This window comes from Adiantum capillus-veneris, chromosome 2 (genome assembly GCF_014529385.1).
Source record: "Adiantum capillus-veneris isolate H3 chromosome 2, ASM1452938v2, whole genome shotgun sequence".
Taxonomy (NCBI): domain Eukaryota; kingdom Viridiplantae; phylum Streptophyta; class Polypodiopsida; order Polypodiales; family Pteridaceae; genus Adiantum; species Adiantum capillus-veneris.
The window spans coordinates 154,670,840-154,815,018 of NC_140932.1; the positions used below are offsets into that span (position 1 = coordinate 154,670,840).

A 144,179-nucleotide genomic window follows, 5' to 3' on the forward strand; every position below is an offset into this window, starting at 1 on the left:
ATGTCCGTGAAATTACTTTCAAAACGGATGTCCTTCTATGTACCTGAAGGATTTCAAGAAACGACTTCTCAAAAAACCTTGCATTGTCAAAAGGGGACAAAGTCTCGCCCTCTAAATTGCTAGATTTTTATTTATTTTTTTGCAATTGACATTTGTAATCTGCTTTGGCAAGATTCCCCACCAATTTGCCAAAATCTCCCAAATCTCCCAAAAAAAAACCTATATTTGATTGGAATCTCCATTGATTTCGTATGTTCCTCTACTTGAATTTTTTGTTTTGTTCATCTATCCATAGAAGAGTAGTCAAAGGGGTGTCATATTTATTGGATTATCTAGGAGAGCCTGTGTATTCTTTAGAAACAAGCTGGATCCTCCAAAGAAGAGGAACCATCTGAGCTTTGGTAACATTGTTCACGCTTGGAAACTCCTATTGAGAAAATTAATAACAACACATAAACACATTTGTCAAATAGATGAGCTATATATATATATATATATATATATATATATATATATAGAGAGAGAGAGAGAGAGAGAGAGAAGAGGAGATTGGAAATGGCACAATGGAGTTCCAACCTAGGATGCACTAGCCTTAAATATTGGTGCCACATCTTTTCAATGCTCTTTGTCACCTATCCAATGTGATGCATTAGAAGTATCCATTCTTGGTGGTCTTATATATATTCCTTTTCGCAATGCTCCCATCATTGCTTTGAATGGTCCACCTTTTTGTTGCATAAGGAAGCCCCCAAGAAGTATGTAAATATAATAGATTTCTTACTTATCCCTAGTTGTTTGGGGAGTATGAAGGGTATGTCATCATGGCCACTTGAGAATGACAAGAGAAGACACTTTGGTTACATACACTACAAGAGGTACTTCACATTAGCGACACTCGCAGTGCGACGCTCAAAAGTTAAAATCCACGGCGTTGCTATGGGCATAGCTATGAGCGTCGCTATACTCTTTGTTGCATACGACGCCTATAGCGACTCCCATTGCGACGCCGACAGGGGTAAAAAATAAACCAAGAGCGCCAAAAACTCAGATCTCAGATCTGAGTTTCGGCGCTCTAGCAAAATAGGTAAACCCGCACTCTCTCTCTCTCTCTCTCTCTCTCTCTCTCTCTCTCTCTCTCTCTCTCTCTCTCTCTCTCTCTCTCTCCCTCTCTCCCACACACACACACACACGAGGAGAGGAAGGAGAGCCAGGTATGCTCCTTCCCTCTTGTCTCTCTCGTGTTCCCTTCCCCTCTTGACAGAGCGGACTACAAATGTCAACTGCAAGAAAAAATCAATCTAGCAGTTTGAAGAAGGAGACTTTATCCTCTTTCAACAATGAGAGATTTTTTGAGAAGTCAATTGTCAAAATCCTCCAAGGTGCAAAGAGGGACAACTTTTCTAAAAGGAAATTCATGGATATGCTGGTCCACCTTTCTGTTGCACAAGGAAGCGCACCCAAGAAGTGGGTAAAGTTAATAGATTTTTTACGTCTCTCTAGTTGTTTCGAGAGTATGAAGGGTATGTCAGCATGGCATTGCATCACTTGAGAATGACAAGAGAAGAAACTTTGGATATGTATAGCTTGAGGTTTTGGGATATACTTTTGCGATTAGCCGCTTTTCAGAAGAGCCCTTCTAAGAAGGTGGAGCGGATTTGTTGCATTTTACCTAAAGAGATTCATTGGTTTTGCCTATAGCAAAAGCCACATATCTGGGAGCTTATGGGGCATGCTAAGGTAGGATTTTGTATGCAACTCTTTGAACTATCCAATAGACAAGCTAGTAGGGGAAGAGTCTTCAAAAGAAAAAAAGAAGGGCAAGATTGATAAAATTCACAAGGCTTGATTTGACACAAGAGCAGCATAATCAGTACTTCTAAGAAGACAAGTGTTATGGTTGTAGTAATGATGTTAGCACAATGATCATACATAGCCTACATATCTAGCCTATGATCTAATCTGTCATTTTTTGACCAATTTGAACATCTATAGCCTTAAGCCCTTGTAATTCTTTGATTTTTGGTTAATTTGTAAACAATTATGTGATTATGAGCCAAGTAGAGGGGGGCTAAATGCTTCCAAATTGTATCAATGAAATCTTAGACTGAAAAATAATTAGAAAGTTTCTCATTTTTGAACCCAAAACCTTTTGCTAAGGTAAAAAAGCCATTTTTTGTAAAACCTAAGCGAGTCTATTTGGATAATAAGTGGTACAACTGTTTCTCAAAGAATTGTGTACTCTTTTGTGATCTTCTCAAGATCATAACTCCCTTGTGAAGTGTCCGTTTCAAGTGTCATCGGCTTCATTGAGTTGATAGGTGAAAGCTCCTTGAGACATTGTGCTTTTCTTATGTTGCTACTCACCTACTCCTTAATCTGCTCATAGCTTAGGATTTACATAACAAAATTGCATTTTATGCATTGGAGGGATATTGGGGCATAATTGCTAAGCTCTAGGGTGCATTCGCCTTTTGGGGATGAAAATGGCTAGGTCAAATTTGACATGTAGATAATAAGTGCAATTTTGGAAAATGGTGAAAAGGGGGATTTGTAGATGTGGGCATGTGTCTTTAGATGTTGCATATCCATCCCATAAGTTTCATCTCGTCTAGAGTTCATTTGCTTGGTGAACCATTGAGAATTGCATGAGGTGTCATGGTTAGCCATTGCTGTGTAACATGCAACTTAGTATAGCTTTGAGTAAGGTAGGGATTGAGTGTGTTTTCTAAGAGATTGCTTACCTCTCATAGCCTCCATGCCATAGTTGAGTCGACTCCATCCCACGGTATGACATTTATGTTCGTGGTTCTCACTATCATTACAATAAGATAGCAAGGCTTGGAATTCGGGGAGCCCCACATTTTGGTGACATGCTGGGGAAGAGAGGACCTAAACTACGAAAAACATCGGTGCTTAGTAGTTTTGTCCAAAAACTTCTTCTCGACTTTGTTGAAGTACAAAAACCAACTTTAAAAACTGCACAGTTGAGGTGCGTCTACTTTGGATGTGTAGAGTTGTTTGGGGAGTAATAGTACTTTCCAAGAATCAAGTTAGGCTTATACTAGGTTGTTTTGAGTGGTTGATAGCTTAGACTATGTCAGAGTCTAAGGATTGATGCACTTCTCATTTAAAAAAACAAAGAAAAACCAGTGTTAGTGGACACTTTTCACTACCATTAGCTTATGTAATTAGGTGTAGGGTAAACAGGAATTGAGGAAGGTTTGTGATCTATCTCAACCTTTGATTTAACATCATTGAAGCTGCTTGCAAAAAAAATCAAAATTTTCAGGTTTTCAGGTACAAGACTCATAAGGTGAGTTTAAAGCTTCAAAAATAGCATTGGTCACCATTGACCTTTGAAAAGCTATAACAATATGCAAGTGACACAAGCAAGAAAAAACTCTCACTTATAAATCAAGTATTTCATTTAGAATTATATTGCCTTCAAGAAAAGCTAATTTAGCAATGTCAGTTGACTTAGAGTGTTTTTGCATCAAAGACTATATTAGGTAAAGTGAGAAAATCCCAATTTCCAAGCTGGACAACTTTCAACATATCATGTATAAAGTAATGATATTTTTGTCAAAGATGTCAATTTTTTGAAGGTATCATTCCAATTTATGCATGTACATTGCACATTGAGAACAACATTGGACATGAACTTCCATGGTTTCAATCAATTTCACCATTAAGATACTAGTACATTCCATCCATTATCATTGTTTATGTTCTAATGTCCTACCTATGACTTGTCTCAATATGAAGAGCTTGGTTTCAAGGCCCACCACTTATTCAAGCTAAGTTCAAAGTGAGTACCTAAATTTACTCAAGGTGCAACACTTGTCCAAGGCGACGAGACGACGATCAACCAGTGTACTAGCTGTGGTCTGTACAAGAAATCATTGCAATGGTCAAGCTACCTTATGTGCATAGATATCATCTTCTCTGCTTTGTTGCTCCCTGGGACAGATTATAGAGCTTCAGTAGAGGATACCAATTGGATGGTGTTGCAAGCTCACAGGGCAAGGACATCCAATCACACCAATCTCTGGCAAATTTCAAGTACTTGGAAAAAATGCAATTTTCTCCCTCAAGATGCTTTCTTAATAACTTTTTCAAATTATTTCACTTAGGCCATGTTTCTCACCTTATGAACAGCCTACTCACCAATAATGGTCCAATTTGGAGTTTCAAAAGGTCCCCTGAACCCTATTATGGCAGTTTCACAGTCCTTTTTTGACACTATTTTGAGCTTAACCTATGATTTGAGTGTCCAAATTTGATCTCGGAAAGACCAGTGAGTTTCTTACACCAAGGCCTATGAGCACACCAAGGTTGAGCTATTTCTATGGTCAAGGAAAAAATGTGATTTTCTTCCTAAGATCTTTGGTTGATTTCATTAAACCTCCCACTTCGCCACATAAGCCTGAGCGTATTCTTGTCTACCATGATCTATGTATGCATCATCATGTACGTCAATAAGCATTAGTGAAGTGGAAAGACCTGAGGAACATGCCACTTGGGAAAAAATTAGTGTTCTTAAAAAGAAATTTTCAATTTTTGTTTTTGACAATTAAAACGCTTCACCAAGGGGGAGTAATGTCAACCCAAGGACCATAGGCCATGGGTCAGTAGTTTGAACGCAGCTTGATTGTGCCTATGAAGGGCTACAATTGTGTGGAGAGTTAGTATTCAGACTTCTCGTGGTCTCTCATTTAATTTTTTTTAGATGATTTTTTGCTTTTTTTTCATTGCTTGTGTGGGACATTTCTTTGCTTATTGATGTGCATTCCTACAAATAGTTTAAAGATCAAATGTACTTATTTAATTCTTACAACAAATTGATGTGCATTCTAACAAATATTTTAAAGGTCAAATGTACTTAGTTAATGCTTATGACAAATTGCATGAAAAATAAACATTGATGAAAAAGTTGCAAAATAAAATGAAAAGGTTTTCTCTTGTTTGACTTATTTTTCTAAATGATTTTCATTTATGTTTTAAATGTTTCACAGCGTATGCATAGAAAAGGACACACACTTATGGGAGCGATGTCTCCCAACAAGCACTAAGTCAAATCGCCATCTATTGTAGAACGGTGTGCTAGCTACCATGATTAGACATGCTTACGACAACCTTGCCTTCCAAGCACTAATTAGGCTGATTACCTACTACAAAATGGTGTCAATGTGCTAAGCTAAATGCCAACATACCTAGTCTACCTTCTCTTGTATATGTACATAGTCGAGAAAGACTGTGACTTCAAGGGTAAGGTAATGTCACCAAATTTAACTTTGATCTTCTTAAATGATTTTCTTTCTCTATAATTAGACATTCTAAAAACAAAAGGTAAAAGGAGTGGAAGGAACAAGATTAAGAAGATGGCTCTAAGGTTTGTTTCAAGGCCTTAGGGTGCCAAAAGGGTGAAGCAACCTTCAAAAATGTCAATGGAATTAGTTTACCTTTACAAATTATCAAGAGCTATTATGAAGCAAGGAACACGATTCACACCATGCATGTCATGAATTTATTCCCAAAAAGAGCATGTGTTGGAATTAGGGTTGAAGGAAAACACACACAGCTTGGAGAAGACGAAGGAAGCTCAATGCACACAATAGAGAGTGTATTACTTAGTGTGCAATGGAAAGATCGATAGCCCTAGAATGATGGGCGTATATACAATGCATGGGGGAAAAACCTCCTAGAGAGGGAAAAAATGCCCTAGCGGTCGTAAGTGTGTTCACACACATCACTACCACATGTATATGGTGACAAATCCCCCCTGGAGTGATGCGGTGAACAAAAGCTAGCACATAGAGTAAAGGGAAGTGCCGTGCCCTGAGGACATGATCACTCCACAAAGGGGAGTAACCCAAAGATTTGCAAAAAGCTTCAAACTTCTCACGAGACAATGCCTTTGTGAAAAGATCTGCAAGGTTGTCCTGTGTTGGCACATAAGCCAAGCTAATCTCTCCTACTGAGAGTCTCTCCATGACATAGTGGTAATGCACCTCAATATGCTTTGTGCAAGCATGAAAAATTGGGTTCCTTGCAACTGCCAATACGCTCTGACTATCAATGTAGATAGTGTTGACAGTGTCCTATCCAACACCCAAATCAGCCATAAGGCATCTGAGCCATACACACTCAAGCGTAGCTATGAAGATTGCCATGTACTCAGCCTCACAACTACAAGTGGCCACAGTAGGTTACTTCTTGCTCAACCATGATATAGATGAACTGCCAAACATGAAACAAAAATCACTTGTGGACACTCGCATGTCAAAACATCCAGCCCAATTTGAGTCTGAAAAAGCATGTACGTCTGGCGGCAATTATCCCCCCTTGGGATAAAACAAGCCAAGATGTAAATTTCCACTCAAGTATCGGAAATCCTCTTGACAATGTGCCAATGCTTAGACCCTTGGCTATGCATAAATCTGTTGACCTGTGAGATTGCAAACTGAATATGCGGCCTCGTGTTGCATACATAAATTAGGCATCCAACAACAATTTGCTAAAGAGTGACATCTGCAAGATCACCAACATCATAAAGACTCAATTTCAAACCTGTTTCCATGGGAGTGGCAATATGTTTGCAATCCTCAAGTCCAAACTTACATAGCAATGTCTTTATGTAACTTTTCTGACACAAGGCAATACCACCATCACACTACTTAAACTGTATACGCAAGTAATGATGCAACATCCCCAAATCTTTCATCTTGAAAGTAGCATTCAAATCAACCTTAAATTCAGCAATATGTCTCTCATTTGGTCCATGATCAGCAAGTCATCGACATAAAGAACCACAATGAGAAGTATATCACCCTCACGCTTTACATACAATGTGCTTTCTGTTGGATTGTTACGAAAGCCTCGTTTGACCAAATGAGTGTCAACTTTCTCATACCAAGCACGAGGAGATTGCTTCAACCCATACAAAGCTTTGCTACATTTTCACACTTCATCCTCTTGTCCTTTCTTGACAAAACCACGAGGCTATGTTTTATAAACTTCCTCAAATATGTCACCATTCAAGAAAGCAGTAACAATGTTTGATTGATGTACATCCCAACCAAAATGAGCTTCTAATGCACATAGAAAACACACAAAATCGCACCATTCAGCTTGTGTTTCAACTTGTAAACCCACTTTGTACCAATGGCCTTTTTTCCAGGAGGCAAATCGCATAAAGTCCATGTGTCATTTTCTATAAGTGCATCATATTTAGATTGCATGGCAACCATCCAATTTTTTGAATTATGTGCTTCATCAAAAGACAGAGGTTCATCAACATCATGTAAGCTAGACACAGCCAAAGAATAACAATATGATGCATAAGATGCATGGCGAGAGCCTGAACGAGTGCGACTAGACAAAGGTACATCCAATTTACTGTCAAGCAATGTATGCACTAGCCATTTTGGCATACCTCTAGCCTGCTCATTTTCAGCCCTTTCCTCATCAAGTACATCATGTACATTTGCATCAGTAATAAGCTGATATCTAACATTTTCAGAAATCTCTATAGGCTATACATTGGCCTCATTGGAATTTACATTCAAAATTCCATCACTGAAAAGAGGCAACAAAGTGTCACAAATGTCCTGTGAGCTTACATTACTGTCTCTAGTATATGACAGCAAGGGCTGAACAGAATCTTCCACAAACACAACATCCCGTGAAACTAGAATACACTTTGTTTGTGGATGATACAACCTGTAACCTTTGCTTTCAGCACTATAACCAACAAAAATACATTTGACAGCCTTATCGTCCAATTTTTTGCCATGTGTTTGTGGCACCAAAGCATATGTCAAACAGCCAAAAACGCGCATGTGCTCAATAGAAGGCTTTCTATCATGCCATGCTTCATATGGCATCATAAACTGTAAAGCTTTCGTAGGACACCTGTTAAGGACATAAGTGGCACACATGATGGCCTCAAGCCAAAACGAATGCGGCAAAGCTTGACTTTTGACCATACATCATACCATTTTTGTAAGTGACCCGTTTTCCCTCTCAGCAACACCATTTTATTGAGGCGCATAAGGCACTGTAATTTGGTGTTTTATCCCACAAATGGCCAGAAATGCATTAAATTCATGAGACATATACTCCCCCCCTCGATCGGAACGGAGGGTGCCCATAGTACATTTTGAGATCGGAACGGAGGGTGCCCATAGTACATTTTGAGACATTTTTAGCCATAGCCAAAAATTGTTTGAAGCACATAAAAACTTTGGACTTTGCTTTAAGAGAATACACCCATGCATGCCTGGAGTAATCATCAATGAAGGTCACAAAAAAAAGGTAATTGCCCAAGGACGGAGTTTGCATGGGCCCATGCACAAGCTGCAACCTGCATGTGGCCCTAACTGAACCATCCTTTGGAAACTTCGAACGCTGCATCTTACCCAATTACCATATACATGTGGTAGTGATGTGTGTGAACACACTAGGACCGTCGAGGCATTTTTTCCCTCTTTAGGAGGTTTTCTCCCCCGAGCATTGTATATACACCCATCACTCTAGGGCTATCTATCTTTCCATTGCACACTAAGTAACACACCCTCTATTGTCTGCCTTGAGCTTCCTTCGTCTTCTCCAAGCTGTGTGCGTTTCTCTGCAACCCTAATTCCAACAATTGGTATCAGAGCAGGCTACGTCCTCTCGGGCTTATTTGCCAGCTGCTCCAGCACACGCCTGCTCACTTTCTCCTATTACAGTGAGGTTTGGAGAGCGTTCGCAGGTCTGCACAGGCAATTTCGTCGTTTTGTGCAGAATTTCTGTCAGTGCCGATTTCTACATAACAGGTGCCTTGCAGTCTTCTATGGTTTGTGCTATACAACACATGTTGTTCTCGCTCCGTTTCTCCTATTTTTGGGCAGTTTTCACATCAGGTACAGCATTTACCATGGCTAACAACAACACAGATGTCTTCAAGATGTTTGCTGCTGAGGACAGGTTGGATGGGGACAATTACCCTATGTGGGCTTATATGATGCAACACGTTCTTGTATCAAAGGGCATCTGGAATATTGTGCAGGGCATTGATGTACGTCCTGGTTCTGAGGATGCAGGCGATGTTGAGGATGTTGCAGGTCTTGCTGCAAGGATTGCTGCTATTAGAGTTGTTTTGCCTACGACAGAACAAGCTCGTTGGGATGTAAAGGATGTGTAGGCTCATGCATTGATTGCGTTGTCTGTGAAGCACACCATTGTTCCTCACATCCGTTCAGCAAAATCTGCAAACCAGTCTTGGGATATTTTGGCTAGTCTTTATGCAAGTCGCAATGAGCCTAAAATTGCTTTGCTGCGTAAAGAGCTGGAGTCGAAGATTATGCATGAGGAAGATGATATGGACACTTTCCTTGCTAGTGTCAAGGATATCAATGAGCAACTTATTTCTGTAGGTGAAGTCGTTTCAGACAGTTCCCTTGTGCAGACTGTTCTTGATGCCTGACCATATTCTTACCAGACTTTTGCCAGTACTTGCAGACTTATGACCCAAGGAAATCCAGAACTTGTCAAGTTTGATGCATTATGCACATTGCTATTGCAAGAGTCACTTTCAAAAAAAAATAGGACTAGACAGCGTGCAGTTGAACAGGCTTTTATTGCTTCTCAAAGAAAGAGTGGTAACAACAATGCAACCTGATATGCTTGCTTCTTTGTCGCCTCTTGAAGCACCTGTCAAACATGTTTGTGAAGGCTGTATTCTGGGTAAAATGCAGCGTTCTAAGTTTCCAAAGGATGGTTCAGTTAGGGCCACATGCAGGTTGCAGCTTGTGCATAGTGATGTTTGTGGACCCATGCAAACTCCGTCCTTGGGCAATTACCTTTACTTCGTGATTTTCATTGATGATTACTCCAGGCATGCATGGGTATTTCCGCTTAAAGCGAAGCCCGAAGTTTTTATGTGCTCCAAACAATTTCTGGCTATGGCTGAAAATGTCTCAAAATGTACTATGGGCACCCTCCGTTCTAATCGAGGGGGGGAGTATATGTCTCATGAATTCAATGCATTTTTGGCTAGTCGTGGGATAACACCAATGTACAATGCCCTATACACCTCAGCAAAATGGTGTTGTTGAGAGGAAAAACAGGTCACTTACGGAAATGGCACGATGTATGGTCAAAAGTCAAGCTTTGCCTCATTCTTTTTGGCTTGAGGCCATCATGTGTGCCACTTATGTACTTAACACGTGTCCTACGAAAGCTTTGCAGTCTATTACTCCATATGAAGCATGGCATGATAGAAAGCCTTCTTTTGGTTGTTTGGCATATGCTTTGGTGCCACAAACACAGCGCAAAAAATTGGATGATAAGGCTTTCAAATGTATTTTTGTTGGTTATAGTGCTGAAAGCAAAGGTTACAGGTTGTATCATCTACAAACAAAGCGTATTCTGGTTTCACGGGATGTAGTGTTTGTGGAAGATTCTGTTCAGCCCTTGCTGTCATGTACTAGAGACAGTAATGTAAGCTCACATGACATTTATGACACTTTGTTGCCTCTTTTCAGTGGTGGAAATACGAATGTAATTTCCAATGAGGCAAATGTACAGCCTATGTGGGTTTCTGAAAATGTTACAGATCAGCCTATTACTGATGCAGATGTACATGATGTACCTGATGAGGAAAGGGCTGAAAATGAGAAGGCTAGAGGTATGCCAAAATGGCTAATGCACACTTTGGGTGACAATAAATTGGATGAACCTTTGTCTAGTTGAACTGATTCAGGCTCTCGCCATGCATCTTATGCATCAGATTGTTATGCTTTGGCTGTGTCTAGCTTACATGATGTTGAGGAGCCTCTGTCTTTTGATGAAGCACAGAATTCATAAAATTGGATGGTTGCCATGCAATCAGAATATGATGCACTTATAGAAAATGACACGACTTTATGTGATTTGCCTCCTGGCAAAAAGGCCATTGGTACGGAGTGGGTTTACAAGTTGAAATGCAAGCCGAATGGTGAGATCGATTGCCATAAGGCTCGACTTGTTGCAAAGGGTTATGCACAGCAAAAAGGCATAGATTATGAAGAAACTTTTGCTCCCACTTGTTGTATGACTACTGTGCGTTTTCTATGTGCATTGGCAGCTCATTTTGGTTGGGATGTACATCAATCAGACATTGTTACTGCTTCCTTGAATGGTGACATATTTGAGGAAGTTTATGTAACACAGCTCGCGGTTTTGTCATAAAAGGACAAGAGGACAAAGTGTGCAGATGTAAGAAGGCTTTGTATGGGTTGAAGCAATCTCCTCGTGCTTGGTATAAGAAAGTTGACACTCATTTGGTCAAATGAGGCTTTCGTAATAATTGTCCAACCAGAAAGCACATTGTATGTAAAGCGTGAGGGTGATATACTTCTCATTGTGGTTCTTTATGTCGATGATTTGCTTATCACTGGACCAAATGAGAGACATATTGCTAAATTTAAGGCTGATTTAAATGCTACTTTCAAGATGAAAGATTTGGGGTTGTTGCATCACTACTTGGGTATACAATTTAAGCAGTGTGATGGTGGTATTGCCTTGTGTCAGAAAAGTTACATAGAGACATTGCTATGTAAGTTTGGACTTGAGGATTGCAAACCTATTGCCACTCCCATGGAAACAGGTTTGAAGTTGATTCTACATGATGCTGGCGATCCTGCTGATGTCACTCTTTATCAAACTGTTTTTGGCTGCGTCATTTATGTATGCAACACGAGGCTGAATATTCAGTTTGCAGTCTCACGGGTCAGCAGATTTATGCATAGCCCAGGGTCTAAGCATTGGCAAGCTGTCAAGAGGATTTTCCACTACCTTAGTGGCACTTTACATCTTGGCTTGTTTTATCCCAAGGGGGGATCATTGCCGCCAGACTTATATGCTTTTTCGGACTCAGATTGGGCTGGTTGTTTTGACACGTGAGTGTCCACAAGTGGTTTTTGTTTCATGCTTGGCAGTTCATGTATATCATGGTTGAGCAAGAAGTAACCTACTGTGGCCACTTCGAGTTGTGAGGCTGAGTACAAGGTAGTCTTCATAGCTATGGTTGAGTGTGTATGGCTCAGACACCTTATGGCTGATTTGGGTGTTGGACAGGACACTGCCAACACTATATACACTAACAGTCAAAGCGCATTGGTAGTTGCAAGGAACCTAGTTTTTCATGCTCGCACAAAGCACATTGAGGTGCATTACCACTATGTAAGGGAGAGGCTCTCAGCAAGGAGAGATAAGCTTGGCTTATGTGCCAACACAAGACAACCTTGCAGATCTTTTCACAAAGGCATTGTCTTGTGAGAAGCTTGAAGCTTTCCGCAAAGCTTTGGGCTTTCTCCCCTTTGTGGACTGATCATGTCCATAGGGCATGGCACTTCCCTTTACTCATGTGCCAGCTCTCATTCACCGCATCACTCCAGGGGGGATTTGTTACCGTATAGATGTGGTAGTGATGTGTGTGAACACACTAGGGCCGCTGGGGCTTTTTTTCCCTCTTTAGGAGGTTTTCCCCCCGAGCATTATATATACACCCATCACTCTAGGGCTATCGATCTTTCCATTGCACACTAAGTAACACACTCTCTATTGTGTGCCTTGAGCTTCCTTCGTCTTCTCCAAGCTGTGTGTGTTTCTCTACAACCCTAATTCCAACACCCAAAATACAACCTTCACTGCAACTTGTATGTGGCCCTAACTGAACCATCCTTTTGAAACTTTGAACACTGCATCTTACCCAAAATACAACCTTCACAAAAATGTTCGACAGATGCTTCAAGAGGCAGCAAAGAAGCAACCATATCAATTTTTTGCAAACGTAGCAAACTGGCAAAATTTAGATGACCAAAACATGCATGTCAAAGTTTTGCATCTGAAATAGCCTTTGAATGCACAATTTCATTTGTAAAATTATGCCCACACTTGTCATACAAAGTGAGCTTATACAAGCCACGGCATAAAATTTCATCACCAAAACTGAGATCGTGTACTGTACATCTGTCATCCACAAATTTAATTACAAGACCAAGTCTAGCAAGTACAAATATAGACAAAAGATTTTTCTTGACCCCAGGTACATAAAGTGCATCAACAAGTGTGAAAGAACTGCCATTTGCAGCAGTAAGCACAATCTTTCCAACTCTGTGAACCGGATAAGAGGCATTGTTGGCACAAGTAATTGAATTCCCATGTGGGACAAATTCAAGAGAGGTGAAAAAATGATGATGTGAGGTAATGTGATTTGTAGCACCACTGTCAAAACACCACTCATGTTAATCTGCAGCAGCTGACATGCATGCATCATGGACAACAGGATTATAAGTGCACTCTGCACTAAAAGACCATTTTGCATCAACATCAGCATCACAGTCTCCTTTCACAGAAGACTCAACAATAGCTGCATTTGTAGTGGAATCAACCTCTTTCTACTTAGCCTCTTTGGCATTCAACTTAGGACACTTCTTGATCAAGTGATCATTAGCTTTACAATAATGGAAACGCATCTTCTTTTTGCCCTTATCACCAGAATTTCTAAACGAATTGATACCGGCAGAAGCATTAGGAACATGTGATTTTCCACTCGCAGAAGAATCATGAGAAGTGGTTGCATTACTGTTACCACCTTCTCTTTGAGCAGCAATAAAGGCTTGTTCAACTACACGTTGTCTATCTAGTCCTATTTTTTTTGGAAAGCAACTCTTGCAACAGCAATGTGCATAATGCATCAACCACTTCAAGACTTCCTTGGGTCATAAGTCTCCAAGTACTAGCAAAAGTCTGGTAAGAATCTGGCAAGGCATCAAGAACAGTCTGCACAAGGTAATTGTCTGAAATGACTTCTCCTGTAGAAATAAGTTGATCATTGATATCCTTAACACCAGCAAGGAAAGTGTCCATGTCATCTTCCTCATGCATAATCTTCAACTCCAACTCTTTACACAACAATACAACTTTAGCCTCATTGTGCGACTTGCCGCTTTTTTGTGCATTATTGCAGCACTACATGTCGTAAGTGTGAGGATCAAGTGGACTTTTTGAACTTCTTAAACTCGTAAGGGCTTACCTCTACCAAGGTGTATAGATGTAGCCATCATTTTAGACAGCATGGCTACTCACAAAAACCTAAGTTACTGATTTTTAAGGTTTGGAAAAGACCTAGTGGTGAATACGATTCCACCTTCAGTGGATCTCCTATTTCATCTATAGCACTAAGAGTGTCTATATGAGTACATTTTTGGGGTAAGACCCAACTTGTGATTACTAAATCACTAATTAAGGGTTGATGGTCAATTCTTGGAACCTTCACACCTTCACTTTCAAGGCAAGAAGTCCACAAACTACCAAGGGGTAGTGGACAATTTCAACTTCAAAAGTATTGTAATGCCAAGGGAAAACCCAAGGGGGGTCACGGACATAGGCCAAGGGCCGGCTACTAGTTGAGCAGTTTTCTTGCAAAGTTTAACCAAGGGTTTTGATAATGTCGATTTTAACCAAGGGGTTTGGATTGCAAAGGCAACACCCAAGGTTACATGTGCAATACTACTTGCATTCACTAATTTTTAATTAGTGTTCCTAGGCCTTCGCAGGCGGGAAATTTGGGTAGGTGCCTTTCACTACGGATAAGTGAACACAATGTTCAACCTCCAAGTACGCATCTGATTTGGATGCATAAAATTCTATATTTTCATCCATTTTTGCTCTTAAGAGAGATAACAAGGTCATGTAAGAGCCAAGAAATTTAGGTTATAGTATTGAAAATAAGTTTCTGCATTATGCAATTATAGACCCACTTGTAGGGTTTATTTGGCACATGTTGTCACATGGGATACAACATGGTCTAGAAAGCAGTTCGGTTTAGCCAGTGTGGAGCAAGGCTAATGAGGGTCCCTCTCACTCCTGTCATAGAGTGTTTGCAGTTACTTCCACACACAAGTACATCTTGTACTTGAAGGATGTTATTTTTTTAGACACCCTTACATGAGACATATTCCACATGTGGAGAATATGAGTATCTGGGACTAACATTGGCGCCCCACTATTTCAAGTATGTGTCATGACAAAGTCCCAAGGTGCTGGTTGAATCCGTTTTATAGACCATTTTCAGCACGACGTGTCAGGAACAGTCAGAAATTATTGGATACTCAGAATGACTTGTTAAGGTACAAGTGTTGTTAAACAACATTAACGGATGGTTGGTTATGCATATAGTAAGGCTATGAGTTGTTAATGAAAAGGTTTCGTTGTTTGTACCTAGAAGTGATTAATGTTTCACCTTCTATTATGGTTCAAACATTTCAACAAGGCTTGCAAATGATTACAACAGAAAGTATTTTAGTTTCTGTTTAGAACTATTTACGTTCCTCTTTAATGTGTGCTAGGAGCATCACATTCGCCATCGGTATTAGCAAGGATGATCATGGATATACAAGTTCATATCTGTTTTTTGCTAAATGCATGCACACTAGGTGTTATGGGCCCTAGTGTTTAGCAAAGGCTGGTTTAAAGCTACATGCATATTCATCACATTAGTGCTATGAAGCATTTTGCACTCTATGTGTAGTATCTGTATGAGATTCTGTTTGGATCTACCAATCACCAATAGAGGTCATGGCTCGGTTTGGGTGCTTGTGGATTTTTCAAGTTAACCAAAATGGTTATGAATCTCATTGTTGATTCTTTAGCAATATTGTACAACATTGTAATCCTCATTTATCTATCATCTGGGAAGATTGTCTGTAAACTATGGGGAAACACATCTCAATATTGTCAATATCCAAGAGAATAGTCAAATTACAAAGTGTAATCTCGTGCTAAAGGATATATAAAGTGCGTATGTTAGCACCAAGCAATCCAATTAGAAAGCATTTATGGCTCTACTTGGAGTTTGCTTACCATAAGTCAAAGCATTGCGACTAGGTTTAGTCTCTTCATGTTTAAGTCAGGTTCTCAACCTTGAACACTCATTACGGTGGGGTTGTTTACTCATGAAATTTGAGAACAAGTCAAGGACTTAAACTTGGCTGATGAGTTTTGTTAGCAAGTTACTTTCATGGAAAGGAAAAGAGGTCCTCTTTTGGGTACATCTTTGTTGTGATAACTCGTTTAACATTCTCATGTGCGTTCTAAATGGAGTGTACACACTATGATTGGATAGGAACCGATAACGCAAGATGGTTGCAAATGGACACCAATGTGGAAAATCAAAATGTTACTCTTGGTTTCATTGAACCTCCTACTGAACCATGTTCCGGTCAAGCAAACAAATGGATCAATGAAGGATGCCACTGTGGAAAGCATTACCGTATCACCACTCTTGTTTTCGAGGACGAAAATGCTTCTCCAAGGGTGGGGTAATGTCATGCCAAGGGTAGGACCGGGCAGGGCCAAGGGCTAGGATGGACATGTAGTCAAGGGAGTCTCTATGTTTAGCGGGCTAAGGGCCTATATAGAGCATGGCTGGGTGGAGATTAGCAGGCTCCCGTCCCCTCTGCCTTTCACATCGTGTAGACTAATCATTTACTTTGGAAAGGTGTGTAGGGTAAGTGTATGGAGATGTGCTTGCGGCAGTGGATTATGTCCCTCAACACCATATATACTAGCCATCTACTTTAAGATTCCCTATTTTGAAGTCTCTTTTATAACTAAAATAAATGAATTTTTTGCATGGACATGTTTTTATTTCCTTGTCTCAGTCTAAGATGCTTGTTGTGCAATGATGTGATGTTTTAAAGTGGAAAGAGAAGTTATTAGCAAGTTCGTCAGACAGACACTTGGTTTAATTTTTTAAAAAATTGCTTTTTCTTACTTTTTGGTGCTTTTTAAATGAAAAGCAGAGCCGGATCCTTCTTCTACTAGGTCTAGAGAAGCCAAGGTTCCATTTTGTAAAAATCCATGTTTTGGGTGCTTTTTGACGAAAAACATGGTCGTTCCTAATTCAAGTCGAAGCCATGCTTCAATTTTAGAAAAAATACCTTTTTATTGCTTTTTGCCCTTTTTTATGCTTTTTATGTTTTTTGGTGATCTAAAAAGCAACATGCACTTTAATATTGTCTAACCATGAAAACATTATTTTTAGTCCTCGCATTTCCTTTTGTTTAGCAAAGGGGAAAGCTTTTCCACAAAATTAGCCTTGCCTTTAGCTAAAAAATAGAGTGATCAATTTTTGCTTGGAAAACCTATATAAGAAGCAAGAGTGCTAACAATTGGGCATGTATGGACACATATAAATGCAAATGAAACTTTAAGTACTTATTATACGGAGGTGATGCGCCAAGCTCTCCATCACCATCTCAATAATAAGCTCTCTCCTACATGGAAAGAAGAAGAAGAACCATCTCTCTATACTATTTTTTTCTTATGTGAACATGCTCTCCATCAACTTCATGGTGGAAACCTCTATGTAGCTCTCATCACCGCTCTCTTGCGGCAAAGCAAGAAGCTTTTCAACTACCAAGAATCACTCCTAGATCAGAAGCACTAAACTCCATAGCCATCATCTCTTTCTCTCTCCACTTTCATTTTTGTTTCATGTAGGAAAACTACGCTTTTGGTTGGTGTTGTTCAATGTATATAGGCATGTATGGGCTTGTCAGAAGTGTATGATGTTGATTCATGCTTGTCTTGTCATGTTTAGAATGCTATTGTATGCCTACAATGTGTTTATGCTCACATAGATATGTAAAAAGCATACCTTCCTATCATGTCATGCATTCAATAGGGACATTGTTTTAACTATATCTCCCAAAATGTTATGAATCATGTCAAACCCTTAGAACTAGAGATTAACCACATTGTTTAAAACATTTTAAGAGTTTGTCAAAATTCCTCTTGTATAAAGAGATGGTCAAAATATAGCTTGTTGTTTTTTGCACAGCCAAATTTTTGGATCCTAAGCTCCATGGAGAGTTATCGTATGAATTCATTGGAGTTTATAAATGTATTTAAATTGCCGTAATTACATCATGACTGTGAATTATTAATTTCTTTTAGTACGGGATTGTCTATACGTGTAGGGGTACTACCAAAGAGGGATACCATATAGAATTGAGGGCTTAATGTGAAGTTCATATATAATTTATGGTTTGTTTTGGTGAGTTGATTGCTCTTGTTTGATGGCCATAAATTCATGTGTTAATGTACAATTATCCAAACCGAATTGTATGGGTAGTTTTGCAGAAAACAAATTTTCTTTTTGCATTAGTAGAAATGGGTAGATGGCTGGACCAGTTCATCCCACATAGGGTCCGATGCTCTTCTAAGTCATTTTTAGTATTAAGGTTATACTGTACTCATTTTTTTGATAGCATAAATGCATGATTGGAGGCATTCAAATCGTCATGCTTGGAGGCATTGAAAGATTCTCTTTTGTGGTTCTCTTGTGTCATCATGCTCTCTCTCTCTCTCTCTCTCTCTCTCTCTCTCTCTCTCTCTCTCTCTCTCTCTCACACACACACACACACACACACACACACACACACACACAAATGTGGTGTACACATATATTTACCCTTTACTTGGTCATATTCCTTAGTGTGCATTCACTTATACACATTCAGGGGTAGTACTAATTGCGTTAAGTACCTCAAGGTGAAATCAGACTCATGTCCTAAAATCCATACTAGGTCAAGTCTGAGAATTTCCTCTCTTATGCTATTGCTTCTACACTTGGATGTATATTGAAATCGTTATGTTGATGAAAAGTGGGCATTGTATATTTCTTGCATAGGAGAGGATTTCTCATCTACTATAGAAAGATGTGTTGGCTAAACATATGGAAATAGGCTTGCGACATACTGTCTTTCAAGCACTAAGTAGTGTAGCCATCTACTGTAGAATGATGTTGTTGCTAAAATGAGGATCCACAAGTACCACACCCCTGTTTTCCTTGAGACGACTCATAATCAAGGTCTATTATGATGTAAGGGAAGTATAAATGTTACTTGAATTTTATTTTGCTAAGAGCCCAATCAAAATTGAAGTATTAAATTTCTTTTTTTTTTTAACATTCTACAATGTGTTTAAGGAAGTTATAATAAAGTTTGAGGGACAAAATACTCCATAATGCCTAAATCAAAGATGCAAATGCATTTGGGAATGGTCATGCTAGACTCTATATGTTTTGGAACATTCAAAAGTCATTAAGAATATACCTATACGTGATTTAAAAATAATTTGAGTTTATGGATTAAATGTACTTAGTTAATGCTTATAATAATGAATTGCATGAAAAGTAATATCGATGTAAAAGTTGCAAAAGGAAATGAAAGAAAAGGTTTTCTCTTGTTCAACTTGTTTTTTCTAAAAGCTCTTCATTAACATTTTAAATGTTTCAAAGTGTATGCATACAAAAGGACACACACTTATGATAGGTATGTCTCCAAACAAGTATTGAGTAGAATTTCCATCTACTACACAATTGTGTGCTAGCTACAATGATTAGACACGCTTGCGACACCCTTGCCTTCTAAGCATTGAGTAGATTAATTTTCTACTATGGAATGACGTCAATGTGCTAAGCTAAATGCCAACAGAATTGGTTCACCTTCTCTTGTATATGTGCATAATCAAGGATGACAATGATTTTTAAGAAGAGGTAATGTCAACAAATTTGATTTTGGTATACTTAAATGATTTTATCTCTCTTTAATTGGTCATTCTAAAGAGAGACAATCAAAAGAGTGGAAGGGCCAAGATTACGAAGATGACTGTAAGGTGTGTCTCAAGACCTTAAGTTACCAAAAGGGTGAAGCAACCTACAGAACTGCCAATGCAATTAGTCTACAATGCATCTTAGGACCTTAGGGTTCCAAAAGGATGATGAAACCTTTAGAAGTACTAATGGATTTCTTTTTGTATCAAATGTGCTTTTACATAACTAAAATGAATTAAAAATGTGTCCTCAATGTCTTTGAAAGTGTGCCAAAATGCTAAGTAAAAGTGAGATGTGGACTAGCTTGAACATGCCTTGAGGACTCTTAATTATTTATGCACACACACCTCTTTAAGGAAGCGTGGTGGATACTTCTAAAGAGGAAAGTAGTGGGTAAAGAATTGAAGGAAAGGTCTTGAGGTGGATGAAAAGCCAAAAGGAGACCTAGTGAGACTATTTTTGAAATATTTTACGATAGAGAGCCGATATCAAAATGTGACCTTGCAATTTGGACTAGAAATAGTGAGATGTACAGCTTTCGTGTAGAACACTATTCAAATAAAGGAGCAGAAGAGGTACGAATCATTGTTGCACCAGAGGCCAATTGCATCCTGCAAAGCAAGGCTTCCCCCTCTCAAAAGGCTCACTCTTCTCTCTCTCTCTCTCTCTCTCTCTCTCTCTCTCTCTCTCTCTCTCTCTCTCTCTCCCCCTCAAAAGGCTCACTCTTCTCTCTTCCCCCTCTCAAAAGGCTCACTATTTTCTCTCTCTCTCTCTCTCTCTCTCTCTCTCTCTCTCTCTCTCTCTCTCTCCCACTCCCACACACACACACACACACACACACACACACACACCTTCCATAGCTATGATGCTTTGTTATGGCTCTCTTTAATCTCTATTTATCTATGGTATCATTGCCATGTTTTAATATTGTCTACTAGCTTTTATAGTAGCATCTTTACTCGCCAGTTTCAAAGAAGAAAATGGAGAAGTTACTTGTCATGCATGAACCTTGTATGAAACTCTATCAATAAAACTCTTCTAAGAGAAGCATGCACATGTTTTTGAAGATTTTGTGTTTTTATGATGCTTCTACAAAAGGAAGAAGAGATGTCAAAGAAGGAAGAATATGACATTTCTTCAAGAGAGGACTCTATGAGTCTATGTGTCTGATAAGAGAAGGCCAAAATTATCGCCTTCATCACAAAATGATGACGCAGGATCTGTGAAGGAGAAGCTGTGGGCAGGGAGAAAGAGCACACAGACACACGTATGGAAGGGGGTGAGCCAAAGATTAAGGCCCCCAATTATAATGTACACATATATTTTGAAGAGTGGCTCAAGTGTACTATACACTTGGGTTAGTAGCAGTTAGATGGGCGGTCGGACATGGCCAGCATAAACCCAACAATCTCCCACTTGATAGCCAATGTGAGAGGCCAAAAGAGAGAATGAATGAGTAAGTCTCTATCTTACCCAATGCCCATCAACTCACGACAATGTTGAAACTGATGGTTGGAGAGACTCTTGCAAGTGCATCCGCTGTGTTTTCTGACGTAGGAATTTTCACTAAGTCAAGGCTTTTGTTTGCCAGGCATTCACGACTGAAGTGATAACGCACATCAATGTGTTTCGTTCTGGAATGAAACACTGGATTTTTAGCCAAGGCAATAGCACTTTGACTATCACAGTGAAGAACTGGTAAGCACTGCTTCAATCCAAGATCCTACACTAGGTGAGCAAGCCAAATAGCTTCTTTGCATGCTTCACTCAATGCAACATACTCTGCCTCTGTAGTGGAAATGGATGTACAATCTTGAAGAACTGATCTCCAAGAAATGGCAGAACCAACAAATGTGTAAATCCAACCTGAAGTTGATTTACGATTGTCAACACAGCCTACATAATCACTGTCTACATATCCCTTAATGGATAACTCTCCATGACCATAGCATAACTGTCTATCTGCAGTGCCACTCAAGTATCTGAGAATCGACTTGACAGCATCCCAATGCTTTTTACCAGGGTTAATCATAAATCTGCTGACAACTCCCACTGTATGTGCAATGTCAGGTCTTGTAGCCACCATGGCATACATAAGACTACCACAAGCTGAAGCATAAGGAACCTTAGCCATCGCAGCTTTTTCCTCAGCAGATTTGGGACAACGGTCTTTCTTGCTAAGTTTCAAGTATGCAGGCAATGGAGTACTCAAAGCCTTCCCCTTCTGCATGTTGAAACGATCAAGAACCTTGTGCACATACTCTTTTTGAGAAAGGTACAACAACCTCTTCTTACGATCACGAGTAATGCGCATACCCAAAATGTGATTGGCTTCACCCAAATCTTTCATGTCGAATTGACTTTTCAGCTTGGTTTTCAAGTCAGCAATTTCCTTCTTAGAATGACCAGCAATAAGCATGTCATCTACATGAAGGATAAGCATAATAAGCTGTCCATTTGGTTGTCTTTTCACGTAAAGACATGGATCCTCATTACTGCGCTTATAGCCCAGGGAACGCATAAATGCATCAAACTTTTGATACCATTGTCTGGATGATTGCTTCAAGCCATAGAGACTTTTCAAAAGCTTTCAGACCAAATGTTCCTTGCCCTTTAGCACAAACCCTTCAGGTTGCTGCATATAAATCTCTTCCTCGAGATCACCATGTAAGAAAGCTGTAATGACATCCATTTGATCAAGCTCCATATCTTCAGTGGCAACCAAAGCAAGCAACATTCTTAGTGTCATCATCTTGACCACCACTGGAGAAAAGATTTCCTGGAAATCTACACCATATTCTTGCTTGAAACCTTTGGCCACTAAACGAGCTTTGTAATTCTCAACATTGGATGCAATCTTCTTCTTGTAAACCCATTTACAAGGCAAAGCTTTCCTACCTTTTGGCAATGGAACAAGTTCACATGTTTTGTTCTTTGCAATACTGGATCGCTCCCTCTTCATAGCATGTTCCCATTGAACCTTATCATTGGCTAGCATGGCCTCTTTGTAACAAGAAGGCTCACCACTATCTGTCAGCAACACAAAGTCCACGCCTGGAACAAACCGTTCTGGCGGATGTGAGACTCTTTGAGATCTCCTCGACTGATCAGAGCTTGTACTAGCCTGTGTAGTAATTGGCTCTGGAGCTATCTGTACAGGAGGTGATACATCGAAAAACATCACTTTCCGGAATTCAACCTCTTTCGTTGGCTGCCTATGCATCTTGGTCTCATTGAAGACAACATCACTGCTACGGATCACTGATCGACTTTCCGGATCCCATAAACGATAGCCAAATTGACCATCTACACCATAGCCAATAAAAATGCATTTTCTGGACTTAGGGTCAAGCTTAGCACGCAACTCCTTGGGTACATGTGCATAAGCTTCGCAGCCAAATGTACAGAGTTTTTCATAAGACAACTTATGTTCTGACCATAACTCCAAAGGTACACGAAACTGTAATGAAGCATGTGGTGATCTATTGATCAAATACACAACAAAGTATAATGCTTCAGCCCAAAACGCTTGCGGTAAATTAGCCTGTGATAGCATAGACATAATCCTCTCTTGGATGGTCCTATTCATTCATTCGGCAACACCATTTTGTGCAGGGGTATAAGGAGTGCGAACGGGAGAGAGGGAGAGAGAGAGCACGACACAGTATGTAGGGTGGAGCTCCCAAATCTCACAGTGTGAGCACCATGTGTGAATGTGAGTGAGAGCTCCTTATTCTTTGTATGTATAAAGAATAAGGAGATAAATGTGGGCAGTCGGACACTGGCCGACGGACACGGGCAAAGCACGGTGAGGCACACCGCCTTTACCTAACATTCTCCCACTAAAGGCTGTGTGGCGATAAGTGGCGAGAAGACTAGCCTACAACTAGTATATACAAGAGGTGAGAGAAGACGGCTCTCAACCTATGCCTACTAGCTCACTCTGTAACCGCTCTAGTGTAGATGCAACATGCATACCACTACGGCTAGAGCTACAATGACACTCCTGATGCAGGTATCGAGTGACGACCTGCATGGCTCCACAATGCACAATGCCAGTGTCAGTCATCGCACGACTGACAACTCCCAGTGCAAATGCACCAACCGCATAAGCAAGATCAGGTCTCGAGACCAAAAGGTCAGACATGAGAGACACAAAAGCTGATGAAACATGCACTATGTGTGCTAACCTATCCCTGTCAGCAACCTGAGTGCCATATGCATCCTCATCAGGAACCACTTGACTATGCATCACCATGTCAACATCCTTTGGCAAAGGCATATCTGCTGAGAATGGCTGCAAAATCGAAAAATCAGCACCACTGCAATCACACACAGCTGTCTGAAGGACACTGTCGCCCTCAAACGTATCACATGCATCATAGAACAATGCATCGGTCTCTGGCTCAACCGATGTCATCTCAACGGATGACTGACCAAGGTGTGCATCCCCAGAGATACCACTGTCTGCGTGAACGTCACCACAAGACAGATGCACAACCTGCTGTGTCTCACAAGAGCCTACCTGCTCTAATTGCCTAACCTCAGTAGGCACACACACAATTGTCTCACTGCTCTGCTGACACAAAGGCAAGGCAGCATGCAACCCACTAGCAAAGGAAACCCGTCTCTGCTGTCTACATGGCTGCAACAATGTCACAGAGATAGTGCCATCTCTCACGTGACTAACATGCATCGGATATGTGCTATCAACACTAGCACCTCTAGCTAAAACAAGTTGTCCACGATGCAAACTAAAACCGTGCTCATCTAGCACAACATGGCACCCACTGTCTCTCAACTGACTCACGGAGACCAAACTCCGAGTCAAACTCGGCACATGGTGAACATGCCTCAGCACTAGCATTGCTCCACTTGGCAATGACATCCGAACATCTCCTGCACCAACAATGTCATGGACTGAACCATCAGTCAAGCGCACACGTCCAAGCAAACCGCTAGCATACGAGCAAAAGTACTCGCATCTCGGCGAGACGTGAAATGAAGCATCAGTATCTAGCATCCAGCGAAGGTAATGTGCCATCGCATGACATAAGAACCTCAGGAGTAAACATGGGAGCAAGAATGACCTCACCGTCGTGTGTAGCCTCATACACAACATCTGCCTCCGATGTAGTCAAAGCTGAAACATGATGCACATTATGTATGGTACACCTCACCCCATTTTCCATAACCATAGCAATATCACCTATGCCCATAATGTCACAAGAGTAGCTGTCACCTAGCGTAACAATACCAATGGTTTTCTCATATGTAGTAAACCAATGCCTATGAGGTGTGACATGCAACAAAGCGCCCGAATCAAGAATCCATGTATGGGACACTTCACCACTAACAAGTAGCTCTGCTGGCATAGAACTCTGCAAAGATAGAGTTTCTTGTGCATCATAAAATACATCATTATTTTCAGTCAACATATTGATGTCTTGTGCATCACAATCATCTTGCACTATGTTCAGTTCTTCAATCTTAACCGAACTCTTTGGTTTCTCCTCTTTATCATCATTGTCTTTGCCTTTACCTTTACCTTTGTCACGCTTCCAAGCATAACAATCCTTCTTTATGTGACCAAACTTATCACAATAATGGCATTGAACATTGCGACGACTAGGAGACTTTGATCTACCCTTTGAAGCATCTCTATTGCCCTCTTTCTTGGATTCACGATTCCAAGAACGACCTTTACACTGTTTTCCATCCTTTTGCACATAATGAGCTTCGCCATGATGCGAGCTATCCATAGCCTTGCGGCGCATTTCCTCTGACAAAAGAGAACTAGTGACATCAATGTACACTAGCGTACCATTAGGAGCAAAGTTACTAACAGCTGTGCAAAAGAAATCCCATGAGGGTGGCAACGAACAAGTAAGAAGATTGCTTTCATCTCGTCATCAATATTGATCCGTTGTGCACAAATCTGAGCAAATAGAGAATCAAAGTCATTAATATGACTGGCAACACTGGCTGACTCCTTCATGCGAAGGTTAAACAATTTTCGCATCATGAAAACCTTATTACTTGCCGTATCCTTTTCATAAGTGGTGCATAACTTTTTCCATAAAGCATAGGCAGATTCACATTCTAGCACTGAAAATTACACTGACTCAGCGAGGTGCAATCTAATAGTAGATCTGCATAGCTCATCAAGCTCCTCCCACTGAAACTGAGTCAAATTCATCTCTTCAGTCCGTGTCGCATAAATAATAGGCAATTTCTGTTTCTTTTGGACAAGCACATCTTGCATCTGATTCTTCCAAACCTGGAAATTAGTGCCATCAAACTTCTTTATGTCATAAATGTCACGGTCTTTGCTAGTAGACATGGTGACAAAACTACCAAAAGATTTTGGGAAAATTTCGGCAGAGTCTCCTTTGTATTTGGGACTATGTCAACCAAAATACGAGACAAAATGACCAAGTATGTCACTCACAAAGCATAGAAGAGAGCAATGCCTCTCAAAAGCACACTGTATAGAGACCAACTGAGGCGCATAAACAGTCAAACTGACCATAGACCGCCAACTCGGCGTCAAAAGCACCTATACCACTCTATACATATCCTATGGCGAGGCCTTGTAAGGGATGCTCCAGCTACCTGTATCACCGAAGGTATCTCCACATTTGAGAATACCCCAGCTCAATGAAAACCTCACGCTATCGACCCTCAACGACATAGGTTATGCAGCAAAAAACGTATAGCCAAGTCTCAGAAATGGCCGGGACTGCCATACTAGCCAAAAGATGGCTCCACAAAAGACGTACACTGGCAGTATCCACAAAGACGTACAAGGCTGTCACTGCGCACAAACAGATGCCAAAAGCATATGCATGCCAAAAAGTATCCCTGCAGGGAGGCAAATTGCTCTCAAAAGAGCTCAAACACTGTAAAACGTGTCAAAATATGCATGTATGCATATAAACTGCTCCCACTGGAACCAAAACTGACATAAATGCTGCAACCTGTACTCTGTGTGTCGATGCCGTTGTCGAAACGCAATCCGATGCCGGAAACCTGTGTAGAGTAGGGATCTAGGAGCTGAAATGAAAGAGCTATGGAAGCCCTCACACAAGAGGCAAAACACCTGTAGAATGCAGATCTGCAAGAAACATGCTGTTGTCTGCATACAATCTCCTGATCAAACGTATCTTCCAAACGGTGAGGAATTAGCAGATGCGCGTGAGTGGCAAAAGGTTGCAAAATGCTGTTTTCAGTAGCCTTGATGGACAAGATTTCAAAAAACGGCTTCTGTCAAAAATTCTCTTAATGAACACTAAAACGGGCTGAAAATTGCAGCACACACACACTCCAGGACACAACCATCTGCAAGCACATTACTCTCTTGTAATGTCTCAGATCTGATGTGCAGCCCTCTCTCTTCTCCTCCTCTAAGCTTGAGCTTCAACTCCGCTCAAGCTCCGAGCTCAAGCTATGGCTGAACTCTCTGCTCCCACCTGTCGCTCTGATACCAATTGATGAAGCAGGATCTGTGAAGGAGAAGCTGTGGGCAGGGAGAAAGAGCACACAGACACACGTATGGAAGGGGGTGAGCCAGAGATTAAGGCCCCCAATTATAATGTACACATATATTTTGAAGAGTGGCTCAAGTGTACTATACACTTGGGTTAGTAGCAGTTAGATGGGTGGTCGGACATGGCCAACATAAACCCAACACAGAAGGCCATTATGTCGGTGCAATGAAAAGGTCACCTTATGGGCAAGTTGATGTATCATGATTGTATTCTAAAGCTTCATTGAAAGCTTTTGTAATACAAAAAGATATATATGTGGAGGGGGGTTGGACATTTCGACTCGCATTATTGTGCCTCTCTTTCTCTCTCTCTCTCTCTCTCTCTCTCTCTCTCTCTCTCTCTCTTTAAGTTTCTTGACTCAAATTTTGGTACAACATATCTTGACAAACAATCCAATCCATCTCTATCTAACATGAGATTCCAAGACATGTAAGATTGTCGTGTTAAGCGTTAATGTCAAGGTTGTCACATTAAGCCTTAATATACAAGGTTTGATTAGCACTTCAATGCAACCACGGAGATTGATGCCGACTTGCTGACTACTCTTCTTATGGCATACATAGATAAGATTGCCTTGAACCTAGGTGGGGCAGCATCCCATTCAGCACTTCACTTATCGCTCATACTTTAAAGAAATACCGACCTATGATCGAAAAGCCTAGTAGGACTCTCACAACTTTACAAGAAATTGAGATGGTTGCCTTTGATGAAGTATCTTTGATAGGTAACATGTTACTTGGTGTCATTAACACAAGATTGTGAACAATAAAACACAGCAAGATACAACCCTTTGGTAGCCTAGATGTCAGCTTCTGTGGAGACCTTTGCCAAGCAAGTCCTGCTCTTGATCGATTTATAGCCCACCACAAAAATCCATGTGATGAACTCACCTCATCTGTTGGCACTCCCACATAAAGTGCTCTACCATACAATAAACCAAATTAGAATTTATGTAACACACTAAATGAAGATCTTTTCAACATCATCCCAAGTATTATCCAGCAAGAGATTTAATATTTTGGCTTGAGAAATCATCACAATCATTGAGTCTTTCAAAAGGTGGAGGGAGCAACACACATTGTCCAATCTCCACAAAACATGTTTGCAAAATCTCACTGTTCTAGACAATGCTAAAGCGACAAGTGGTCTTACCTCCACTCTAGAACTAAAGCCAAAAATGATTGTTGAAATTTGTACGAGCAACATATATATCTTAAAAGGCTTAGTGAATGGAGCCGATGGTACACTCAAAACTATGAAGTCACAAGGGAATTCTCACATTGCATGGATGTACGTTTTTGACAACACAATTGATGAAGAAAACAGAGTTAGAATTTGCAAATATCTTGAGCCAAACATTTCCTCAAGTTGGATACCAAATCTTCCATACCACAAAAGACTTCCAAGTCAGCAAAAACACCCTAAACATTGCTACTGGGACACAACTCCCAATCCAACTTGCAAATGCAAGCACATTCCATAGATCACAAGGATTGACAATGGCATCAGTCACATTTGACCCAACAATTATGAAGACTCTTGTTCTAATCTACAGAGCTCTATCATGAGTAAAAGATCTTGCAAACCTGTACATCTTGTGAACAATAAATGCTAACCAAATCAAGACCAACACCAATGTGGTCAAAGAATTCAATAGACTTCAAACAACGGCAATTTGGGAATTCTTGTGTGTTTCTCCTCTTGATATTGCACACACTCCCCACATGATGCTTAAAACATCACCCAAGTCCCAATGTTCACCACTTCTCACAAATTGTGCTTCTAAGAAACAAGGCAATATAGAACAACAAATATTCTTGGCCTCCATACCAACCACATCGAGCACTTCAACGGTCATGGCTTATCCATTTACCACAAACCCACCTTCAAATTACTCCATAGCAAAGCAATGACTTCTCTTGGGACTGAGGCAATCCAAGCCTTGTTTGCCACACCACGTGGGATGGACCCACATATCATAAGAATATACAATTGCCAATTGCTCGCATTGCTAATCTCATTTCTTGGATCAAGACATTTGTGGAACAAACTCACAACACCACGTGAAGCATGATTATAGGTGACTTCAATGTAGAACATGCAAGCAATTCCAACCCCCAACACAAGACACTACAATCTTCTCTCCATGCAAAAATCTACAAAAAAAGGTGCAACAAGCAACAACAGTTTATAATCCTACCCTAGACCACATTTTTCTCAAAATTTTCAAGAATTTTTTCGTAACCTTGCATTTGTGGAACACGATTTTGCTCTTGGTTTGATCACTCATCAATTCATGCAATGCTTCCAAGGATGCCCACATAAACAAACAATGCTTTCCTCCCTCTCACGATTATAGAGCTTCCTACCATTCACACACCCACCGCCCTCCTTATGAAAGGGGGAGCAGACCACCAACACCCATTTTGGACAAGCTACAGGAAAAAAAAACCCCAAAACCACCACCACCATGGCAACATGACCACCCCTTTAGTAAATCCACCCACTGGATCTCATTTTTGTAGTGAGTGAAAACACACAAAACAAAACATGTACCCACCAACCCTGGTAAACTTCAAATGCATATGCGTTCGAACATGTAGTTAAGTAAATGTTTTTCAACCTACTATCTTTTACCTCTTCTTTGTGGTGGTTAATCACTTGTTTTCTTATCAAGAGGAAAGGACAACTTCCTAGGTCGGAAGGATTTGCTGGTTCTTCTAACATTAAAATATCTAAGTTTCTTTAGCCCTAGGCCCGGGAAGCCTTTTGGGCAGTTTTTTAACTCTTATCACCCGCAAATGCAGAAGTTCAACTCCTAAGCAAGAATTCCTATTTGATCAAGTTGTCGACGTTTCGCATGTCACGTTGAAGGACGCGTAGCAAGCAGGAGCTATGGCGAGTTCTATCAGATCTTTCTTCAACAAGTTATTCTCCACTTCCAACTCCAGCAGGTACGTCTCTATTTCCCGGCTTCATTCAGAGAAACAGTGAATTCATGTTCCAAAATTAAATGTGCATACACAATCGCTTTCCCTAGTCTTCCTGCATCTTGCTTTTCAATCGAGCCATAGCTTCCATAGAAGCACAGTTGTAAGTTTTCTGCCATGATTTCAGTTTGCTCTCTCGAAAAATTTGTCATCCTCTGATGATCAAAGGCTACCATGCACCCCTGCCAATGCGTGAGATTTAGTAGCTGAGTGCCATATTCGTGATAGCCTTGTATAATCATGCATCTCGTCCAATCTTCCAACAAGAGGAATGGTCTTGTTTTATGCTGTATGTTTGCATTGCTCATGTAACGATTTGGTTAATGTCACTGTATTTTGATTTGTTATATAAGCTATGCTTTCTTGTCTCACTTTTGTATCATTCACCTACTTATATCAGGATATGTAGGTTCTCACTTCTCATCTTGGGTTTCATTGGTCAATTCCTTCTAGCACTTTCTTAAAAGAGAGTCAATGTATAATTAGAGGAATACATTCCAACTATGGTGGATCACGTCTTATCTGTATTTTTAGTCACTCAAAAGCTAACATATTTATTTGATATACACACGCTCGTCGCTATCAATAATTTAAACCACTTCTGGAATTTAAGGATTAATTTAGAGGGTGCTTTAAGGTGTCAAGTAAGAAACGGATCTTTAGACATCCTGCAACGCAAATCAATTGCTTTGTGTTGGAAAACTTGTTTGATGAGTAATCATTCCTTGCGGTTGTCTATATGCAATTGTTGAGTTTGGGTGCTTGGCTATCTTATATTGACAAAAGATCTCTCTCTCATTTAGTTTTGTGAGCTTAAAAAGGCAACTATGAAGCAAACTGTCATCCCATTGTACAGCAGAGTTTTGAACCTTATGTCAATGCCTTTTTTGTGAACAACTGCCGTAAGGTGATGAGATGTATTACCTTTGTATATTGACTCCTCTTCATCCTTGATTCGGTAATAGAAGTTGTGCTGGTGTAGAGCTCTTTGCCCTTGTTTGAGTCTAGGGTTTGGCATTCAAAGCCCTATGTTCTACATATAAATGGGAATTGATTTGCCCATGTTTTCCATTGATTTGCTTGAGTTTTTTTTTTAACTTAGTGTGATTTTGGTTGCTGGATATGGTTTGATTTGAGTTGGTTTTTATTAATTTATTTGTATATTTGACAGCATATAGTGTACTGGGTCTATGGACTCCATCCAATCGTACAAATAACTATTACAACAAAACCACTCAGAGTGGATCTCATAAATTTCCACTTTCCAATAAGCCTAAACAAGTTCATTGAAACCAGTTAAAGTTCAAACAGATTTTACAGATCAAGATGAGTTCAATTAATATCAAACGAGTTTAGATAAAGTTCAAACAATGATTCCAAAAAGGTATTCAATCAAATATCATACAGATACTACTCCTCTTATCCATGGGAGTGGATATGTGTAAGCAAATTGCCCCATAAACCTTTGTGCTTATTTCTTACTTGCAATTGTCTTGTCATTTTTGACATTTGTTATGCTCTTCAAATTTTGCAAGAGGAGCTTACCGCCAAGTGCATTTGCAAGCGGAACTCCGCCGCTTCGTGTCGACTCTCTCTCTCTCTCTCTCTCTCTCTCTCTCTCTCTTTTCAAGTTCAGTTATTGCAGTTTCTCTTATGTGTTGCTATTGATTTCTCGCTTGGGTGTCCAAAACTTGTCACAATGGTATCAGAGCCTAGAAGATTCTTTTTCTACGAAGGATCCAATCCACCTTCTGCAGCACACATGGTTCTAGCAGCCGACTATTCGACTCTGAGAAGCTGAAGAGCACTCGAATTCGAGCGAGGGTGTAACAAGCTTGGACACTCCAAGCGAGAAATACAACATGTCAAAGGTGACAACGGAAGATGCAATGAAGACAAGAACCGGCTCATGATCCGGTGAACACCTTGACTCCGATCTAGAACACATGAACAAGGCACACTTGTGGAGAAGAGAGATCACTGAGGTAGAAAGAGATAGGACATCTGAGAGAGAGAGAGAGAGAGAGAGAGAGAGAGAGAGAGAGAGAGAGAGAGAGAGATTTGGGAAAGGCTCTCCATGTTGATAACAAGGTGCTCATACAAGTGAAAGGGTGGTCCGGCATAGAACTCACATGCCAACTGGATAGACCCGAGGTACACACAACTGTGAGTGCTACTGACATTGTCAACTGCGCTAGCACACGAGAGCACACGAGACCACTGACACGGTCTCCACATGGGTTGGAAACCCAACATAGTCCACCTCGTGGCACCAACCCAGATCTGGAGAGAGAGATTGGCAACCCTCAAGGCTGGTCACTGCACGGTTGCCCTCTAGATGGCTGACTATCTTTGCTCTTCTAGGCTCGCACCGTCATGGAGATGCTGCCCTCTGCATGGGCCAAAAAATGCCAGGGCTGCCAGCCAAAAACGTTAGCATGGCTGGTTGCCGGCTCCCCACAAACGCCGAGGAGAGGGCTGCCCAAAAATGCCGGGCTGCCCCCCTCGTGTCCTCTAGCGAGTCAAAGGAACTACCCCCTAGGGCCCCTTAGGGAGGGCACCGCAGACTGGGGCTGATCTGCATACCTGGAAGTGATCCCCCTCCCTTGCCTATATAGGCAAGAAGCGGCAAGCCAGGATGCACGACCTACCTACTCAGTGTAACAGACTTGGACACTCCAAGTCAGGAATCAATCACGACAACACCAAATAACCACTTCAAAACAATTCACAGATCACAGTAGATTTGCACTGGCCCCGCGGAGTTCTGTGCCTAGAGATATTGGCCCCAAAAACTGGCGCCCCTTTCGGTGTTTCTTTATGTATTAATCAATGTTGAAAGTACAAGAGAGCGGTTAGGGTTTCACTCTCAGATTTTACGTCCAGATGTGTTAGGTGCAGCGGAATGAATGTTGTATTTTCTCAAGATTAGTGATCTTTATTGCTCAAGGTTCCTTTTAGTTCTTAGGGAAAGAGAGAGCTTTCTGTCTGAGGGAGAGTGCTATGATCATGAACAAAGTGAGTGGATTGTGCGTGCAAGTGAATGAGACTTAGAGAAGGAGAGAGAAGAGATACGACACCGAGAGGTTGTAAAACCCTCCTCCGAAGGCCCCACTCTCGTCGGCGAGCGGTCTACTTTGATTGCACAAAGGTGTACAATGCGTATGCAATGGACTGATGCAACTTGGACTATGCCGATGACGACGATGGTGGTGACGACGACGACTCGATGGCTGGAATTTGAAGGCTTCAAATCAATGAATTCGGGGACTGATTCGGTGGCTGAAAATGACTGTTTTGGGCTGTGTTTTTAGGGCTGAAAATGGGGAACGATCTGCAACCTTCTTGGGGGAATTTGCTATTGTGCTAACTGCGGAAAACCGGCGTTTTTATCCCTCCTGATACTGCTGATCAAAAACGCTGGTTGCTGAAAATGAAAACGCTGAGATCTGCTGCAGTTTGCTGGCGTTTTGGATGAAAAATGCTGGCTGAAGGGCTGGCGTTTTTATGGCTGAAAACGCTGGGCTGAGGGGCTGCTTGGGCGATCATGCAAGGGAAGAAACGCTAGGGCAGCCAGAGGGATGGCGATGGCAGATCTTGGAAACGCCAGGGAAGGAGAAGTGGTCTATGATGAAAACGTTGGTCTTGAGGGAGTGGCCTCGCCAAGGGAATGGAGAGGGTTCTGCTGAGAGAGGGTGGGACACCTGTTGCTCGGGGAAGCCTGCTGTGTCTTTGCTCGTCTGCCAATTTGTGCTAACTTGGGTTTGCTTATAAATTAACTTACCCAATTTGCCCTACTGAGTACCCAACAAAAGTCACTTAATAAATAAGCGAAAAATGTCAAAAATAGGGAAAAATGGGATAAAGTCATATGAAAAATCCCCAAACTGACTCTGATGGAATTTGATGGAAATGCTTATGCTTATGCAAGGTGCAACCAGAGGATATGCATCTACACTGAGTGACTGGGCATGCACGGTCTACGAATAGACTCACAAAAGTGCCAGATCACTTCTAATCTAACTTGACTGGACTTGACGGAAACCTTGTTATCGTGTAGCTTGTCCACGGACACATAGGGTTGGGATGTGTCACATGACAAGATGTTCTGCAGAGTGAGCCCAAAACCGCTTATTTATTGTTTACAAGGGATGCCAAAAGCAGAGTCCCAAAAGCTTCAGAAATAAAGCAAACTCTCTTTTTTTCTCTCACAAACTCACTTGAGTTTTTAAAAATAAAGCAAGGGAATTTTTCTCTCTCTCTCTCTCATGCTCAATTACGTCGCCAAAAGCTGAAAATTCAGCGCCGCAATTTTCGGAAATCGTGCCATGTCATCAACACTTTTTTTCAAAATTTTGTTCTTGTTGCTAGGGTTAGGGTTAGGGTTTAGGACAGGTTTTAGGGTTAGGGTTAGGATTCGTAGAATTAGGTTTTCAGCAGCAGTCAGGGCTAGGGTTTCCCGCATGCACTCGAGCAGACACGTCATCACTTTGTGACATACCCCCCTCTTGAAAGCATTGTGATCGCCCTCGATAACGCTTGCAAAACATACAAAAGCCATAAACCGTCTTAGCAGACACTGACTGTTAGTACCTACGTACTAGGAACACACATCTAGCACATGTACCAATCGACAGTCACATCACACAACATCACTAGACATCACAGGACATCACATGACATTCAGTCATTCATTCGGATTTTAGACCATGATTTATCGGCAATGTAGCTAGCATCGCATCTAGATCCAATCGGGACCTCATCGATGTCCAATTGACTAACCCCTATTGCAACCATGTCTATTTGAGATCAATCAGACCAAAATGCTGTAGTCATTTCGTCTATCAATTCCTGCACTTAAAAGAAGTTAAGAACAAATCAGTATCATAATCAGGAATTCCATTTCATAAAGTCATACAGCAGAATACTGTCGCTTTCAGTATCCCTGAAGCTCAAAGAGACATCAATGACTCTAGTATCTAAATCAAGGCATCTGTTGACAAAGGAGTGGAGTGACTCGCCTCTTGTGCATTCCACTGCACCAGATCTCCGGCCAAGCTGAATTCTGGGTTCCATTTGGAGTAGACTATGCTAAACCAAAAGCATCGAGGTAAAGTTTCACAATCTGAGGAGTATCTGCTAGGTCCTCCTCCTCCATCCACTTCGCATCCAATGCAGGATAGTTCTTGAACTTAACCAAGAACCGCCTCGGACTTTACCTTTATTCTTCGTATCCTTATGTGCCAAAATCTGTTCAGGAACAAGGATCTCCTCATTTTCTTCCACTTCGGGTTGCTCATCAGGCTCCCCATCATCAGGCACATCACCTTTAAAAGGTTTCAAGAGGCATTGTGAATCCTCCAAGTATCAGGCAGTTTCAGTCGGAAGGAGACATCATTTATCTTTTCAAGCCATAGTATCGCATACTAAGCTTTGAAAAAAGCCTCTCCTTTCCCTTTTTCTTTCTCAGTCGTGCCTTCTCGAAACGTAAGAGCACCCAATCATCCTCCTTCAATTTCAAGTCGCAACGATGGCGATCCGCTGCCTTTTTCTGTCATTCTTGAGATTTTTGCAAAGTCTCGCGAACCTTGGCAAAAGCCATATCTAAATCTCGCGTATATTCATCTGCTTCAAAAATCTTATCTTTCGTGCTTAGGAAGGGTGGAACCTTCACAACACCTTCAACAATCTCAAATGGCGCCTTCCCCGTCGAAGAGTGTATCGTGTTATTGTAGGCAAATTCCACCAAAGGTAGGTACTTTTCCCATTGAGTCTTCTGATATGAGATATAAGACTTCAACAAATCTAGAACCACTGAATTTGCAATCTCAGATCGCCCATCAGTCTGCGGGTGGAATGATGACGAGAACTGCAACCGCGTGCAAATGTTCTCCCAAATTGCCTTCCAAAACAAACTCGTAAATCTGGGGTCTCTGCCGGAGACAATTGTCTCAGGCATGCCATGTAATCTGAAGATCTGGGCCACAAACAGTCTCACTAAGTGATCCTGCTTGACTGTTTTCTTCCTTGGAATGAAATGAGCCTGTTTGCTAAATCTGTCAATAACAGTCCAGATACCATCGTGACCACTTTGTGTTCTCGGGAGATCAAAAATGAAATCCATTGCAATATTTTCCCAGGGGCGGGTGGGTATGGGTAAAGGCTGTAACAATCCCTGTGCTTTATGCCTGTCAAACTTGACTTTCTAGCATACTAAGCAACTGCGCACAAACTCTTCCACATCCTTTTTGAGTCTCGGCCAAAGAAGTATCTCTCGACCCCTTTCATGGTGGTAGCTATACCACGGTGACCCGTAAAAGGTGGACAGTGGCATTCAGTCATAACCTTTTCCCTCAACGGTTGTGTAATGCACAACATGGTTTTTCTCATCAAGTAGCCATCCTGAATGGAATATCCCGCTACTGTCTCCCCATCCCGTATTCGTGTGAAAACGTCTGCAAAATCTGTGTTTGTGGCATACTGGTCGACCATATCCTCGAAGCTTCTATGATGTATCGCGGAAATAGTCAGAACCAACGGCTTCCGAAACAAAGCATGTGCCACCACATTCTTCTGTCCCTGCACATAGACAATCTGGAAGTGAAACTGTGACAAGATGTTCGCCCACCGCATCTGCTTTTCTGAAAGCTGCTTCTGTGACAAGAAGTAGCGCAAACTCTGATGGTCTGTAAAGACAGTAAAATCCGCTCCGAGTAGGTAATGTGAAACCGGCCTATACTTTCAAAAAGGGCGGTAGACCTTAGACTGAAACCTTATTTGCTTTCACCCATTTAATCTGTCGCCCACTTTACCTGTACTTTCAAGACACAACAAAGGGGAAAGGGATACCAGGCTGCTAGATTGCACCTGTATGAGAAGACCGACACTAGATTGGCCCCTAACTTAGGCGCCCCTTTAGGTATTTCTTTATTGTTTAAAAGAGGGAATAAACGCTGTGGTTCCCTACAAGCTGCCCCGCACAAGCTTGGCTGAATTTCAATTGTTCCGGCCCGATTTCGGCAGCATAACTGTACTAGGACCCTTCACAGTCAGTATTCCCACGCATTGACTGACTCTCCCGACGCATACGGCCACTTTGCAAAACCTGGCGAGAATCTGCAGCACGCTGAATTCTCTGTTTTCAGCCCCGAAAATGCGCCAGATCACCTATGCAACGGTCCCCTCGCGTCCCCGAACCTCCTGGGGGTATTAGGGTCCGTTTAGGGCCAAAACCCTAAACCTGCAAAAATATACAGCAGGCTGTAATTTACTGTTTCGGGCTCCGTTTCGCGTGCCGGTAGCATCCGTAGCAAGTCCTCGAGCTCCCGCACCTGTAGGGCTACTTGCCCTTTGAATCGGACGAGATTTCGGGCGTGAAACCTCTCCGAATCACCTATTCCTGCGGGGGATTAGCCGCTAGCTAATCCAGTACCTGTGCAAGAGGCTCTTGCCTCGGCAATCACGCATGAATTCACACAACTGTACATTGGTCAATTGAAAAGCCCACTAGAGGGGCATAACATACTGCCATAGGGGAGAGAGAGGGCAGTGCGTAGCGTGCAGGGCATCACTCCTGGCACCGCACTGTACATAAGAGGGAAAGGAAGCACTCCATTGAAGCTCTCAACCTGTGACAGCATGAAAATGAGCCTTCTCCTCTCTAAAATCAGCTCCCCCTTCTCTTGCATGAGGAAACTGCACAGAAATGTGCCACTTGGCACATTTACAAGCCATTTCCCGTTTTGGGGTTGCCGCCTAAAATCTCCTGATCGGTTGCCCAATTGACTTCGCGTCAGAGTTGTAAAATGTTCCCCTAGTCATACCGAAGATAATGACGCGAACACATTTTCAGGTTCCAAAATAGCAGTTCCCTAAATTTTAGGAGATGCTGCCATTGTATCTTTCTAGGTCAATTGACCCCCTTTGTACACTGCAGCCACACCCAGAACTGAAATGTAGCCTTTGTAGCAAAGGATTCCACTTTGGCTAGTCAATGACCCCACTTTGGCTAACCATAGTCCTTGTCCAACCTTAGTGCTCTCTTGCCCTCAGGCCTGGACTCCTCTGAACAGTTCCACACTAGCTATGCAATGCAGGGCAGTTAGATTTCCCGAGGGGTGTTTCCAAAAAGTGAAAGTAAATAAATAATAAGAAAGAAATCAACAAAAAGGATAGATAGTAGTCACACGTTGGTGACATAATGCCGCCACTGAGTAAGAGCATGGATAACCGCCAAAAGCTCTTTCTCATAAATCTGTGTTGTCATCTCCGGCCTTGAGAACAATCGGCTCTCGTAAGCAATGACATGGCCTTCTTGCATTAAGACGGAACCCGGACTACGACCACAAGCATCACAATATACTTCAAATGACTTCTGTAAGTCCGACAAAGTCAAAACTGTCCTGTAGTCAATTTCTCTTTCAATGTTTGAAAGGCAGTCACCTCTGTGGATCCCCGCGAGAAAGGGACTCCTTTTTGTGTCAAAATATGCAAAGGGGAAGCAACCTCTGCAAACTTTCGAATGAACCGCCTGTAGTACAAACACAGTCCCAAGAATTCATGGACATTCTTCAAATTGGGCCAATCACGTATAGTCTCTATCTTGGCCGGATCCATTTGCACTTCTGCTGTTGAGACAATGTGTCCCAAAAAGTGTCTGGTAGGAAAAATTCACTTTTCTTTGCATTAATCACTAACTTGTGATCTCGTAATGCCTGAAAGACCTGAAGCAGATGATCTCTGTGTTTTGCCTCATTCTCGGAGAAAACAATGATGTCGTCATAGAAAGTGCCAACAAATAGCTTGCACTCTCGAAAAATCCTGTCCATCATTCGGTTAAATGTCGCAGGAGCATTGGTTAAGCCAAAAGGCATCACCAAAAACTCAAATAACCCAAAAGTCGTCCGAAAGGCCGTCTTGTAGACGTCTCCCGGCGCGATTATGATATGATGATATCCACTCTTCATATCAATCTTGCTAAAGCAGGAGGATCCCTGTAATCTGTCGTGTAATCTGTCGAGTATATCATCGATCCTAGGAATTGGAAATCTGTTTCTGATGGTGATTTTGTTGAGAGCTCTATAATCGATGCACATTCTCCAAGATCCGTCTTTCTTCAAAACTAGCAACATTGGAGAGCAATGCGGTGAAGTATTGGGCTGGACAAGACCCTTTTCCAAGAGGTCTTTCACTTGGTTCATAATCTCTTCATTCTGTGCTCGGCTCACACGGTAAGGTGGCCGGTTCGGTGGTGTGCTTCCAGGTATCAGATCAATGGTACGATATTCAGGATGAGCAGGTGGTAACTTGCCTAGTAGGCCCTCTGAGCAATCGACATGAGAGTGGAGAAAATCTTGGCGGTCTTTATCAAGTTTAGACATATTTGTCCTATCCTTATCGCTCAATCTTTCATAAAGATCGAGTAAACAAAGAGACTGGATTTCATTAATTTAGAAATGCTCGAAGCCGATACAATAGGGACAGACTCGCCCTTCAGTTTAATATCAAGTACAATGGTTATGCCCTTCTCTGTAGTCAATGTCGCTTTCCTCGCACGATAATCGACCATGGCGTTGTTCGTGGTACCAAGGAATCCCTAAGAGAACATCACAACCCTCCAAAGGCATTATGAAAAAGTCCTCATGCCCCAAATACCCCTGACAATGCAACCGAAGTTTGCCAATGAGAGGTGTAATGGCTACGTCCCTGCCGAGTGCCGCTAGAACTGCCTCCGCAAGTGGTCCCATCCGATTGGGAGTGATCTCGAGCCGCGCCGCCAATTACGGTGAAATGAAGTTGACCTTGGCTCGTCCATCAAAGAAGATCAGGGCCTCTTGATCTTTCACTTTGCCCCAAGCTCGACAAAGTTCTGTACTCTCGTCCATGGTGTTGGGATCAGTACCCACACAATCTGGAACCAATCCTGTTTTCATCTTGCCTTTTCTGCCACGTTCCTTAGCTGCTCTCGAACTCTCAGGCCTGTCGTCGTCCTTATCATTCTGTTCTTTCTGTGCCTTTTTAGGGCACTTCGCGAAGATATGTCCATGTTCCCCGCATCCAAAGCACTTTCCCTCCTTGATGAAGCGAGCTCTCTCCTGAGGAGTAAGCTTAGGTCGTGCATCCTTCTTCTCTGGGTTGCTCTTTCTCTTTCTACTTTCATTCCTAGAAGTCTGTTCGGCTCATTGTGTCATGGCCTCATCGGTGGGCTAGGTTAGACTGCCAGAGTGAATGGCAAAGCCCCGCTTTGCATGACTCATTAACTCTTGAATTGAAGCTGACTTCTGTTCTAAGCAGTGATCTCGGATCTCTGTAGGTAGACCCAAGGTGAACCGCTCAATTTGTTCTCTGAACGAGATCTTCTTGAATGAAGAGGCGGGTAGAAAAGAGCTCTAGAATCTCTCACAGTAAGCATTCACAATTTCACTGTATCTCTCTTGGTCATCCAAAGATGGTTCCAAGTAGCTCGTATATTGCGTTCATACTCTTGCGTCAACCAAGAAGAAATAAAAAGCTTCTTAAATTTCAGCCATTTAACTGGCGCAGTCTTGTTTAAAAGAAGCGTGGACCACCAAGTTCGAGCATTCCCCTTAAAGTAAGAGGCAGCTCTCCGAATCGTGGAGTGCTCTGAGTAGCGTCCTCCCGCGAAAGCGATGTCAAACTGTTGTATAAAAGACAAAGCCTTCGAAGCATCTTGGTATCCTGAAAAAGTGTCAAATTTGATCGACTGTCCACCTTCCTTAAACTCTCGGACTTTCTTGCTTTTATCTTCCAAAAAGTCATACTGGTTGGCTTTATAAAAATTCTTCTTGTTCGCATAAAATTTTCCGTCATCGGAGTTTGATCTGTCTGTAGACGAGTCCTCTATAGAACTGTCAGTCACCGGGCGAGTTTTAGACTTCTTTGCCTTTTTCTTACCCTTTCCGAAGCGTTGTTTCTTGCTTCGCTTTTTGTCTTTTCTGTCTTCTTCGCTCGAATCTGAAGAGCTAGAAGAACTTTAAGAAGAAGAAGAAGAAGAAGAACTGGGTACTCCTTCAAAGCGAACACGCTTCTTCTGTTTCTTTGCTTTGTCAAATGTCGACTGACGACCCAAATAACCCCGGAAGTCGGTGTCTTTCTTCCGCTTTTTGCCGTGCTTTTTGGCTTTCTTTTGAGCGTCAAAAAGCTGAGTAATTCGTGCATCAACCACCTCTTCTAATTCCTTCTCTGAATATTGCTTGTGATCAGAAGGTTTCTTGGAGCGGGTTTTGGGGGTGGTGGAGTGGTTTTCTGCCACTGCGCATGCACTTCTTGAGAAAAAGTCTCGCTCATATATTTTGCCAATTTCGGGTCCTTCGCAAAACTGAGCATCATCTTTGTTGCATCGCCGATCAATTGACGACGCTTCATCTCTCGTTGCTCTGCCTGAGTAGGCCTAGGCGGGCCATACTCTCTGCTGGAATCTTCGTTGTGATCCCTACCCGATCTCCGGATGTAGAGGGAGGACTTATCCTTGCGTGAAGCCATAGGTTCCGCAGAAAAAAAATTGGGGATCGGATTTCCGGTAGAAGAGAAATCGGCTGTGCTCTTATACCATTGTAACAGACTTGGACACTCCAAGTCAAGAATCAATCATGACAGCACCAATAACCACTTCAAAACAATTCACAGATCTATTTGGCCCGGCGGAGTTCCGTGCCTAGAGATATTGGTCCCAAAAACTGGCGCCCCTTTGGGTATCTCTTTATGAATTAATCAATGTTCAAAGTACAAGAGAGCGGTTAGGGTTTCACTCTCAGACTCTGTGTCCAGATGCTCTGCAGAGTGAGCCCAAAACCGCTTATTTATTGTTTACAAGGCATGCCAAAAGCAGAGCCCCAAAAGCTTCAAAAATAAAGCAAACTCTCTTTTTTGCTCTCACAAACTCACTTGAGTTTTTAGAAATAAAGCAAGGGAATTTCTCTCTCTCTCTCTCTCTCTCTCTCTCTCTCTCTCATGCTCAATTGCATCGCCAAAAGCTGAAAATTCAGCGCCGCAATTTCCGAAAATCCTGCCACGTCATCAACGCTTTATCCGGAATTCTGTTCCTGCTGCTAGGGTTAGGGTTAGGATTTAGGATAGGTTTTAGGGTTAGGATTAGGGTTAGGGTTAGGTTTTTGGCAGATTTTATGGTTTGCAGGTTTTAGGGTTAGGGTTTGCAGAATTAGGTTTTTCAGCAGCAATCAGGGCTAGGGTTTCCCGCATACTCTGGGGAAAACACGTCATCACTTTGTGACACTAAGCCCCAGGACCTTGCATAAATCCCATAAATAAGGGAAAATAGTAGAAAGGGGCCTAGTAGCTATTAGGGCTCTGGAATCCAAGGGGGGGAGGTACCCTATGAAGTGAGAGAGGGGCTAGCGATGGGTGTAGAAGAGCCAACGAGCAGAGAGAGAGCGAGCGTGAGCTCTGTTGCAGAGAGAGGGAGAGAGGAGATCGTACGATTTCTTAGTGTGTTTCTTGGACACACAACTAAAAGCCCTATGTTTTATTATTATGTAAGGGTACAAACTTATGACCATTTAAATGGCATTTGGGTGTGAACACACCCAAGAATAAAAGAATGAATAAATGAGTAAGAGAGGCTATAAGAGGGCCTTTAGACCCAACAACCTCCCACTTAAAGGCCCGATTTGGTACCTTTAAGTAACTCCCACTAATTGTAAGCAATGCTGATGTTGTGTCTTAGCAAGACACTTAGTGAGAACATCTACATGGTTATCCTATGTCTTGACCTTTGTCAGTGTGACAAGGCCATCATCCAATACCTGTCGTATAAAATGGTATCGCAGATCAATGTGTTTGGAACCTCTCTGGTTGACGTCTCTGATGTGTAGATCTCCTCACCCAATGATCTACATTTGTCGGTAAAGGGTCTACATCCTCAGGAATGATTCCGTTATCATTTAGTGGCTGATTTTCAGCATTTATACCCTGCCGTAAATCATTTTCAGCCTGCTGATCATTGTGTTCTACCCCATTTTGTGCATCTATTTGTTGTCCATTCTCTTCTGGCTGTTGCACAAATGGTTGCTGCTCATTTTCAGCATCAATAGGCACCATATTTTCAGCCAAGGAAGGCTTTATGGCTGGCTGGTCATTATGAAATTTGACCCTCTTTTTATCATGGTCTACATGTGTAGCATTTTGGAGCAATTTAGCCCCATTAAATACTACATCTTGGTTGCGTACAACCTTCCTGTAATTAGGTAGCCATACTCTGTAACCCATCTCACCCTCATCTCCATAACCCATGAAGATGCCTGTGATGGATTTCATGTCTAGCTTAGTCCTCTGATCTACAGGCACATGGACAAATGCCTCGCAGCCAAAAACACGCAAATGGTCATATGAAGCAGGTTTGCCAGACCAAACCTCTTCGGGGATGCCGTTGTCCAAAGCACGATTTGGAGAACGGTTGCATAGAACCCTTTTGTATTTTCCAAGAGCCACCACCAAAAGTAGTGAAGTAGCCCTTTACATCCAGCTGCCCAACTGATAGCAGACTCTTCTTAATGCCAGACACATACCTAACATCATGCAAAACAAGTTCTTGGCCATTTTCAAAAGCCAAGTGAATGGTGCCAACACCCTCAATGTCACATGCATAGTTATTACCCAAGTAAACTTTACCCAGGTTACCTGCAGTGTATGTGGCAAAAGACTCCAAAGAAGGAGTTACATGAAATGAGGCACCACTTTCTACTATCCAAGACTGGGACAGCCCATCATGTGTTGAAAGCAAAGCGTCAATAAGATGTGATATACATATCATGTAACGAACTTGGACACTCCAAGTCAAGAATCAACCGCGACAGCACCAAATAACCACTTCAAAACAATTCACAAATCACAATAGATTTGCACTGGCCCGGCGGAGTTCCGTGCCTAGAGATATTGGCCCCAAAGACTGGCGCCCCTTTCGGTATTTCTTTTTGTATTAATCAATCATCAAAGTACAAGAGAGCGGTTAGGGTTTCACTCTCAGACTCTGCGTCCAGATGCTCTGAGAAGTGAGGCCCTCACCACTAATTTAAAGGCTTCAAGGGATGCCCAAAAGCAGAGCCCCAAAAGCTTTTAAAATCAAAAGCATCAGTTCTCTCTCTCTCTTAGAGAGTCTTTTCTCTTTTTTTTTTATAAAAAAAAAAGCAAAAGCAAAATTCGCGTCGCTCATCATTTTCCCAAAAATAAAAAAATAATAAAATTATTATTATTATTATTTTTTTAAAAATAATAATCCGCCTCCGCGATTTCCGGAATTTAGGGTTTTTGGCAAAAATTAGGGTTTGCAGGAATTTTAGGGTTTCTGGCAGAAATTAGGGTTTCTGCTGTCCGCCACGTCATCACTTTGTGACATACCCCCCTCTTGAAAGCATTGTAATCGACCGCGATTACGCCTGCAAAACCGACAAAAGCCATAAACCGTCTTAGCAGACACTGACTGTTAGTACCTACGTACTAGGAACACACATCTAGCACATGTACAAAATCGACAGTCACATCACACGACATCACAGGACATCACCAGACATCACAGGACATCACATGACATTCAACATTCATTCGGATCTTAGACCATGATTTATCGGCAATGTAGCTAGCAATCACATCTAGGTCCAATCGAGACCTCATCGATGTCCGATTGACTAACCCCTATTGCAACCATGTCTATTCGAGATCAATCAGACCAAAATGCTGCAGTCATTTCGGCTATCAGTTCCTGCACTCACAAGAAGTCAAGAACAAATCAGTATCATAATCAGGAATTCCATTTCATAAAGTCATCCAGCAGAATACTGTCAGCTCTCAGTATCCGTGAAGCTCAAAGAGACATCAGTGACTTTAGTATCAAAATCGAGGCATCTGTTGACAAAGGAGTGGAGTGACTCCCCTCTTGTGCATCCCACTGCACCAGATCTTCGGCCAAGCTGAGTTCTGGGTTCCGTTTGGAGTAGACTATGCTAAACCAAAACATCGAGGTAAAGTTTCACAATCCGAGGAGTATCTGCTAGGTCCTCCTCCTCCATCCACTTCGCATCAAATGCAGGAAAGTTCTTGAACTTAACCAAGAACCGCCTTCGGACTTTACCTTTCTTCGTATCATTATGTGCCAAAATCTGTTCAGGAACAAGGATCTCCTCGTTTTCTTCCACTTTGGGTTGCTCATCGGGCTCCCCATCATCAGGCACATCACCCTTAATAGGTTTCAAGAGACTCACATGCAATGCATTGTGAATCCTCCAAGTATCTGGCAGTTTCAATCGGAAGGAGACATCATTTATCTTGTCAGTAATCTGGAAAGGTCCGTAGTATCACATACTAAGCTTTGGAAAAAGCCTCTCCTTTCCCTTTTTCTTTCTTAGGCGTGCCTTCTCAAAAGTAAGAGCACCCAATCATCCTCCTTCAATTTCCAGTCGCGACGATGGCGATCCGCTGCCTTTTTCTGTCGTTCTTGAGACTCCTGCAAAGTCTCGCGAACCTTGGCAAAAGCCGTATCCAAATCTCGCGAATATTCATCCGCTTCAAATTTCTAATCTTTCGTGCTCAGGAAGGATGGAACCTTCGTAGCAGTTTCAACAATCTCTCATGGCGTCTTCCCCGTCGAAGAGTGTATCGTGTTATTGTAGGCAAATTCCACCAAAGGTAAGTTCTTTTCCCATTGAGTCTTCTGATGCGAGATACAAGACTTCAATAAATCTAAAATCACTGAATTGGCAATCTCAGATTGCCCGTCAGTCTGCAAGTGGAACGATGACGAGAACTGCAACCGCGTGCCAATGTTCTCCCAAATTGCCTTCCAAAACAAACTCATAAATCTGGGGTCTCTGTCGAAGACAATCGTCTCAGACGTGCCATGTAATCGGAAAATCATCGTGATCATTCTGTATTCTCGGGAGATCAAAAAAAATGAAATCCATTTCAATATTTTCCCAGGGGCGGGTGGGTATGGGTAAAGGCTGTAACAATCCCTGTGCCTTATGCCTGTCAAACTTGACCTTCTGGCATACCAAGCAACTGCGCACAGACTCTTCCACATGCTTCTTCAGTCTCCGCCTCTCTCTCTACCCCTTTCATGGTGGTAGCAATGCCGCGGTGACCCGTAAAAGGTGGACAATGGCAATCAGTCATAACCTTTTCCCTCAACGGCTGTGTAACGCACAACATAGTCTTTTTCATCAAGTAGCCTTCCCGAAGGGAGTATCCAGCTACTGTCTCCCCATCCCGTATCCGTGTGAAAATATCTGCAAAACCTGTATCTGTGGCATACTAATCGACCATATCCTCGAAGCTCCTATGATGGATCGCGGAAATAGCCAGAACCAACGGTTTCCGAGACAAAGCATCTGCCACCACATTCTTCTGTCCCTGCACATGGATAATCTGGAAGTGGAACTATGACAAGATGTTCGCCCACCGCATCTGCTTTTCCGAAAGCTGCTTCTGTGACAAGAAGTAGCGCAAACTCTGATGGTCTGTAAAGACAATAAAATCCGCTCCGAGTAGGTAATGCCGCCACTGAGTAAGAGCATGGATAACCGCCAAAAGCTCTTTCTCATAAATCTGTGCTGTCATCTCCGGCCTAGAGAACAAACGGCTCTCGTAAGCTATGACATGGCCTTCTTGCATCAAGACCGCACCCAGACTACGACCACAAGCATCACAATATACTTCGAATGACTTCTGCAAGTCCGGCAAAGTCAAAATAGGTCCCGTAGTCAATTTCTCTTTCAATGTCTGAAAGGCAGTCACCTCTGTGGGTCCCCACGAAAAAGGTACTCCTTTCTGTGTCAAGATATGCAAAGGGGAAGCAACCTCTGCAAACTTTCGTATGAACCGCCTGTAGTACGAACACAGTCCCAAGAAGCTTCTAACTTCATGGACATTCCTCAAATCGGGCCAATCACGGATATTCTCTATCTTGGCCGGGTCCATTCGCACTCCTGCTGCTGACACAATGTGTCCCAAAAAGTGTATCCATGGTAGGAAAAAAATTCACTTTTCTTTGCATTAATCACTAGCGTGTGATCTCGTAATGCCTAAAAGACTTGAAGTAGATGATCTCTGTGTTCTGCCTCATTCTTCGAGAAAACAATGATGTCGTCAAAGAAAGTGCCAACAAATAGCCTGTACTCTCGAAAAATCCTGTCCATCATCCGGTTAAATGTCGCAGGAGCATTGGTTAAGCCAAAAGGCATCACCAAAAACTCAAATAACCCAAAAGTCGTCCGAAAAGCTGTCTTGTAGACATCTCCTGGCGCTATCCTGATCTGATGATATCCACTCTTCAAGTCAATCCTGCTAAAGCACGAGGATCCCTGTAACCTGTCGAGTATATCATCGATCCTAGGAATCGGAAATCTGTTCTTGATGGTGATTTCGTTGAGAGTGCTATAATCGATGCACATTCTCCAAGATCTGTCTTTCTTCAAAACCAACAACACTGGAGAGCAATACGGTGAAGTACTAAGCTGGACAAGACCCTTTTCCAAGAGGTCTTTCACTGAGTTCATAATCTTTTCATTCTGTACTCGGCTCACACGATAAGGTGGCCGATTCGGTGGTGTGCTTCCAGATATCAGATCAATGGTATGATCTTCAGGCCCTCTCAAAAGCAATCGGCATGAGCGTGGAGAAAAAAAATCTTGGCGTTCTTTTCTTCAGGTCAAAACATATTCAACTTTTATCCATGGTTCAGTTCTCCCAAAAGAATGAGTAAGAAAACTGAAGTTCATCAAGTACAATCTCTAAGCCCTTCATTTATCAAAGTCGCTTTCTCGGCCCGGTAGTCAACCACGGCGTAGTTCTTGTGGTACCAAGGGATCCCGAGTAGAACGTCACTCACGTGCCCTGAACACCCCTGTCATTGCAAACGAAGTTTGCCAATGCTCGGTGTAATGGCAACATCCCATCCGGGTGCCAGTCGAACTACCTCCGCCAGTGGCGTCAGTCTGTCGGGCGCAGTTCCAAATCGAGCCGCCAATTCCAAGTGAAAAGAAGTTGGCCTTGGCTCCTTCAAAAGAGCTTCCTGATCCTTCACTTTGCCCCAAAAAAAACGGCAAAGTTTGTACTTTCATTCATTTGATTCGGTGCAAGTCCCACGCCATGTGGTACCAGTTCTGCTTTTCTATCTGCCTTTTCTGCCACATTCCTCAGCTGCTCTCGAACTCTCAGACCTGTCGTCGTCTTTATCATTCTGTTCTTTCTGTGCCTTATCAGGGCACTTTGCGGAAATATGTCCATGTTTCCCGCATTCAAAGCACTTCCCCTCTCTGATGAAGCGAGCTCTCTCCTCAGGAGTAAGCTTGGGTCGTGCATCCTTTTTTTTTCTCTGGGTTGCTCTTTTTCATTCTACTTTCATTCCCAGAAGTCTGTTTGGCTCGTTGTGTCATGGCCTCATCTGTGGGGTAAGTCAGACTGCCAGAGTGAATGGCAAAGCCCCGCTTCGCATGACTCATCAACTCCTGAATAGAAGCTGACTTCTGTTCCAAGCAGTGATCTCGGATCTCTGTAGGTAGACCCAAGGTAAACCGCTCAATTTGTTCTCTGAACGAGATCTTCTTGAATGAAGAGGCGGGTAGAAAAGAGCTCCAGAATCTTTCACAATAAGAATTCACTGTATCGCTCTTGGTCATCCGGAGATGGTTCCAAGCAGCTCGTATATCTCGCTCAAACTCTTGAGTCAACCAAGAAGAAATAAAAAGCCTCTTGAATTTCAGCCATGTAACCGGCACAGTCTTGCTTAATAGAAGCGTGGACCACCAAGTGCGAGCATTCCCCTTAAAATAAGAGGCAGCTCTTCGAATCTTGGAGTGCTCTGAATAGCGTCCTCCCGCGAAAGCGATGTCAAACTGCTGTATAAAAGACAAAGCCTTCGAAGCATCGGAGTATCCCGAAAAAGTATCAAACTTAAGTGCTTGGCCACCTTCCTTAAACTCTCGAACTTTCTTGCTTTTATCTTCGAGAAAGTCATACTGGTTGGCTTTGTAAAAATTCCTCTTGTTCGCATAAAAGTTTCCGTTGTCAGAGTCTGAACTGTCCGTAGACGAGTCCTCTGTAGAAGTGTCACTCACTGGGCGAGATTTAGCCTTCTTTGCCTTTTGCTTGCCCTTTCCAAAGCGTTGCTTCTTGCTTCGCTTTTTACCTTGTCTGTCTTCTTCGCTTGAATCCGAGGAGCTAGAAGAACTGTCAGAAGAAGAAGAAGAAGAACTGGGTACTCCTTCAAATCGAACACGCTTCTTCCGTTTCTTTGCTTTGTCGACCCAAATATCCCGGGAAGTCAGTACCTTTGTTCTGCTTTTTGCCGTGCTTTTTGCCGTGCTTTTTGCACGTCGAAAAGCTGAGCAATCCGTGCATCAACCACGTTCTCCAGTTCCTTCTCCATATATTTCTTGGAGGTAGAAGGTTTCTTGAGAGCGGGTTTCGGGAGTGGTGTTGTGGTTCTCTGCCACTCCATCTGTACCTCTTTCAAAGAGGTCTGGTTCATATATTTTACCATCTTCGGGTCCTTGGCAAAATTGAGCATCATCTTTGTTGCATCGCCAATCAATTGACGACGCTCCATCTCTGTTTGCTCCGCCTGAGTAGGCCGAGGCGGGCCATACTCTCTGTCTGAATCTTCGTTGTGATCCCAGCCCGCATCTCCAGATGCAGAGGGAGTCGACTGATCATTGCCTGAAGCCATAGGTGCCGCGGAAAAAAAAATTCGGGGATCGGATTTCCCGTAGAAGAGAAATCGGCCGTGCTCTGATACCACTGTAACGAACTTGGACACTCCAAGTCAAGAATCAACCGCGACAGCACCAAATAACCACTTCAAAACAATTCACAGATCACAATAGATTTGCACTGGCCCGGCGGAGTTCCGTGCCTAGAGATATTGGCCCCAAAGACTGGCGCCCCTTTCGGTATTTCTTTTTGTATTAATCAATCATCAAAGTACAAGAGAGCGGTTAGGGTTTCACTCTCAGACTCTGCGTCCAGATGCTCTGAGAAGTGAGGCCCTCACCACTAATTTAAAGGTTACAAGGGATGCCCAAAAGCAGAGCCCCAAAAGCTTTTAAAATCAAAAGCATCAGTTCTCTCTCTCTCTTAGAGAGTCTTTTCTCTTTTTTTTTTATAAAAAAAAAAGCAAAAGCAAAATTCGCGTCGCTCATCATTTTCCAAAAAAAAAAATAAAATAATTTAAAAAAATAAAATAAAAAATAAAAATAAAAATAAATTATCCGCCTCCGCGATTTCCGGAATTTAGGGTTTTTGGCAAAAATTAGGGTTTGCAGGAATTTTAGGGTTTCTGGCAGAAATTAGGGTTTCTGCTGTCCGCCACGTCATCACTTTGTGACATATCACTTGCCATAGCCACAACATCATCAAAGATACTCGAAGCTACGACAAGTGCTTCGTCCACATCAACAATTTCCTCTATGACCACACTAGAGGCCACGTTGGCCTTGCCAACATCCTTGGAAGAAGAGGAGGTGTCATCATCACCTTTAGCATCTTTTGCATCCTTCTTCTTCTTACTGCTGCTGCTTCTTCCTCTCAAGCTCTTGCTTGTAAAATCTGCAATCAGGCTTTTTATGCCCTTTGCGTCCACATTGATAGCAAGTTATATCTTGAGATTTTGCCATGCTCTTACTTCTACTCTTGCCCCTGTTAGCTACATTGTTCCTTTTCTCTGACCTGCCCCTTACATGATAAGCTGTGCCACTGCCTTCACCACTGGCTTTCCTCCTAATCTCCTCATTGAGAATGGAGTCTCTTACACCATCATAGGTTAAAGCAGCATTGTTTGACAATGACACAACAAGCGCTTCCCAACTGTCAGGCAAAGTCATCAAAAGAAAAATAGCTTTCAAGGTGTCATCAAATGGTTGCAGCCCTGAATCCTGAAGTTGACTCAAAATACCTGTAAACGCATTCAAATGCTCAGATGCAAGCTTTGCCTCATCCAATTCCATGTTTACAAGTTTCCGCATGAGATGAACTTGATCCACAAGAGTTTTATTCTCATACGAACTAGTCAACTTCTGCCAAATAGCATGTGCAGTGTCAAGACGCTTAATATCAGTAAGCACATCATCTAACACAGCCATTTTGATATAAGCAATAGCCTTTTTGTTCAGCTTTGTCCAATCTGCATCTGACAAGGTTTCAGGTTTTGCTGCGAGCAATGCATCTTCGCAATCTTTAAGGAATAGAATGCCTTGCATTCTTTCCTTCCACAAATCAAAGCCAGTGCCATCAAATCTTTTGATTTCCATCAAAGACTTTGACTCACTGCTACTTGTAGATGCATTGGAAACTATTTCGATTCAAAATAGACCAAACATTCATTGCTGTAATTTTATAATAGCAAGCTGCAAGTTGCAATTTTAGCCTCTTACAGGCTCAGAGAACACTAGAGAAGTGCAAGGAAACGTAACACTGGGTTACAAACACTTTATCCAAAGTGTACAGCAGTAAAAGAGAGAAATTTCAGTAGTAAATACTGAAATTTCAGCACACACATGAAGCATACATCCTGTGCATGAATGCTCCCACTTCAGCAGTAAAACCAAAGTGCATTTGCAACAACCTCAAACCTGCAAACTGAGGTAAAAGCTGCTGCAAAATGTATTTTCAGCAATACATAGACTCAATGGGAAGCATCCACAAGTAAATACATGTGTTTATTGTCACATAAACCTCCTGTATATGTGAGAGAGGTCTCAAACTTTGCTCAATTGTACCACAAATTGCAATACATGACACAAAATGTCCAGAATTGCATCACATTTGCAAAAGCCCCAAAAGTTACTGTACAATTTGCTGAAATTTTCGAAAAATAGCAAAAGCCCTAAATTTCTCAACTCGAATCCCCGAGAATTTCTCATGTAATTACACCTGTAGGCATAGACTTGAATAATCTTGCACTAATGTGCAAGACCCCCAAGTTGAAAGCGACAACTTGCTGAAATTTACTGAAATTTAAGCAAATAGGGCAAAACCCCCAATTCTTCGGGTGGATTGGTGTTGCCCAAAGTGTCCCAAATGTACCTGTAACACTTGTGCTTGCTGTACTTAACAGAAAAAACCTGTTTTTGAAGAGAAACAGCCCGAAATGATCTGTTTTCAACCTGTTTTCAGCATATAAGCACTTGTGGGCTAAGGTATTGTCTTCCTTGAGTCTGGGGAGGAGAGAGAAGACACCTGTGCTTGCTGTTTTTAGAGAGAGAAAACTGCGCAAGAGAGAGAAAATGAAGATTTCTCGTGAGGGAATGCGTGCGGGAGTAGGGAACTTGGCTCTGATACTAGTTTGAAGTGAGAGAGGAGCTAGCGATGGGTGTAGAAGAGCCCACGAGCAGAGAGAGAGCGAGCGTGAGCTCTGTTGCAGAGAGAGGGAGAGAGGAGATCGTACGATTTCTTAGTGTGTTTCTTGGGCACACAACTAAAAGCCCTATGTTTTATTATTATGTAAGGGTACAACTTATGACCATTTAAATGGCATTTGGGTGTGAACACACCCAAGTATAAAAGAATGAATAAATGAGTAAGAGAGGCTATAAGAGGGCCTTTAGACCCAACACCCTATGACAAAAGGAGCCTACATGGCTATGGAACTGAGCCAAAACCCTGAGCTAAACATGGCGAAGCACAAGTGACAACACGACATGAGAAACCTACCTCACACTGGCCGGGCACAACCACAAAACAACCCTCACTCCCTAACACCTGTCCCTGAGAGAAACTGGGACCGACTATACAAACCAAGAGAGAGATGTGAACTCTAATGTCACGTGACACATCTAACCCTATGTGTACGTGGACAAGATACTTCATGACATGGGTTCAATTCAGTTAGATTAGGAAGTGATGTGGCATTTTTGTGAGTTTGTTTGCAGACCGTGCATATCCAGACACTTAGAGCAGATGCATATCCTCTGGTTGCACACAACATGATCATCAGATTACAGTCAGATGCCTTCAGTAGCATTTTTACAGTGCATAGACCTATTTTCCCTATTTTTGACATTTTTCACTTATTATTTTTAAGTGACTTTTGTTGGAAACTGGGTAGGGCAATTTTGCAAGGAAGTATATAAGAAACCCTAGCGCTAGCACTTTTGAGCAGAAGAGGCAGGAGGAACTTCGCGTTCATTAGGCAACTTCTCAGCAAGACTACCATCAGTAAACCTAGCGTTTTTGCTACAGCAGAAGCCTAGCGTTTTCCCCTACAGCAGCCTTGCGTTTTTGCACAGCAGATCAACTCCGGCAGCAGCAAGATAGATGAAGAAGCCTAGCGTTTTGCATTTGCAGGACAACCGGCAGTAGCAAGACAATTTTCAGCCCTAGCGTTTTTGCATCAGCATGACCCTTTAGTGTTTTGTAGATTCACCGCGACAACACCAAGAAGCATCAGCGTTTTCAGTTTTCAGCAGTCAGACATCGCAGTAGAAGTCCCAAACCTCGCAGATCTCACCATCCCGCAGGAGATCCTCGCCGCACGGTCAGATCCAGCGCAGTTTGCAGTTTCAGCCCGGAAAATGCAGATTTCAGCATCTGCATTTTCAGCGCGTAGTCGTCGCATCGTTGCCATCGACAACGTCACCGACAGAGTCAGAATTCAGTAGATAAAGATTTGCAGACTTCAGCCCTTAGCGTTTTCAGATTTCAGCCCGTCTTGTCGTCGTCCCCGTCGTCGTCCCCATCGTCGTCGACATCGTCGGCAAGTCCAAAGCATTGTAGAGATTTGTGCAATCAATAGTAGACCCCTCTCGCCATAGAGAGTGGGGCCTTCGGAGGAGGGTTTGACAACATTCTGGTGTCGTATTCTTCTCTCTCTATCTCTCAGTATCAGCACCTTCATTCACAGTGTTTATCCACTTGTTTGTGATCACTTGCACTCTCTCATTAAAGGATCGGAAGGTTCTTCCTTCCGTAAGTAAAAGGTACCCTTGAGCACAGTTTGGAGCACTCATCTTGAGCAAAGTTCAACGTCCACTTCCGCTGCACCTTACATCTAACACCTCCTCTTAGCTCCTGGAAAGGAAGTTGTCACAAAGTGATGACGTGGCCTTGCCCGCTTTGCTGAAACCCTAACCCTAAATGGATGCAGATGGGAAACCCTAACCCTAATGAGCAGGCTGCGGAGATGACATGTGGCGGCCGAAAACAGTGCTGACGTGGCAGCCCGCGATTTGCAACCAGCCGTACGGAGGTCCAGCCTTTTGGTTGCTTTTTCCTACGCTTTGGAGAGAGAGAAAGCCTCTTGCTTTATTTTTAGCAAGAGAGAAAAAGCCTCTTTGCTTTATTTTAGCAAGAGAGAGAGAAAGGAATTATTGCTTTCTTTTTACAAGCTTTTGAGCTTTTGATTTTCAGCTTTTGGGGCTCTGCTTTTGGCATCCCTTGTACCTTTAAATTTGTGGGTAGGCCACTGACAACTCAGAGCATCTGGACGCAGAGTCTGAGTGTGAGCGCCTGCCCGCACTCTTGTACTTTGAACTCAGATTAATACAAAAAGAAATACCGAAAGGGGCGCTAGTCTATGGGGCCAATATTTGTAGGCATGGAACTCTGCCAAGCCAGTGTTGAAATCAATTGTGAACTGTGAACTGTTTTGAAGTGGTTATCTGGTGTTGTCGTGGTAGATTCTTGACTTGGAGTGTCCAAGTCTGTTACAGTGGTATCAGAGCACAGCTGATTTCTCTTCTATGGGAAATCCGCTCCTCAATTTTTTTCCCCGGCACCTATGGCTTCAGGCAAAGATCAGTCGACTCCCTCTGCATCCAGAGATGCAGGAAGAGACCACAATGAAGATTCATGCAAGGAGTATGGCCCGCCTTGGACTACTCAGGCGGAGCGTCGAGAGATGGAGCGTCAACGATTGATCAGCGACACAACAAAGATGATGCTTAATTTTGCCAAGGACCCGAAAATGGCAAACTATATGAGCAAGACCTCTTTGGAGGAGGTGCACACGCAGTGGCAGAAAATCACAGAACCACCCCGGAAACCCGCTCTCAAGAAACCTCCTACTCCTAAGAAGTATACAGAGAAAGAATTAGAATAGGTGGTTGATGCACGAATTGCTCAGCTTTTTGATGCACAGAACAAAGGCAAAAAGCGAAGCAAAAAGCAACGCTTCGGAAAGGGCAAGAAAAAGACAAAGAAGTCTAAATCTCGCGCCGTGATTGACAGCTCTACTGAGGACTCGCCTATAGATAGGTTCGGACTTTGATGACAGCAACTTGTACGCAAAGAAGAAGAATTTTTACAAAGCCAACTAGTATGACTTTCTGGAAGACAAAAGCAAGAAAGTCCGAGAGTTAAGGAAGGTGGACAATCAATTAAATTTGACATGTTTTCGGATATAGAGATGCTTCGAAGGCTTTGTCTTTTGTACAGCAGTTTGACATCGCTTCGTGGGTGGGCATTACTTAGAGCAAGATTCGGAGAGCTGCCTCTTACTTTAAGGGGAATGCTCGAACTTGGTGGTCCACGCTTCTATTGAACAAGACATCGCCAGTTAAATGGCTGAAATTTAAAAAGCTTTTTATTTCTTCTTGGCTGACTTGAGAGTATGAACGTGATATACGAGCTGCTTGGAACCATCTTCGGATGACCAAGAAAGATACAGTGAACGCTTATTGCGAGAGATTCTGGAGCTCTTTTCTACCCGCCTCTTCATTCAAGAAGATCTCGTTCAGAGAACAGATTGAGCGGTTTACCTTGGGTCTACCTACAGAGATCCGAGATCACTGCTTAGAGCAGAAGTCAGCTTCTATTCAGGAGTTGATGAGTCTTGCGAAACGGGGTTTTGCCATTCACTCTGGTAGTCTGACCTACCCCACCGATGAGGTCATGACACAACGAGCCAAACAGACTTCAACAAATGAAAGTATAAAGAGAAAGAGCAACCCAAAAAAGAAGGATGCACGACCCAAGCTTACTCCTCAGGAGAGAGCTCTCTTCATCAGGGAGGGGAAGTGCTTCGGATGCGGGGAACCTAGACATATCTCCGTGAAGTGCCATAAAAAGGCACAGAAAGAACATGACGACGAAAGACCCGAGAGTTCGAGAGCAGCTGAGGAACGTGGAAGAAAAGGCAAGATGAAAACATGACTGGTTCCAGATTGCATGGGTAATGATCCCAACACGATGGACAAGAGTATAGGACTTTGCCGAGCTTGGGGCAAAGTGAAAGACCGAGAGGCCCTGATCTTCTTTGATGGAGGAGCCAAGGCCAACTTCATTTCACCGAAATTGGCGGCGCGGCTCGAGATCACTCTCGATTGGATGGGCCCACTTGCTGAGGCTATTCTAGCGGCACCCGGTAGGGACGTAGCCATTACACCTGTCATTGGCAAACTTTGGTTTGCAATGACAGGGGTGTTTAGAGCACGAGGAGTTTTACGTATTTGCCTTGGAAGGTTGTGATGTTCTCTTGGGAATTCCCTGGTAGCACAAGAACAACGCCGTGGTCGACTATCGGGCGAGGAAAGCGACATTGACTATAGAGAAGGGCAGAACCATTGTACTTGACATTAAACTGAAGGGCGAGTCTGTCCCTATTGTATCGGCTTCGGCCATTTCTAAATTAATGAAATCCAGTCTGTTTGTTTACTCGATCTTTTTGAAAGAGTTAAGTGATGAGGATAGGACAAGTATGTTTAAACTTGATAAAGAACGCCAAGATTTTCTCCACTCTCACGCCAATTGGTTCTCAGAGGGCCTACCAGGCGAGTTACCACCTGCTCATCCTGAAGATCATACCATTGATATCATACCATTGATCTGATACCTGGAAGCACACCACCGAACCGGCCACCTTACCGTGTGAGCCGAGCACAAAATGAAGAGATTATGAATCAAGTGAAAGACCTCTTGGACAAGGGTCTTGTCCAGCCTAGTACTTCACCGTATTGCTCTCCAGTGTTGTTGGGTTTGAAGAAAGACGGATCTTGGAGAATGTGCATCGATTATAGAGCTCTCAACAAAATCACCATCAAGAACAGATTTCCGTTTCCTAGGATCGATGATATACTCGACAAATTACGCGGATCCTCGTGCTTTAGCAGGATTGATTTGAAGAGTGGATATCATCAGATTAGAATCGCGCCGGGAGACATCTACAAGACAACATTTCGGACGACTTTTGGGTTATTTGAGTTTTTGGTGATGCCTTTTGACTTAACCAATGCTCCTGCGACATCTAACCGGATGATGGACAGGATTTGTCGAGAGTATAGGCTATTTGTTGGCACTTTCTTTGATGATATCATTGTTTTCTCCAAGAATGAGGCAGAATATAGAGATCGTCTGCTTCAGGTCTTTCAGGCATTACGAGATCACAAGTTAGTGATTAATGCAAAGAAAAGTGAATTTTTCCTACTAGAGATACACTTTTTGGGACACATTGTGTCAGCAGCAGGAGTGCAAATTGATCCGGCCAAGATAGAGACTATCCGTGATTGGCCCGATTTGAAGAATGTCCATGAAGTTAGAAGCTTCGTGGGACTGTGTTCGTACTACAGGCGGTTCATTCGAAAGTTTGCAGAGGTTGCTTCTCCTTTGCATATCTTTACACAGAAAGGAATCCCTTTCTCGTGGGGACCCACAGAGGTGACTGCCTTTCAGACCTTGAAAGAGAAATTGACTACGGGACCAGTTTTGACTCTGCCGGACTTGCAGAAGTCTTTTGAAGTATATTGTGATGCTTGTGGTCGTAGTCCGGGTGCGGTCTTAATGCAAGAAGGCCATGTCATTGCTTACGAGAGCCGATCGTTCTCAAGGCTGGAAATGACAGCACAGATTTATGAGAGAGAGCTTTTGGTGGTTATCCATGCTCTTACTCAGTGGCGGTACTACCTACTCGGAGCAGAGTTTACTGTCTTTACAAACCATTAGAGTTTACGCTACTTCTTGTCACAGAAGCAGCTATCGGAAAAGCAGATGCGGTGGGCAAATATCTTGTCACAGTTTCACTTCCAGATTGTCCATGTGCAGGGACAAAAGAATGTGGTGGCATATGCTTTGTCTCGGAAGCCGCTGGTTCTGGCTATTTTCGCAATACATCATAGGAGCTTCGAGGATATGGTCGACGAGTATGCCACATATCCATATTTTGCAGACGTTTTCACACGGATACGGGATGGGGAGACAGTAGCGGGATATTCCATTCGGGGTGGCTACTTGATGAGAAAAACCATGTTGTGCGTTACACAGCCGTTGAGGGAAAAGGTTATGACTGAATGCCACTGTCCACCTTTTACGGGTCACCGCGGCATCGCTACCACCATGAAAGGGGTAGAGAGATACTTCTCTTGGCCGAGACTCAAGATGGATGTGGAAGAGTTTGTGCGCATTTGCTTGGTAATGCCAGAAGGTCAAGTTTGACATGCATAAAGCACAGGGATTGTTATAGCCTTTGCCTATACCCACCCGCCCTTGGGAAAGTATTGCAATGGCTTTCATTTTTGATCTCCCGAGAACACAGAGTGGTCACGGTGGTATCTGGATTGTTATTGACAGATTTAGCAAGCAGGCTCATTTTATTCCAGTGAAGAAAACAGTCAAGCCGGATCACTTAGCGAGACTGTTTGTGGCCAGATCTTTAGATTACATGGCATGCTTGAGATGATTGTCTTCGACAGGGACCCCAAATTTACGAGTTTGTTTTGGAAGGCAATTTGGGAGAACATTTGCACGCGGTTGCAATTCTCGTCATCATTCCACCCGCAGACTGATGGGCGATCTGAGATTGCAAATTTAGTGGTTCTAGATTTATTGAAGTCTTATATCTCATATCAGAAGACTCAATGGGAAAAGTATCTACCTTTGGTGGAATTTGCCTACAATAACACGATACACTCTTCGACGGGGGAGGTGCCATTTGAGATTGTTGAAGGTGCTACGAAGGTTCCACCCTTTCTAAGCACGAAATATAAGATTTTTGAAGCTGATGAGTATACGCGTGACTTAGACACGGCTTTTGCCAAGGTCCGTGAGGCAGAAATCTGAAGAACGACAGAAAAAGGCAGCGGATCGCCATCGTCACAATTTGAAATTGAAGGAGGATGATTGGGTGCTCTTACGTTTTGAGAAGGCACGCCTAAGAAAGAAGAAGGGAAAGGAGAGGCTTTTTCCAAAGCTTAGTATACGATACTACGGACCTTTTCAGATCTTTGAAAAGATCAATGATGTTTCCTTCCGACTGAAACTGCGTGACACTTGGAGGATTCACAATGCATTCCATGTGAGTCTCTTGAAACCTTTTAAAGGTGATGTGCCTGATGATGGGGAGCCTGATGAGCAACCCGAAGTGGAAGAAAACGAGGAGATCCTTGTTCCTGAACAGATTTTGGCACATAAGGACACAAAGAATAAAGGTGAAGTTCGAAGGCGGTTCTTGGTTAAGTTCAAGAACTATCCTGCATTGGATGCGAAGTAGATGGAGGAGGAGGACCTAGCAGATACTCCTCAGATTGTGAAACTTTACCTCAAAGCTTTTGGTTCAGCATAGTCTACTCCAAATGGAACCCAGAATTCAACTTGGCCGGAGATCTGGTACAGTGGGATGCACAAGAGGGGAGTTACCCCGCTCCTTTGTCAACAAATGCCTTGATTTTTGTATACTAGAGTCATTGATGTCTCTTTGAGCTTCAAGGATACTGAGAGCTGACAGTATTCTGCTGTATGACTTTATGAAATGGAATTTCTGAATATGAAACCGATTTGTTCTTGACTTCTTTTTAAGTGCAGGAACTGATAGACAAAATGACTGCAGCATTTTGGTCTACTTGATCTCGAATAGACATGGTTGCAATAGGGGTTAGTCAATCGGACATCTATGAGGTCCTGACTGGATCTAGATGCGATTGCTAGCTACATTGCCGATAAATCATGGTCTAAGATCCGAATGAATGTTGAATGTCATGTGATGTCCTGTGATGTGAGTGCCAATTGGTACATGTGCTAGATGTGCGTTCCTAGTACGTAGGTGCTAACAGTCAGTGTTTGCTAAGATAGTTTATGGCTTCTGTCTGTTTTGCAGGCGTAATCGAGGGCGATTATAATGCTTTCAAGAGGGGGGTATGTCATAAAGTGATGACGTGGCTGCCCGCTTTGCTGAAACCCTAACCCTAAATGGCTGTAGATGAGAAACCCTAACCCTAATGAGTAGGTTGCGGAGATGAGACGTGGCGGCCGGAAACAGTGCTGACGTGGCAGCCCGCGATTTGCGGCCAGCCGTACGGAGGTCCAGCCTTTTGGCTGCTTTTTCCTACGCTTTGGAGAGAGAGAAAGCCTCTTGCTTTATTTTTAGCAAGAGAGAGAAAGCCTCTTTGCTTTATTTTAGCAAGAGAGAGAGAAAGGAATTACTGCTTTCTTTTTACAAACTTTTGAGCTTTTGATTTTCAGCTTTTGGGGCTCTGCTTTTGGCATCCCTTGTGCCTTTAAATTTGTGGGTAGGCCACTGACAACTCAGAGCATCTGGACGCAGAGTCTGAGTGTGAGTGCTTGCCCGCACTCTTGTACTTTGAACTTAGATTAATACAAAAAGAAATACCGAAAGGGGCGCCAGTCTTTGGGGCCAATATCTCTAGGCACGGAATTCCGCCGGGCCAGTGTTGAATCAATTGTGAACTGTGAACTGTTTTGAAGTGGTTATTTGGTGTTGTCGTGGTAGATTCTTGACTTGGAGTGTTCAAGTTGTTTCAGAAATCGGACCAAGAAGCTGGAGTGAACAATCTTCATCTGGAGAGGGTTTCGTGGACGAGGATATTTGCTACAAACTCCACAATGGAAAAGTATTCTGTAGTATACAATCCAATTGCTATCCTTGAAAGACGTGGGGGAAGTAAAATGCTGTCACAAAGTGATGACGTGGCATGATTAATTGGAAGAGAAATGATCGAGTGGACAAGAGAAACTGAACCGACTAACTTGAAGAACTCACAAGCACCGGTTGTGGGGCCTAGAACCCTAAAAGGCAGAAGGTTGAACTCTGCAGAGGATTTCCGTAAAATGCACTGACATGCTGACGTGGCTGTCCGTACGAATGATGACGTGGTAGGGTTGTACAGATTTTTTGCGTTTTGCACTGGCCGTGCCATGTGGCAGGTTGTACGGATTTTTGCAAATTTCGTTGGCTGCTTTTGAAGAGCCGAGTGCTAGCTTTTGGGAGTAGATGCTTTTAAGGTTTAGTGCTTTTGATCGTGATTGCTTTTGGGGTCTGCTTTTGGGCATCCCTTGTAAGTTTAAAAGAGCCCTTGGGCCTCTCACTCTGCAGAGCATCTGGATGCAGAGTCTGAGAGCATAGGACCCTCAAGAGTTGTACCTTGATGTGATTAGTAATAAAGAAATACGGAAAGGGGTGCTAGTCTTTGGGGTGAGTGCTTTTGAGTGCGGAACTCCGCCGTGTCGTGTCAACTCTCTCTCCCCTTCTTTGAGTAAAGCTCAGTGGTTTTGAAGTTTCTGTTCGTGTGCAGTTGTTGATTTCTCGCTTGGAGTGTCCAAGCTTGTAACAGTGGTATCAGAGCTCAGAAAGATTCTTCTTCTATGAAGGATCCGAACCCTTCTGCAACACACGCAGGTTCTTGAGGAGAATTTGATAGAGCGGACAAGATTTTTGTTTGTAAAAGAATCTTCGTGTCCCGACCTCGGACTTATTAGCCACTCCCACCCTTCATCCATTGTGCATCGGGCATGCTCTCGTCTTCATTGCTCTGTCTTAAGGGGCAATAAGCCTTATAGAACCCAAGAGTACACGTGGAGAATCTGACAAAGATAACACCTCTCAGTGGGAAGGCGAAGAAAAGTTAAAATCCGACGCGGGAACTAAAGAAAAGAACTAAGAATTGGGCAATTTTTTGGTGGGGAAGTTTGCTAGAGCGGAGTACAAACTTCAACTGCAGGTTGAGACGTGTGTGAAAAGATTGATGAAGTACTCTGGAGACCTGAGATTTGCGAGACACCTAAAGAATTACTTGATTGATGAGGCTCACTCAAGATGGCGTGAGGCCATTGTTCTCCTCTCATGTCGGGAAGAAAGCTGAAAGGGCAGACGAGTGCAGAAAAGCGGAAGGTGTAGTCGCAGAAAGAGCTCGAGAGAGCTCTCGACAAGCATATGAACCATATAATGAAAGGCTTGAAGCACTCTCGGAAGAAGAGGAAATTAGTAGATTTCCCCGGTTATTTGGGTCGGAAGTCGAGTTTCGAGGTGGCAAGCAAATTCAAGAAGCGTGCTCGTTTCGAAGATGACTTAGATTTTTCTTCGTGTTCACAGAGTCCGATTGTTTGTTAGCCTCTAGTTTGAGAGAGGATGAGAAAAGGCGGAAGAAGCGGAGAAAAAGCAAGAAAAGTATATTTGTGAAAAAGTCCATGTAGTAGTTCAGAGGAGGAGAGCTCATCCTCTTTTGACAGTGACCAAATGAGCAAGAAGACCAAGGAGTTCAAGGAAGGGGGCCATCAGGTTTGATACATTTTCAGGCTACTAGGACACCCATCGAGCCCTTGAGTTTGTACAATAGTTTGACGTTGCCTTCTCTTGAGGTTGGTTCACGGAACACTCCAAGGTGCGAAGGGTAGCATCTTACTTAAAAGGAAATGCTTAGACATGGTGGTCTACTCTGTTGTTACGCAGAGAAGCACCTGCGACGTGGTTAAAATTCAAGAAAATTTTCATGTCAACTTGGATATCAGCGGAATATGAAAGAGATGTCATCATGGCTTGGCATCACTTGAGAATGACTAAGAAAGATACATTGGATGACTATTGCCAGAGGTTTTGGGATACTTATTTGCTAGTGTCTTCGTTTCGGAAGATTACTTTGAGAGACCAAATCTAGTGGTTTTGTTGTGGTTTGCCAAAAGAGGTTTGAGAGTATTTTCTAATCCAAAAGTCTGACTCTATTCAAAGACTTATGGGACATGCTAAGCAAGGATTTGGAATTATCCTACGGACAAGATAGTATCCACCTCAACAAGGCAAGAGTCTACGAGTGAAGAGAATGAATCAGGGAAATCGGATGATGGCTCATCACAGGATTCTAGAGCAATAAGAGAATCAGCCGGTAGCGCATCCTATCCGACGAACTAAGGGAACTAGATGCAAGTTCATCAAAGGATTTCGGAGAAGAAAGGGGATTAGATGATAGTGCATCTCAGGGTTCCAATGATTGAGAGCGACGTGCCAATGGACAGGGGAGGCTAGCGAAGCTACCATGTAACAGACTTGGACACTCCAAGACAAGATTCTACCGCGACACGAGAGGAATCCACTTCAAAACAATTCGAAGTTCACAATTGATTCGAAAAGGCCCGGCGGAGTTCCGTGTCTAGAGATATTGGCCCCAAAGACTGACGCCCCTTTCAGTATTTTTTTTTGTATTAATTTGCAACTCAAAGTACAAGGGATGCCAAAAGCAGAGCCCCAAAAGCTGCCCCCTTTTAAAAAAAAATAAAGCAAAGCTTTAAAAGCTCTCTCTCTCTCTCTCTCTCTCTCTCTCTCTCTCTCTCTCTCTCTCTCTCTCTCTATTATGCTTTGCGTAGCCAAAAGCTGCCAAAAATCAGTGTAGCCAGTTTTTCGTACAGCCAGCCACGTCATCAGGTCTCGCTTTTTGCACCGTAAATCGCGGAGGGGTCCGTATGGCAGTGCCACGTCAGCAGCGCGAAATCTGGGCCACGTCACTACCATGTCAGCGTTTCACGGGGTGTGTGGATGTGTACTGGCTGCCACATCACTGGTTTGTGACATACCCCCCTCTTGAAAGCATTGTTATCGCCCTCGATTACGCTGCAAAACAGACAGAGGCCATAAACTGTCTTAGCAGACACTGACTATTAGTACCCACACACTAGGAACACACATCTAGCACATGTACCAATCGACAGTCACATTACAGGACATCACTTGACATCACATGACAAGTCACATTCAAAATTCATTCGGATCTCAAACCATAATCAATCGGCAACATATGTAGCAATCGCATCTAGATCCACTCAGGACCTCATAGATGCCCGATTGACTAATCCTTATTGCCACCATGTCTATCGAGATCGTTCAGACCGAAATGCTGCAGTCATTTCGTCTATCAGTTCCTGCACTCAAACAAGTCAAGAACAAATAAATATCATATTATCGAGAATTCAAGTTCATAAAGTCATACAACAGAATACTGTAAGCCCACACTATCCCTGAAACTCAAAGAGTCATTAGTGACTTTAATATCAAAAATCGAGGCAATCTGTTATAACAAAAGTGGAGCGACTCCCCTCTTGTGCATGAGTTCGGGGTTCCATTTAGAATAGACTATGCTAATCCAAACGCTTCAAGGTAAAGATTCACAATCTGAGGAGTATCTGCTAGGTCCTCCTCCTCTATCCACTTCGCATCCAATGCAGGACAATTCTTGAATTTAACCAAGAACCGCCTTATCACTTTACCCTTAATCTTTCTGTCTTTGTGTGCCAATATCTGTTTTGGAACAAGGATCTCCTCGTTTTCTTCCACTTCGGGTTGCTCATGAGGCTCCCTATCTTTGGACACATTGCCTTTAAAAGGCTTCAAGAGACTCACATGAAAAGCATTGTGAATTCTCCAAGTATCGGGCAGCTTCAGTCTAAAGGAGACATCATTTATCTTTTCGGAAATTTGGAAAGGTCCGTAGTATCGCATTCTAAGCTTCGGAAAAAGCCTCTCCTTTCCCTTTTTCTTTCTCAGGCGTGCCTTCTCAAAACGTAAGAGCACCCAATCGTTCTCCTTCAATCGCAGGAGCATTGGTTAGGCCAAAAGGCATTACCAAAAACTCAAATAACCCAAAAGTCGTCCGAAAAGCTGTCTTGTAGACATCTCCCGGCGTGATTCGGATCTGATGATATCCGCTCTTCAAATCGATCTTGCTAAAACACGAGGATCCCTGTAGTCGGTCAAGAATATCATAGATCCTAGGAATCGGAAATCTGTTCTTGATGGTGATTTTGTTGAGAGCTCTATAATCGATGCACATTCTCCAAGATCTGTCTTTTTTCAAAACCAACAACACTGGAGAGCAATACGGTGAAGTACTAGGCTGGACAAGACCCTTTTCCAAGAGGTCTTTCACTTGGTTCATAATTTCTTCGTTCTGGGCTCGGCTCACACGGTAAGGTGGCTGGTTCGGTGGTGTGCTTCCAGGTATCAAATCAATGCTATGATCCTCAAGACTAGCGGGTGGTAACTCGCCTGGCAGGCCCTCTAAAAAGCAATCGGCATGAGTGTGGAGAAAATCTTGGCGTTCTTTATCAAGTTCAGACATATTTGTCCTATTCTCATCATTCAACTATTTCAAAAGATCGAGTAAACAAACAGACTGGATTTCATTAATTTTGAAACGGCTGAAGCTGATACAATAGGGATAGACTCGCCTTTAAGTTTCACATCAAGTACAATGGTTCGGCCCTTTTTTGTAGTCAAAGTCGCTTTTCTCGCCCGATAGTCGACCACGGCGTTTTTCTTATGGTACCAGGGAATTCCTAGGAGGACATCACAACCTTCCACGGGCATTATGTAGAAGTCCTCGTGCCCCAAATACCCCTGACAATGCAACCGAAGTTTGCCAATGACAGGTGTACTGGCTACGTCCCTGTCGGGTGCCGCTAGAACAGCCTCCGCAAGTGGTCCCATCCGATCGGGTTTGATCTTCAGCCGCGCCGCCAATTCAGGTGAAATGAAGTTGGCCTTGGCTCCTCCATCGGGCTTCTTGGTCTTTCACTTTGCCCCAAGCTTGACAAAGTTCTGTACTCTCGTCAATCGTTCTTGTGTCAGTACCCATGCAATCTGGAACCAGTCCTGCTTTCATCTTGCCTTTTCGTCCACGTTCCTCGGGTGCTTTTGAACCCTCAGGCCTGTCTTCATCTTTGTCGTTCTGTTCTTTTGGTGCCATTTTAGGGCACTTCGCGGAGATGTGCACCGTTTCCCGCATCCAGAGCACTTCCCCTCTTTGATGTAGAGAGCTCTCTCTCGAAGAGTGAGCTTGGGTCGTGCATCCTTTTCTTTCTTGTTTGGGTTGCTCTTCTTCTTTCTACTTTCATTGTTCGAAGTGTGTTCGGTCCTTCGCGTCATAATTCATCTGTGGGGTAGTTCAAACTGCTTGAATGAATGACAAAACCCCGTTTTGCATGACGCATCAGTTTCTGAATGGAATCTGACTTTTGCTCTAAGCAGTGATCTCGGATCTCTGTAGGAAGTCCCAAGGTAAACCGCTCAATGTGTTCTTTGAATTTCTCTTATGAAATGAAGAGGCTGGTAGAAAAGAGCTCCAGAATTTCTCACAATATGCATCCAATGAATCTTTCTTGGTCATCCGAAGATGGTTCCAAGTAGTTCGTATGTCGCGTTCGTACTCTCGAGTCAACCAAGAAGAAATGAAAAGCCTTTTAAATTTCAGCCATTTAACTGGCGCTTTCTTGTTCAACAGAAGAGTGGACCACCAAGTTCGAGCATTTTCCTTGGAAGTAAGAGGTAATCCTCCGAATCTTGGAGTGCTCTGAGTAATGTCCTCCAGAGAAAGCTATGTCAAACTGCTGTATGAAGGCCAAAACCTTTGAAGCAGCTCGAAATCTAGAAAACGTGTCATATTTAATTGACTGTCCACCTTCTTTAAACACTCGGACTTTCTTGCTTTTATCCTCCAGAAAGTCATACTGGTTGGCTTTATAGAAATTCTTCTTCTTTGCATAGAAGCTGTGATCATCGGAGTCCGAACTGTCTGAAGACGAGTCCTTTGTAGAATTGTCAGAGAAGCTGGGCAAAATCTAGGCTTCTTTGCCTTTTTCTTGCCCTTTCCGAAGCTTTGCTTTTTGCTTCGTTTTTCCGTTTTCTGTCTTCTTCGCTCAAGTCAGAAGAGCTAGAAGAACTATCAGAAGAAGAAGAAGAAGAACTGGATACTCCTTCAAATCTGACATGCTTTTTCTGCTTTCTTGCCAAGGCAAAAGCAGATTGACGACCCAAATAACCCAGGAAGTCAGTTCCTTTCTTCTGCTTTTTGTCTTATGGAGAGTGCTATGATCACGAACAAAGTGAGTGGATATTGTGCGTGCAAGTGAATGAGACTGAGAGGAGGAGAGAAAAGAGATACGACACCCGAGAGGTTGTAAAACCCTCCTCCGAAGGCCCCACTCTCGTCGGCGAGAGTGGTCTAACTTTGATTGCACAAATGCGTACAACGACGATGCATGGACTGATGCAAATGGGGGCTATGTCGATGACGACGATGATGACTTTAGGGCTGAAATCGGTCTTCTTCTATCTGCTGTCCACAAGGGGGGAATTGCTGAGTTTCTGGGTGATCTTGGGGGTGCTTAACATGGCTGAAAATCCCTGGTTTTTGGCAAGGAAATTAGGCTGAATAAAAACGCTGATCAAGCCAGGCTTTTGCTGCGTTTTGCTGCTGTGTTCGTATGCTGAAAACTCTGATGAACTGCAAGTTAGGGCAGCGTTGTAATGGGCTGAATTCCCTGCTGTAGATACTGTCAAGGCTGCATTTTTCAAGGGCTGAAATTGAAGAGTAAAACGCTGAATTTGCTGAGGGTTTGCGATCCCAAAAACGCTGGGCTTTTGGGGCTGCCTGAAGGGGAGAAACGCCAGGGGATGGAGCTTGTAGGCGATGGCTTCTGTGAGGAAAATGCCAGGGAAAGAGAAGGCTTGATGGCGATGTGGATGTGGCCTCGCCAAGGTGCTTGGGGAGGGTCTTGTTGAGAGAGGGAGGGAACACCCGTCGCTTGGTAGCCTGCTGTGCTCCTTGCTCATCTTCCCTATTGTGCTAACTTGGGTTTGCTTATATATTAACTTACCCAATTTGCCCTACTGAGTTCCCAACAAAAGTCACTTATTAAATAAGTGAAAAATGTTAAAAATAGGGAAAAATGGGATAGAGTCACTTGAAAAATCCCCAAACTGACTTTGATGGAATCTGATGAAAATGCTTATGCTTATGCAGTGTGCAACTAGAGGATATGCATCTACACTGAGTGACTGGGCATGCACGGTCTACGAATAGACTCACAAAAGTGCCAGATCACTTCTAATCTAACTTGACTGGACTTGACGGAAACCCTGTTATGGTGTAGCTTGTCCAGGGACACATAGGGTTGGATGTGTCACGTGACATCCCCTCCTTTTCAAAGTGAGGTACTGGTACCGAACTGTATGGCGTCGAGGGAGATCACCAACAGCATCCGGAATCTTGGAAGGGACTCTTTGCCGGCCCACTCTGATGTGTGGGTCGTGCAGTACTTGAACTTCATCAAGGTCTGCAACGCTTGCTTCTTTGGGCCGCGTCGAAAGCGACACAAAGTCTTCTGTGGCTCCTTCGATGCTTCAACTTCGTTGAGAGTCCTGCTTCCTTCATCTTCAAGAATCTCCATGGCTGAAAATTCCTGAAACCATCTCCAACACAAAACCATGAACATACCCATGCCATATAAAGTGAAGGAAAAAAATCTTATCTTCTCTAAAGACTGTGTATGCAATGTCTATCAAACACATGCAAACAATGAGATCGAATCTTTCCTGTTTGATCGAAATCAATCAACTGTGGCAAATCACAATGGAAATGCGCATGCTGGGTGCTCATACTATCATGTGCTCTTTCTACAACTGTGTCATGCCAAGGAAGAGACATGGAATGCGACTTCCTGACATACATACTTTTCAGCTTTTCACGAAAAATCCGCATACATTCGTGCTCATCCATGAGAGAAATGTGCTCAACATGCAATATGTCATGCCTAGGAAAAGGGATCACATAACGATGCTGATTAAAATACAGGAATCGATCACGAATGAAACATTCGAACAATGCGTGCGTATCAATCATGCGAACACATAATACTTCCTGTGAGGGTTCTTTGGACCAAGGCTCGAGAGCCAAGATCGCTTCTTCTTGAATGATCGAATCGTCTTGTGGGGGTTCTTTGGACCTCGACTCGAAAGCCAAGATCGGTTCTTCGTGATTGATCGAATCTACAACGAGGTTAGCTTCGCTAGGAAAAGCATCCACTAACACATCATCCTTGTGAACAATCACATCATCTTCATGCAATTCATCATGCTTGTCTTTTTATCCAAATCATCATGCAAATCATTATCATTCAAATCATCATGCTTCTCATAATCATGCAAATCCTGTGTGTCAGGCTGTGGAGAAAAAGAGATTGAGAGAATCTCCTTATCCCGAATCCTTTCAATCTTGTCCTGCATATTAGCAATGAGAGATGGAGAAGGAGCAATGTCCTCTCCATGAAAGATAGTAGGAGAATCACTTTTGGCATTGAGAGGTTCACGTGTTAGCCTCAAAATCAATGAGAGCGTTAGTCTCACGAAACCATCGAATTCCCAAAATCATATTACATCCCGAGAGAGGAGACACAACAAATCTTCTAGTGAAGGCAGTCTGTTGAATTGCAAACAACACATCAAGGCACTCCTCCGTGATGAGAGCGTCCATACCGGGACGAAAGCCAGAGACCTCGATAGGAGATCTCGGACTAACCTCGAGGCGGGCTCTCTCAACAAGAGAGGAACTGATCACATCATGCATACTACCTGGGTCAAACAATATGACAAAACGGTGCCCCGACGTACGACCATAACATTTAATGAGAGATTCATCAATGGGAGGGTCCTGAGAAACTTTGGGCACACTCGTGTTATCATTCATTGCATTGACAGAGGAAGTGGGTGCTGTGGGTTCTTTAGATTCATTCGATTCAAGCTTAGGACATGTTCTTTTTATGTGACAATGAAAACAACGACCTTCCTTAGAATAAGTGCTTTGTTCTTCCGACGTGATGTATCCTCCTACAATTCCTTGTGCTACCTTTTCATCTGGAGTAAGCTTAGGTTTAGCAATTGTGTTAGCCTTACCCTTAGATTCATTGGAAGAATTCTTTGTTGAGAGACTGTTGGAAGATTGGTTAGAAAGTTATCATTCTTACCATTCTTACCGTTCTTACCGTTCTGCGGGTTCTGAGAAGTCTGCGAGGTACTTGTGGAAGTCTTGTTCTCCTTAGGCTTTCCTTTGTTGTGCTTCATCTCTTGGGAGAGAGCGATTGCTACCGCCTTGTTGAGATCCGCGGGGTCAAAGACTTCAACATCAAACTTGATGTATTCGTCTAACCCAAAGAGAAAAGCCTCTTTGCGCTCATCATCCGATTTGCGTAATTGAGTGCCTAGCTGCAAAACACGGTTAGAAAGAGACATGACTGGCATACCATGTTGCTTGAGATTGCGCCAATCCTCTTTCAATCGTGCGAGGTACGGAGGTGGCATAAACCGCGCCTTGAGCCTGTCTTGGAAATCAGCCCAATCGAAGGAAAGGGACGTGAATCCGTCGGCTGCCTCTAGGTGCGCGGCTAGCTGTGCCTCTTGCCATGCATGGTACCAATTGATGGCATCACCGACAAGGTACATAGCTGCCGTCAAAACTTTGCTATTTCCTGTCTTCTTAGTTGTCGCAAAATAAGCATTAAATTGATGCAACCAAGAATAAATAACTGTAGCATCCATCTTATCGTTATACTTACTGAAAGTCAACTTTTCGGTGATTGAGTTGTTGGAATCCGAATCGTGGCTTGCACCACTTGAGGAACTCCCACGATCTTTGGGTGGTTCGGTCTTCGAGGCTAGCACTTGGGAAATAAATTCTTGAGTGCGTACCTCCCTTTGAGCTTCACGCTCGGCCTCCCTTTCTGCTTTTCGTTCATTTTGTACCTCTTGGGGGTATTAGGGACGGTTTAGGACTGAAATCCTAAACGTGCATATGTCACAAGACGGGCATCCCCCGCAGGTACAGGTGAATTCGGAGAGATTTCACGCGAGAAACATCGTCTGATTCAAAGGAGCTGGAGGACTTGCTACGGATGCGACCGGCTCGCGAAACGGAGCCCATTCTCTAGCTCATTCTCATTTTTACTATTTGGCTCATTCTCTAGCATGCTTCTTGGAGAAGGTGTAGAGTCTGGAGTACCGGCTTGTACTGTGTTGATGCAATATAAAGAAATACCGAAAGGGGCGCCAAGGTTTGGGGCCAATACTCTCTGGGGTGGAATTCCGCCACTCCGTGTCGCGTGTCGTCTCTCTCTCTCTCTCTCTCTCTCAGTTCAGTTGTTATTGAAGTGCTAAAAGTCTATTCAGTTTGTTCTTTTCTATTAGCACGCGGTGCTTAGCAACTACTAATCCAGTACCTATGCAAGAGGCTCTTGCCTTGGCAATCGCGCATGAACCCACACAACTGTACATAAATATGAAAAGCCCTCGAGCCGAGCGTCACGTTTCTGTATTCAAAAGGGGAGAGAGGTGCGCGAGAGCAGAATCATCGTGCTACATAGTGCAAGGGAGCAGGCAAGCTTTCCATTAAAGCTTCAACACCTGCACCAACTACTCACACACACACACTGTAAGTCACACTGAGAGAGAGAGGCAGCCCCAAATGGCTTTTTGCGCCAATTACCAGCTGAGGTGGCAATATTTGACTTTCTGTAGGCTCTGGGCCGCCAAGTGTCCACTATGCCTTTTTGAGTTAATTCCTAGTACCCACCGACTTTTAAGTGTAGCGAGGGGCCCTAAATGACTTTGAACTGAGCCTAGACACCATTTTACTGCTCGGATTCCAGTGCCGACTGGACCGACCATCTCGTGGCGACCTGCCCTTCCCAACTGCAGGTGAAACTCTCGGCCATCGGCCGTTTCACACTAGCCACGCAATGTCCGGCCATTTGTGACTTCAAAAGGAGGGTCCCAAAAATTAAATAAAAATCATCGGCGGAAAGAAACCAACAACTAAGGTTAGCAATTGCCACGTCTTCGTGACACTTGAGTATCTGGTTAGCACAAGTATCAACGTGCAGTTGATGCTGAAACTCCATCCTGTCGAAGTCGCTTGACGGGAATGGGCCATGCTCTTTCCTCGATTCCTCAGAAGAGGCCGACTCCCGGTAGAACCTCCGTTGGTTTCTTCACTCATGCGAGTAGGTGGAAACAGTTTCCTCCCTGCCGGATTCACTGCCTGAATCCATGTGTGCTGCAGGGAAGAAGATGCTCTGATACCACAAATTCTAACCCTAAGACCCATCAAAGCTTGCTTTTTTGGCACGTATTGAGTGCGTGCGTGTGTGCGTGTGTGTTAAAACCACACTAAATCAGGTAGCTGACTCAAATAGGTTGTCAGAAATGTAGGGAGACTCGAACATAGGACTTGCAACATTTGGAAAGAGGTTTGGGTGGTGGCTCACTTCCTGGGTCTCTGCAGCTGTTTGCCTCTTAGTCCTCTGCTTCGCTTTTCTGTCCTCTTCAATCAATGGACTGAGCTGTTATGAGACATCCTCCTGGTGTATCAAGACTCACGAGTTTTGGTATCCACTACCTGGTTGGAAAACTGTTATATATTGTATTTTTTTTAAAATTTTACAAATTGAGTTCTTAATCAGCTATTGTTCTTGAATGTGTTCTACCTAAAGAAACAGTGCCTTCAAGGGTGGTGCAATGTATATTTGTAGTGTTGTTGACTACATTGTGAAGGTTTAATCATAGAACAGAACGACTTGCAATGTGCATGTATAACACATAGCTTACTCTTCTTGCAGGACTAGCTGCATGCAATCTTCTGATGGTGAGGATTATGAACTACTCTCAGAAAGTCGATCGCCACAAATTGAATGGAGTAGCTGTGTGTACAAGGGCCAACTTCCAGATGGAGCTCAGGTTTTGCCTGAATAAGCTTTTTATTCTTTAGCTGGTTGAGCACTCTTTGTTCCAACCTACTCTTACAACATGTAACCTATTATGACAGGCTTTTTCAAAGAGCCATTGCAACCTTTTTTGGCCAATATAGAGCATTTGATTACCTTTTTATTTGCGTTCAGTGTTATCTAATTTTCAATAATTGCAGATTGCAGTGAAGAGGTGGAAATATGATCTTTTTACGGATATCAACGGATTTTGCTCAGAAGTTCAATTTCTTGGAAGGTTTCGGCACAAAAATCTCCTTGGGTTGAAAGGGTATTGTGCAGAAGGGCGAGAACGCATGCTAGTATTTGACTACATGTCCAATTCAAGTCTTCATGCACATTTACATGGAGATTTGGAAAAGGAGCAGCAGTTGGACTGGCATAAAAGGATGGCTATTGCATGCGGATGTGCTGAAGGGCTAGTGTAAGCACTACGATCATTGAATTTCTTACTATCAAAAAGGTTTTTCTATTGGCAAGTTCAACGAAAAACGGTTTTGTCCTTGTTTAGGAATGTATACCAGATTTAAAAGCTTTTGACTGCCTAACATGTTTTGTGGTGTTAGGTACTTGCATTATTATGCAGATTCTGAGCTTGTGCATGGCAATATCAAATCGAGTAATGTACTGTTAGGCCCGGCCTTTGAACCTAAGATAGTCGATTTTGGCTTGTCAAGGCTTCTAAATGACAACGTGGCAAGAGCAAGAGGGTCTTTTGGGTACACTGCTCCGGAGGATGCGCAGGGAGAGGCTCTGACGCAAAGAAGTGACGTGTTTGGCTTTGGGATTTTGTTGTTAGAATTAATAAGTGGAAAAAATCCAGCAGAGAAGATACAAAGTGGTACCCGCAAACAGAGCATTGTAGAATGGGCACAAGATTTGGTGATGGGAGGAAAGATGGATGAGCTTGTAGATTCAATGCTTCATGGTAAGTACAACCATGAAGAGCTCGAGGATCTTTTGAACCTAGCCATTATGTGTGCACAACTTAAACCCGAAGACAGGTTGACTATGTTGGAGGTTGTGGAGTATTTGAAGGGCTCCCGACATCTCGAGTGTGACAACACACTGAAGCTTGAAACCAAGGTTTGATGAGTGTCAGATGGCTGCTCTAGGTGAGCAATAGCTTTGGTGTCAATTTATAATTCTTGAACACAGAGCTCCAAGAGTAAGGACTTCAAAAAGAGTTTACATGATGTAAATATGATTAGAAGTTGTGCACTACACATTTATTCTTGTGTATCGCTATAGTTGTAATGGAATGCAATGCATTTTACACACGCCCGTGCGCACGCAGGCCTATGCATGTCTGGTACATGTCATTATAGTGCTCAATTTTTGTGCGCGTGCGGACACAAAATGTAGCACTTATCTTTTTTTTATTAGGGGCACATGGAGTTTTAGAGAGAGAGAGAGAGAGAGAGAGAGAGAGAGAGAGATGCTGCTTTCCCAACCTCCTTTGCAACTTGCTTTTCCATCCTTTGCAAATACTGCTTGCTTGTCTCACTAGGCAGTATTGCCAAAGTTGTTAGATTACTTGTCTCTAAATGGAGATGAACCATTTAGTACATATGACTACATTGTTCAGCTTTGAATAACTGGGCATGACAGTAGTAGGAGAGAGAAGCTTGAACTGATCTTTGTGGCACTTTTCAACACAGAGAAAAAAGGGGAAGGGGAAGGGGAAGGAGGGGGGGATTTGAATTAATGTCTTATAATAAAGTGCTATTGATAGACATTTACAAGAGATTTCTCTATTATGGTTGGTGGGGTATTGAGTATGAATATGTTGATAGTGGTGTGCTGTGCTTGGCAATCACACAGGTCTAGGGCAACCACTTTTCTAGCTTGATGACCTACGACAACAAGAAAACGTGCAAGGATAGCTAGCATTTGGGCAAAATATGCAAGGGATTTTCTCCTTACCCAATGAACAAAATGGTGGCGGGTATAGCCATAACCACCCCATGGACACATAGCCTCTATTCGGCTACTATAAGAGCCATGGAATAAGATGATTCCATGGAAGCTGCAACACCCCAGGTTTGAAGGGAAAATGCATTCTCACAAAAATATGGAGAAAACTTCGTCTCTATTCCCTATTGACTCATACTGTGAAAGGTACGATGCTCATTTAGCCGATCAAGGGCTAACACAACAATATCTAGATGAGTTCACACACAAACAAATTGCGAAAACAAGCAATAGGTCCACTAGTAGGAGGCACAAATAAGTTAGGCCACCCAAGGAAGATTGTGGAATAAGCTTGATTGTACAAGCGATCCTAACGATCACGTCATCTATTTGTAGAGCAAGTGTGTTGAAAGAGTGGGTGATACATACACGATGGTACAAGGGTTTGGTATCACATTAGAGGGATGGGCAATGGACCGGTTCCAAAAGCTTGAGCTAAGTGTGCTACATGCCTTTGAGACCCTAGTCAAACACTTTATAGAAGCTCATACCAAGACGGGTGTTAGGTACAACATCCTCACACAAGTTTGACACTACAAGCAAAGAGAGAGCAAGTCCATGAGAATAGTATTGCACATTGTAGCAATACATAACTAGATGTCCAACCAATGAAATACCAACCAAAGAGAGACTAGTGTCCAAGAGCTTTATGCTCACGTACTTGGCAAGAGGTTTGTAAATGTGGATGATTGTTGTCGAGAGACCATCCTCCTCGATGAAAATTGGTCAAAGCATATTGATGCCCCTCTAGAAAAAACATCAAGGGTGGCTACAGAGCTTGAGAGTATGTCATAATAATCAATATCTAATTCTCCTAAATGATTCTCTCATATTAAACTGATCATTTAATGTGGGGAAGTGCCAAGGGAGAAAAAGCTAGAATATTGGTTAAGCTAGCAGACCGGCCACAGTAGGGATCCAAAGGAGGGAAAATAGGGATCCAAAGGGGGGGCCATCTGCAAAAGAGCCATGTGAAACAATGGGCCAAAAAGACCCTAAGGTTCAGCCCATTAAGACTTCCAAAATGCTAAGGTTCCAAAATTCAAAGGTTGTGTCCAAAGGTCAACCCTAGGAAAAATTGGATGCTTTGTGTGTGCCCTAAAAGTCTTTGCACATCCCTACATGGGAGGGGGCGAGCCCCAAAGCTAGGGGATGAGAGAGAAAGCCACACACACACACACAGGCTCCCTTTACACAAAGGGAATGAGGGACACATGTCAGCTCCCTAGGCCACAAGGTGTGCCCAGTTCCTATTGGAAGACCCTTGAAGTGGACCAATGAGAATTAAGCTAGAGTAAATCTAGTTTAATTAATTTAAAAACATTTAATAAAAGAAACCAATGAGAATTAAGTCTCCTAGAAGACTATTGGGCAGTCTCCCAAGGGGTCCAATGAGCATTCAGGAGCCCCATGGCTTGCCTGATTCCTATTGGCCAGGAGGCAAAGGGGTCCAATGAGAGTTTAGTTTAATTATTTAATTACCTAAAGCTCTCACAAAAGGGGAAAGGGGGACACATGTCTAAAGGCTATCACTTATGATGCTTAATTCCTATTGGCTTGACCTGGGGAGGTCCAATGAGGCAAAGGCCAGACTTATTTAGCAGCTAGGGCTCGCCCAAGAGAGAGGGGGGGCTGATTTTTGCTTGGCATTGACACACACACTCTCACACTTGACCATGTGTGAAGGGAAAATACTCTATCTCCTCCCAAGCTTTAATGGAGAGCTCATCACCTACTCCAAGCTTGTGAGATAGAAGCCTACATCAACACTCTCTTGGCATGTGGATGCAAATCCAACCAAGAGCCAAGCTTCAATGCATGCTCATCTTCTCTACCAAGCTAATTACTAAGCTAAGCTATGCTAATATGAGTGATTATGTGAGGAGATGTACTTCTTTCTCGTAAGTTACTTCTTTTTCCTCTCAATCTACTCTCATACCCTGCTAGCTCTCACCATCTTCGAAGGTGTGTGAGGTCTTGGGTCTGAGAACGGGGATAATTCAAGTTGTGTTTGATTAAGTGTTTTGCTTGGTGTATGAAGCTTCCATCTTCATTGCACTAGCTAGTATTGAAGGAACACAAAGAATTGTATTGTACAATGTCTCTCTTGATGGGAGAAACCATAATACAAAGCCTTTTGGAGGGGGGACCGGCTCCATGCAAATCCGGTCCTCAACTGTTGTCAATAGCTTAATTGCTCTCTCTCTCTCTCTCTCTCTCTCTCTCTCTCTCTCTCTCTTTTGAAAGTATTGTCGATGCTATCTAACTAGGTGTTATGCTTTTTGTTGCTCTCTCCACCCAAGCACTCTTGTAATTCTCATTAGGAATCTATTCTAATGAAATGCCCACTATGTTCATGCTAATTTCCGCTACACATAAGATTTTAGGCCATTAAATGTTACAGAGTAAGTGGATGCTAAGAGACTAATGACTCTTTTGATATCCAAATTAGGCCTAGAAACTTGCCTCCATCATGCAGAAAGGCCTGATAACTGCATCTGAGGAAGTGTGTATTTTGTTGAAGATCTTGCTACACACTTCTCAGAGCCAAAGCCAGTATTTTCCATCGTGGAGTTTGGTAGGTACCCCAACTACCAAGTGATTTTGGGGCTATCTTTCATGAGACAACTTATGGTTGTTTAAGATTGAGACTAGGAATACCTTTATCTGCGTCATTGAGGGAGTGACAAAAAGGGTTATTCTAGTCACTCATGATTCTTGAGACATAGCAAGAATACTGCTAGGACATTTTGAATTAGCTTTTTCCTTGCCACAAAAAAAGGATGGCGACGTTTATGAGGGAGATGATTTTTTTAATAATATGTTTGAGGCAAAAGAAACCAATTTTTTGGCTATAAAAACAACTAAAATGAATGTTGATATCCCCTCAAACAAAGACTATGTCTTCTAAGAATTAATTTTGGTAGCCCTACCTTCATGAAGTAACCAGTTGGCTCCCTGGGAATGTCAATTAGTCATTAACTCTCCGTATCGTCAAGGTCTTGATGATGATCCAAGTGGATTCATATGCTAGCTGCAATCAAGTGGCCTACAACCTCACACCCAATTTTGTGAAGAAAATGGCTATGACATTATACTTGTTAGGAAAATTTAAGTCATCCAGGACTAAGACATGAAAGGAAGCAAAATTTTACTAATTCTATGTTGTCTAACCTTTTGCCTAAGAGGAATGCAAGTCTTTGAGATTGAGCCACAAGAGTGTTCTACCTAAAGTGAATCAAAATACTTTACTTCAATCCAGGGGCCGATGAAAGAGCCCTCGTAGCTCACTTTGGGGTTTGGATAGTCCCAAAACCAAACTATTAAATACTTAGTATGTACTCCCAAAAAAAAACTAATCGTGACACCCCCTATCTGTGGAGCATTAGATCACTCTTCAAACTTCCAAATTGCAAAAACTTCTCAGCATCATAGGTTTAGAGCTCATTGAAAGCTTTTTTCTTTGAAAAAAGCTTTGCAATTGTGCTTTGTATGTGAAAGTTATGCTTGAGGGATCGATCATTAACTACTTATCGTACCACGGAAGTGTAGCAGAAGGGGTTTTTTTAGAGAGCTAAACTTATTGTACCACGTAAGTGTAGAGGAAGGGGTTTTTTCATAGAGCTAAATGAGCTTATTAAGCCAGGGATAACCTCCTAATAATTTCAGCTTCTAAACTTATATGTAGAGAAGTGGAAAATAAGTTTCATTAGAAAGGGGAGGGGAAAAGAGATGGAGCTGTATTGGAAGGAGAGGAACCTATATTCTCTCTTTAAAGTCTATATTGGAAGGAGGTGGACCTACATTCTCTCTTTAAAAGTATATCAATTGGAAATATCTCCATGTCAAAAATCCAAAGAGCTTTTGATAAAGAAGTATTTATAGTTTTTGTTCTTTCTTATGGTGTTAGGATTCTCAAGTCTTAGGAATAGAACCATCAAGGTATCATGACATAAACTAATGCTTTTAAAGTATAGTAGCCATAGTATGTTTTCAAAGAACCATACAAATTTTTTTATGTAAGATAGCAATACGATAATTTTGTTCACAAGCTTTTATAAGCATAAGAAGGGGGTCATAATTACCATATACTAATCATAAAGGGACATTTGTTAAAACTCTCCACTTGCAGGTGGACTATCCTTTTGTATAAGGAGTGGATCTCCCAAAAAGTTATGGTTGTTTTAATGAGAGCTATTTTTGTTGTTTTTCTAGGAGCTTAGTTCTTTTTTGCTTAGATCACTTTGTGAAAAGTTTACATTCTTTTTAGATTAAAATCCCCCTTCTAAGTCCACTGGTTACGTCAAACTTTGAAAATTCTTCTTTTATCACTCCCCACTGGCTTAGATCATTTTTTGTCGCAAGGCAAGTTTCACAAGGAGTAAAGCACGTCACCTAGAAAGGAGTAACATTGAGTGCTCACAACTCCCAAATTTTAGATGTATCTAAAAATGCATCAAATGGTATGAGCTCTTATTAATTTGCATACTTGCACAAGCTTCACCACCATAACTAAGGCACTATCATGGAAAGTAGCAACCTGACGTGCTCACAACTTCACCAAAATCTAAAATGTGAGACTTTGGCCTAATCTAAGAAATGTGATTCCCCTCAGGGCCTCAAAGGTAGATAGGACAGACAAATCTCAAGTATATGGCCCAAATTATCCTTATATTGTTCTCCAACTTCTAGTCTCCAGATGAACCTTAAAGGGTATCATATGCCCCAGTAGTCTTTGGTCCCAATCCCCCACCACAGATCCCTAAAATCCTTTTAGGTGCTCAAAAAAATATAAGCAAAAGAGACTAATATTAGGATCCTTCCAATTTGCACTTAGCAAAAAAACCCAAAAACAAGAAAAGGCTAGGTTAGGCAATACATTTGTTTTGGCGTGTTTTTGTGTTTTTATGTGTGAAAAAGAGTAAGGTGTACTAAACCTTAAAATATCTTAACTAATTCTACACTGATTCTCTACTTATCCTACTCCTAATTGACAAGAGTAATCTCAAACCGATGGTTTTGCGAGTTTTTAGAGAGCTTGCACTCTCTTTTCCACTCAATTGTGCAGAAGAAAGCTAAAACCATAATCTCTATGCAAACAGTGGCTTTGGCAACAAGCATGCGGAGCTCTCTCTCTCTCTCTCTCTCTCTCTCTCTCTCTCTCTCTCTCTCTCTCTCTCTCCATCCAATAGTGCCACAAACCCCTCTTCCTCTCTCTACTACGGGTGGCAATGCGCTAGGAACTATCATCATTGGGCACTTTGTTGGAATACCCTTGGTTTTGACTTGCTAGCTTGTGCATTAGTTTCCTTCATTGAATGGTGTATACACTGGTCGATGTAGATGCATAAGGTAATTGGTGCTCTTTTAAGCAAGCTTTGAACAATGAACACATGCGTATACATTAGTGTATGTTTGTAATAGTATGCACTTGAATCAATGTATTTCATACATTGCGTGTATTTCTTGTAATATTTTCGAGCAGTCAAATGTGGATATCAGATGTGCGTTGATGGAGTAAAAGACGCCGTGCGCACACTCACACACCCAGACAACTCAACACCACACAAGGAATTTACTTAGATTCCAACCCACACACACCACCACTCAAGAGCTCAATAAAAATACTACCCACAAGCTCAATTCAAACTCCAAACACCTCGACCTACAAGCCCTTGCCTGCCCGCAGACACTACAAGGTGAGTCGAGTTGATCACCACTTGAAATCACACTTGATGGTGAAAAAAATACACAAGAAAAACCATCAAAAAATCCAGCCACAAAAGGCCTCTCTCAAACCATTGCAAAGCCTTCACCTAACTCCACTCTGTTGGACTCTTTGGAGTAGCGCCAACCGTAATGGCACCGATACAGGGTCACATAGTCTTGCAGAAAGCGGAACCTTCTTCCCTCAATTCCTTGCACACACACATCCATGGAAACCTTAGAACTTCCATAGACTCTCCCAAGTGAAAAATTGAAGAGAGAAAGCTCTCATTCACTCCTCCCCATACTCGAAAACAGGACGCGAACGAAACGGGACTGCACTAGACCACCTGTAGGAACCCTGCTTCCTCCCACACAGAGAGAGGTGAAAGTGCCAAGAATTGGCTTAAAAAATTCTCCCTCAGCCTGAACCATCAGGGCACCGTGAGTGATGTGGATTTTTGAAGAATTTTTACACGATTTTTTGACCTTTTTGGGCCCAGTTTTGTTCAGTTTTGACCCTTGGCGGGCATTTTTCACGGGAAAAACTCCAAACGGACTCCAAAATTCACCAAATTTTGTACGCTTGATCCTTGATGCCCAAAGTTATTTTCCACTTTCCCACATTCCATTTTTGACCAGTTCTAGGGTGGCGCACACATCACCGCAGATTAGGCACCTCAAATAGATAGTTACCGCATGTGTCAAACTTCTTGGGCGGGTCGAGGGTGCCCACAACTCCCACTTGCACTATTTACATTCTAAAAAGCCAAAACACATTCCCTAGAACCAAAAGAAGCCACTTGGAACCATATCTAAGGTGCCAACACCTTGTCCATGCATGTACGTGTGTTTGACTGTCGACACGCAAGCATGGCTATTTACAATTTGTATATGTCACTTATTTTTTAAAACTTGAAACCACTTTGCAAATCTCCCAAATGCATGTATTTACATCCCTTTATACATATGCCCATGCATATGCACGTTACTTTGTACACGCCAAATGCGGTCTATCATCATTGCCCACCCTCTAGGTAGAGCATTTATGCTTAACCAAGAGACTCTTTGCATTTGGAACCACATCCCTTGCAAAATATTTCTTCAATCTATAACCATTTATTCTATAGCGCAAACGTTCCCCTGACAATTTTTCCAACTCATATGTGCCATTAGGAAATACATGCTTCACTCTGTATGGACCCAACCATTTGTCCCTCAACTTCTTTTGAAAAGTAAAATCCAAGCGAGAGTCATACTTCATCACTAGATCTCCCTCTTTAATCTCTTTCTCTGGCAGCCTCTTATTCATTTTCTTCATCCTTGTCTCTGCTTGTTGAAGATAATAATCACTGGCTTTCTCTCTATTCATTTGCAACAACTCTAGAGAAAGAATTCTTTCCTACAGCTTGTCATTATGCGAACCTTGCATTCTGCATAATAACTTCAAGGCATCCAACTGCACATGTATGGACATAAGAGCTTCCTTTCCATAAACAAGCTCATATGGTGTAAACTGTGTCGACACTCTATACGCAGTTCTATAATCCCACAAATACTTTTCCAAGTCCAAGTTCCACTCTTTAGGATGCTCTCTAGCATACTTTGATAGCATCTTCACAATTTGACCATTGCAGTTTTCAACCAGCCCATTGCATTGTGGGTAGTAAAAGGAAGAATGCCTATGCTGAATTTTCAATTTCTCCATGAGAGCAGCAACAAGTTTTCCCCTAAACCCTGGTCCACGATCAGAAATGATAACCATAGGAGCTCCAAAACTACGACACACTTGTTCATACATAAAAGAGGCCACTCTTGTTGCAGTTACATCTTTTACCGCTCTTGCCTCCACCCATTTTGTCAAATAGTCCACAGCCACAAGGATATACCTTTTTCCGTTGTTGGTTCTTGGCATTGGATCTACAACATCCACACCCCATTTTGCAAATGCATCAAAAGACATTATAGCCTTTTGAGGCTCAGCCAAAAGCTTTTGATTTGCAAACACTTGGCATTCATGGCATGACTTGCACCAAAAATAAGCATCTCTCATCATAGAGGGCCAACAATAACCTGATCTCAAAATACAAAAGATAATTTGATCCTTGCCTTGATGGCATGTTTCTTCATGGCAGTGCTTCAAAATCAAGCCTATCTCTTCTTTGTATGACACTTTTCTCAAAATGCTATCCTTGCCATAAAGCATGAGATCCTCACCTACCGATGTGTAGTTTCTTGCTTTTGCAACTATTCTCTTATGCCGAACCTTTGACATGCCCTCTGGACATTGCCCTTTACCAAGAAATACTTCTACATCTTGTAATGATTCCCTTCCTGCATACAAGTCTTCCTTGACCTTTAAGGAGCTACCAAGGCATCCAACTTGTCCCTAGCCAACTCATCAGCTTCTTTATTCTGCTCACGAGGAACATGCTTAGACTGTATCTTCTCTCAAACTCATGCAAAAGCTATGCCATAGAACCACTTCTTCAAATTGTCTTTCTTAACATTCCACAAACCAAGCAACTGATTCATGACTAGCAACACATCCCCTTTTGAAATGACCCTCTTCAATCCAAACTCAACACACTACTTCAACCCCAAGAAAAGAGTGGATACTCGGCCTCATTGTTACTTTCAGATTCATCAAGATCGTAAGTTCTAGAAAATATTACATCGCCTTTTGGGTTCTTAATGACTATCACACCACTTGCCTTTTGAAGAACTTTCGTGTATGCACCATCAAACATCATTGTATACTCATCCGTAATATCTACTTCCTCTTCATAATCATCCTTGTCAACCCTTGGGTAAGATTGGAAGCTCCCCTCTGTTGTGTACCACTATGTCTGCCAAGTGAGCTTTAACATAATGATTCACTTTAAACTCAAACTCATACTCTTGAAGCTCCAAATTCCACTTTAAGATGTGCTTGCTAGGCTTCAAATATTGTACTACATCCGAAAAAAGGTTTGATGTGGCGAGCACATAGAACTTTTGGGACAACAGATAGGTTTTGATCCCGCGACAAGCAAGAACCAAGGCAAAGACCCACTGTTCCATTTTTGTGTAGGAGAACTCGCTTAGATTCTTCATCTTGCTCTCAAAATAGACTGGCTTGAAGTTCCTTCCCTGCTTTTGTAAGAGCACCGACCCAAAAGCTACTGACCCCATACTAATAGATACATAGAATATCAATTGCAAGTTGGGAGGACTCACTGTTGGTAGAGCACACAATACCTCCTTGATACCATCAAAAGCATGTTGCATGTCCTCATTCCACTCAAACCCTTGAATTCTTTGACTCAATTTATGGAAAGGATACACATACTGACATAGCATCCAAAAAAAACGTGACAAGTACCTGAGCTTATGCGCAAATGATGCCAAATCCTTTGTGTTGCTGGGTGGATCCATAAGCAACAAAGCCTTAACTTTCTGTGGGTTGGCTTCTATTCCATTTTGCAAAACCACATGTCCTAGCAAATGGACTCTGGCATGAGCAAACTTACACTTCTTTGGGTTGAGTTGCCCACCCTCTAGTTGAAGCCTTTCAAAACTCAACCTCAGCTTCTCCAAATGTGTGACCCTGGAGCTATAACATCCAATGTCATCCATGAAAACTCGAATGAACTTACCCAAGTAGGGACCAAACACTCTATTCATCCATCATTGAAAGGTAGAATATGCATTAACTAGCCCAAAAGGAATTCTTTTGTAGGCAAAACAACCCCAAGGAGTAATGAAGGTCGTCTTCAATCGCTATCAAGATATGAAAGTAGCCAGAAAATCCATCCATGATCGAGTAGTGTTCATGACCAACAACCTGATTGAGGATTTCATCTAGGAAGGGTAGCGGATAATGATTCCTTTTTGTGGTGGCATTTAAAGGTTTGAAATCAACACATATCCTAAATCTTCCGTTCTTCTTGGGCACAATAACAACTAGAGAGACCCATTCGGACTCCTCCCCTCAAAAGATGAAATCTGCTTCCAAAAGCTTCATCACCTCTTTACGAAGTGCCCTCTCATGAATGACCCCCAACCTCCTAAGCTTTTGAACCTTTGTCTTGGCACCTTCTTTTAGATTGATTCTATGCTCGACCCCTTTAGCTCCTTGCAACTCTGTATATTCAGTGGCAAAAAGCTTTGGAAACTTCGTGAACATGTCTTAATACTCCTTCTTTTCTTTCTCTGTCAAGTCCTCTCCTAGAATGCTCCTTGCGTTCACTTTGGCAGGCTCTACAATTGATTTTTTATTATTCTTCTCCTCCTTGACCTTCACCTCATGCATTGATGCTTCCTTTTCAACACTTATCCCAAATATATCAGGACATAATTGCATCAAGCCTTCCTCTACACTTTCTTCTGATGATGTAGATGAAGCATCACTATCATATGATGTAGTTTCTATCGAACCTGTATCTTGCATTTTCAATAGGGGTTGTGTATGGCTCTTGTGTGTCTTCATGTTTGTAGACAATAGTCCTTCCTTTCTCTTGGTCGGGGATGGTGATCAAGCCCGTACCCCAATCCTGCTTAGTACCAAGGGTTATACGCCATGGCCTCCCTAAAATGATCGGATAAGCATTCTCACCCGCTTGATCACATAGCAATCAACCAAGCACTCAATCCCCAAGACTTTTATCTTCACATCTTCAGCTATCCCAAGACACCTTGCCTTTTTGTGGTTGGCCATCCTCATACGGATTGAAGCATTCACTGACATCTTGACTCCTGCTTCCTTCATGATAGCCTCAGTCATGACACACACATGGGCACCACCATCCACATATGCTTGCACTTCCGTCTTCTTTCCCAACATAGCTTCAACTATTGGCACCATATCCACTGAGTGACCAACCCTCAAGGAAGACACCATGCTTTGATGCTTTTCCTTTTTGGAAGGAAGCCGCGTACTCACACACTTGGTCCACTGCCTCCTCAATTTACCGTTTAAAGCCACCAACAACTGACCAAAAGATATATTTGCCTTTTCATTTCGTATGTCATCGACAATATCATAGCCTTCAACACCTTGGCCAAGGGGGTAGTCCTTAGGACCTATTTTCCTTCTTCGTTGCCTCTTGCTACTCTTTGGTTTGTCTTCTACCTTAGCCTTTCCTTTCCTTGCTCTTGTTTCCCTCTCTTCTTCTATCTCTTTATCCCTATCATGCCTAGCTCTCTTATTCACCAAAACATCCACATCTTGATGCTCAAGGGTAATGATGTTGATAGCCCTACCTCCTCCATTTGCAGGCAACGGTTGTGGTTGTTATTGCGGCGGTGGTGCTTCTAGTGCTCGCTCTTGATGATTTTATTCTATTCTCCCTCCACCACGTCCATATAAGGGGTATATCCCTCCTCTCTCTCTTGGTGGTTCACGACAATCATGGACGTAGTGACCCTCTTCATCACAATTGTAGCATCTGCTTTGTAGCCTTCATCCCCTTCTCTCCCAGCTGTCCGCTCTTGTCTTTGGTTTCTATTCATTATGTTAATCCTTAATTCTTGCAATTGACTAGCAAGATCATGCAAAACCCGGGCCGTAACTGAATTTGGACCTTGAACCACTTGCTCCACTCTATCATCCACTGCCACAGGGACCATTGCTTGCACCACAATTGGCTCAACATGTGTCATGCCTTGCTCCCACCTTCTCTTGATTTTATTACTCTTGGCCTCGGCAATTTCCACAGCTCTTTCAAATGTAGCAGGCTCCTCTTGATCGACCTTCTTCCTTACACTTGGTTGGAGACAAGCCATAAACTGATGCACTTTAAAGAAATCTCTTGGAGGTACTTGGGATGCCGCCTCTAATTGCAACCAAAGTCCTTTGAAGTGTTGCAAAAACTCTTTAAAGTTAGCATGAACATCTTGGTGCAAACCTCTCAATTTTGTCGTTGCTTCCATTGCGGTTAGCTTCTTTCCAAACCTGTCAAAAATTGCCTGCTTCACCTGCTCCCATATTTGCTTTTTGTCTTTCTATAAACCTTCAAACCACTCGCGAGCTTCTCCTTTGAGTGCAAGAGGAAATACATGAAGCTTTGATTCATCATTCACAATATGCATACCAAGCGTATGCCACTCGAAGTCCGCAATCCAGTCTTTCACATCCTCCTTTCCTGTGAACACTCGCCGACAGAAGTCGCTTCTCCCTTGCGTGAGTAATTCCACAAAAGTTGAAGTCTTTCACCTCAACCAAACCATCACTTTTCTTCAATGAAGCTCAAAGTTCACAGCAAAACCGCTTCACCTGGGTGCTCAACCGGCAAATTTCCGCTCCCCGACAGGATCGCCAAAGGATGATGGAGCAAAAGGTGCCCTGCGCACACTCACACACCCAGACAACTGAACACCACACAAGGAATTTACTTAGATTCCAACCCACACACACCACCACTCAAGAGCTCAATAAAAATACTACCCACAAGCTCAATTCAAACTCCAAACACCTCGACCTACAAGCCCTTGCCTGCCCGCAAACACTACAAGGTGAGTCGAGTTAATCACCACTTGAAATCACACTTGATGGTGAACACAATATACAAGAAAAACCATCAAAAACTCAAGCCACAAAAGGCCTCTCTCAAACCATTGCAAAGCCTTCACCTAACTCCACTCTGTTGGACTCTTTGGAGTAGCGCCAACCCTAATGGCACCGATATAGGGTCACATAGTCTTGCAGAAAGCCGCACCTTCTTTCCTCAATTCCTCGCGCAGACACATCCATGGAAATCTCATAACTTCCATAGACTCTCCCAAGTGCAAAATTGAAGAGATAAAGCTCTCATTCACTCCTCCACACACTCAAAAACAGGACGCGAACGCGACGGGATTGCACTAGACCACCTGTAGGAACCTTGCTTCCTCCCACACACAGAGAGGTGAAAATGCCAAGAATTGGCTTAAAAAATTCTCCCTCAGCCTGGAACATCACGGCACCGTGAGTGATGTGCGTGAGTGATGTGGCTTTTTGAAGCATTTTCACACCATTTTTTTGACCTTTTTGGGCCCAGTTTTGACCCCTCGCGGGCATTTTTCACGGGAAAAATCCCAAACGGACTCCAAAATTCACCAAATTTTGTTCGCTTGATCCCTGATGCCCGAATTTCTTTTCCACATCCCCACATTCCATTTTTGACCACTTCTAGGGTGGTGCACACATCACCGCAGATTAGGCACCTCAAATAGATAGTTATCGCATGTGTCAAACTTCTCGGGCGGGTCGAGGGTGCTCACAACTCCCACTTGCACTATTTACATTCTAAAAATCCAAAACACATTCCTTGGAACCAAAAGAATCCACTTGGAACCATATCTAAGGTGCCAACACCATGTCCATGCATGTACGTGTGTCTGACTGTCGACATGCTAGCATGACTATTTACAATTTGTATATGTCACATCTTTTTTAAAACTTGAAACCACTTTGCAAAGCTCCCAAATGCATGTATTTACATCCCTTTATACATATGCCTATGCATATGCACGCTACTTTGTAGACGCCAAAAGCGATCTATCAACGTGATGCTCGTATGATAGTGAGGACTCATATGAGCTCCAATTTGTAACTCCTAAGCTCTCAGTTTACTCTTAGAGTAGTTATATTTTAGCTATTGTCCAGCCAGATGACTAGTTTTCACCTCTAAGTATAAATATCACTTTGTAGAATGTGAAAGGGTTTGGACATAATTTCTAATTAAGAGCTCTTTTCTCCTCGACGGCAAGCTCAAGCTTCCATAGCTTACAAAACAGTTTCTTTCCTTGTCTACTCTCTTCTATTATCTATTAACATAATCTTGAAATAAGAGCTCTTTTCTCCCTGGCGGCAAGCTCAAGCTTCCATAGCTTGTAAGCTTGGTTTGTACTCTTTAGTGAAAAATCGAAGAGTTTCTTCCTTCTCTACTCTCTTCTAGTCTCTATTGAGTGTGCTCTTTGTTTCTTGTATTATAAGTGTACTTGTGACACAATGTGCATGCTTGTTTGTGTAGAGAGAAGTGATCTCCTTAATGCTTATTATGTGTGCTCTCTTGAATGTTTGTATGTGCTTCTTTGTGCATTCGATGCTTGATTGACAAGAACCAATCACTGATTTGTTGATTCTAGATTGTATAGCAAGTAGAATTGATTGAGTGAATAGGATTGAGAAGAGGTTATTCACCATAGATACACTCTTTATGAGTATTGTAGTTAGGTAGTGTAGGCCTAGTACTTGTTGCAATATATGTGTAGTGAGACTCCCATATGCAGGTATGGTCGCCACCAAGCACTAGTTTGGCACGCTAATCAAATTGAGGATATATGCATCAACAAATGCATAAACTTTGGTGTCGTTGTTATTGGGAACCTCCAACTTAAGCTCAAGACTCCACACATATATATATCATGTTTAAGGAAATTTGTCATTAGATTTGCTTCGTTGGTTGCAAAGCCTACTCATTTATTCCATTGGGACCCTATAGCAATTTAAAATTTTGTATTTTCAAGGAAACTTCCAAAGAAAAGGGCCTCTTAGATAGACATTTCAAAAGGAGGGCACCTTTTGGCATAGATAGTTGTAAAATTTTTCATAAACTAGGCCAAAAGAGGGGGGAAACTATCCCACAACACGTGTGTAGCACTCATTTTTTAGAATATAAAAAAAGAAAATTTTGGCGGAATTGTTTGTACAAACACACTCTTTTACACACACACACACACACACACACACACACACACACACACACACACACACACACACACACACACACACACACACACACACACACACACACACACACACACACACACACACACACTCATCTAGCTGACAAGTTGTTGACTAACCATTGGCTGGCAGCTTCCCCTTTTGGTGTGCTAACATAGAGCACAACCTTGCTTGTTTTTATCTCTTATAGCACCGAAATTCTTGGCTAACTTGTTCTTATCTGCTTGCTTGTTCTAAACTTTTAAAGCACCGGAATTTTTGGCTCACCTACCTACTTTTCTCACACCACATCGCCTCTTTTTCGCTGCTTGGCTTTTCACTTGCACTCCAGATAAAAGGTCCGATATTTCAGTGGTCTCCACATCCTCACTTAGTAAACCCATTCATGAAATGCTACGAGGTAGAGGATCCCTGTACACACACACACGAGCGCGCTGAACGTCCTTCTATACACCTTATCAATATATCGTGGATGGTTGCCTGCCGGGTATGGTGCTTCACTGGCCATTCTCTAATTTGCGATCTCTCTTTCTCTTTGTATCACACACACACACACACACACACACACACACACACACACACACACACACACAAGCACACACAATGTGTACAGATTCAAACCCACATCATTAGATCTCATGTACAGACACCCTCACACCATGCTTAAGCTTGCTCGCACACACTGTCCTTTCTCCTCAACAATTCGTATTATTGCAATCTTGTCTCTTGCATACGAGCATCTTTATGCATGATTCCATCTCCACACACACACACACACACACACACACACACACACACACACACACACACACACACACACACACACACACACACACACACACACACACACACACACACACACACACACACACACACACACACACACACACACACACACAACCAGAGGATGGGATTGGATGTTATGCTAAGGTTTATCTTCTGCATGATGGGTTGAGATGAACCTCCGATATGTACATGCAGTCCCCAGTCGATATTCTATGACGGAAGCATATCTGGTCAACAACATGAGGTTGCAACCCTTGCAATGAATAGAATCCAGCTGGTTACAGATCCAACTGCACCAAGAATCCGTTATGACTATTGATGCTTGTCGGGTAGACTCCCCATACTTGATTGATAGAACTCATGGATGACAATTGTGTATCGAAGATGCGGAATGCTCTTCTACACGTTCAACTTCAGCTCATCTGCATCGAATCATTCAAAAAGGGAACTTTTTCACATGACAGGTAGGTGCTTCTACACCTACTCAGTACTAGCCTTTGCAATTTGTTGCTTTGATGAAAAAGCTGGTTAGTTTCAAATGCTGGGTTAACAATATGGTTTCTTTGTTGCTTAGAACAAGTGTTGGTTACATGATCGTACAAAGGTACTGTTTGGTAAAATCGGATATTTGACATCTCTGAAGATGACTTAAACTTCAAAAGGTTTTTTTCAATCTCACAAACTAGTGATTAATGACTTTTCAAACCTAAGTTGAATTTTATGACCCAAAAACTGCTTTTCTTGGTATTGCGGTTGGTTATATGGTACACATGGTTGCTTAGTTTTTGACTTACTATTATTGCTATAGAGGTTGCTTAGTTTTAAATTTAGTCTGGTTTTTTAGCATAATGTACTCATGTACATAAACATACACGTTGGCATCTGGATACCAACATCTGAATGCCAGCTTCTGGTTACCTTTATGCTCCTCACATACATGCATACATAAGGCTTCACAAGCCCTGTGCATACACCCTCCTTCTTGAGTTACAAGTGAAATTTATGAGGAGTATGTGTGCGTAACATTAGTTTTCAATGGAGTTTTTGACTGGTTCTGGTTGTTTTGGCGTACTATAGCTTTACACATAGACATATACATGATGGATTTCATAGTTTTTTCACTATCAAATATAGAATTTAGACATTTGGTTTGCATGTTTTTTTGGGCAAGAAAAAGTACAATAGATGAGTGGTAAACTGGTAATGGAAACAAATGCAGGGTTATTGATTTCAGAAGAATAGAACTACAAGGACATTATAGCTTTTGAACTTGTTTTCCTTTATGTGACGGCCGTTAACCTCCTGTGAGGGTCTCCGTAGAGATGGCTTTGACTGGAATTTGAAAATCTATCCGCTGTACAAAGGAGATGCTGTCCAAATTTTTCCTTTAGAGATGGGTAATCTAGATGATGGAATGGTACATACTGGTTTTTAAATACGATTATTTCTTATGTCCTTTTCGTTAATATAGTCATATGGAGTTGCTTTTTATCCAAGGTTTGTACTTGGAGGTGAGTATCATCTCTTGGTGGTTATGACACATGATTTACTAGTAAAACTCATATCTGGTTATGGTTATTGCATTTGGATTTTACAAGGTTTTGTACTGACTTCAAGATGAATAAAAACCTGACTAGCATCATACTGTTACTTTGGTATACACGGATAGAGACCCTGAACCTTAAAGAAAACTATGAAATTGGGGTTGATTGTCTACCATACATAATATACATTAGACTCTCTGATGGGGTAGATTTATACAGGCTTGTTGCATATTGTTGGATTACGGGTTGAAACATTTTTCAAAGTATCATATTTAGATGAATATTGGAACTAGCATGGGTGGTGGCCTATGGTATCTTTTGGTTGAATGTCGGAATACAAATAAATGGCTGCTTAATTGTTTTCAAATGTTTGAGAGACATACACTAGAGGATGTTTGTCATTACTTGTCTTGTCAGTACGAGCTTTGGACATTGACTGGATTTTTTAACAATTGATTAGTACATGGTAATCTTGGACACAGATATGTATGTTCACTACCTCGACTGTCGTGCCTTAGGATTGGGGTGTGTGTGTGTGTGTACAGGCTGACTGAATAAAATTTAAACATCTGTCTCACAATATGTATATAAATAACATACGGTTCAACTTAAACATTTGCCTAGTTTGCAGGAAACCACTTCTGATGAAGGTAAGTATATAGTGGTGAATTCACAATTATAAAAATACTTTTTGATGCTATCGAATAAATGCATAATGTTTAACACAAATGTTTACTTGAAATTAGTCCAAAGAATGGTAAAAGAGCCTTAATCCCCAAGTGGGGGTCTCGGATGAGATGGCCGTAGACTGAAATTTTTGAGAATTGATCCATTTTACAAAGGAGATGCTGTCCAATTTTTTTTGGAATTAAATGATGTAAACATTAGCATAAATAAATGGCTCAAACTTAATATTAGATCTTTGTTATGATGTTAGTTTTGTTGTAATTTTTGACACCAATAACAATGGGAGGGAGTCGTTGACACCTGTCTTCCCAAGTAATGCCAGTTCTGACAGGCTTGTGTTTCTTGGATGGTGACAGGTAAGAGATTTTTTCCTTGGGATTACAACGAAAACTGCAGGAGTAACAGAAGATCGTCCCATGTACCAGTTAATGTACCAGCTGGATCCTTCTACATGTAGATGTAGAGGAAGCTCATCCCAAAGGATGGGCACATAAGATACAACAACAAGATAGTATATTGTAGTGATCAAAGATCAAATTTTTGATCTAAATGATTGTATTATCCATTAGATACAGAATGTTGTATTGGTGTATAGGACATCTTGTTTTCAAATAATGTTAATTAATATATTATCTAATACAATTGTCTAAGTATGGTTCAATTATGAGTGGATTTTTCATACTTAAACACACCACCACCCCTAAACCCCCCCCCCCCCCCCCCCCCCCCCCCCCCCCCCCCCCCCCCCCCCCCTTCTCGAGTAAACATGGTGGCTGGCGCTGGATAGCATTCACCTTGAGATATTAACATGATGATAAGCAGATCAAGGGTGATTTGCCAAGCTACTCAGAGCACTTACTGGATGGGCTTTACTATTTAAACTAGGTGAGGGTTGCTCTATGCCCCTTACTTAGCCTTGTGTGTCGTGTGTGTATGTGAAAGAGAGTTCTGAAGGCTTGTTCTGAGCAGCCGCGTACTATGTGGCTATGGAGGTTGTTGAACATAAGGAAGCGTCACAGGTTGGTACCCTACCACAATGGACTAGGCTCTATTTTTTTTCATAACGCTGCATTGTCTTGTTTTGAAGGGTGGATGTTAATACACCAGGGTTTGCAGAACAACCCGTTTATTACTTAGTAAATTGGAGATGGGTATTGGGTGTTTTAGTGGTTTTTGTGTAGGTGACCAGCACGTATATGTCGCACTGATGTTTATCGATGGTTCTTTCTAGCTTTTAACTGTGTTAGGTAGTTTGTATTACAGATAGTGTGTTATGTTTCAAACAAAACACTTATGGATTTGTGTAAAACCTTAATATACCATGGTTTGGTTTTTGGAAATCCCTGCATAAAAAATGTCTTGGCTCTAGATAATGCCGTTTTTTGATGGCCAAAATGGGCGTATTGGTTACTGGTTATTGCCGTGATTCTAGTAGGATTCTATCTTGACACTATGCTGCTGTGCTGGTTTATCCAACATTACTAACCCTGATTTTTTATGACCTTTTAGGATCACACGCATTATAAATTGACTACCCGCATGAGAGTCATTCAGGATCCAGAGAAGCATGCAAGAATTTTAGAGCAAATTAGACTTTACTTAAAGTACGACCCCCCAAAAAAAGTCCTTGCCCTTAGGACTAGACCCTTTCTTGCCCGAAAAGCCAAAAGCATTGAAATTAACTTATGAACCACTTTTTGTGGCAACTGCCCTCCTCCTCAAATGTTTTAGCAGCTTGGAGGTTTCAAAACTTATTTATGAATTGGCTCTAGCTTTGGATAAAAGATCTTCTATCTTGCACCTGCTTTCTTTTAATGATTGGGTCAAGACCTTGGCAACTTTAGACAAGGACAAAAAGGATGGTATAGCTATGATTTCCCAATACATTGCTCAGCATTAGCTTCTAGGTTATTGTCAACTTTTTCTCACTCTCCAATGTGTTACCTTCATCGATTATATTTCCTCTAACTTTAACAGAGAAAAGTCTTACAGATTTACTAGAGGTAGAGGTAGAAATACCCCCATCCGACACCTCCTTGACTTGTAATCATCTATAAAGTGCAGGTATTTTGTGCCCCGTGTGGAAGGATGCGTCTCTAAGAAATCCACTTTATCAGACTCTATTTATTGGCTAATGCATCTGATGTTTTGATAAGTCATAATTATCATAGGAGATTTTAGATATTGACTGATGCATATGATATTTTGATAAATAATTATGTCATCTTTGGCATAAGGCTTCTAATATGGACAGCCTTAGTAATACAAGGATAGAGCCATTGCCTTTTCCCTAGCTATATTGAGTTTTCTTAAAAATTGATGCTTGAGACTTTTGAGAAGAAAACTAATGATTCTTGTCGAGACTTTGAAGAAATTGACATCCGGGCATTTTTACATATGGCTTTAAGTTGATAAACTAAATAATCCAAGACCATACAGAATGATCACTCAAAAAAAAATTTAATAAGACTTTGATAATGGTTTTACCACTTAAATCAAAAGGGGGTGATGGCCTTAGGATCCACATAAACAGTAAAATATATTTTTGTTTGCAATAAGAAAGTTGCATAACTTACCTGAGTACATAATGTTTTTTTAGAAAAGGGGGAGGGGTTCTCTCTGACACTGGGATCAGACGGGGCAGTGGCCTTCTGATCACAATGAATAATCTTTAAAATTAAGGGGAACCTTTGACACTGAATTAGAAGGGGTGGTGGCCCTTTGATCATTATTTAAACATATGGATATACAGTTTTGATCATTATTTAAACATATGGATATACAATTTTTTAATTATATACTTATAAGTTTTTAAGGGATCATTTTTGACACTTGGATCAAAAGGGGTGGTGGCCTTTTAATCATATTTAATAACTCAAAAATTAAGGGGAACTTTTGACACTTGGATGAGAAGGGGTTGTGGCCTTCTGATCACTATCAAAACATATGGATAGACACTTCATCTGGATTATATATTGACTCTTGAATGGGCTGTTGGTCTCCTAAATACTTTGCACTATCTGATACTCTGAAAAGGATAGTAGGTTTAAGCTAAAAAGTTTTTAAGTAGGACATGGATAACAAATGATAGGTTCATTGACACCTGTAATACATTTTCAAGGCTAATGAATATGTTGTTTTGTTTATATGGATGTAGGTGAGAATTCTATCTTTACTTAGGATCTTTTTCGCTTAGCTAATGTCCAACAGTGAAGAACCTAGCTTTCTCCACTTCAGAACCATATTTTTTGACTATCTCATGTATAAATGCATTGGAATGATACTTCATTCTCTCTTTGATGTATAATGAAGCTAAGATTGAGTCATTTTTGTGCTAATCTCTTTCCTTTGTCTAAAGACAAGTGTCTTTTGAACCTTTATGTTCACTTGTGTATAAGTTTAATACAACACACACACACACACACACACACACACACACACACACACACACACACACACGCACGAAAGTAATGGTTTTTGATTGCTATTTTCTCCCCCCACTTTGGTGTTTTTCCCCCCCCTATTGGGATTATAGAGATTTCTTTGCTCTGCCATTGTAAATACGTGGGGCTAAGCCCTTGCATAATCGAAGCATGAATTTATTGGTATCATTATATGGGGAAGGCGGCCCCGTCTACTCTCTTCTACTCTTTGACTATGGACCTCCCAGGCGATGGCAATCGCGGGCCGAGTGTGGGATTCTCACAGTAAGGGGCGGCCAGGCGCATTCATCTCCACCTCTCTGGAAGCATGCACACCTACATATTTAAACAGAGGTAAGGGCACACCTTGGCCCTCAATTAGCCTTGGATTAGGTTTTTTCTGCTTATTTTCGTCACTGTCTGAACTTGCTAAAGAAATGGAGCTTGCAGCTCAAGCAACACAGGTGTTGTATTCTACCTTACTGCCAATTCCGGTTTTTGGTTTTTTCTTTGTTGTAATGCTATGCATGGTTGATATTGGAGCCGTTTGTTTTACATTGTTTATTGGTCATAATCATAAACAAACAGTTGCGCCATGGGATGGATGGCTTAGGTCTTGAAGACCTTGATTTGCATTTAAAAAAAAGAGAGGGATGGTCTCTGTTGAAGACTTGCATGAACGGAGCATAAATTTGTTGTAGGTGGTTGTACTTAACTGTGTACTAACCGCTGAGGGTTGCTTGTTACACTATAAAAATGATCCTCTTTAAACAAACTGTTGTGCATGATTGGCTGGGGTCTTGCGACCTTGTTTTGGTAGCTGTTTTTGTTGAAACACTAGCACGGACTGAGTTTCTTCTTGCAAGTAGGTATTGGCTCTATGCTAGCAACTGAGGATTGTTGTTTTCACTAATGGTTATCATATCTACCTGGCATATTGCCGCTGCAGGTGTGTCAGATAAAGTGTTGCTCTGAAATAGCCGATAAGGGCTGCTTTTCACACTATAAAAAATCTGTGTTGAGCCATCGCATAGTTGTCTTGGGTCTTGACCTTGTTTTGCATTTGGTAAACGACTTCTGTCGAACACTGGCAAGGATTGAGTGTTTCTAGCAGGAGGATATAGGCTCTGTCCTAGTAGCTAGGGGTTGTTAATTTCACTAACCGGTTATCATACCTACCTAGTAAATTGCCGATACAGGTGTGTTAGCTTATAAGTTGCCTTGGTCGTAACCACTGCAGATATCTCTTGGATATTCAATGTGTATTTTTTTAAAGAAAAAAGGGGGGGAGCATGACTGGCAGGATTTGGAAACTGTTGGTTTTTCTCTTTGATAAACTGTTGCCTCACTTGGGCTTATGTACAGCATCACCATTGGGATTTCATATCAGATAAGGGGATGGGGTGTTTTTTAAGTACCCATGACTGTGAAACTTTAAGGCATCATACTCAAATAAGGCCAGACACTACCGTCCATTATGGATACTAATAACTTGGCATTCTGAAGGTAAGTATATAGCTGTTACTTTCGGCTTTGGAAAAAAGCTATGGTTGGTGATTCATGAATCTACTTAGTATAGATGGAGTTTTTGATACTCTGTTGATTGGTCATACTGTCATTTTTAATTGTTGTAAAAAGGGAGATTATACATTAACCTCTTCTGATATCATTGGGCATCTTACACAATTTAAGTCGTTCTTGACCTCTCATTGTAGTAAAGGAATACCAATGACACCTTGAGATTGTTACTCCTGAAGGTAAGTATATGGTTACTACTGCAAATCATAGCTACCAAGCTATGGTGTAAAAAATAGATCTCACGATGATTAAATTGATATATGGATTCTTGGTGGGCTTCACAGCTCAGTATAAAAGGTAGAAGGTAACACTAATTTTTTGATGTAATAAGTAAAAGACTTCTATCATACAAGTTCTAATAAATAACGAAAAAAGGGGGGGAGCATGATTGGTAGGATTCGGAAACTGTTGGTTTTTCTCTTTGATAAACTGTTGCCTCACTTGGGCTTATGTACAGCATCACCATTGGGATTTCATATCAGATAAGGGGATGGGGTGTTTTTTAAGTACCCATGACTGTGAAACTTTAAGGCATCATACTCAAATAAGGCCAGACACTACCGTCCGTTATGGATACTAATAACTTGGCATTCTGAAGGTAAGTATATAGCTGTTACTTTCGGCTTTGGAAAAAAGCTATGGTTGGTGATCCATGAACCTACTTAGTATAGATGGAGTTTTTGATACTCTGTTGATTGGTCATACTGTCATTTTTAATTGTTGTAAAAAGGGAGATTATACATTAACCTCTTCTGATATCATTGGGCTACCAAGCTATGGTGTAAAAAATAGATCTCACGATGATTAAATTGATATATGGATTCTTGGTGGGCTTCACAGCTCAATATAAAAGGTAGAAGGTAACACTAATTTTTTGATGTAATAAGTAAAAGATTGCTATCATACAAGTTCTAATAAATAACCTAGCTTGTCTAAAGTAAATAAAATCTGTAAGATGGACATGGATAACAACTGATAGGGTCCATTGATACCTGTAAAACACATCCAAGGCTAAGTGAATTGTTGTCTTGTTTGGATGGATGCAGGTAAGGACTCTATCCTATCTTGGAGGGTTTTCTTTTCTTTGGCAAGCAACCTTACTTAAATGAAGTACTCACTGAGGAACGGTGAAGTTCTTCTACTACTGGTCTAACTGAAAGAGGATCTCTTTCCTACAATCATTATACCTAAATCATTCTGATACTGAGTTATTTTTGTACTTATCTGTTCATTGTTCCTTGGCCAGCTGTCTTTTGAATGTAAAAATTCAATTATTTCTTATTAGTTAAGATTTAAATAGCTACACACACATCCTATACATAAGGTTTTTCCTTTCTTGGGGAAACCAGGATGCTATCCTAGGAAACTGTCTTAGGAATGGAGCTCTAATTTGGACCCACAGTCTGTAAATCCTTTATTGGTAGACTGGTGTTAGGTGGCCCCTTTTAAACTCTTTTTTTGGTTCCCTGCTCACGGCTACCATAGTCTCTAACTTTGCTGGTTGAAGGTTTGCAGGACCAAGTATACATTACAATTTGGACACTTTGCTAATTTTATGTCACCTCTTTTTCAGGATTGCTCACGTTATAGAATGACAGCCCGCATGAGTACTAATCACCCCTGAGAATCATGCAAAGATTCTCGATCAAATTAAGCTTTACCTCAAAGAACATAAACCAAAGAATGCCTTGGCTATTAGAACTAGACCTTTCCTTGCTAGGAAGGCCAAATTATGTATTACATACTATGGCAAGAAAATGTAAACCTGACCTCACTGTTTTTCAGACTCTTGCTCTCTCTCAAGGATTGGAACTTACCTCAGAGCCCCTCTCTGTGGCCTCCTCTCTTGTCCTCAGATGTATTAACAGCTTGAATGCTTCACAACTTATTTATGATTCAACACTTGCCTCTGATAAAAAACTATTTGTCTTGCATATGTTGTCATTTAATGACTGGGTTAAAATTCTGGCTACATTGGACAAAGACTCCTTAGAAGGATTTAATTTGTTGTCCCAATATATTGCCCAACTTCCTGTCCTAGCTTCACAATATCAGCAAGAGCTTTCCCTGTTCTCCTCCTCTGGCGTTGAGTTGTCTAACTTCCTTAGAAAATTATGTGGGCTTAACCCCTCGTTTGTCCGCACACCAAATACCCCCTACATCCCTCAAACTGGGGGAATCTTCTGTCGAGATAGTGTAGCACTGGAAGCAGTAAAAGAGTTTCAAAATAATCTTTGCTCCCTCAATGATGTTAACCTCCTTGAGATGGTACCAAAAACCTCTAAAGTTTTTCCTGTCTTACCAATAAGAAAAATCAAAATTGAGTCCCTCAGAGTTGACCATCAACTGTGGGTTCTGCCAAACAAAGCCTTCTTGGCTCCTATTCTTAGTGAAACCTAGGTGTACCTTGCTAACCTTCCTGCCTCAACTGTGGAAGATTGAAAACTCAAGATTCTTAAAGGTGGACAGTTCTTGGACAAAGGGGAGCTGATTAAAGCACCTTTCAACCTTCATCTCATCGACCACTCCAAATGCACTTCAAATGCAAGATTATACATACGCACTAAAGGGAACATGGAATTTGCTAAAAGAAACCCGGATTTCTACACTGAGTCCATCTGGAATATCTTTCGCCCCTATGTGAAATGTGGTTGTAGATTTGTTGACCCCAAAGCTTCCTGTGATTCAAGCATCATGTGGTTTGACCATGCAATATGGTTCATCCTCAGCCATCTGGATTTATTATTCCCAAAGAAACCAGTTGACTTTAATCTGTCCCTCATCTGCTCCTGGCTAGGTGTACAAGCTAAGCAGATTGTGATTGCACAAATCGCCTTTAATATCTTCCGTGGTCTTATGCATGATATTCTGAAAGAGCTTAAAGCAGATGAACCCGATATATACCTCACCACTTATGCTAACTTTAAAGGGGTCAAGCTCATCACTAGTCTTCTTAAACCTTCTATTGAAGATGATGATTCTCCCGCTCTAAAAAGAGTTAACTCCCTGGCTACTCCCAACTCTTTCACCTCTTTTTTAACACCTAGCTCCTCGTCTAATCAAGGAAAAACTTGTAGCTTTACAAGAGGGAGAGGCAGGATTCCTGCAATCAAAAACTTCCCTGAAATCTAACCCATGAATATATTGCAGGTCTCAACAAATCCATGTGGAAGAAGAATTCTCTGCAGAGAAGATCCAATATGTGGTGCTATCTACATACACTGTCTCTTTCACAATGTACTTCTCGATTGGATTCAACCAAAAAATATTTTTTGTGAGTGCTTTGACTTACTTTTTGGGAATCATAAACTGCTTAACAATATTCTCATAGGATGGAAATATCATCATCCTATAAAAGGATTAGTTTTAAACAATGACTTTCTTCGGCAAGAAGCAATCCCTTATTGTACATGCATTCATTTTGCCACATTCTGTAGGAATTTTGAAGGAATTGGTAACCATGTCTGCACCCAGGATCTCAACATTATTGATAATGCCACAATACGCAAGCTATTGGCTAAAGGCCTCAATGATATACCTAACTTTCCAAAAAACCCCTACCTTACTCTATAAGCTTTACTTAGCTGCCTCACTGACCTTGTCAGTGCTCTCCAACTGGAGATGACAGTCCTACCGGACTTAAAGGAATTAGTGAAGGAATGCTTCCTTCATAGAATTTCTCAACTTCCTAGGAAGTGGCTTTCTTCTGCTAGCTCTTGGCTTACATCTCAACTAGCTCTTGATTTTCAACTAATCTCGGATAAATGGTTTGTGGTCGGGCTTGAAAAAAGCTCCAACTGTCCCACTATTATGTGCAAATACCCGGCTTGGAAAGCAGCTCGGGATCGAGTATCCGGGAAAGAATTCTGTCATACTGACAATATGCCTCAAAATAACTCTAACAAGATTTCTAAACATTTAGGACAGCTTGGGTACTCGGTAAGTAACACCCAGTTACCATTACTATTTCCTACATATAAATTTCACAAGCATAAGTTCAGATGGATATCTGATGCCTCCAACTGTATCTTCTCCGATATAATCAAAGATATTACTCTTTGCCTTGACCTTATCCTCACCCGAATTTGAGCTCATTTGTGCAGATAGGCAGAGAATCTTCCAGGATTTCCTAAATATCCAATATAATCCCTTCTGGTTAACTAAAAACGCTGCAAAAGTCACACTTAACGTTCCTCAACATATCTTCCACATCTTTACCGCGCTGATATTACGCAATGCTACAAAAACATTCCACTTAATGGGGATCTCGGCCTTAAGACTGTTTTAGCCAAGGTTATTAATTTAGCCTTTACCAATGCTAAGAAGAGAAAATATCATTTCATTTCACTATCCAAGAAGCCTAGATGGATTCAAGCATCTCGCTTGTACCCTCTACACTTCAATGAATCAAAACTTTGCTCCTATATCTCTTGCTCACCAATTATGTGCAATATCTACCTTGCTTTCTTTGAATACAGATGGTGTCTGAAGAACTTGAAAATTGACCACAAAAAACTTCCACTATTTAATCATACTTTTAGATACATGGATGACTTGCTTAGTATTAACAACAGGGAATTCTCTAATGAGATTGGTCTAATTTACCCCCACTACCTAAAAATTGAGCCCACTTCCCTCCCAGATAACTCGTCATTTTTTGGGGATTTTTGCAAATCTGTCCAATTCCTTAATCTTTCAATATCCCTTCACTCCCCATCTACAAGTGGATATGACCTTAGGTTTATCTGGATAAAGGATCTTCTTAAGCTATCCCACATGGATTTCATTAAAAGAAATAGCAATAGGCCGTACAAAGCCTCTAGTTGCTCACGTATTGGTCTTCTTTACTTAATCTGCTACTCTTCATCTACCCCTTCCTTGGCTTGGGAAGAGATATCTTTACTAATTAAAAATAATTGCTATAACGGATTTAATCCGAATCAGATCAGAAACACTATCATACAAGCTCTCATTAGGCATAACTGATCTGGACTATTGTTTCAGAAAGAGAATCTCATCTCTCTTATAAGGTAGTAGGCCCATACACAATGGGCCTACTACCGACCCATTGTGTGTGGTGCCTGGGTTAGGGCAGGCACACACACACACACACACACACACACACACACACACACACACACACACACACACACACTAAAGTACTGGTTTTTGCTTGCTATTTTCTCCCCCCACTTTGGTTTTTTTACCCCCTATTGGGATTATAGAGCTTTATTTGCTCAGCCATTGTAAGTACGTGGGGCTTAGCCCTTGCATAATTGAAGCGTGAATTTATTGGTATCATTATATGGGGAAGGCGGCCCCGTCTACTCTCTGACTATCCTCGTAGGCGTTGGCAATCGCGGGCCGAGTGTGGGATTCTCACAGTAAGGGGCGGCCAAGCGTATTCATCTCCACCTCTCTGGAAGCGTGCATACCTGCATATTTAAATAGAGGTGAGGGCACACCTTGGCCCTCACTTCGCCTTGGACTAGGTTTTTTCTACTTATTTTTGTCACTGTCTTAACTTGCTAAAGAAATGGAGCTTGCAGCTCAAGAAACACAGGTGTTATATTCTACCTTACTACCAATTCCTCTTTTTGGTTTGTTCTTTGTTGTAATGCTATGCATGGTTGAGATTGGAGCCGTCTGTTTTACATTGTATATTGGTCATAATCATAAACAAACAGTTGCACCATGGCATGGATGGCTTAGGTCTTGAAGACCTCGATTTTCATTTAAAAAAAAAAGAGGGATGGTCTCTGTTGAAGACTTCCATGAACGGAGCATAAATTTGTTGCAGGTGGTTGTACTTAACTCTGTACTAACCGATGAGGGTTGCTTGTTACACTATAAAATGATCCTCTTTAAACAAACTGTTGTGCATGATTGGATGGGGTCTTGAGACCTTATTTTGGTAGCTATTTCTGTTGAAACACTGGCACGAACTGAGGTTCTTCTTGCAAGTAGGTATTGGCTCTGTGCTAGCAGCTGAGGGTTATTGTTTTCACTAATGGTTATCATATCTCTTGGATATTCAATGTGTCTTTTTTTAAGAAAAAAGGGGGGGACCATGACTGGCAGGATTCGAAAACTGTTGGTTTTTCTCTTTGATAAACTGTTGCCACACTTGGGCTTATGACCCATAATTGTTAAAACTTTAAGGCATCTTACTCAAATAAGGTCAGACACTACCGTCCATTATGGATACTAATAACTTGGAATTCTGAAGGTAAGTATATAGCTGTTACTTTCGGCTTTGGAAAAAAGCTATGGTTGGTGATCCATGAGTCTACTTAGTATAGATGGAGTTTTTGATACTTTGTTGATTGGTCATACTGTCATTTTTAATTGTTGTAAAAAGGGAGATTATACATTAACCTCTTCTGATATCATTGTGCATCTTACACAGTTTAAGTAGTTCTTGACCTCTCGTTGTAGTAAAGGAATACCAATGACACCTTGAGATTGTTACTTCTGAAGGTAAGTATATGGTTACTACTGCAAAGCATAGCTACCAAGCTATGGTGTAAAAAATAGATCTCACGATGATTCAACTGATATATGGATTCTTGGTGGGCTTCACAGCTCAGTATAAAAGGTAGAAGGTAACACTCATTTTTTGATGTAATAAGTAAAAGATTGCTATCATACAAGTTCTAATAAATAACCTAGCTTGCCTAAAGTAAATAAAATCTGTAAGATGGACATGGATAACAACTGATAGGGTCCATTGATACCTGTAAAACACATCCAAGGCTAAGTGAATTGTTGTCTTGTTTGGATGGATGCAGGTAAGGACTCTATCCTATCTTGGAGGGTTTTCTTTTCTTTGGCAAGCAACCTTACTTAAATGAAGTACTCACTGAGGAACGGTGAAGTTCTTCTACTACTGGTCTAACTGAAAGAGGATATCTTTCCTACAATCATTATACCTAAATCATTCTGATACTGAGTTATTTTTGTACTTATCTGTTCATTGTTCCTTGGCCACCTGTCTTTTGAATGTAAAAATTCAATTATGTCTTATTAGTTAAGATTTAAACAGCTACACACACACACACACACACACACACACACACACACACACACACACACACACACACACACACACACACACACGTATCACTATTTTATATAGTTTGTCTTTTAAGCTTAACCCTATTTTGTGACACTCTCTCACCTAAAAGCACTATCTCTGGACAACTGATGGTAACCTAGAACCCTTTACCTAATCCATGCTTTGGCTACTACTTACCTAGTGGTGGAAACATAGTCAAACACACATATCACTATCTGCTTTGATTTAAACCCTATTTACACACACATACTACATCATTTCTTGGCAACACTATTGATACTATGAACCGTGAGACTGTTTTCAAAGTTAAACTATTTCTATCTCTATGGAACTTCTCTTATCAACCACTTCCAAATTTTGTGTTGGGAGCAAACCCCTTTGGTATGGGGAATGGATTTCTCTCACCAGCGTGGGAACTGCCACCCGTTGGCTGCCTATAATAAACTCATCTCTTGAGCCCCTTGTGGGAAGGTGTCTCTTAGTGGGATCTTGGTAGTACTCAGCATTTAAATAGTTTATACCCCCCCCAGAGGGGGGGCTAATTAACTCGTTTTTACTATATCCCTTCATGCCCCTCCTACTCCCCCTCTACTGCATACCTCTTGGTGACACATCCACAAAATCTTGCTGTTCTATTGTATGTAATTCTACCCTATCCTTTTATCTCTCATACCTTTTCTCTATTGTCTAACCATGGCAGGGCTGGATAGTGTAACTATCTGCCTTTGCTCATCACAGTGAAAAAGCGCACCCACATGACCCTCTCTCACTTTATTATTATTACAAGGCTAAGTGAGGGAGAGAACATCCCTCACGTGTTTATAAAGCACCAGATCAGTGGTTTCCAACGGCATCAGATATCCCATGTCTTTGTAAGCATCATTTGATATAGAGAGCATCGGTCTAGAGGAGCTCAGTTTTTATTTAGCGCATAGAGTTATGGAAAATACCCGGTGTTATAGGTCCATGCTATATGCAGTATGCAAAATCCATAAGGAGTCCGAGGTCTGTTAGGAAATAAGACATAGCTAAATAGATAATTGAGTAGATTACTTAATGGAGAGAGACAGATTTATATACACGAGATTATAGAGTAGAGAGAGAGAGAGAGAGAGAGAGAGAGAGAGAGAGAGAGAGAGAGAGAGAGAGAGAGAGAGTACACACGATATACGTGGTTCACCCAATGTGGGCTACGTCCACGGGAAAGCAGCCACTCAATGGCTTTAGTACTTCAAAACAAGAAGTATTTTACAAAGGGATTATACCCTTAATGGAGCTCCCGCCTTGCTTCACTCTCACCACCTCACACTCACCTTGTTGCATCAACTTCACACTATGAAATGTGTGTAGAAATGGCCTCTTTTTATAGGCCAAAAGGGCTGCCCTCTCTTATGAGAGACAGCCATGTGTAGCCGCCCTTGTGCGAATAAGTCCAAATCGGACCCTCCAATCCGCCCATGCGTGGCCGCCCTTGAGAAGACAAGTCTGCTTTTGAATTCGGCCACCGGCCACCGGCCAACCGACCGGTTGTTTTCCGACCACTTTCCGGCCGCCCTCCGACCATAATATTCCGGCGAAAAGAAAGTCTCGGGGGCCTCCGCCCCCGAGGCCTTTATGTTGCCCCTAATTCTTGTCCATGAAAATTTTGGTTTCCGGTGAGTGATTTTCCTTCACGCACGATGGCTTCTCCTCATAATAGGGGCCTTACAAATGTGTGCTTTTACCACAGAAAATTACAAGGGTAAATCAGGCTCCATACTTAACAATCTCCCACTTGGAGACTGATCTCCAAACCAAACCTGTGACTGATTTCCATTCTGGCTTCTTATCCTTGAATGCCGATTGAAGATGAGCAAAAGCTCAACTTCTCCTTGTTGACCACCTTTGTAAACATGTCTGCAGGATTTTCACTTGTATGCACCTTTCCTAGCTTTAGTTGTCCCTCTTCCAAAAGAGTAAGTATGAAGTGATATCTCACCTCAATGTGCTTTGTCCTTGAATGAAAGGCTGAGTTCTTCGCAAGATGGATAGCGCTTTGGCTATCACTGTACAAGACACAATTGTCTTGTTTGAATCCAAGCTCTTCTAAGAATCTGTGAAGCCACAGAATTTCTTTGCTTGCCTCCGTCATTGCTACATACTCTGCTTCCGTGGTAGAAAGTGAAACCACTTTCTGCAGCTTTGAAGCCCGGCTTACTGCTGTGCCTCCAACCGCGAACACATAGCCAGTAGTGCTCCTTCGAGTATCTTTGTCACCTGCCATATATGGAACCTACCGCTACAGCATATGGAACTTTAGACATATAGGCTATCTCCTCTTGTGTCTTTGGACACATATCCTTCGTTAGTTTAAAATGACCAGCCAAAGGTGTAGAAACTGGTTTTGCATTTTGCATTGCAAACCTTTCTAGTACCTTCTTGATGTAATCTTCTTGAGATAGCTTTATTGTCTTCTTCGTCTTGTCCCTTGATATTTTCATACCAAGTATCCTCTTTGCAGCACCTAAATCTTTCATTGAAAAAGATTTGGACAGCTCCTCTTTTAGGTCTTTGATGTCCTGCATGTTAGCACTTGCAATCAACATGTCATCAACATACAACATTAGGATGATGAATTTCCCATCTCCCAAATTCTCCGTGTAGACGCAGTGATTCGAGTTGCATCTTGTGAATCCATGATCCAACATCCATCGATCAAAATTCAAGTACCATTGTCTTGATGCTTGCTTTAAACCATACAAGCTCTTCTTTAATCTGCAAACCATTTTCTCCTTACCTTTTACTTCATACCCCTTTGGTTGAAGCATGTAGATTTCCTCCTCTAAGTCACCGTGAGGGAATGCCGTATTTACATCCATTTGCTCGAGATTTAGATCATGAGCACCCACAAGGCTTAAGACAAGCCTAATTGAGTTCATTTTTACAACAGGAGAAAATATTTCATTGAAGTCAATACCTTTCTTTTGAGAAAAACCTTTTACCACAAGCCTAGACTTGTACCTTTTCTTCCCACCTTCTTCTTCCGTTAGCTTGTACACCCATTTGTTTTGAAGTGCTCGCTTACCTTTAGGCAACTCAACCAACTCCCATGTTTGGTTGCGATGTAGTGAGTCCATCTCCACTTGCATGCTCTTCGTCCATTCTTCTTTGGATTCATGTTGCATAGCTTCTTCATATGATTCCGGCTCTCCAGAATCTGAGATCAAGAGATGGTTGAAGGAAGGAACAAACCTTTCTGGAGGTCTACTTGCTCTTGTAGATCTTCGGGGAATAGGTTGAGGCTCCTCATTTGGTTGACGTTGTAGCACATTGTCACCGTTTGCAGTCCTTGAGTCTTCACCGTCCTCAAGCTCCATGTACTCATCACCTGTTTCTTTTGTTTGTTTTCTTTCCAAGTAATCTTTGTACATATTTTGTTCGTTAAAAATTACATCCCTACTCCTTAAGATTTTACCATCTTCAGGATTCCATAGGCGATACCCAAAGTCTCCTTCTCCATAGCCAATGAAGAAACACTTTTTGGACTTTGCATCTAACTTTGATCTTAGGCTTCTATCTATATGCATGAAAGCCTCACACCCAAAAACTTTGAGAAATGCATAATTCACTGGTTTACCTGTCCATGCCTCTTCTGGAACTCCCCCATCCAATGCCGTTGAGGGTGACCGATTGATTAAGTACACAGACGTACTTACAGCTTCCGCCCAAAGCTTAAGCGGTAGGCTTGCATGTAGCCGCATGCTTCGTGCTCGTTCCATGATTATCCTGTTCATCCTTTCCGAAATCCCATTTTGTTGAGGTGTCCTTGGGGTTTTCCTTTGCCTCCGAATGCCATTGCTAGCACAAAAGCTTTCAAAAGCTTGGCTGCAATATTCGCCTCCATTGTCGGATCTGAGGCATTTAACCTTGGTACCTGTTTCATTCTCCACAAAGGCTTTCCACCTTTGAAATATGGAAAATACATCAGATTTATTCTTCATGACATAAACCCATGTTTTTCTAGTCGCATCGTCTATGAATGTTACATAGTACAATGAGCCACCAAGTGATGGTGTACTTGCAGGACCCCTAACATCAGAATGAACCAACTCAAGTTTTTTATTTTTTCTTTCATTTCCTGATTTTTGAAATTTTACCCTCTTTTGTTTACCATTAACACAATCTTCAAAGAACTCTAAGTCCACTTCTTTCAAATCTGGTAGAAGATTCTTTGTTTGAAGGATTTGCATTCCTTTGGCACTCATATGCCCAAGTCGGTAGTGCCACACCGCACTGTCAACTTCTGTAGTTGCTGCACAAGCTGAAGGTTGCGTGCTAACAGTACACAAGTAAAGTGTACCGACTTTTTCACCCTTGGCAACCACCAAAGATCCCTTTGAGATCTTCCATCGTTTGTTTCCGAATGCAATGTTGTGACCTTCATTGTCCAATTGTCCTGTAGAGATCAAATTTTTGCGAAGAGAAGGAACATGCCCAACATCTTTAAGCTTCCATTCATTTCCGTTAGTAGTTTTGACAGAAACTGTACCTTTGCCGACAATCTCACAAGCTTCATCATCTCCCAAGTATACATACCCAAAATTACTTTTGGTGTAGTCTTGGAAATGTTGCTTGTGTGGTGTCGCATGGAATGAAGCCCAAGAATCTACTTTCCAGGAATTAGACACATTGTCTAATGAGAGAATTAGAGCATCTTGCTCTACTTTACCTGCCACATTGGCCTCCGATGTTGGCTTGTTGTCTTGAGACTCTGTCTTCTTCTTCTTCTTGGACCAGCAATCCTTCTTGACGTGGCCCTTCGTGCTGCAGTTCCAACATTCAAGAACTGACTTTGTGCGTGACTTGCTCCGCCTTGAGCGATCACGACCCTTTTGGTTTTTGAACCTCTCCTTAAGCCTTCCTCTTGTTTCCATTGATAGTGCAACACTTGATGATTCTCCTGTGCTTCTCCTTCGCATTTCCTCGCTTAGGAGAACACCCACAACATCATCAAACTTAAGAGTATTTGTGCCAGAGATAGAATTACTTACAGCCAGCACAAGGCTGTCCCAACTATCCGGTAGAGATGATAGTATAAGGAGAGCTCGCACTTCGTCATCGAAATTGATTTTCACTGATCGAAGTTGACTTATGTTTGTGTTAAAGTCATTTAGGTGTTCTGCAATTGAACCATTCTCTGCCATCTTTAGATTGAACAAGCGCTTCATAAGAAATACCTTATTGGATGCCGATGGTTTCTCGTAGAAGTCGTCAAGTGACTTCATCAAGTCCTCCGTGGTCTTCATCTCCGAAACATTGAAGGCCACCGTTGACACCAAGCTTAACCGGATTGTTCCCAGTGCCTTTCGATCAAGGACAATCCATGCTTCATCTGCCATTGTTGCGGGCTTCTTCGCAAGACCGCCTAGTGGCAAATAGAGGTCCTTCTGGTAGAGATAGTCTTCAATCTGCATCTTCCAATGTTGGTAGTTTTTGCCGTTGAACTTCTCAATCTTGAGCTTCCCTTCCTCCGCCATAACTCCCACTCAATTCAAGGAATCCTTTCCTTGAGATAATTTAGCTACGAGCAAACCTTGCTCTGATACTAGTTGTTAGGAAATAAGACATAGCTAAATAGATAATTGAGTAGATTACTTAATGGAGAGAGACAGATTTATATACACGAGATTATAGAGTAGAGAGAGAGAGAGAGAGAGAGAGAGAGTACACACGATATACGTGGTTCACCCAATGTGGGCTATGTCCACGGGAAAGCAGCCACTCAATGGCTTTAGTACTTCAAAACAAGAAGTATTTTACAAAGGGATTATACCCTTAATGGAGCTCCCGCCTTGCTTCACTCTCACCACCTCACACTCACCTTGTTGCATCAACTTCACACTATGAAATGTGTGTAGAAATGGCCTCCTTTTATAGGCCAAAAGGGCTGCCCTCTCTTATGAGAGATAGCCATGTGTAGCCGCCCTTGTGCGAATAAGTCCAAATCGGACCCTCCAATCCGCCCATGTGTGGCCGCCCTTGAGAAGACAAGTCTGCTTTTGAATTCGGCCACCGGCCACCGGCCAACCAACCTGTTGTTTTCCGACCACTTTCCGGCCGCCGTGCGACCATAATATTCCGGCGAAAAAGAATATTTTGACGAAAAAAAAGTCTCGGGGGCCTCCGTCCCCGAGGCCTTTATGTTGCCCTTGATTCTTGTCCGTGATAATTTTGGTTTCCGGTGAGTGATTTTCCTTCACGCACGATGGCTTCTCCTCATAATGGGGGCCTTACAAATGTGCGCTTTTTACCACAGAAAATTACAAGGGTAAATCAGGCTCCATACTTAACAAGGTCCTTGGTAGGTATAGAGGAGGTAGCTATTGCACATGAGGAGGCACCAATATTATGAAGAGGGAGGTTCATTTTGACAATGGGTCCATAGCCAAATCAAAGAAAAAGGGCATCAGTTTTGCATAGAGAGGAAGAATAATGGCAAACGATTAGCATCACTTTAGCGCAGGGAGGAGGGAAGTAATAAAGGAAATGGTACACCCTTGTAAATGAGGGGATAGGTAGGGGAAATCCCATCATGAGGTTTTTTTAAACCAAAAAATGTTTTTATGTATATGAGGGTTCCCATAGATAAGGTAGCAGAGGTAAGTTTGGTTTTACTAAGCTAGATAAGAGATGAGAGATATGGGAACAAGAGGGCGAGGGTTTAAACCGACTAGTTAGCTAAATCATATCATTGCATAGAGAAGAGACAAGGCCCTCCAACACATATTGAGGATAGAATACAAAAAGAAAAAAGTAATTTTTCCAAAAGACAGCAACATTATCACCATCCTTGTGCTCAACAAAAGAAAAATTCTCCCGTAGGGGGAAGTATGAGGTCAAGACATGACAATGTAACCCTCTAGTAGCACAAACCTTTCCAAGGTTCTGTTACAAAATAGTATACTCATCACATCCATCATGCCCAATAGACCCAAATTACCCCATTGAGACCAAAGTAGGGAGAATACTCCAAGAAATTACCACATGACAATAAAACCATTAGCTCAATAAATTAATGGTCACAGGATAGCAGGCAAAAAAATATTCTAAGTAAAAAGAGTAATAACGAGCTAAGGAAACTAAACAGATTGTAGCCAGATGTGGTCCTCAAAGCCAAGTAAGTTGATTAGGTGACTTTGAGTGTGAAGATCATCGAGATTTGTCCCTCTCGGGTTATTTGTTAAACGGGTTTTTTCATTACAGTGCTTAGCAAGCCATTCTATTCTCTATTGCTGATTACTATGGCCTATTTTCTAACCCTGGAAGAGGAACGCTCAACCGGTTTTGGTTGAGAATAACCTGGCATGGTTTTGCCTGGCCTAAATTGATGCCTGAACTGTGTTTTTGGAGCAATATGCAGAACTAGGGCCTACTACTTGTTGTGAATTGATGTTTTCCATTGCGGGTTAAAAAAACAAAAAAAACAAAGGCAATTGTCTACCATGGTTTATACTTGCCCTTACTGAGCTATAATAATTGTAATTAATTACTCGTTAGCAAAATGGGACTTACAAATGGCAAAAGAACATGAAATCTTTGCCTATGCTACTGATTTTACTGGTTATTATGGGATTATTTGGCCGAGAGTAGGTATGTTTTACTATTGCTCAACCAATACGTACCAACTTTTGATAATGTTGTTGTGGATAAACTCTATCGCATACCTGGTCTAAGCTCTGCTTGCGGTTTGCTGTTGTAATCTAGATAAACATGGAACACTAGACAAATTTCTTGTTGAAAATGGTCTATTTACATTACTCAATTCTGATTTCCTTAAAACAACAACTTGCTATAGCTTTTCTTACCTCTGTTATTACTATGGCTGTGGATCTGATGATATTTGGATTACTGGTCTAAGCCATGACTCCTAATTCTATTCAAATATGAGTATTGATTTTGAGGGATTCTAGAATTTATTGAGTGTTACTAGATAGTTGTTACTTGATGTTACTTAATTTATTCTAGATAGTTGTTACTTGACTTTTTGGTTTACAATAATGGTAGCCACAGTTGTACTGACATAATGGGAATTTTTAACCTCAAATGTGGGTGTTGCCTGGCCTAAACTATTGCTTAAACTATTGGGTAGTGGTTGGCACACCTTATGGTTGATACGATTTTTTGCTCGTTTGAAGTGAATGGTTTAGTGGTTGGCATACCTTATGGTTAATAAGGTTTTTTTCTCACCAACATTGGTGCTTATTGGCAATTAGGATCCTATGTTTTTTCCTGATATAGCTGTAGCTAAGGTAGTGATGGGCGATACATTGATAAAGATGGGGCAGTAACAAAAAAGTACAACCCACATAATGAGGGGCTTCATTTTCTTCTGAATTCTTCAGCTAGGACTTGACTCAATGAAGCTTCAATTTTGAAGATATCTTGGTAACACATTTTTCATTTGAAGGATATATTACCTATTGATTTGAAGAAACAGTGCTGTCCAAAAATGATGGTATGTAGAGTTTGAAAATAAAGTTGGCTGGCTAGATTCCATTCTTTAGGCTGGTTACTTGTTGGTTTGGTACTATTGGGCCTGGCCTGAGCTCATTTTTGTTTGTTTTGACATATACATGATTCCATTAGTGAAATGGCTTATGAAAATTAGATTGTTCTATTAAATACTCATCAAATATGAACTAAACTATGATGTTGTGCTTACTTGGCTATCTTCGTATTTGAGCAATGTTGGTCTTTACTTAAGAGTTACTTGAAAAACACTACAGATGTTGGAATTCATAAATTAGGACTATTGAACAATCTTGCTTCACTCATAAAGTGAAACAAACTATTCTTTTGATCTCTTGGTTTTTGTCTACCGGAGCTTACCATTCATAACATGGTTGATCGCATCCTATTCTGTGATCTTACTAGTCATAATGTTTTATGATAAAGAATATGGTAATATTGAAACTCTTTAAGATGATTGGCTAGATTCCATTCTTCTGGTGGGTACTTGTTGGTCTAGTACTGATAAATAATGCTGAGCCTGGGCTGATCTCATTTTGGCTTTTGCATATTAATGATTCCATTATTGGACTAGCTTTTGAAAGTGAGCATGTCCGGAGCAAGAAAAATGTACTATACATATTGGAATAGGAGATTTATTGTGCCCCGACCACTCCTGAATAGCATCAATCTAAGCCATCTCCTCATCCATGGACTAGCACCATTTTACATCCGTACCATCCTCAAAACAAGTGTGTTCTACCTCCTCTGTAATCTTCACCATATGCACAATGGGAAGCCACATCACCATCATAAGTCAATCTCTACACAAGATTTCTTACTCTCTCAAATATGCATGGTCCAAGATCACTTTGAGGTGCCATACTCCTTGCTTGCATCCTTCTTGAACTTGAAGCATTTATGGTAGCTGTGCCAAACTCCTCATCTAAGCTCTACTTTGAACCACTGTTGTTGTTACCATCATCATAACCTACACTCAAATTTGGCAGCTTAGGGGCATCATCCAAATTATTCTTTCCTTTTCTTGATACATTCAACAATCTATTATGACTCACTTTTTCACACAACCTGCCACTCCATAGCTTCTTACCATAACCTACACTAGGTGACCCTTGTTGCCATGCAAAACCTGTGATTGTGCACCAATATTTTTTGTGGCCACATTTTGTGCTACATCAATTCTTACATTATCCTTCACATCAGCATTCTAGCTTGCCATTTCATACAAAACAACATTTTTTGCTCACCCTCACTTTACATGTGACAAGATTGTAACACTACTTATACCCCCCTTATACCCTTTCTGCTCATGGGAATAACCATAAATACAGCCTTTGGGTCAATCTTGCTTCTCAACTCATCTAGCGTATGCACATAATCATTCCAACTAAACACTTTGAAAGTTGACACATCAAGCTTTTAACCACAAAACTTCTCTGTAGTAGTAGGCGTCATGTTCTTGTTAAGTATGGAGCCTGATTTAACCCTTGTAATTTTCTGTGGTAAAAACGCACATTTGCAAGGCCCTCATTATGAGGAGAAGCCATCGTGCGTGAAGAAAAATCACTCGCCGCAAAATAAAATCACTCGCCAAAATATTCCTTTTCGTCGGAATGTTATGCCGGCCGGCGGCCGGAAAGTGGTTGGAAGACGATCAGTCGGTTGGCCGGTTGGCCGGTGGTCGGTAGTCAACAGCCGATGGCCGGTGGTTGAAAGTCAATGGTCGGTTGGCCAGTGGCCGAATTCAATGGTAGGTGGCCAAATTCAAAAGCGGACTTGTCTTCTCAAGGGCGGCCACACATGGGTGGATTGAAGGGTCCGATTTGGACTTATCTACACAAGGGCGGCTACACATGGCTGCCTCTCATGAGAGAGGGTAGCCCTTTTGGCCTATAAAAGGAGGCCATTTCTACACACATTTCATAGTGTGAAGTTGATGCAACAAGGTGGGTGTGAGGTGGTGAGTGAAGCAAGGTGGGAACTCCAAAAGGGTATAATCCCTTTGTAACCTACTTCTTGTTTTGAAGTACTAAAGCCATTGAGTGGCTGCTTTCCCGTGGACTTGTCCCACATTGGGTGAACCACGTATATTGTGTGTACTCTCTCTCTCTCTCTCTCTCTCTCTCTCTCTACTCTATAATCTCTTGTATGTGAAAATTATCTCTCTCCATTAAGTAATCTACTCAATTATCTACTTAGCTACGTCATATTTCCTAATAACTGGTATCAGAGCAAGGTTTTCTCATAGCTAAATTATCTCAAGGAAAGGATTCCTTGAATTGAGTGGGAGTAATGGTGGAGGAAGGGAAGCTCAAGATTGAGAAGTTCAACAACAAAAACTACCAACATTGGAAAATGCAGATTGAAGATTATCTCTAGCAGAAGCACCTCTATTTGCCACTAGGCGGTCTTGCAAAGAAGTGCGCAACAATGCCAGATGACGAATGGATTGTCCTTGATCAAAAGGCACTGGGAACAATCCGGTTAAGCTTAGCGTCAACAGTGGCCTTCAATGTTTTGGAGATGAAGACCACGGAGGACTTGATGAAGTCACTTGACGACTTCTACGAGAAACCATCGGCATCCAATAAGGTAATTCTCATGAAGCGCTTGTTCAATCTCAAGATGACAGTGAATGGTTCAGTTGTAGAACACCTAAATGACTTTAACACAAACATAAATCAACTTCGATCGGTGAAAATCAATTTCGATGATGAAGTTTGAGCTCTCCTTATACTATCATCTCTACCGGGGATAGTTGGGACAGCCTTGTGATGGTTGTAAGTAATTCTATTTCTGGCAGAAATACTCTTAAGTTTGATGATGTGGTGGGTGTTCTCCTAAGGAAGGAAATATGAAGGAGAAGCACAGGAGAATCATCAAGTGCTGCACTGCCAGTGGAAACAAGAGGAAGGCCTAAGGAGAGGTTCAAAAACCAAAAGGGTCGTGATCGCTCAAGACGGAGAAAGTCACGCACAAAGTTAGTTCTTGAATGTTGGGACTGTGGCAAGAAGGGCCACGTCAAGAAGGATTGATGGTCAAAGAAGAAGAAGGAGACTGAGTCTCAAGACAACAAGCCAACATCGGAGGCCAATGTGGCAGGTAAAGTAGAGCAAAATGCTCTAATTCTGTCATTAGACAATGTGTCTAATTCGTGTATAGTAGATTCCAGGGCTTCATTCCATGTGACACCACACAAGCAACATTTCCAAGAATACACCAAAGGTAATTTTGGGTATGTATACTTGGGAGATTGAGATGATGAAGCTTGTGAAATTGTTGGCAAAGGTACATTTTGTGTCAAAACTGCTAACGGAAATGAATGGAAGCTTAAAGATGTTAGGCATGTTCCTTCTCTTCGCAAAAATTTGATATCTACAGGACAATTGGACGATGAAGGTCACAATATTGTATTCGGAAGCAAACGGTGGAAGATCTCAAAGAGAGCTTTGGTGGTTTCCAAGGGAGAAAAGGTTGGTACACTTTACTTGTGTACTGTTAGCACGCAACCTTCAGCTTGTGCAACAACTACAGAAGTCGACAGTGCGGTGTGGCACTACCGGCTTGGGCATATGCGTGCCAAAGGAATGCACATCCTTCAAACAAAGAAGCTTCTAGCAGGTTTAAAAGAAGTGGACTTAGGGTTCTGTGAAGATTGTGTTTATGGTAAACAAAAGAGGGTTAAATTTCAAAAATCTGAAAATGAAAGAAAAAATAAAAAACTTGAGTTGGTTCATTCTAACGTTTGCGGTCCTGCAAGTACACCATCACTTGGTGGCTCATTGTACTATGTAACATTCATAGATGATGCGACTAGGAAAACATGGGTTTATGTAATGAAGAATAAATCCGATGTGTTTTCCATATTTTAAAGGTGGAAAGCCTTTGTGGAGAATGAAATAGGTACTAAGGTTAAATGCCTCAGATCCAACAATGGAGGCAAATATTGCAACCAACCTTTTGAAAGCTTTTGTGCTAGCAATGGCATTCGGAGGCAAAGAACAACCACAAGGACACCTCAACAAAATTCCATTTCCAAAAGGATGAACATAAAAATCATGGAGCGAGCACGAAGCATGCGGCTACATGCAGGCCTACCGCTTGAGCTTTGGACGAAAGCTGTAAGTACTTCTATGTACTTAATCAACCGGTCACCCCAACAGCATTGGATGGGGGAGTTCCAGAAGAGGCATGGACAGGTAAACCGGTGAATTATGCATTTCTCAAAGTGTTTGGGTGTGAGGCTTTCATGCACATAGATAGAAGCCTAAGATCAAAGCTAGATGCAAAGTCCAAAAAGTGTTTCTTCATTGGCTATGGAGAAGGCGACTTTGGGTATCGCCTATGGAATCCTGAAGATGGTAAAATCTTAAAGAGTAGGGATGTAATTTTTAACGAACAAAATATGTACAAAGATTACTTGGAAAGAAAACAAACAAAAGAAACAGGTGATGAGTACATGGAGCTTGAGGACGGTGAAGACTCAAGGCCTGCAAACGGTGACAATGTGCAACAACGTCAACAAAATGAGGAGCCTCAACCTATTCCCCGAAGATCTACAAGAGCAAGTATACCTCCAGAAAGGTTTTTTCCTTCATTCAACCATCTCTTGATCTCAGATTCTGGAGATCCGGAATCATACGAAGAAGCTATGCAACACAAATCCAAAGAAGAATGGACGAAGAGCATGCAAGTGGAGATGGACTCACTACATCGCAACCAAACATGGGAGTTGGTTGAGTTGCCTAAAGGTAAGTGGGCACTTCAAAAAAAATGGGTGTACAAGCTAAAGGAAGAAGAAGGTGGGAAGAAAAGGTACAAGTCTAGGCTTGTGGTAAAAGGGTTTTCTCAAAAGAAAGGTATTGACTTCAATGAAATATTTTCTCTTATTGTAAAAATGAACTCAATTAGGCTTGTATTAAGCCTTGTGGCTGCTCATGATCTAAATCTTGAGCAAATGGATGCAAATACGTCATTCCCTCACGGTGACTTAGAGGAGGAAATTTACATTCTTTAACCAAAGGGGTATGAAGTAAAAGGTAAGGAGAAAATGGTTTGCAGATTAAAGAAAAGCTTGTATGGTTTAAAGCAAGCATCAAGACAATGGTACTTGAAGTTCAATCGATGGATGTTGGATCATGGATTCACAAGATGCAACTCGGATCACTGTGTCTACACAAAGAATTTGGGAGATGGGAAGTTCATCATCCTAATGTTGTATGTTGATGTCATGATGATTGCAAGTGCTAACATGCAGGACATCAAAGACCTAAAAGAGGATTTGTCTAAATCTTTTTCAATGAAAGATTTAGGTGCTGCAAAGAGGATACTTGGTATGAAGATATCAAGGGACAGGACGAAGAAGACAATAAATCTATCTCAAGAGGATTACATCAAGAAGGTACTAGAAAGGTTTGTAATGCAAAATGCAAAAACGGCTTCTACACCTTTGGCTAGTCACTTTAAGCTAACCAAGGATATGTGTCCAAAGACACAAGAGGAGATAGCCTATATATCTAAAGTTTCATATGCTGCAGTGGTGGGTTGTCTTATGTATGCTATGGTCTGGACAAGGCTAGACATTGCACATGCAGTGGGAGTTGTGAGTAGGTTCATGGACAACCCAGGTAAAGAGCATTGGCAAGCTGTGAAGTGGATACTTAGGTATCTAAAAGGGACAACAAAAAATGCTTTGAATTTTGAAGGAACTGATATTTTTCTAGAAGGGTATGCTGATGTAGATATGGCAGGTGACAAAGATACTCGAAGGAGCACTACTGGCTATGTCTTTACAGTTGGAGGCACATCAATAAGCTGGGCTTCAAAGGTGTAGAATGTGGTCTCACTTTCTACCACGGAAGCAGAGTATATAGCAACGACAGAGGCAAGCAAAGAAATTCTGTGGCTTCACATATTTTTAGAAGAGCTTGGATTCAAACAAGACAATTGTGTCTTGTAGAGTGATAGCCAAAGTGCTATCCATCTTGCGAAGAACTCAGCCTTTCATTCAAGGACAAAGCACATTGAGGTGAGATATCACTTCATACGCACGCTTTTGGAAGAGGGACAACTAAAGCTAGGAAAGGTGCATACAAGTGAAAATCCTGCAGACATGTTTACAAGCCATCGTGCGTGAAGAAAAATCACTCGCCGGAAAATAAAATCACTTCCTTTTTGCTAGAAATTTATGGCCGAACAACCGCTGGAAAGTGGTCGGAAAACGACCGGTTGGTTGGCCGGTGGCCGGTAGTCAAAAACCGGTGGCCAGTGGTCATAAGTCAATGGTCGGTGGCCAGTGGTCGAATTCAATGGCCGGTGGCCGAATTCAAAAGTAGACTTGTCTTCTCAAGGGCGGCCACACATGGGCGGATTGAAGGGTCCGATTTGGACTTATCTACACAAGGGCGGCTACACATGGTTGCCTCTCATGAGAGAGGGCAGCCCTTTTGGCCTATAAAAGGAGGCCATTTCTACACACATTTCATAGTGTGAAGTTGATGCAACAAGGTGGATGTGAGGTGGTGAGAGTGAAGCAAGGCGGGAGCTCCAAAAGGGTATAATCCCTTTGTAACCTACTTCTTGTTTTGAAGTACTAAAGCCATTGAGTGGCTGCTTTCCCGTGGACGTAGCCCACATTGGGTGAACCACGTATATCGTGTGTAATCTCTCTCTCTCTCTCTCTACTCTATAATCTCTTGTGTGTGAAAATTATCTCTCTCCATTAAGTAATCTACTCAATTATCTACTTAGCTACGTCAAATTTCCTAACAGTTCTTAATGTAAACACCTGCAGTAGCAATATCATCAATATCATAAGAATGAGGCATGTCCTTCTTATTCATCATTGCTCTAGAAACTTGTACTATATGCATGTCCTTCTCCTCAACAACATCGTTTTGTTGTGGTGTATATCTGCATGAAAACTACCTTTGAATTTCATGCTTTTTCAAAAATTGTTGAAGTCATATGGGAAGTATTCCCCCTCTCCATCTAGCCTTAGGCACTTTACATGTTTCCACTTTGTTTTTCAACCATGGCCTTGAAGATTTCATAAACACCTCACTTTTATGCTTCATGAAATAGACCCTTAGCTTCCTTGTACGATCCTCGATGAAGCTCGCATAGCACCTACATTCACCCATAGACACAGTCTTCATCGGACCCCATACATATGTATTACTAATTCCAATATATGCCCTTTCAATTTGGCATATCTCCATGCTCCAAACTCCAATTGACAAACCATCAATTCCTATTGACTTCACATGATGCTCACTACTTTCTAGAACTTGGCCGAGTTCAAAAAAACACCATATGGCACGTCTATCAATGCAGCTAAAGTACCCCACAACTGGCCCCCGATAAATCTTCCACTAGCCATAACTTGCACTCTAGAGCTTTGATTGACAATTCCGAAAGAGTGGCATGCTCCACAACTTGAGGAATTCAATCCTATCCACTAGCATTAGTTCTAAACATTTGTCCTATTTGCCTTATCCATCGGGAGTCTGCCATGTATTCCATCTTTGAACAACTCTATCTTTCACAACTCTGTTTGAGGAGTTGTCTAGACCGACTTGTAAAGCAGCTTGAGCGCTACATTCCAAGGCATCTTCCCCACACTTTGGACACTTTGAACATCCATCCAAATTGGCCCTTTTGGACTAGAAAACCGAATCAAGCATACATTTGCCCTAACTTTTGCCTACCCAGGACCTTCATACCGGCTTTAGCACCCTGCCATGCCCATGTATGCACCCTTTGCACTGCTTGGCACCACTCTTAGGCCCAACCAGCTTTGGTTGCACCATCATTGCCCAACCCCTTGTCAAACATTCATGTTCGACCAAAAGCATATTTAGAGAACTTAAAAACTGGCACATTGAACATACCAAGATCTGAAAGTCAAAATCCACTTTTGACCACATAGGAGGGTTGGAAATGATGTTTTAAGCCTGTTTGCAAAATTTCATGTCATTCTGAGCCAAAAGACTTTATACGATTATGATGTCTCACATGCCAAATCTGGGTCAAAACAGACATTTGAGTATACCTCAGTGTCCTAGAGCATAAAAGAAGTCCCTAGCCAAAATTTCATTGCATTTGGAGCTCATTTGAGCTTGTAAAGACCAGAAGATAGATTTGGAAAGATTCATGCTTGTATTGATCATAACTTGCCCAAAAAATGTCCAAATTGAATTTTGAAAGTTGCTGAGAGTTTCTTGAGTGATAAGGAATCATTGGGATAAAAGTCACCTTGTTTTGCCACAAAAGACATTATACGCATATAATGTCTCAAGTGTCAAAATAAAGGTCAAAATCACAAACTGAGACTTGCAGTTGTGGGTAGAAGATATCAAGGGGAGTATATAGTTTAAGTTTGGAGATATTTGAGTCACGAGACATTATACGCGTATAAAGTCTCCAGGCATAGGTTGAGTTAGAAAAAACTATTTTGGCCATAACTTGAGCTTCCGGTATTGGATCCAAAAACTTTTTTTAATCAAAACAAAGCTCCAGAGTAGCTCTATGACTTCCTGTGTCAACCTTGAACAACAATGAAAGACTCCTACGAGGTCATTCACTGTTGGTCAGTGTCCGAAAAAACGTCGTTTAAGGCCTCAAAATTCATATGGAAGTTAGGGGTGTCTAAAATTGACAATTTGAGAAGATTGTGATAAAATTGAGAAGATTGTGATAAAACGATTGCGGTTTTGGACTAGTTTTAACTTTTTCCTAAGCAAAGCACTTGAAAACAGTGGTTTTAACCCTCACGCACATTCCTATCACCTAAGACGGACGCCGTATTATTTATTTGATAGAGTCAAGTACCGGGCTTGTCGGTCCAATAGGAAAAGGGGTAAGAGTGATCGCCGATGAGAGGCGCACTCTAACTGGAACATTCAAGGGATTAGTCGGTTAAGCATGGGCGCCCAAGTATGAATGGGGCGAGCTCATATAAAAGTCAACTAAACCTAAAATTCACTCATTCTCTCATTTGTGCAATTGAAGAGTGCTCTTGCTCCATCTCCATCTTCTTCTTCTTCATCTCCTTGTGTGTGTGTGTGTGTGTGTGTGTGTGTGTGTGTGTGTGTGAGAGAGAGAGAGAGAGAGAGAGAGAGAGAGAGAGAGAGAGTGATCGAGCACTGCGACTACGGCACGACGGTGGCGGTGAAGCGATTGAGCGCGGTGTAGCGGCGTCTCCTTCTTCTTTGTGGCAAGGAATCCTCCACGATAGCAAGCGTAGAGCGGTGAGTGACACACCATTGTCATCTTTGAGCTTACTAGTTTAGGTTAGTTGTGTGCTTGGAGCCATTTGTGGCTCGCACAGAGTGTATTGGCAAGTTCCTTGCATTGACACGTGCGACAGACGCGCACATTTTTGGCACCGCTGTCGGAGAAATGCCATACACTAAGCTTGAATGGCACTCTGTGCTTCTTTGTGGTGCAATTTCAATTGTAGGAAAGGTAGAAAAGGAAGGTATGTGTGTTGAGAAGGAGTTTGTTTTGCTGTCGTGTATTGTCTTGTTAATAAGGAATTGAAGGGTATTGTGTTTTTTCTGTGTTAAGGTGTTAGGATTAAGGTAGTAGATCCATAATACTAGTTCTGTGTAAAGTACAGTAAGTAGTAAGTAGATCTATTAGAGCTAATGGGTTATTGTAGTAGTGTGTTAGTGTGTAATAGTAGCTATATTAGTTGTAAGTAGGTAGGTTAGGTGTGTGTGTGGTCATCGTGCACATCGCGGCCGCGGCGACCTTATCCCAAAAAAATAAATAAATAAAAATTTTTTAAAAAAATTTTAAAGGTAGGACCGGGATCGAGAATATCCCCCAGACCCAAGCCCATACCCAGGCCCAAGCTCACGCTCAGGCTCAGGCTCAAGCCTAAGTTGCCCTTTAAAATTTCGTATTTTAGCCTCACACATAGCTAAAAATTGATCTTTTTGAGGACCAATGGAGCTTCAGGTGACTCAAACGTTGTGTTGTAAAGCACACCACAACCCCCTGAGTGATACGCTCGTTTTGAGCTATCACACACTTTAATAACAAAACCGATCATTAAAAAACATCAAAAAACGAGTGAAAACGGACGCCTAAAAAGTAAGCGGTTAACCTTCGAGGTTATTCGGCGATGCTTGTAGGGTGCCAAAGTTACATGCATTTGCGCTCTGGTTGTGTGCTAGAGACGGAGCAACTAGAGAGAATTTCGACTTATGTGAGTTCTCATTATCCACCTACCTTAGGTTCCGGGCCCTCAGCGGGGACCCAAGGTAGTACAAACCAAGACCCAAACATAGCGGCTAGTGACTCTTCCTCTGACTACGATGTCATGGAGGATTTCCTGATAGCTCAAGCCAAGACATGCATGCCATGGGCCCACGGTCCGGGCCGAGCGTGCTTAGCCGCTTGAAGGAAAGCTTTAGTAGAGCCACTCGCTCCGAAAATGGAGCTAACGATGTAAATGAGGGGGGTGGGGAAGTAATTCGCCATTCATGACCAACATAGACCCTATGCTCTTTGTGAGTGTGCACGTGAATACTCCATTCACTGCACCCCCTCACTCTTCAGAGCTATGCCCCTCTGAGGTTATATTACCTGATGGTAGAAGCCTTGCCGAAGTGTAAGAGATTGAGCGACATATCATTGCAGCTAGGGAAAAGGAAATTCAGAGCTTACGCAAGGCGGAGCAATGAAGAGAGTTAAAAGAGAAAGCCCCTATGTCAATATCTTTGCTAGGAGAGCAATCGAGTGCTCCTGAATTAGCGACCATTAAGGATCAACCCATAGAGAGCCACATTGCATCTAGTTCAAAGGACACCCCTAGCACGTCAATCCTAGATGGAGCGTTCTTAAATGAGAACTGGGAGTACGAACTACAAACGAAAACTCTAACCGACCTATACACAAGTCACACCTATGATGTGGGTTGGTTAGATGTCCTATAATCCACAATGGGTGCTACTAGTATGGAGGATCAACAACAAAGAGTTTGTGAGGTCATCCATAGAGTCACTGAGATAGAGAGACAGAACAAGGGGATCCACATGCCTTCAACGGGTCTCATGAGATTCTTGGATACAGGGAAGGCTAAACAAACAATCTTACGCAAATGGAGACTCCCTCGGTAAGTCCGATGGATTCTCTATATGTTGTTTTTCCAGGGGTCTCAGTGCAATCTGAGCCTACAAGTGTTAGCTTTACTTTTCCAAGTCTAGCTCATTTTTCTCTTGATGACACCACGGCTACCATGCCTACCCCAATGATGGGCATGCCAAGAAACATGCCATGGACCTCATTTGTTAGTAAAGCACCACTACATGGTAGCTCCATGCCTGCAACAGTACCTACAAGTGTGTACCAATCGTATGCACCTATGGGTCATCGCACTCATGTAGCTCCTACCCCTCCCATTGTTTCAACAACCTATACTCCACAACCACAACACGCAAGCTCTTATTTCCATGGGACCATACCGGCTAGCATTAGCATGTCACATTCGACGTCCGCTATGCCTAGGGCCACACATATGAACTTTGGGCCGCCACATGGCACAACACCATACCAAACGTGGAACCCAAGGGCTTCCTATGCGCCAAGCCCAATGCCAATACCTACTCCACATGTAGTCTCTGGAGCGCCTTCACCCACGGTGCCTGCTCACTTAGGTGACTTGGAAACATTTGCTCAAGCTATCGATCAATCTATTACTGAGAATATGCGTAACAGGCCTGCTAGAGAACCTAGAAGTAAGGCAGTACAAATAGCCAAGCTCACTAAAAAATTTAGTGGAGACGGGGATGTGAGAAAGCATATCGAGGTGTTTGAACAAATATGCGATTCTCTAGGAGAACACAATGACCTGCATAAGAGTAATGCTTTAAGCCTAACCTTAAGTGGTAAGGCAGGGGATTGGTATAGAATCCTAAGGGTGGAAGAAAAAACGATTTACCCTACTCTTAGGAGATTGTTCTTGAAAGAATACATACGAGAGGGAGTACTTTGGGGTGTAGCCTCTCAGCTCCAAAAAGCCTTTATTAATCGCTTAAAGCATTTGAATTCTCATTGTAATCCAAATGAACGCTTCAACAATAACCAATTTCTTGATAGATTCATTAGGGGATTACGACATGAGGATATCTACAATGGCCTAGTCATTAGAGGTATCTCCACTTGAGAAGCAGTATATGCCCTACTTTTAGAGTAAAATTCAATGGGAACTACAATGCCTGTGGGAGGTATGGTCATCAAGCTAAGGATTGCATAGTATTTAAGCGTGCGATGGCCAATAGACCAACCTTAGCATGGACAAACACACCTCGAGTGCATGCATTGATGCCGGCCCCACCTCTTGAAAAAATAGCACAACACATGGTCCCTAGGGTCCAAAATGTTGTTCAAACAACACCCTTACCACCTCTTGTGCTAGGACCGCAACCACCACATCCCCGAGAATCAATTTTGTGAATCAAATGGGTTGTGAGTCATCTATTGCTTGTTTGGAAGGCTGTGAGGAAGATATAGACCCTAATATTTTTTATGCGATGGATGTGCTTGAAGAAAGTCCACAATACTATATGGAGGACTATTGGGGATAAGTCAAACCTGTATATCAAGTAGCTGCTCTTGCGGCAAGAGTCCAAAATATCAATTACACTGCTAAGAGACCACCTCTTCAATGCTATGAGTGTGGAGGTCCACATTGTGTAGCCGAGTGTCCTATTAGGCTACAAAAGAACGCCACACTAATTCAAACCAATCAAGCGAGCACGTCTATAATGCTGATACTCATGTGTAATCAATGTGGCATAGACCCTTTGATTGCTCAGTGTCTAAATAATCCAAATGCACTGAAGATCACGCCATTAAACTTGATTGAGGTTACCGAGGAGCCATCACAAAGTACACCTGTGGTACCTGTAAACGTACTCACACATCGATGCTCCAAAAACAAAATTATATTCTTGAGGAAAGAGACACGACACCAATTTCCCAATCTCAGAAAAAGAAGAAAACACGAAGGAAGAGATCGCAAAAAGTAGCAACGTCAGACCCAGTTCAAAGACCAACATAGGGACTGGTGACGACCCCGTATATATGAACGATGCTGAAGAGGATTCTGATTCAGGTGAAATCATGGAGACCAAAATGACCACTAAGATAGAAACCAACAAGGAAGATCTTCATGAGCCACAATGGCCAGGATCCAAGAAGAAGATAGGAACTTATCCAAACCCTACAGAGGAGATCGAGCGAGTCAAGCAATTAAGGAGTTTGGTAGAAGATACCCAAAGGGATCTAGAACCAGCACCTAGGCAGATCTAGATTATAGACACCGTGTTCCCTATGCAACAACAACCTCACCAAGTCCATAGACCCTTAGACATACCTAGTGTCATCCAAGAAGAAAGTGACTTAAAGTCATGGGAAAGTGGGCGTACTCACTTCTTGATGGAAATAATGTTTACAGAGGGACTACTTGATCCTATCAAAGAAATGGAGATCACATCTTCCCCACGTCAAGGGGCTGAAGCCCAAAATGTGCCGTTAAACATTGCCAAATTGATGGATTTCATGTCTTCAGAAGCTAGAACCACCATCATGTCCAAACTATATAAAGACCTTGAGCTAGTCTCAGCTCTTCGAGCCCTCCTCAATGGAGAGCTGAAGTTGGGCTACCACAATTTTCACAGATGGATGGAGCTGGGGAGATGCCAATAGAGGAGGAACACTTAGATCCACAACCCAACCTAGATGAGAACCTTGTTATAGAAATACCTATTAACAAGTTGGGACAATACTTTGAGGGTGATGAATCCAATGCGACCATACCAATCACTACTAAGGGATTAACTATGAAGGGAATCCTTGACGGTGGCGTTGGGGTTAGCATTGTGACTAAAAATTTATGGGAAACTATGGGAAGACCTCACCTTGCGACCACAACTATAGTAGTGAAGATGGCCAATGGGTCTATTGTTAAGTTATTGGGATGCTAGCAGATCTCAAGATCAAGGTCTTTGGACATAAAATAAGAGTTACCTTCATTGTTATGGATTTCTCCAAGCACACTATGGCATCGGAGATGATCTTAGGACATCCTTTATTGAGGGAAGCAAAAATGGTGCATGAATGGTCTAAAAACCATGTCTACCTGCAGTTCCAAGATTCTATCATTCGAGTGGATCTTGTAACTGACCAAGCACATCCCCTAGGAAACAGGTTCATAATAGATCTGACACCACAATTTACTCAGCCCCATTGCAGTATTGTTACACGTGTAAAGTGGGCACTGATGTTGGGGAAGATTCTCCTTATATGGACGTACTACCTGGAATGACCGAGTCGGACAATGTGGATTGGGTCCACCTAGCAGCAACCATAGACACTTGGGGAAACAGGGGGACAACCTGGGTAACACCTGAGGGGGATGAAATGCCACCACTCATACCCTTAAATATGCTAGAAGCACTGCATATAGCTTCTGACAAAACTCATCCTAATATAACAAAGAAAACATACAAGTGGGTCCCTAAATATTCTTTAGCGACCATGGTTGATGCTAAAAAACAGAAGTCCACATTTTTGGCACCTTGTAAGAAATGTCCCACTTGCTGCAAGAAATGTAAGGAAACGTTGCGTTGGATTCCTAAACGACTATTGGAAGCCCAAGGCTACTATCAAGGAAATGATCAAATCTGGGTGCCAAAACGTAGATTGTGTTCTTACGGGTCACCTGACCCAAGTGCACCCAATCCTGTAGGTCCAGAACAAATTGACGATCGTGGAAAGAAAAAAAATCACAGAATGCTACACACACGCTCCAGAGCTAGTTTGGGTACCGAAGAAAGAACAATTTGTTCCACCTAGCTCAGGAAGGGGGGAGTCCCATGAAGCTTCTAGCTCCTCATGTAATGCATCCATAGAGGTAAAAGCTTCTCCACAGCCTCCACCTATAATAGTGGACTACCATAAATCTACAAAGGAATCCACACCTCCTAGTGTTCAAGAATCACCTGATGAACCACTTCAAGTTCGATCCTGGGAGAGTACCTTACCACCCTTGCAACTCGATGAGGCACCTAAGGTAATAGAAAACTAATGGCAAAAATCCTCACTGATTACCAACTGGAACAATTGGTTTCAAAGGGTGACGATTACATTTCAAACGGTATGATCTACCCAAGGAAGAGGGGAGTGTTTGCTGACAGTCATCATTCACTCACTCCCCTCTCAACCTTCCTCCCTGACCTCTCAATCTCCCAATATTAGGGAATGTATCTATAAATCCTTATACTCACAAAAAACAAAAATAATAAAGAGCAAGAGCAATTAGCAAACGAGTGTGCACAATAAAAGTCAAAACATTGACCGAGACCTACACATTCATATCCGGTACACTAAAACAAAAACCTATGTCATCAAACACCTTTGATCCTCATCACTCAAGTGATGGAGGGTAGGTAGGATTAGTACGATAGGAGTGTCTGTTTTAAAGTTTAGTGATTAGCAAAGTTCTTTCTTCCCACTGATGTGCCTCTTAGAGGTATTCTTTGTGTTTCCTCGTGTATACAAGAACGTGTTGCTGTGGTTAGGATTTGGACCTTCATGGAATCTTTCTCTCATCCACTTTTTGAATCAAGCACGATCATCAACACAAACAGGTGTTTCTTGTCCATTAGCATAGCCCCTTATCTTTTTTGCATCCATGTTTGTTTGCTTTAATTGTAATTGGTAGCATAATATTCAACACATTTGCTTAGTATCAAACATTAAATTCAATGTCATAAGCACTTGTCTAGGTTTAAAAATCAAGCAGTCTGACTAAGCTATTTTGACCAAGCTAGGTGTTAGAGATCTTCTCTTAATACCATGGGGAATGCCTTCCTAATAATCTATGGTCACTTAGGTTCTTAATCCGATTTAAGCAGCATTGTGTGCAATGTACTAGGGCTTTCTAGTGGGCTTAGTCTCCCTATTGACCTTTAGCTTAAGTATTATAAAGGGAGTTTACTAGTGTGATGAGCCTGGGGAGGGTAACAATGTTATATGACCCCCCAAAGTTACAAAATTAAAATGCTGAAAACAAACAAACAAAAAAATCAAAGTGCCACAATGTAAAATCTTAAGCTGGAAGAGAAACCTCAGCTTGATTTGGTACTCCACTCACATGTATCGCCTATGGTACTAGAGCCCTAGAGGTTCCCAGTGTGGGCGCTTTTCCTTGAAAAGCAAAAAACCCAAGGCATACAAAATAAGCACACACATCAAAATTGAAACAATGTGAAAAGACTTTGCGGGGTCAAAGAAAAGGAAATAAGTGAGGCGATGATTTCATGAGAAATTCCTTTTATCGTAGCTTAACTACAAGGTCTTCTAGGTATAGCCTCTAGTCAGCCCTCGGACATGAAATACTTGGCTCTCACGATTAAACAACTTAATTGACCAGAGAAAATTGAGAAGCTTGCCCATGGTATTAATAGTTGATCTTTAGTGCCTTTCGACCGTTAAATTAGCGACCCCGGACTTGTTTAATTTTTTACCTTTACAATTGTTTATGTGTTTGATTATATTGCAATTTAATGTTTATTGCTGAGAAATGGTTTAAAATTTTATTACCAATCAAATTGTTTGCCTACAACTACATATGCTTTTTAATTGTATATGAGAATGCAATTACTGTGCCAATGTTGTTTGATTTTGCAGTGACTTAAGAAGGCTAAGGACATTCATCTCAAATGCTCTTCCACCTCAACGAATGAGCTTCAACCCTCACGCACATTCCTATCACCTAAGACGGTCGCCGTATTGTTTATTTGGTAGAGTCAGGTACAAGGCTTGTCGGTCCAGTAGAAAAAGGGTAAGAGTGATCGCCGATGAGAGGCGCACTCTAACTGGAACATTCAAGGGATTAGTTGGCTAAGCATGGGCACCCAAGTGTGAATGGGGCGAGCTCATATAAAAGTCAACTAAACCTAAAATTCACTCATTCTCTCATTTGTGCAATTGAAGAGTGCTCTTGCTCCATCTCCATCTTCTTCTTCTTCATCTCCTTGTGTGTGTGTGTGTGTGTGTGTGTGTGTGTGTGTGTGTGTGTGTGTGTGTGTATGCGTGAGAGAGAGAGAGAGAGAGAGAGAGTGATCGAGCATTGCGACAAAGGCACGATGGCAGTGAAGTGGTTGAGCGTGTCGTAGCGACGTCTCCTTCTTCTTCGTGGCGAGGAATCCTCCACGACAGCAAGCACAGAGCGATGAGTGACACACCATCATCATCTTTGAGCTTACTAGTTTAGACTAGTTGTGTGCTTGGAGCGATTTGTGGCTCGCACACATTGTATTGGAAAGTTCATTGCATTGACATGTGGGATAGACGCGCACAAGTGGTCTAAGTCTACTTACATCAAGCTAGAGATCTTAAGCCCAGAAATCATGTTCTCTTTAGAGTCGAACTTAGCTTATACAAGCTTTGAGATCCCAACGATAGAGGAGCATCCACCCATAATGGATCTTCCAAACTTGCAATTGATAAAGGTCAATCTTGTTGAGAAAGTTTGGATGAAGGATCATAAGAGTGAAGGATGGAATAGATATGTTGAGGGCAGTGAGGTCAACCTTTATAGGTGCTCAGAGCCATACCCAGAAGAGCTGATAGATTACAAGCTCTTATATGTCTATATATACGGAGTCAACTATCAATGGAAGTCTATAGTTGTTGACAAGTATGGACGAGAATACAGAGCTGCAAAAAGCACAAATCCACAGACTGAACTAGAAAGAGGTGGATATTTGGTCAATGAAAGACCATAGCTACCTCCACCAAGCACAAGAATTCCTACACGAATTCCAAAGAGGGAGCCACCTGGATTCCCTTCTAGAGCGATAATTAGAGATGAAGTGAATCTATCTAATGGACCAATCTCCAACAGAACGACTAATCCCTTCAAAGAAGAACCTAGCCATAGTAGAAGGCTTGAAACAAGAGAAGGATTGGGAGAGTCTATGGTTAGACTTGTAGACAATCGACGAGTTAGACCATCCTAGATCAAAAAATGGGTAAATAGGAAATATGTCGGAGATAAAGATTCGAGAGATTATGTAGCGGCTTTTAGAAGAGTTATTAGAGCAGAGAAAGTTTTGGATTTTGCAACATAGTTTGCGGGATTTGGACCATGTATCAAGTAGAAGCAATATAATGATTTACAAATAACACAAAAGCTAACAGTGGCAAATGCAGCTTTGATCACCTTGATGCAGGAACAAAGAAGTCCTCAATGACAAAGAGCAGACATGAGGGTAATCAGAGGATCTCAAAAATTTGTCCCTGATGAAGCAGATCGAATGCTAGACATGGGTTTTGAAACTTAAGGCAAAAAAATTATTTTATTATCTCCTAGATTTGGCCTCACAGACAAACTTTGCATTGGAGTGCAACTTGGCCTAAAGAAGTTGCAGGTTTAGCCATACAATTTCTACAAAATCCTTACAAAGTTGTCATTGGCTCACAAGATCTGAAAACCAATCATTCAATTCTACAAGTTGTAGAAGTTCTTTTTGGAAATGAAAAAGACACAAATGGCAGATGTTCGTCATCAATTATGATTTTCTTGAATCATGTGATGACTATGTACATCGGATTGGACGAACATGACGAGTTCGTGCAAAGGCTATAGCCTATACTTTCTTTACATCAGCAAAACGACAACAAAGACCGCACCAACATCGACAACTGGGTCATGTCAGGGATGACATGAATACGGAGGGGGGAAGTGTTGAACGTTGGGTCGACAACATGACATAACTCAACAAAGCCTTATTTTCTAAGAATTATGGAATGCTGAGGCTTATGGTTATCAACATCATTTGTAGTAGGTAGTGTAGTTGCAAAATCCGGGGTGCAATGACACTTCTAGATTGTAAATACCGCCATTTGACCCCTCAAACTCTATTTTTGGTTAACCTAAGGTAGCCTTAGTATATAAGGTACCTAGGTCACTTTTGTAAAAACACTTAATCATAATCTAAGTTTGGTGTTGCCGTCTACTGTGTTTGAGAGAGGAAGAGAGAGAGCGTGAGCTTCATCTTAGCGCTACTCCCCGCTCGTTCATCACATTGGAGATTCAATTGCACCATCGTACTAGCCTCGGCAAGAGCTACGCGACATGCCAAGCATTCCACGTGAGACTGAGCACGTGCAGTCATGCATCTACAAGCTCTTTGTGGCTGTAAGTATATCAAACAATGTCCGTTTTCTGCCTACAAGTAGTCATTAGAATCATAGCGACATAAGCTACGCATAGGTACTCATAGATTTCAATTTTGGGCATTTCAAAATTTTTTGCTCTGTCTTTATACACGTTTTCCGCAGATGGTTTAGAGCTAGGGTTTTGAGTGTAGAGGCTTAGGGACATGTGTATCCTAGTGAGGGGATGATGTTTCGTAAGTTTCATACGATTCTGGTATGATTTAGTGAGTTTCCTTCCGTTTGTGTGCATGTGGGTTGGTGGTGTAGTTGAGAGAAGTGAGGTTATAGATTGTGGTTTAGTTGGCCTTTCAGAGTGTTGTATGTGTAGGATGGTCTCAGCATGACAAGCTAAAGAGATTTCCTCCGTGTGCCTATCGTATTATCTGTGTCCTCGATTGAAATTATGTTGATCTAGGTTGTGTTGCATGCACTTCATGGGTGGTGTGATTCGCTCTCACAACACTGATCTAAATGCCCTATCACATCAATTGAATCCATCACCACTTAGGTCACATTAGATGAGTAGAACCAATGGATCCCAATATCTATAACCATGGGTAGTTGGTTATAATGAAATAGAGAAGAAGATCTCTATTCGTGAGGGTTATTGACACTCTCTCAAGCTTTTTACCCTTCACAATTTCAGTCTCATCTAATTTGATGACAAAAAAGGCTTTCCTATTCACCTTAGTATGTTGAAGATCATAGAATTCTATCACTGCCCTCTCTGCAAAGTTCTCAAGTCAAAGAACGTATTGTTGAAAGAGTGAAATTTGAGGTCTTTCTTATTACCAAGATATATGTCATTTATTTGGAAAGGATCTCCAAGAATCTCCATGGCGTTGGAATTAATTTTGAGCCTGGCCTGTTGAACAACTGATGGCTTTGGAAGCAAGACCCCTTCACTCTTGACTGCTTTAGGTTTCTATTAATGAACTTGAATAGCTTTCGATAACCTGCCTTACTTATTCCAACTTTGTCCAAAGTGCCTTGAACTTCATATTTGTCCAAAGTAGAACTTTGCAAAAATCCATTAATGCATTTCTTCCTAGCAACCCTAAATCTTATTTCATTCAATAGGTTTCCATCAACAAGTGGAATCACTTTGAAAAATGATTGTGATGCACCTCTCATGTTTCCTTGTGAATAGTCTGGCTGAACTAAGGACCTGAGGTAAACACAAAGAAAAACTATAGCACCCCAAGATACCAACTTGCAAGACGACTTTCAATTTGATAAAAAAATCAATTTTACCTCACTGTTTTGATTCTTCTACTGCAGCCTCCACTTCCTGGCTTGAGACTCTCTATATTCTTCAACTTCTGTTGTCTTTGTCTAAGCCCAACCTTTGTCCTCTTTCTTTTGACTGTATTCAACAATGATTGGAGGTTCTTTACCTTCTCCTTGCTTTCTTGAAGCTAATAATTAAGAGAATCCTTCAACTGTAGTAGAAAATGGTTTTTCAGCTTAAGAATGTCCCTCTCTACTGCAAGGTTTTGTGTATAGGCTAATAGCCCTTTCATACCATCTCCCACAAATCTCATCAATAAAGAACAATTGTAAAATGGTGAGGTGCATTTGGTGATGGGGTCTATGGGATACAATCTACCATTTGTCCCCATAGATCAATGTGGTTATTTTGTTCTAATCTGAGTGCTTCTATGGTAGAAGGAGGAGTTTCACAAAGCCTATTTCTTTTTTGGAGAGGGCAATATTCATCTTCCAACTTGACATGGAGATGATAGATACCCTTTTATCAAAATTCATAGAGATGATATGGGGAAGATGATGAGTTGGATATGGTGCAGAGAAAGGTGTAGAGAAAGGATTGAATATGCAGAGGAAGATTTGAAATTTGGACCAAAAGAGAAAAATGGTACATTGAGAGGGAGAATTTTTGGGAAAGGGACATATTCCAAAGAGATTTGAAAATGACACTACATGTGGGGCCTGAAAAAGTGACATCTCATGCACCTAGTAAAAATATAAATCCCCCTCCCCCCAATTTTGGGTTTAAATTCCTTGTTCATTAAAAAATGAAAAGAAAAGTATTTTCTCTGTCTACACCATTTCGTACAGGGAAACTTCAAGACCTCAAACTTCCCCTAATGAGCACCTTCACGTAGCAGGAAGGGCTGCATATTACCCGATTTGTGATAGCAAGTTACTCAACAGTTTGATACCTGGTGTGGTGTCCTGTGGGTGCCTCATCGGGCTATGGTATGTGAAGCTGCTTGGTCTCTACTGAGCTAGAGCGCGTTGGGGATTTTGAAGGAATTTGATAGGATTTTGTGCAAGGTTTTGAACCCCTTTCTGTATGCCATTTGCGAGATATGTTGTACAAGCTCGAGAGCTCTATGGCCTAGTTGGCTATATCTGACAGATTCTCATCTCAGTAGGAGTTCTCTTCAGACCATTTTTGATGCCGAATTTTGTTTGTTGTGTATTGAGGATTTTGCACATGGTATTGGCCACACGGTTTGTTCTCAGGTGGGAGATCCTCTTTACTCTCAATTGGACACTTTTTTAGTCTTGTGTGGATATGGCTGATATGTATGGTCATATGTGGATCTCTTCATGAGCATTCGTAGGACAAAATTTTCATAGATTTTGTGCCTTTTTGCGTGCAATTTGATGCACATTTTGTTGCTCGTGGTTTTGAGTGGGTATTTATTGTTGGTTGTTTGGGTTTGATAGCGATTTTACTGCCATTACTTTGGCAATTTTTCTCTAGCAGTTTTATATGCATGATTTCATGTGATTGAGGTTGTGATTTTAAGTTGCACTGAGGGATTTTGTGCAATATTCTTTGCAAGTGGGAGATTAGTGCATCTATGCGTTGATGCCGCATTGGGTAAGCTTGGCAATTACCTCACAAGTTTGTAGTGTCTTGTGCAATAGGTACAATTCATATATTGACATTGCGAGAGCTTTACGCTCATCAATTTTATTTAGGGATTCTCGGATCGTTTTCCATTGTGTTTGGGATCGTACCATAGTGTTTTGACATTGTTTATTTCCTTGTTTTGATCTAGTTATAGAGGAAATTTTGTCGTTTTTTACCAAGTTTTATGCATTTTGTGACAAGTGCTAGAGAATTTTTTAAGCCGAGTTTTGGCTTGTGCCTATGCAGATGGTCATTTTTCTTGCACTCTCATTGTGTAAAGTCACACTTAATGCATGATTGGTTCTTGGTTTTGGTAGAGGCTTATGCGCTTTATGCGATCTTTGCCATAGTTTGATCATCTGGTTTTCTTTTGCATTGTGTTGAGCAGTTATGCTCTTGTGGATAGTGCAATTACATTCTTTGTGGTTTGATCTATAGACTTGTTTTGCACTCAATTATGGTATCTTTAAGTGATAATTCATCGTTGGATACATAGGTTGGTGTATCGGGTAGATCTCAGAGGCACAGACTCTATGGTTTACTGGAATTGTGGCATATCAAGATGGATGATGAGATGTTGTTTCAGGCATTGGAGATAGAGGATGATTCCATTGGTTGTTGCTGAGAAAACGAGTGTGGTAGAAACTCCTACCTTTGGAGGCTCACCCAAACATGTGGACTTTGTCTCACGATTGACAACTAGATAGTAGTGCTTTACACCATGTTACTCCTCAGAGGGAGTGGTTTAGTACGTATTTTTCTCTAAGAGAGGATGGTGTTCATGGTATGGGTGACATTCATTTGCACTTCACCAATGGGAGTATGCTTGTGCTCCATGATGTTCCGTAGGTGCCTGATGCTCATAAGAGTTTTATCTCCATCTCGCAGCTCAGAGATCATGGGTGTCATGTTTAGTTGATTGGTGAGTCTTACTTGATGAAGAGAGGTTTGCTTGTGATAGTGCGAGGCTATCGTGGTGCTTGTTTGACTTGTGGGTGTCATGTTTAGTTGACTGGTGAGCCTTACTTGATGAGAAGAGGTTCTCTTGTGATAGTGCAAGGCCATCGTGGTGCTTGTTTGACTCTTCTCTACATTCTTGGTGTCAAAGACACCATAGTCTCTGTGAGTCTGTTGCCATGAAGATATGTGCAATCTAGGAGAGTACACCTTGTTGATGAACAACATGACACTTTGCTTGTTGTGCATGCAGGATCTGAGGAAAGACATGTAGAGCAGGAAATATCTTTGACTGCAAAACTAGAGAAATCACTAGTGGTGGTGATAGATTTCAATGCTTTGCGAGTCAAGGAGCAGAGTAGTGAGTCACATGTGCGAGACGGTGCAGTTTCATTGACTTTGCAAACATGTACTCAACGGGAGATGAGACATGTCTCTTTTGCAGATGAGCTGAGTTCTATGCAAGATGTGTCTACAAATATACATTAAGAGAAGCATTGCTCTAATGAGACACAATAGGTGTTGTGAAAGTTTGTGCTAACAGAGGTAGAGCGGGTATGCTCCCTAGAGACATCGACAAATATTGATAACATGGAGATCATTGATATGCTTACGCTAGATGCTGACATGGTTATGCCAAGATAGGTAGATCATGGTACAATGGATGTAGGGACTATTGCAGTGTTGAGCACCCTGATTTGACACATCCATTTGTCTCTAGTCTTGATGGTACAGAGATTGCACATAGTGCAAAGGCGGTTGATAGGGATAGGTTCGTTGAGATTGCATGGATTTTTCAACATTTAGGACATTCATGTATGAGATTTTGAGATTAAGACTCAAGATAGTAGCTGCAGTGGGAGCATTTGTAGTTGTCATTGTTAGTTGTTCGATGACTGGCACTAGCCTCATGCATTGTGGAGCATTGCAACTTATCAAGGATACTTGCAGGACTTGCATGCCACTCTAGTAGTGTTGCACACACATACTTAGTGCTAGAGTGGATATAACTGCATGCACATCTATGGAGTGAGCCAATGGGCATAGGTCGAGAGAGTTTCTCACATATTTCTCTTTGTACATACTAGTAGTTTAGCTAGTGGGATCCACTTATTAGTACATTTTTCTTTAGTGGGAGATTGTTGGGGTAAAGTCTCCCACCTACTCACCATGTTCGATCGCCCACATTTGTACTCATACCTTATTTTTCATATACATATGAATAAGGGGCTCACTCACTCTATTCCCATAGAGTGAAGCTCAACCCATATCTCATGTGTATCTCTTCCCTTTCCCACTCTCTCATGTGCTCTTCCCGCTCTCGCATCGTCGGCATCGATCCTAAATCACCGAAGTTATCTCAACATTCAAGAATACCCCAGCTCAATAAAACCTCACGCAAGACCCTCCAAAATGTGAATTACACACAAAAGAATAGCCATAGTCTTTGAAAGGGCTCTTCTAGTCCGAGTTCAAAAATGGTCGCGAAATTGTAGAAAATGCCACAAATGTCTCTACATGGTGTACATTGGGTAGTATCTGCAACTCAATATATATGAGTAAGATACTGCACATGAACATGTGCCAAAAATTGATGCGAACAGTAGACAAAATCCTTGTGGGGATACATGCTCTCAAAAGAGCTCAATAGCAATGTATAATAAATTTCACCGTGAACACTCAAGACAAGTATATCTAGTGTTCAAGATGTTGTGTAGATACACACTATTTGTGAAGAAAATTAAATGTAAAGAAATCACTATTTGGACTATATTATACATAACGAGGGAACATGGATGGATCTTGAGAGAGTTGAGGCTATTCTCATGTAGATAGCACTAAAAAATAGGAATTGTAGACTTTTCTTGGCATGTTGTGATTTTACCTACAATATGTAAAGGATTTTTCAAAGATCACAACCATTAGTTGGGGTGAAGTCATAACAACAAAGTTTTGAAAAACTCAAAGTGCTAGCTTCAGTGCCAATTTTGAGTATTGTGGACCCTAATGAGGAAATCAACTTGGAGACATATGCTAGCGGATAAGCATTAGGGAAATTTTATTGCAATGGAGATGCCCCATTGCATTTTTTGAAAGTAAGTCATGGTTAGAGTAAATACTTGGCCTATGAGCACGATTACTACAAATTGTACATGCACTTAAAAAGTGGTGACACTCGTGTATGGTGCCACTTTTGAGGTCCAAACAGATCGTGAAATTTTCAAATGGCCTTCAAGCTAAATGAGTTGAAAGGTAGAAAATCTTGGTGGACAGAGATCTATAGGACTTTAACCTTCAGCTTTGTTACCAACATGGAAAATATAAAGTGGTAGCAGATACGTTGAGTCACATGCAAACCATCAATGAGATAAGTTCCACCGTCTTCAAGGATGATTTCTTGGATCTGAGACCTATTTTGATATAGATGTTGCACTCTTTTTCCATAGCAACCATGACCCTTGTTGGAGTGGAGTGTTAATATAGAGAAACTAGCAACATCCTTGACGAGATGAGGAGTGAATTTCAGTCCAAAGCGACTAGTCAAGTCTCCTAGGTACGATACTAAGCTAAAAAGCTACTTTAAGTAATGATTTAGGGGGGGGGGGGGGGGGGGGGGGGGGGGGGGGTGATCAACTTTGTCATGGAGAGAGGTTTTCTAACTACTCCCTAGTTGATGGGTACGTTTTCTACAAGGCTAGAAATTGTGTCTCTACTATCAGTGACCGTAGGTGCCACGTTCTTGCTGCAAGTCATGCTAGAGTGCATGTGGGCCATCTTAGGATATAGAGGACCTATGCACTAGTTAGGAGGCAATTTTATTGGGCACGTTTGTTACAAGAAATCCTAAATTTTGTGCTACAATACAAAAAGTGTGTGGTCAATAAACATGAACACCTCAAGGTTGTAGGTTGCTCCATCCTTTGAATATTCCTCAAGGAAAAAGGGAAAGAATTTCCATGGATCTCGATTCAAGATTTCCTAAAACATGTTGATGAAATAGTTTGGTCTAGGTAGTGGTGGATAGATTTCCTAGAGTAGTAAAGTTCATACCTATTAAAAAATATGTGATAACACTTGAACTAGGTAGGTTATTTGGTGAACATCCCTTCAAGCTATATGGCCTACCCAAAGATATAGTGTTGGCTAGAGATATAAAGTTCAAAAATCAGTTTTGGAGGAAAATATTCAAAAATTTGGACACTACTCTAAGCATGAGTACAATTGACCAATCAACTCGGACGATTATCTTCTATACATGGAGTTTTCTTACAAAATCTCAATCATTCAGCTATAGGCTTTACACGATTTGTGTTGATGTATGGTTCTCATCCTGATCTTCTATGGCCATAGGTACAGATGGAGAAGCTTCAATCTGTTAAAGAGAATATATAAATGACATGTTAAGACCATATTAGGTATTATGGTAAAAATCTCGCATTATGGGAATCTTCAAATCAAGCATATTCATGTAATTTGGGAATTTCCCACTTAAAGTGGGAAAAAATGAGGTAGCTATAGTCATCTATGGTTGGTAGCTATAGATGATAATCTTGTAAATTGTGGTGTTGATAAACACCAAAACTTAAGAGAATACATAGGAAGGAACTAGAAGAAAACCATTTGGAAAGAGAGAGTAATTTTAGGAAAGGGAGAGCAATTTTAGGAAAGGAGGAGTAATTTTAGAGGAGAAGGAGTAGGAGGAGTACTTTTAGGAAAGAAAGAGAGGAGGAGCTTAGTTTAGAGCTCTTTTCTTGAAAGTTAAGTTTCATCTAAGAGGTTCAAGATCGTGCATCAAAATCCGTGTCCGCAAAAAAAAAGGCAATCTCGAACGTGCACGAGCTTATCTCTCCTTGCTTCCCTCTATTCTTAGCTGGCCTTGAGAGCCTATATAAAGACCCCTCTCCCTTCACTTTGAGGACATACACTCTCAGAAGCGGAAGCTCTCTTGCCTTGATGTCAGAGTTACCTTCTCTCCCTCAAGCTCTTACCCTCAAGCCATCTCCATCTCCAACTTCTTTCTCTACCATCATCGTGTTGCCCCTCAAATTCTTGAATCTTGAGTTCTCTTTCTCACTTTCTCCTTTTTCTTTCGTGATAGGATGGCCCCGAAACGAGTGACTCGAAGCTCGAAGGACGCTCATGTCGCTCCACCTCCAAGAAAGATGCAGAGGAAGGCACCAACCACTCCAAACATTGCTTAAGCAGAGGTATTGGTTGCGGAAGAAGTCGAAGCCATCCAACGTCAACCACAAGAGGTAGTCAAATGTGTTGCTAATCCGGTAAGATGAATTTATAATTTTGCATCATTATACACGATGACCGCTAAGTCAAACCTAAGAATTCCCTTAAACTGTCCAAAAAACGTGATTATATCACAAGAAACAAGCATATGATTTCATAGAGTAGAGAAGGAATTGTTTGATTTATGATTATTGTTTGATAATCTGTCTCTGTTTAATATTAGAAGTTAGTTAATCTTGTTTGAAAAATCACATAAAGAAAACAATTGTTGAAAGAATATCTTGTTTCCAGATGGAACTCGCGGTTAGCGGACATTAAGCTAAGGTTATCAGCTCTCTTTTTGTCTCTTGCGGTTAGCAAGATACCTTGCAGTCAGCAGGATGCCTTGTGGTTAGCGAGATGTTTCCTTGCGGTTAGCGACTGGGAAAGTATGCACATTTCATGGTTAGCGAATAAGTAAATCCTTTGCAAAGGCTCTGTTGGTTAGACAGAGAAAGTCCGCGGGTAGCGGCAAACTCTTAAGAATAATTGAAAGATTCATTTTTGTTGAATTATATGATTGTCTTCATTCAAGAAATATCTTGGTGATGTTTAAAGGGATGGATGAAAGAACCTATGCCTAGAATTAAGAAATAATATTGTTTGTGTATGTGAAACAGAGTGGTAGTAATTATTAAACAAGCAGAAAAGTGTGAGTGTGGGGTGGAAAATGGGGGCTCGCTCAGGTTGCCAATCAAGGATGGGTGGTCTCGATTAGTCAAGAAACTCTCCACTCCCTCTTATTAAGAGAAGTGAAATTAGAGACTCATCGTGCCAAGAGTTGAGATGTCCCAAATCTACGTGCCCACAAGATTACTAGTTAGTTTAGACTAAGTCTCATATCATATGTATGGTTTATGGATGGCGTCCATGCCTCTTAAACGTGGGGAAAAAGACGTTGTTTATAAATTGTAAATATGTCAATGGGATTTCATCTTTATGTTAGGAAACAACTTTCATTGGAATCTTAGATTTATCGACCTGGCTTATGGTGTATGACCCTTATAACCATGTAAATGATGGATAGAGGTCTTCCTCTCTTCTGTTGCTCGTATCTCTACTTTGTGGAAATGGAGTAGGGCGTCGTCAACGAAAAAGGAGAATAAAGGAAGGCCATCTATAAAGTCGCCCCAATCTTCTCGGGATTGGGGACCTCACATTGAACCCTGGTTTTTTTCTAACATTGAGAGAAAGTCTCACTTCTTTCTTTTTAATTTTTATACACATCAAAGAATTTAGAAAAAAAGGCCCACTGACTCTGGTATTATGGAATGGCTTCTAAATCCCTTGTCACACAAGGGCACCTATCCCACCCTCCTTTTGCAAATGGTTATTAACTCTATTGTCACATTGGAGTTGAAAACAAAAGCTGCACATTTTTCTCAAGGGAGTAGCCCAAGTGGTTAAACCTTTCGTTTAGACGCTATTTGCCAAGGTTTAGCGCCTCCTCCAAAATGAACTCCCACGTGTACTTTTTGTTGTTGACCACTACTTTGAAAACTTGGTCTAGGGTGCAAGGCCATCCCTCTGACAAGGGATGGAGGCTAACTTTTTCCTTTTTATCTGCAAATGACTGGCCACCACCTTCGTTTGGCCTTTGATTCCCTGCCCTAGTGTGACATAGACATAAGACAAATCGCTCTTCTCATTCAAGAGTACCGTGAACTCTCTCTCTCTCTCTCTCTCTCTCTCTCTCTCTCTCATGGAGAAGAGGTCTCAACAACTAGGCCCATGCCGTATAAATATTTGCTATGAAAATGTCACCGGTGTATGGTGAGACTCCCTATCGATAGTGTTTTAGAATGACCAAGTGGTGGATCTTGGATGCACTTACCTCCCAAGACGTGGTTATCATGGGTAAGTGGTGGATGTTGGATGCATCCACCTTCAAGACTTGGTGAGAATGGCCAAGTGGTGCATCTCGGGATTACCTAGCCCACATATTTTGTTTAAAATTGCAAGGTGTTGGATGTAGGAGAAACCAACCATTGTATCCAGCTTGCAAAACTTGGTTACAATGGCCAGGTGGTCAATCCTGGATGCAACTATATTCAAGACTTGGTTAAAAAAGCTAGGTGGTGTATCTAAGGTCTACATATCCCACACACTTGGTTTAAAGGTGGAAGCTTGTAGATTTAGGAGACATCCACCATTGCATCCACTTTTTGAAACTTGCTAAGAATGGCCAAGTGCTGGAGTTTGCATGCACTAACCTTCTAGGAATTGATTAGAATGGCCAAGTGTTGCATATAAGACCTAACTTTTTCACACACTTTATTTAAAATTTCAAGGTTAGAATGGTTAAGTGGTGGATCTAAAGTCTACTCATGCCACAAACTTTGTGTAAAATAATAAGTGTTATGATGGCCAAGTATTGAATACACTTAACTTTAAGACATGGTTAAAATGGCCAAGTGGTGGATCACCCACCTACCGATACTTGGTTAGAATGGCCAAGTGGTGGATGTACACTCTATGTTTCCTACAAACACTATTTAAAATTGATAGATGGTGGGCATAGATGAAACAAACCATTACATCCATCTTGCAAGTTTTGGTTATAATGGTCAAGTGCTGGATCTTAATTGTAGCCACCTTTAAGACTTGGTTAGAATGGCCAGGTGGTGGACTTAAGGCCTATATATTGCACACACTTTGTTTAAAATGGAAAATAGATAGATGTAGGAGAAACCAACCATTGCATCCACCTTGCAAGATTTGGTTAGAATGGCCAAGTGGTGGATCTTAATTGCAACCACCTTTAAAAATTGGCTAGAATGGCCAGATGCCACCTTGGAAGACCTAGTAAGAATGACCAAGTGGTGGATTTTGGATGCAACCACCTTCAAGAACTAGCTAGAATGGCCACATGGTGGATCTAAAGTAGACTACCTTTCTCACACACTTTGTTGAAAGTTATAAATTGGAGGATTTAGGAGACACCAACCATTGCACTCACATTCTAGAACTTGGCTAGAATGGCCAAGTGTTGGATCTTGGATGCACTCACCCTCTAGGACTTGGTTAGAATGGCACACCGGGGAATCTAAGGTCTTCTTATTTCACACACTTTATTTGAAATTTCAAGGTGGTGGATCTAGGAGACACCAACAATTGGATCCACATTTCAAGCCTTGGTTATAATGGCCAAGTGGTGGATCTTTGATGCACCTACTTCCCGGCTCTTAGTCTGAATGGACAAGTGGTGGATCTAGGATCTACTCATCCCACAAACTTTGTGTAAAATTGCAAGTCTTATGATGGCCAAGTGTTGAATGCCTAACTTTAAGGCATGGTTAGAATGGCCAAGTGGTGGATCATGGATCTAAGCTCTACATATTCCACCTTCAAAAGTTGTTTATAATAGCTAGGTGGTGGATCTAAGGTCTACATATTGCACACACTTTGTTTAGAATAGGGAGTTGGTGCATGTAAGAGAAACTAACCATTACATCCACCTTGCAAATACCTGGTTAGAATGGCCAAGTGGTGGATTTTGGATGTAACCTTCAAATTGTCTAGAATGACTAGGTGGTGGATATAAGGTCTACCTTTTTCACACACTTTGTTGAAAGTTGTAAATTGAAGGATTTGGGAGACATCAACCATTGCGCCCACCTTCTAAAACTTGGCTAGAATGGCCAAGTGTTGGATCTTGGATGCACTAACCCTCCAGGACTTGGTTAGAATGTCCCACTGGGGAATCTAAGGTCTACCTATTTCATGCACTTTATTTGAAATTGTAAGGTGGTAGATCTAAGAGACACAAACAATCAGATCAACATTTCAAGCCTTGGTTAAAATGGCTGAGTGGTGGATCTTTGATGCACATACTTTCCAAATCTTAGTCTGAATGGCCAAGTGGTGGATCT

The 144,179-nt window shown here is 41.8% G+C and overlaps 1 protein-coding gene across 1 annotated transcript; it reads left to right on the forward strand.

The window, feature by feature from the left end:
* Positions 1 to 29,968: 29,968 nt before the first annotated feature.
* Positions 29,969 to 74,230, forward strand: LOC147463894 (PTI1-like tyrosine-protein kinase At3g15890). Its single transcript, XM_086529714.1, has 4 exons — positions 29,969 to 30,152; positions 72,807 to 72,924; positions 73,112 to 73,374; positions 73,517 to 74,230. Exons 1-4 carry the CDS (start codon positions 30,094 to 30,096, stop codon positions 74,040 to 74,042), a joined length of 966 nt encoding a protein of 321 aa, XP_086385840.1. The 5' UTR covers positions 29,969 to 30,093; the 3' UTR covers positions 74,043 to 74,230.
* Positions 74,231 to 144,179: the final 69,949 nt, after the last annotated feature.

What these genes read in the sequence shown, in the direction of transcription:
- LOC147463894 (XM_086529714.1), top strand. Translation starts at nt 30,094, where the DNA reads ATGGCGAGTTCTATCAGATCTTTCTTCAACAAGTTATTCTCCACTTCC. An exon ending in AACTTCCAGATGGAGCTCAG is followed by an intron (nt 72,925 to 73,111) that starts GTTTTGCCTGAA and finishes CAATAATTGCAG; the next exon opens with ATTGCAGTGAAGAGGTGGAA. An exon ending in GGATGTGCTGAAGGGCTAGT is followed by an intron (nt 73,375 to 73,516) that starts GTAAGCACTACG and finishes TTGTGGTGTTAG; the next exon opens with GTACTTGCATTATTATGCAG.